This window comes from Haemorhous mexicanus, chromosome 24 (assembly GCF_027477595.1).
Source record: "Haemorhous mexicanus isolate bHaeMex1 chromosome 24, bHaeMex1.pri, whole genome shotgun sequence".
Lineage (NCBI taxonomy): Eukaryota > Metazoa > Chordata > Aves > Passeriformes > Fringillidae > Haemorhous > Haemorhous mexicanus.
The window spans coordinates 3,732,661-3,876,839 of NC_082364.1; positions in this window are offsets into that span (position 1 = coordinate 3,732,661).

Sequence of the window (144,179 nt, forward strand, 5' to 3'; positions counted from 1 at the left end):
CTATTTAGAAATTCCAGGAATTTAATGCAAATATTCAAGGAAATCCTGAGGTAATGTGGCACCCTGCCTCCAGGCCTGCAGGAGATGCTGCTTTTTATTGCTCTGAGTTGCTGTGCTTCTGCATTTGACAAATATTTATATAATAAGATATTAAAAGCCAAAGGTAATAACTGCAAGAGATGATGAAAGCACAGTGCAAGGTACAGCCAGCCAAGCCAGGAATGCCATTATCAGCCTGCTTCTTTATCCCTTTCCTAAAAACATAAGTATTTTAAATCTTCCTTAGTGGGTGTGAAAATGAAGGAGCCAACACATTGCCAGAGCTCGTGCACAGGCAGAGCTCCTCTCAGACAATTCAGCACGATTCTGGAGCAGCAGAATGAAATGTTTTAAATCCCTGTGCAGCTCTGACAGTGCCTCTGAATCACCTCCTGTTCCACAAAGCTTTGCCCACGTCCTCTGATTTATCTCCTGGCTCTGAGGCACTTCCAGGGCTCTGCCTGCCAACAGTGTCACACCTGCCGTGGCTGTGTGGCCCCATTCCCTCTCACCTTGCTGCTGGAATTGCTCTCAGTGCCTCTTTCCTGGCTCCCTCAGGTCTATTCTAGCACAAAACATTAAAAACAATCCAGTGGATGCCAAGCAGAGCTGCCACAAGGTTTTCTTGGGTTGGGTCCAGGTGAATTTGAGAGGTCTTCCTTCTTCGAGTGTCCTTCAACCCCACGTGCTCAGGGAGGTTTTGGAGGCTTCCCTTCCATCAGATCCTCCTCAAACCCCATGCCCTGACCCCTGCCCAGCAGGGCAGTCCTCACCACACAAGCTCACCTTGCCCACAAGACCTTCTCTGCTCACTCCTGCAGACAACCCTGCTCCAGGATAATCTCAGATTATCCTGAACTGGGAAGGACCCATCAGGATCATCCAGTCCAACCCCTGGCCCTGCACAGACACCCCAAATCCCATCCTGAGCATCCCTGGAGTGGTGTCCAAGAGCTCCTGGAGCTCTGGGACCCATCAGGATCATCAAATCCAGACTCTGGCCCTGCACAGACACCCCAAATCCCACCCTGAGCACCCCTGGAGTGGTGTCCAAGGGCTCCTGGAGCTCTGGGGCTGTGCCCATTCCCTGGAGAGCCTGGGCAGTGCCAACAGTCTCTGGGGGAAGAACCTTTCCCTAAAATCCAGCCTGGCACAGCTCCAGCCATTCCTGGGCCCTGTCCCTGTCACAGGGAGCAAAGTTTGGAGCTGCCCCTCTGGATGAGCAGCAGACCCCAAACATACACTCCCTTTCCTGTTTCCACCCCGTGCCCCTCATGTTTTTCCTCAGTATTCCTTCTCCTGGCTCGGGGCACCTCTCCCTGCAGGACTGCAGTTCTGGGAAGCTCTGGGGGAAGCAGGGATGCCAGGGGGATGCCCAGGGAGGTGGCACCCCAGGGCTGGGGCAGGATGGAGCCATCAGTCACGGCTGTTTCTAATCAGCTGCACCCCGGCTGGCAGAAAATGGCACCTCATTTGCAAAGCTTTTGCTCGGCTCCCTCATTAGCATAAGTATTGTTTGCCATTATCCGTGGTGATTCACATTAAACTAATGGAAATTCATCTGTCATCCCGATAGATCCCAGCAAAGGGCAGCTCTGAATTCAATCAGGGGCTCTTGGTCCCTCCCCTCCTCATCCCGCGCTGGTGTGGGTGGGGAGGGACCTTAAAGGGCAGGGAATTGCAGCCCCTGCTGTGGGCAGGAACAGCTTCCATGGGATGGAACAGCTTCCATGACATGGAACTCCTTCCATGGATGGAACTCCTGCCATGGATGGAACACCTTTCATGGGATGGAACTCCTTCCATGGATGGAACACCTTCCATGGGCAGGAACAGCTTCCATGGGCAGGAACAGCTTCCATGGGATGGAACAGCTTCCATGGGATGGAACAGCTTCCATGGGATGGAACTCCTGCCATGGATGGAACTCCTGCCATGGATGGAACACCTTCCATGGGCAGGAACTCCTTCCATGGGCAGGAGCACCTTCCATGGATGGAGCACCTTCCATGGGCAGGAACTCCTTCCATGGGCAAGAGCACCTTCCATGGGCAGGAACTCCATCCATGGGATGGAACACCTTTCATGGTTGGAACTCCTTCCATGGTTGGAACTCCTTCCATGGATGGAACACCTTTCATGGGGTGGAACTCCTTCCATGGGATGGCACACCTTCCATGGATGGCACACCTTCCATGGGATGGAAGTCCTTCCATGGGATGGCACACCTTCCATGGGATGGAAGTCCTTCCATGGATGGCACACCTTCCATGGGATGGCACACCTTCCATGGATGGCACATCTTCCATGGGATGGCACACCTTCCATGGATGGCACACCTTCCATGGGATGGCACACCTTCCATGGGATGGCACACCTTCCATGGATGGCACACCTTCCATGTGCCATTACAGGACATGAAATAAAACAACACAGACACTGAAATTTCTAAGGTAAGAAAAGAAGGGAAGTTTAATTTCTGACTCCAACATTTATAGATTTTCACAAGTGACAGTGGATTGGAGGGTGACAGTGCCACCTCTCCAATGACACTAGACAAACCAACAGCCTATCAAATTTCTCCTCCTCCAGAAAAGAACGTTAAACAATAATTATTCACATCAAACTGCGTGAGAAAGTTCGTTACAGGACTGTAAACATCAGAAGGCTTAGAAGAATAAGAAGAACAGGGTGACACCCATGGGATCAGCAGATGGAGGAGCATGGTTCCATGGAAGCTGCCTGTTGGTGTGGTTTGAATCCTGCCTGATCTGCAGTGGAAGCAGAGTTCCCTCTGTTTCTGCACCAAATCTGAACATGTAGGAGTCAGGATGATAGGATGAGTAATTCTGCCTTCCAAGACAATTTGGGCTTTTACCAAGACTCCTTGATTTATGGTAAATAGTGTCTTTTACCCTTACCATGGCTCCATCATGTTGAGACCATGGTTTGTCTGTTAGTTGAAATCCAGGGCTGTGTAAATCCACTTTGGATAATTAGAAGGGAAGAGAGTAGTTCCAGGTCAACAGCTAAGACAAGAAAAGAAGTAGCAGAGAGGACAGAAGAGCTGAGCCCTTCCTGTCACTAACTGTGACTGGATGTGTGGACATCTGGCTTCCTGCAGCATATAGGAATCCAGTTCTGGAAAAACACAATTATTGCACAAAGTCCCCCTCAGTTTACACCACAACTCTTTCTGCTTTATACAGGACTGTCCCATTTGCTGGTGGGTTGTTGTCCTGGTTCTCCCAGTGTTGTAGAATAAATCCTTTGTTTGCTTCAGAAAGAGGAATCCAAGCATTGTACTTCATGCAATGCTGGGATCCTCCCAGGTAATATTTGCTGCTGGGATGCTTTGATGCCTTGTTGGGACTACAGAAAAACAGAGGCCAGACAAAATCAAGAGAATAAAAAGCAGATCTATTTATTGAAGGTCCTTCAGGTACATTTAGGACAGACTAAACCCACCCAAAATGGAGAATTGGTCGCAGGGTTTCACACTTTTATAACTTTGGTCCATTTGCATTTTGGGGGTGAATCTGCCAATTCCAGCTCCAGCTAATGAAGGCATTGACCCCAAGTTTGCTGCCCCAACTCCCTTTTGTTTCCATCTCTGGGGCCTGAGGCAGTGAGGTGTCCTTGACTGCCAGGCCTGGAGAGGAATTGTTGTGTCTGCCCAAATGGGGAAGCAGCAGCTCCCACTGTGTGTGGGGTTTGGAGTTCTGCACTAAAGAACTGCAGGATTACAAATAGATGGAAAATAGAGAAGTTAAATCTGAAGGCATCGGCATCATCAGGCCAGGCTGTGCTGCAGGGAAAAGGGGACAAGTGTGGAGTTGTCCCTTCTGGAGGCTCTGAGTTGGGTGGGTGGGAGCTGTGGGGACGATCAGAGCCCACCAAGGGCTGTCCCTGCCCACAACCACCCTGGCTGTAACTCCCCAGGGTGCTCCCTCCATAAATCCCCCTCACCACTGGCACGTTTATGGCACCTGGGGAGATGTCACTTCCAAACCCAAATGAGCAATGACACTCCGAGCAGCAGAAGGTAAATGGCTTTTAACAGGATAACGTGTCACTTAAAGGCTGAATTATTTCCCTGCTGTCACTTCCCTTTACTGTGTGCTCGTGTTATTGCCTGTTACTGACAGTGGCTGAGAGGAGGGATGCCCTTGGCCCTGGGACATGCTGGTTCTGTCTGTGGTGGAGCAACAGGCAGCTGGAGCTGGAATCAACTTCCATTCTTTTCTTTGGGATGCAAACAAGTGACTGGTGCAGCCAGATGTTCCCTCCTCCCATGGGGATGGCCTCCACCTGCAGTCAGATCCTGGGGTGTCTCCCAGACAGATTTGGCAGGAAATGAACCTTTCCTGAGCTCTTTGTGGCCAGAGTCATACTCTGGGCTTTCCAACACCAAAAGAGGCATCGAGGTGTAAATCCAGTTCTGCTGTTCCTGCAGGAGTCCTGTGGGGCAAGAAATCCCCTCAAATATTCCTCCAGGACATCAGGGTGGGAAAGGCATCCTTGATTTCCTGGGCACTGGAACCTGTGGATGAATCTGTCTGGTGCCAAGGTAAATGCTGCTGCTTTAGATCTTCACGGAGATGCTGAGGGGAGATTTATGAGTGCCAGCCTCCATGAATTATCTGGGTGAGTCATTACACCAAGGCAAGCACTGAAAGCAGCGTTAGGTGCCATAAAACTGATGGAAACCAGAATGTTAAGGAAATTCTGAAAATGAATGTATTATTTATACAGTGGTCTTAGCACAGAGAGAGCTGCACTTTCTCCCAGACTAATTGTTGTTGAGGAGCAGCAGAAGGGGAGGATTTATCTCTGGGTTCTGCAAAACCAGAACTTTCTGCTTTTAATGCTTTTACATTTTTGCAATGTGCCCTTGTAGAAATGGCCCTGAGTTCTGTTTGATTTTCTCCCTTCCAGATGTCTCGAGATCTGCAAATCAAGCCAGGCCTTTTCTGTGCCATCATCCTTGGTAGCAAAGGTACTGCAGGGCAAAACAGGCTTTTATCTGCTCTTCCAAGGTTTTGCTGAGATTTAGGAGACTCCTTACTGCTCTCCTATATTTGAGCAAACTCGGAAGTGGCAGTGAGTTAAAGGCACTAAAATCAGTCAGTATTTCCTTCAAGCTTTAGTGGATTTTATTTGGAGTTAGACTAGGTAATGATGGCTCTGTTCTTCCCCAGTTTAGTACTCAAATCTTTCATCCTTTCTTTTAAAAGCCTTTGTGGGAGGTGAGTGAGAAAGAGCTCAGTGAATGAGTATTATTGTGCTGAAAAGACATTTAAAAATGCTTGGAGGGTGTTTCTTGTGTCTGTACACTAAGAACCAAAGATTCCTGAGCATCAGAGTCCAGCTCAGGAACCTGAATCAAACAGGAGGCATTCAGAGTTATTTCAAACACTTGGAACATGGCAGAAGTCTTTTAAGTTCAGTAGCAAACACATGGAAAGCCAGATGGTTTCTTTGTGACAGAACCCTGAACAGAACAGGAAAACAGAATATGTTCCCCTCCCTCTTTGAGCTGGAGAAAAGGATTTTTAAAATGCCTTGCATGTGTGCTAAATAAATAAATTTAAAAATGAACCTCCTGGCCAATCACAGTTTAGCTACCCTGCAATTAAACAAATCCACAAACTGGCAACACATTTACATCTCATTAAGGGGAGGCACATGCAGCAACGGCATGGAAATTTAGAAATTAGACACAATTACCACGTTGGCTGGAGGCAGGAAGGGGGGAAGTAGTGGGGGGAGGTTTTTAGGAGAAGTTTGATGGTTCCTTAATTGGCTGCTGCCTCCCCGGCCCCACCCAGCTTTGCTGGGTAAAGGAATTTCCCAGAGAGGCATGTTAAAAATCAGCAGAGCTGCTGCTCTGCCCATCTCTGCGGTGCCAGGGTGTCACCTGGGCTGGCACCTCTGCTGGCACCTCCGTGGGACGTGGCCCCAGTGCTGTGGCTGTGCTCCATTCCTGTATTCCCATTCTGGAGGGAATTCCAGAGCAGCTCTTCCCAAAGGAAAGGTCCTTTCCATCTCTTGGTGGCTGGAGCCCTTGGCTGACCCGTGCTGAGGATTTATTGGCTTTTCCTCCTTCCTTGCCTCTAGAAGTTCCCCAGTTCTCTGTATTTCTTATATTTATGTATCTAGGAATATATTTCACCTCTGTTTTTTCATAGATTCCAGGTGCCTTCCCCCTGAGGTGGTTCCATTCCTCACAGCCTGATGCAAATGTGTGTGTGGGTGTGAATCCTCGAGCAGGGGCAGATATTAATCACGTCAATAACAATGGCTCAGTTAGGAACAGCAATTGCAGATAATTATCACCTCGGGCACCACTTCTGGGAGCAGGGCCTGGCCTTCCCTGGGGAGGGCTTAAACCCCTGGATTCTGGAGATTTCCACAATAACACCAATTAGCTGTGAGGCTGTTGGCAGCAATGCCCCCTGGAAATGTTAAAAAACAAACCCACCATGATTTCCAAAAGGAGCAGTGGCACAGGAGGGCTGTTCTTTGGGGGCTTTGGTGGTGGTGGGGTCGTTTTGGGTTTATTTTGGTTATTTTTAGCCTCTCCCACTGAGGCAGAGATGGATACACTGCCCATGGGTGCTGCTCCAGACTCTACAAGGTTTTCTTGGGGTGGGTCCAGGTGAGTTTGAGAGGTTTTCCTTCTTTGAGTGTCCTTCAACCCCACATGCTCAGGTAGTTTTGGTAGCTTTCCTTCCATCATATAATCCTTTAAAACTACATGCTCAGGAGGTTTTGGAGTCTTTCGATTGCTGCCTGCATTTCTGCATTTTTTATTGCCAAAATCCCCACGGTGCTGATCCAGACCAGCCCAACTCAAAGCTGCTGGGAATAACTTCAGCCTGCTGCAGGGAACCCAAAGGGATGGAGAAAAGGCTGTTCCTGCCAATCTCCAGGTCCACTCTGTCCAGGTTTTCTTGGGGTGGGTCCAGGTGAGTTTGAGAGGTTTTCCTTCTTTGAGTGTCCTTCAACCCCACATGCTCAGGTAGTTTTGGAGGCTTTCCTTCCATCATATAATCCTTTAAAACTACATGCTCAGGTAGGTTTTGGAGTCTTTTGATTGCTGCTTGCATTTCTGCATTTTTTATTGCCAAAATCCCCACAGTGCTGATCCAGATCAGCCCAACTCAAAGCTGCTGGGAATAATTTCAGCCTGCTGCAGGGAACCCAAAGGGATGGAGAAAAGGCTGTTCCTGCCAATCTCCAGGTCCACTCTGTCCAGATTTTCTTGGGGTGGGTCCAGGTGAATTTCAGAGGTTTCCTTCTTCGAGTGTCCTTCAACCCCACATGCTCAGGTAGTTTTGGTAGCTTTCCTTCCATCATATAATCCTTAAAAACTACCTGCTCAGGAGGTTTTGGAGTCTTTTGATTGCTGCTTGCATTTCTACATTTTTTATTGCCAAAATCCCCACAGTGCTGATCCAGATCAGCCCAACTCAAAGCTGGGTGAATTTGAGAGGTTTTCCTTCTTCGAGTGTCCTTCAACCCCACATGCTCAGGTAGTTTTGGAGGCTTTCCTTCCATCATATAATCCTTTAAAACTACATGCTCAGGTAGGATTTGGAGTCTTTTGATCGCTGCTTGCATTTCTGCATTTTTTATTGCCAAAATCCCCACAGTGCTGATCCAGATCAGCCCAACTCAAAGCTGCTGGGAAAACTTCAGCCCACTGCAGGGAACCCAAAGGGATGGAGAAAAGGCTGTTCCTGCCAATCTCCAGGTCCACTCTGTCCAGGTTTTCTTGGGGTGGGTCCAGGTGAATTTGAGAGGTTTTCCTTCTTCGAGTGTCCTTCAACCCCACATGCTCAGGTAGTTTTGGAGGCTTTCCTTCCATCATATAATCCTTAAAAACTACATGCTCAGGTAGGATTTGGAGTCTTTTGATTGCTGCCTGCATTTCTGCATTTTTTATTGCCAAAATCCCCACGGTGCTGATCCAGATCAGCCCAACTCAAAGCTGCTGGGAATAATTTCAGCCTGCTGCAGGGAACCCAAAGGGATGGAGAAAAGGCTGTTCCTGCCAATCTCCAGGTCCACTCTGTCCAGGTTTTCTTGGGGTGGGTCCAGGTGAGTTTGAGAGGTTTTCCTTCTTTGAGTGTCCTTCAACCCCACATGCTCAGGTAGTTTTGGAGGCTTTCCTTCCATCATATAATCCTTAAAAACTACATGCTCAGGTAGGATTTGGAGTCTTTTGATTGCTGCTTGCATTTCTGCATTTTTTATTGCCAAAACCCCCACGGTGCTGATCCAGATCAGCCCAACTCAAAGCTGGGTGAATTTGAGAGGTTTTCCTTCTTTGAGTGTCCTTCAACCCCACATGCTCAGGTAGGTTTTGGAGGCTTTTGACTGCTGCCTGCAATTCTGCATTTCTCTGTTTCCAAAATCCCCACGGTGCTGATCCAGATCAGCCCAACTCAAAGCTGCTGGGAAAACTTCAGCCTGCTACAGGGAACCCAAAGGGATGGAGAAAAGGCTGTTCCTGCCAATCTCCAGGTCCACTCTGTCCAGGTATTTAATGGCCCCATTAAATATAGCAAGTGTAAATCTTACAAATTGCCTTGAAAAGGATTCAGCAGCTTCAAAAACAGAGCTATATTTTGGATATATGACTTGTGCTGCAGACCCATAAATAAAAAGGTAGTATATCCTCAAGTTACAGGCAAGTGTTACTTAGGTGTTTGTATTTTTGGGGAGGTTTCTGGCTTTTCTGGAACATCCTGGCCTTTCCCTGAGTTCTCATGGCTTCAACAGCAAAACCCAAGGTGCCACAATGGAAATTATTTGGGTGAGGAATGAACAGAAAGTCCTGCAGGCTGATTTATTCCCTGCTGAAATGCAGCCCACACTATGCTGGAGGATTTCCCCCCCTCAAGGGCTTTTTGTTGGGGTTTTGTCCCCCCTAAATTCCAGGTGTGGGATTGCTGTGATCCCCTGGAGCACTGAGGAGAGGCTTTATTCCCAGCTCAGAATTGATGAGCTGCTGAATTGATGAGGAATTAATGACTGTGTCAGGGGACTGCTGCTGCTGAGGGCCTGGAGAGGATTCACATCCTGCTGCCCACGAGGCACTGGGCTGACAGGAATTCAGGGATTGTGCTGTCAGGAATTCTGCTGCCAGGAATTCAGGGGCTGTGCAGGAATTCAGGGGCTGGGCTGTCAGAAATTCAGAAATTCAGGGAATTCAGGGGCTGGGCTGTCAGAAATTCAGGAATTCAGGAGCTATGCAGGAATTCAGGAGCTCTGCTGCCAGGAATTCAGGGGCTGTGCAGGAATTCAGGGACTGGGCTGTCAGAAATTCAGAAATTCAGGGAATTCAGGGGCTGGGCTGTCAGAAATTCAGGAATTCAGGAGCTATGCAGGAATTCAGGATCTCTGCTGTCAGGAATTCAGGGGCTGTGCAGGAATTCAGGGACTGGGCTGTCAGAAATTCAGAAATTCAGGAATTCAGGAGCTGTGCAGGAATTCAGGATCTCTGCTGTCAGGAATTCAGGGGCTGTGCAGGAATTCAGGGACTGGGCTGTCAGGTATTCAGAAATTCAGGGATTCAGGGGCTGGGCTGTCAGGAATTCAGGAGCTGTGCAGGAATTCAGGAGCTCTGCTGCCAGGAATTCAGGGGCTGTGCAGGAATTCAGGGGCTGTGCTGTCAGAAATTCAGAAATTCAGGAATTCAGGGGCTGGGCTGTCAGGAATTCAGGGATTGGGCTGTGAGAAATTCAGGAATTCACGGGCTGTGTAGGAATTCAGGGATTCAGGGTCTTTCAGGAATTCAGGGGCTGTGCTGTCAGGAATTCAGGAGTTCAGGGGCATTCAGGAATTCAGGGCTGTCAGGAATTCAGGGGCTGTGCTGTCAGGAATTCAGGAATTCAGGGGCTGTGCTGTCAGGAATTCAGGAATTCAGGGGCTGTGCTGTCAGGAATTCAGGAATTCAGGGGCTGTGCTGTCAGGAATTCAGGAATTCAGGGGCTGTGCTGTCAGGAATTCAGGAATTCAGGGGCTGTGCTGTCAGGCATTCAGGCTGTGTGTGCAGCAGGGAGCTCAGAGCTGCAGCTCCCCCAGCATTAATCCCCCCCTGGCAGGGGTTTCACTCCTGAGCTGGCTCAGTCTGGCTGTGAGTCCCTGCTGTGGGTGAGCTGTGTGCTGATAAATGTGCTTTGCCTGAAGTGCAGGGGTCACTGAGGGGCTACAAAAGCTCCCTGAACCCCCCCCTTGATTATTCCTGCCACATTCCCTGCAGCTCTTATCCCTGGAGCACACAGCAGGAGCACACAGCTGAGGGAAAGGTGTAAAACTGGCCAAAAAATCAGCCTGGCCTGAGAGCACTAGGTAAAACACTTCTGGTGCTAAACCACTTTATTCATATAGAAAACTTTTCAGGAAGGGTTAACCCAGGTGGTGCTTCAGGATGTGGATTCTGCTTTTCTTTTCCTGATGACTGGGCTTGTTTTATTTTGAATTTTCTATGAAGATGTTTTAGGAAGGAAGTGCTTCAGGCTGTGGCTTCTGCTTTTGGCTGATAACTGGGCTTGTTTTATTTGAAATTTGAGATGAAGATGTTCTGGGAAGGGTTAATCCAGGTGATGCTTGAAGGTGTGGCTTTTTGTTCTGGCTGATGCCTGAGTTTGTTTTATTTTAAACTTTATATGAATATATTTTAGGAAGAGTTAATGCAGGTGGTGCTTCAGAATGTGGCTTTTCCTTCTGGCTGATAACTGGGCTTGCTTTGTTTGAAATTTTATACAAAGATGTTCTAGGAAGAGTTAATCCAGGTGATGACTGAGATGTGGCTTTTCCTTCTGGCTGATAACTGGGCTTGCTTTGTTTGAAAGTTTGTACAAAGATGTTGTAGGAAGGGTTGATCCAGGTGGTGCTTGAGGATGTGGCTTTTCTGGCTGATGGCTGGGCTTGCTTGATTTTAAACTTTACATGAACATATTCTAGGAAGAGTTAATGCAGGTGGTGCTTCAGAATGTAGTTTTTTTTTCCTGGCTGATGGCTGGGCTTGCTTTGTTTGAAGTTTTAGCTTAAGATCTTCTACAAAGGGTTAATTCAGGTGATGCTTGAGGATGTGGCTTGGGCTTGCTGGGCTTGCTTTATTTGAAATTTTATACAAAGATGTTCTAGGAAGAGTTAATCCAGATGATGTTTGAGGAGTGGCTTTTCCTTCTGGCTGATGCCTGGGTTTGTTTTATTTTAAACTTTATATTAATATATTCTAGGAAGAGTTAATGCAGGTGGTGCTTCAGATTGTGGGTTTTCCTTCTGGCTGGTGGCTGGGCTTGCTTTGTTTGAAGTTTTCAATGAAGATGTCTTGGCCCAGCAATGAGAATGGGCTGCAGCTGCTCCTCTCTTGCCACTGCAGGCCCCTCGTCCCTGAACATGGATCACAGAGTGTCAGGAATGAGCTCTGATTCCTGGGCTCAGGAATAATTCATACAAATGTCTCCCAGCTTAGCCAAGAGAAGCAATTTCAGCTGGAACAGTGTACAATCCATTTTTCCCTGGCAGAGAATGAAGGGAAGGGTGCCTGCTATGACTGTGATTTTTATATATTTTTTTTGCAAATGCTCAGACACTGTGATGATGTGTGGAAAGATGGGATCTAAAGATAGATCTAAAGGGGATAAATCAAAATCCTCAGGTGTAGTCACACACAGGCTCCATGGAAACTGCTCACAGCCATCCCTTCCTCACGGGGCAAGCCAGGTTCTGTGACAGTGTTCTCAGGGGTCCCAGGATGAGGGAAGAGATGAGGAGCTGACTCCATGTTCAGAAGGCTGATTTATTATTTTATGATATATATTAAAACCATACTAAAAGAACAGGAGAAAGGATTCCAGCAGAAGTCTGGCTGAGAATAGAGAAGGAATGAATGACAAAGGTTTGTCTGTGACCCAGACAGTCTGGACAGCTGGGCTGGGATTGGCCATTGATCAGAAACAACCACAGAGACCAATCCCAGCTCCACCTGCTGCACCCCACAGCAGCAGATAAGAATTGTTTGCAGTTTGTTCCCGAGGCCTCTCAGCTTCTCAGGAGGGAAAATCCCAAGGAAAGGATTTTTCATAGGACATGTCAGTGACAAGGTTCCATACAAGTAAGTCCAAGAACCAGATCAGGGTTTAATTTTTGGGTTCAGATGTCTCAGTACAAGCTCCCTCTAAACCCCTGCTCCTGCTTTTGGCAGCAGTGGGGTTGCTGGAGATGGATCTGTTTAAACAAACTGTTTAAATGGGTGCATTTCCTTGGGGTTTTTTCCTGAGCTCTCCATGCCTGGCTTTTAGGAAGAAAGCAGCAATTACCTCCTTGCCACCTTCTTTTTTTGTGTAGTGAAACAACTGTTATGGAGAGGATCCAAGTAGGTGTAATTCTCTTGAGGATTCCATCTTTAACTTATTTGCAATAATTGCCTGAGCAAGCCAGAATTTATCTGGAAGGCCCTGGCTTAGATAAACTCCTGCTGTGCTGGGTGCAATTTCGTGAGGATTGGGGGAGGCTTTGTGAGAACAACAAATTAAAGCTAATCTCATCTCCTGAAATATTTCATTACACAAACTCAATTCATTATGCAGGGCTGCCCTTTGCAGCACGTGCGAGCTGCTGAGGCAAAGCAGGGCTGTGCAGAGGGAAAAACTGCCACAGACATGTTCTATGAAAAATCCTTTCCTTGGGATTTTTCCCTCCTGAGAAGCTGAGAGGCCTCAGGAACAAACTGCAAACAATTCTTATCTGCTGCTGTGGGGTGCAGCAGGTGGAGCTGGGATTGGTCTCTGTGGTTGTTTCTGATCAATGGCCAAAACCAGCCCAGCTGTCCAGACTGTCTGGGTCACAGACAAACCTTTGTCATTCATTCCTTTTCTATTCTTAGCCAGCCTTCTGCTGGAATCCTTTCTCCTGTTCTTTTAGTATAGTTTTAATATAATATATATATCATAAAATAATAAATCAGCCTTCTGAACATGGAGTCAACTTTCTCATCTCTTCCCTCATCCTGGGATCCCTGTGAACATCATCACAAAGAACCAAGAGAAGAAACCAACAACACAAATTTATTGCATGAGAAAACAACCCCCTTGTGCCTTCTACTGCTGGGGGAGCTTGGAAAACTTCCCTGACCTTGCTGACACTTGGCACCTGCAGGAAAAAGGATTTTCCTGTAAATTGGGGTCCTTGTGGTGTCTTCTAACCCAAGGATCTCTGAAATTCCCTCATTCCCACCCCTCAGGTTGAGTGGGAAGTTGCCAAAGTGTTTGGATGAAGCTGAGATCCTTTTGTACAGCAAGTGTCCCAGAGCTTGTAATTCTGGAATTCCTCCTCTGCTTGTTTGGGGAATTTACCCATGAAGAGGGAAAGAACACAGAGAATTTGTGCTCATGGTGTCTGTTCACCCCTGCTTTGTGTGTCTGGGCACGAAGGAGCTCTTTTGAAACATCTCTCTTGTAAAACTGCTCCTTTAATTGATCCCAGAGCTTTGCTGCCTTGGGTAACCCAGAAAATGAAGATCCATCCAAGCCTGTGTCCCTTTGCCTCCCAAATTCTGGGAACCAGGTCTCTCCAAGGATGGTCTGGGATGAGTAGAGGTTATTTCTGCTCCTTTTCCCTCCCAGTCTGAGCAGATCCAGTCTGCTGAGAGCTCTGGGAGCTGCTGTGGAACAATGGGGGAATGAATTCCCAGCTGGAGTCCAGCAGCCCCTCCAATCAATGCCCTTCCCAATTAATTCCTCCCTGGAAGCAGGACTGCTGAAAGCAGCGTGCTGCCCTTAGCTCTGCCTTTAATTTATTTTGAAGAATGTGTAATTATCAAGCTGTGAGCAAATTGCCATTGCTTTCACCTGGCTCCTTTCAGGACTCATTGGCATTCAGAGGAGCCATTGATTAATGAGCAGAGGACAGGGATGAGCCAGGGCAGCCACCAGCAGCACGAGGCAGCAAAGCCTTGGCAGAGGGATAGCAGCCCCTGGGGTGCAAATCTTCCTTTCTTAGTGGAGAAAACCAATAAAAATCCACAATTCTGGTGGGCCAAGGGCGTTCTGTGCCTCATGCAGTGCAGCAACGAATAGGAAAGGTGGGAAAATGGGATTTTTTTTTTTCAAAAGTATCTAAGGTTTCTTCTCTGAGCCCTTTTTAGTGTTCCTTTTGCCCTTTTCCACACGTCTGGGACAAAGAGGAGCTGCTGGCAGCCTTCTGTGTTGCAATGTGCCACGATGTGCTGAGCCCTGCAGGTCCCTGTGCACGTTGAGCTCATTCTGTATTCCCACTTTCCCAGGTTTACACCTGCCTGTGGTGCAGCTTCCTTTCATTTCCTCAAGTTACATTCAGGGCCAGGCCAGGGATGCTGAGCTGATGGATTTTGTTCCTCTTCAGTAGGAAAATTTTGCATTTCTCCCTAAATTTTTGGTCACTCTCCACCTTTCCATTCTGCCCTTATTGCAGTGACAATGACAATGAGTGTCAGCTGCACAGCAGAGGTGAATTTGCAGGAGCTGGGATGGGCAAAAGCATTTTCCTCCTGGAGAGCAGGGCAGTGTCACTCCAAACACTGATGGAGAAGAAGCAGGAGAGAGGTTGTGTCAGAACCCAGGACATTGCTCTGGCTGCCCTGGGTGACTCCAGACCCTGGCAGGGGGCTCAGAGACCCCGGCACTGAGTCAAACACACCTGTGCCTTGGATTTTAGCCATGGAAACAATCACCAACTCTGTAAGGAGTTACAAACCACAGGAGTTTGAGTGGAAAGACAGTGAATTTATCACAGGGTGAAAAAGTAGAATTTTGGGGATTTAGAATGGGGGTTCAGGAGGCAAGATGGAGGAATTTGGGCGTGTCCTGTCCTTCTTCTTCTTCTTGTCCTCCATCTTCTTAAATATGAAACAATATTTAAATGTATAAAAATATAATATTTATTTGAAATATATAATCTATAAAATAATATCTATAATAATATATATTTATATATAGTTATATATTATCATATATATATAATCATATATAAATAATAATATAATAAAAATTCTTTGTATAGTCCCAGATTCCAAATTTTTTACTTCATTTTGGGTGCCTTGTGGATGTTCATTTGTTTAGGGGGAGAGCAAGACTTTTGGTTGTTTCTCCTCAACTTCTTTGGGCTGAAGTGCAGAAGCTCTGAGAAGGCCGAGCTTTGAGTGAGCCCCTGCCAGCATTCAGAGCTGAGCAGGACTGAGCTGTGCTCCCTCTCACCTGGGGACTTCACAGCCTCCTGTTCCTGCAAGGGTTAAGAACGGTGTGCTAAAATAATCAGGATGTGTCTGAAGAGCCCTGTGGGCTGAGCTGAGAGCTGGTAGCAGAGGAGCAGGATATCAGCTCCAAAAGGGACAAACACTTCACTCTGTTGAGTTTGCAGTGAAGGAGAAAAAAGAAAAGCATGTGAGCCCAGCAGCTCCTTAAAACCCTGCTACAATCCATTTAACAAATTGTTTCTCCTCTATCTTCACCCTGGTTGTTCTTATTATTATGCCTGTTATCTGATGGTTATTTAATCTATATTTTGTAATTACTTCCCTTCTGTCTTTCACTCCAACACACATTCCTTTTCTTGTTGCACTAATGCAGTGACCTACATTATCCGAGCTGTAAAAGTCAATTATGCTGCCTGTGATTTTTCAAGTGGTGTTTAGCAAATGGGTTTGTGTATTATCCACCCCTTACCCTGCTCCTTTACAAAAGCCAGGTTTTCCCAGGCACCTTTTAAAAGCATCTCTGGAAATACAACAGATTTTCTTCCCAGCATCTGGATGCAAATTGCACTGGGAAGGAATAGGGAATGTCCTGCCCACTCCTAGGGACAACACAGGGCATGAAATCAGAGGTTTCTCACTGTGGATTGGGAATTATTATCCCAATTGCAGTTTTCAAACTCTGTTTCAGTCTGTGGATTTTGCATCTCTGGCATTTAATACCAGGCTTTGGGTTAAAACCACGTTTGTGGTGTTAAAGGAATCACAAAATCATCCCTACCAAAATCGTCTGTACCCAAAATTACCTGCACCCAAAACCATCCCTACCCAAAACCATTCTGTACCCAAAATCATCCCTACCTCAAATCATCCCTATCCAAAACCCATCCATACCCAAAATCATCCCTACCCCAAATCATCCCTATCCAACCCACAACCACTTCCCAGGGGATGGCTGGGTGAGGAACTTTGTTTTTGCAAAACTGCTTTGAGTTAAAACCATGTTTGTGGTGTTAAAGGAATCACAAAATCATCTGTACCCAAAATTATCTTTGCCCAAAATCATCTGTATACAGAATCACCCGTACCCAAAGTCATCTTTACCCAAAATCATCCTGACCCAGAATTATCTGTGCCCGAAATCCTCTGAACCCAAAATCGTCTCTATCCAAAATCATCTGTACCCAGAATTATCTGTGCCCAAAATCATCCCTTCCCAAAATCATCCGTACCCAAAATCATTCCTACCCAAATTTTTTTTATCTGTGCCCAAAATTATCCATACTCAAAATCATCTCTTCCCAAAATCCTCTGTGCCCAAAATCATCCCTTCCCAAAATCCCCTGTGCCCAAAATCATCCCTTCCCAAAATCCTCTGTGCCCAAAATCATTCCTACCCAAATTTTTTTTATCTGTACCCAAAATTATCCATACTCAAAATCATCCCTTCCCAAAATCCTCTGTGCCGAAAATCATCCCTTCCCAAAATCCTCTGTGCCCAAAATCATCCCTTCCCAAAATCCTCTGTGCCCAAAATCATTCCTACCCAAATATTTTTTATCTGTGCCCAAAATTATCCATACTCAAAATCATCCCTTCCCAAAATCCTCTCTGCCCACAATCATCCCTTCCCAAAATCCTCTGTGCCCAAAATCATCCCTTCCCAAAATCCTCTGTGCCCAAAATCATCCCTTCCCAAAATCCTCTGTGCCCAAAATCATCCCTTCCCAAAATCCTCTGTGCCCAGTCATCCCTTCCCAAAATCATCTGTACCCAAAATCATTCCTACCCAAATTTTTTTTATCTGTGCCCAAAATTATCCATACTCAAAATCATCCCTTCCCAAAATCCTCTGTGCCCAAAATCATCCCTTCCCAAAATCCTCTGTGCCCAAAATCATTCCTACCCAAATTTTTTTTATCTGTGCCCAAAATTATCCATACTCAAAATCATCCCTTCCCAAAATCCTCTGTGCCCAAAATCATCCCTTCCCAAAATCCTCTGTGCCCAAAATCATCCCTTCCCAAAATCCTCTGTGCCCAAAATCATCCCTTCCCAAAATCCTCTGTGCCCAGTCATCCCTTCCCAAAATCATCTGTACCCAAAATCATTCCTACCCAAATTTTTTTTATCTGTGCCCAAAATTATCCATACTCAAAATCATCCCTTCCCAAAATCCTCTGTGCCCAAAATCATCCCTTCCCAAAATCCTCTGTGCCCGAAGTTATCCGTGCTCAGAATCCTCCCTGCCCAGCCCAAGCCGCCTCCCGGGGCTGGCCGGGTGGGGGCTGTTTGTTTTTTGATCAAGCCTCTCTCATTAATGCCTGGAGCTTCCCTGCCTGGAGCTGCTCCCCCTGCAGCCTCTCCCAGTTTCCTGTGCCACCCTGGGCTGTGAGCACAGCCCAGGTGAGGTTTGGAGCCCGTGGGAACGAGCTCTGCAGGCCCAGGCTGATTTTGCAGTGGAAGAAAAGCAGGTATCAGAGGGGGTTTGATAGTGAGAGGAGCAATCACCACAAAACTCTGCCTCTGCCCTGGTGTGGAGGCTGATTGCTTTATTGTTCCACGTCACCACAGGGCTCAGGGCAGAGCCTCAAAGTCTGCAACACCTGGAATTTTGGGGTGATGCTTTTGAGGATTTCCTATTTCTATAGTTATTGGAAAGTTTATCAGGAGGATTGTCCTTCTCTCATTCTTTGGGTTTTCCCCCCTCCCATACTTCTTTATTCACTATCTACACATGCAAAAAAATTAAAATTGAAGTGGTTTCCTGCAAGCAGGAACTTCTGTGCTGTTCAAGTGCTCTGGTGAGCATTTCCTGATTTAAATGTGTGGCACTTTCCCCCCTCAGGCATTTGGGGACGGATCCAGTTGTGCCACTGTCATTTCCAACAGCACATTTGAGCCCAGCCTAAGTAGCATCTGATTTAGTTTGGCTTTTGTTCCCCCTCTTAATCCCCTCTGTCAAAAGCAGCTGTTACTCCTTCATTTAAGGCACAGGAAAATTACATGACTTGCCTGAGGTCATGAGCAGAGCTGGGAACAGAACTTCTTGCAAGTTGGAGCTCAGTGATTTAATTGCAAGCTGACATCCATAGGTGAACATTTACACCATTTTTTTTTTTTTTTTTTTGGGAGGTGGATGTAGTGTCTGAGATTCTTGAGGGATCTGTCCAGGTCGTGGATCATGAGCTGGGTTCCACCTGCTTATGATTTTTTATGTATTTTATGATACATTAAAAAAAACAAAAAAAAAACTGTTTGGGTTTTCTTTTCATTATAGCATTTTCCAGGGTGCTTTGCAAACATGATTATTTTCAGAAGTTACAAATGAATATCAGAATAACCAGCAGGTCCCTGTGAAATCTTGAGTATAGCTGGGGAGTAAAAATAAATAAGGACATTTCAGCCTCATTTTTGAGCTGGTGTTCTCCCTTGTAGCCCTGGCAGTGCAGGAATGTGTGCCTGGGGCTGGGGAGCTGCAGACAGCAAGGAGCAGCATTTAATAGCTCCGTTGTAAATGTGAGAGCATCTTGTCCCTGTCTTTGCACAGATTGGTTTGGAGGCCTGGGAATGTCTGAATTCTGATCTCTGCTCACTGGGAGGTGTTCAGCAATCACATCTCAGTGCTGTGAGCCCAGCTGGGAAGATAAACCTGAACAGGAGCTAATGCTACAGGAGTGAAAAAAAAATCTCTGTTTTAAGAACCGTAAGAGAAAATTTGATTTCCACCAGCCTGGTGTTTATAGACTGGTGTTCTCTCCTCTCCAGGAAGCCAATCTGAGCTACCACGGGGCTCCTGCTGGAGGAAATCAAATCAAAAAAGGCAATTCCTGCAGGCTTGTGGTGGCTGAAGGGCAGGTGAGGGTGTCCTGCCCGTGCTCCTGGGAGGAGATGAGAGCGTGAGAAGGGCTCAGCAGGGCAGCAGGAACAAGCTGGGCTTGTCCTAAATGCACTTCTAAAAATGCCTGCTCCTAAAAAACCAGGAAAATGCTGCTGGCTGCTCTGAGGTCTCTCATCAACCCAGGGGGCTCTGATGGAGAGGGGCATTTCTGTCTGCTGCCTGGGGGAGGTGAGAGGAAAACATAGGCCAGAATTTGTAAAATCAGTGTGTCAGCCTTCCCCAGGACAGAGATGAGCTATTTCTACCCAGAGAGAAAATTTTAACCAAAACTTTATTGATTTTTTAAAATTGACTTGGGAAACAGGAAGAGTTGAGAAGGGTTTCAGCCTCATCTTTTGGTGGCAAGGCTGGCAGTGCCCTCGTGGCCACTCTCAGCCTGCAGAACTGGCATCCCCTGCCAAATTCCTCGAGCCCTTCTCCTGGAATCTGCTGCCTATTGTGCTTGCTGGGAATGCCCTGATGAAGGCAGGAATGATGATTCTGACTCCATTTCTCAGAAAGTCAATTTATTATTTTATGATCTATATTATATTAAAGAATACTGCACTGAAGAATACAGAAAGGATATTTACTCAGTGCTAAAAAGATAATAATGAAAACTTGTGAGTATTTCCAGAGTCCTGACACAGCCTGGCCCTGGTTGGCCAAAGAGTGAAAACAACTCACATGAAACCAACGGAGCAATCACCTGAGGGTGAACAATCTCCAGACCCATTCCAGCCATGCATGAGTGTGCAGCAGCTCCTCTGCTCGTGGGGCTGGGCCAGGCCCTGCAGGAGCTCCAGCAGGTCTTCAAGCACACAGACACCTGAACTCATTAAAACCAGGCTGGAAATCAGGATTTTGTGATGGATAAAGTCATTTTTAACAGGTTTGATATTGTGTTTGTGTTGCCCCAGATGAAGGGAGGAATGATGAATCTGGCCCCATCTTCTCAGAAGGTTTATTTATTATTTTATGATACAATATTATATTAAAGAATGCTTTACTAAACTACACTAAAGAATAGAGAAAGGATACTTACAGGAGGCTAAAAAAACAATAATGAAAACCTGTGACTCTCTCCAGAGTCCTGACACAGCTTGGCCCTGACTGGCCAAAGAGTGAAAACAACTCAGAGCAGAATGCAATGGAACAATCACCTGTGGGTAAACAATCTCCAAACCCATTCCACATGAGCACAGCACAGGAGAAGCAATCAGATAAGTATTGTTTTCCTTTTCTCTGAGGCTTCTCAGCTTCCCAGGAGGAAAATCCTGGGCCAAGGGATTTTTCAGAGAATGTGAATGCCCCAGCTGCCAAAGGGGAGCAGGAGGATGGGAGCCCCAGGGTGGTTTTGGAGCATTTTGGAAGAGCAGGATGCACCCATTGCTGTGGACAGGGAATTCCCACCCCATGCTGACTCCCAGAAAGGCAAATCCTCCTCACTGAGAGTGAAATCTCTGCTGCCCTTGACCTGCAGGGAATTCTCTCCCAGCAGCCCTGCCCATGGCCCCGGGAAGGAATTTAATTATTTATTCCAGGAAGGAATTTAATTCAATTTTAGCTCTGTGCAAGGACTGCCAGCTGATTTTGGAGTGCTGCTGAAGTGGAAGTTTCCAAGCCACACCTGAGGGAAGCATCCTTAGTGCAAGAGATTTCTACTTTAGACTAACAAGAAATCTTTTTAGTCTTTTTAGTCTCAGCTCTTTTTACCTGAGATTAATTTTTCAGGGGAAAGATGCCCAGTGGCCCAGCAGAATAATTATTTTCTCCAAATCCTTTTGTATAAAGGGAAGGGAAAACTCAATATCTTGTAGCAGGAGAAAGATTAGAGCAGGTGAGAGTGGCATTTTAGTGAAAATGGAGGTTTTGACTGCAGATCTTTCTGCTCTTTATCCTGAGATTGCAGCCCTGAAAAAACTTCAATCGAAAGCTGCTGATTGGGTAAAAGGAGTTCAGTGAGGGAAAACAAAGAGAAGGAAAAGAAAATAAAGGAAAAAAACGAAGCACTTTAAGGCTGGGGAGGGCAGAGGGTGGGTGGATTGCTGTTCTGGAGGAGCTGCTGAATAAATAAATCAATCAGGGGATGCTCGGGGGGATCCCCAGCCCCGGCCGGGGTAACTCAGCCCTGTGCTGCTGCTGCGGGGGATGTGCGGGGATCTGTGCCTGCAGGGGGACTGAGCACGGGGCGTCCGCCCCCCGCCCCGCCCCACGGGCAGCCGGGTACTGATCCATTCCTGCCTTTGGATGTTAGCTCTGTGTCCCTGTTGTTAACACCGTTATTGTATACACACAGATATGTCTCTATAACATAGTTCTTGCTGAATGATGTGCTGCAATAAGCACCTCTCGCTCGATAGGCAGTCATATATATATATATATATATATATAGAGTGTATTTAATAGATATATATTTCTATATTTCTCTATTAACACCAATATTATATATACACATATATAAAATAGTTCTTGCTGTGCAGTGTGTTGCAATAAGCTCCTCTCACTTGATAGGAAGTCATTTATTTATATATATATAGATGTATTTGTATATGTATATATACACAAATATAGTGTATTTTATATATATATATTTCTATATTTCTCTATTGTTAACACCATTATTGTATACACACAGATACATTTCTATAAAAGAGTTCTTGCTGAATGATGTGCTGCAATAAGCTCCTCTCACTTGATAGGCAGTCATTTATTTATATATATAGATGTATTTGTATATATATATATATATATATGTACACAAATATAGTGTATTTTATATATATATATTTCTATATTTCTCTATTGTTAACACCATTATTGTATACACACAGATACATTTCTATAAAAGAGTTCTTGCTGAATGATGTGCTGCAATAAGCTCCTCTCACTTGATAGGCAGTCATTTATTTATATATATAGATGTATATATATATATAGATGTATATATATATATATATATGTGTATATATATATATATATATATAACACAAATATAGTGTATTTTATATATGTATATTTCTATATTTCTCTATTGTTAACACCAATATTATATATACACATATATAAAATAGTTCTTGCTGTGCAGTGTGTTGCAATAAGCTCCTCTCACTTGATGGGCAGTCATTTATTTATATATATAGATGTATTTGTATATATATATATATATATATATATATATATATATACAAATATAGTGTATTTTATATATATATATTTTTCTATATTTCTCTATTGTTAACACCATTATTGTATACACACAGATACATTTCTATAAAAGAGTTCTTGCTGAATGATGTGCTGCAATAAGCTCCTCTCACTTGATAGGCAGTCATTTATTTATATATATAGATGTGTATATATATATATATATTACACAAATATAGTGTATTTTATATATGTATATTTCTATATTTCTCTATTGTTAACACCAATATTATATATACACATATATAAAATAGTTCTTGCTGTGCAGTGTGTTGCAATAAGCTCCTCTCACTTGATGGGCAGTCATTTATTTATATATATTTGTGTATTTGTATATATATAGATAGATAGATAGATAGATAGATAGATAGATAGATAGATAGATAGATAGATAGGTAGATACAAATATAGTGTATTTTATAGATATATATTTCTATATTTCTCTATTGTTAACACCATTATTGTATACACACAGATACATTTCTATAAAATAGTTCTTGCTGAATGATGTGTTGCAATAAGCACCTCTTGATTGATTCCTGTATTTATAAATACATATTTTATATTTATATATTTATCTTTATATATATTTCTATATTTATAAATATATTTCTATATTTCTCTGACTATTGCTAAAGCAGTGTTACATATCCCCATATATATTTATTTAAAATTGTTCTCACTGACCCATGTGTTGCAATAAGCACCTCTCAATTGATTTCTATATTTATAAATACATATATTTATATTTTTGTCTATATTTATAAATATATTTATATATTTCTCTGCCTATTGCTAAAGCCTTGTTACATATTTATATCAAATAACCCTCACTGACCCCTGTGTTGCAATAAGCAGCCCACAGAAAGCCTGGCAGATGTGGGTTCAAGGCCCTGGAAAATTGAACATGATGCCTCTTTTTGCACTCCTGCATGGACACACATCATTTTACCCGTCTGTCCGAGCCTGGGCAGATGCTTCTCTGGAAGACCATGCTCTTTATGTCATTTTGTGGCAATAGTGTGTGTAATTGTTGAATTATTCATTGATTTTTTGTGTCAGCTGTAACTTACCCCAGTTGTTTTCCCTCCTCTGCTGGTCCCTGTGTTCTCGAGTCATCAACCAACACCAAAACAACATCCCCAGCTGGCACTCCTGTATCCCAAAGCTGAAAAAACCCTCGTATTTTCTAAAATACTCTGGGTGTTGCCATGATATCCATATTTTAAAGGCTCAAAAATGGAGCTGGGATTCTCTATTTCTGTTTAATTCTTTAATTTAATTAATTCGAGGTGATGTTGGTACAGCTGCAGCTGGTGTGGAATCTGCTGAGGTAACTCCAAGGAGTTTCTCTCATCAAGGTCTTCTTTGGGAGGATGAATGAGGAAATAAGATCTAGGAATAAGCTGCTATGAGAATTTAAATATTTTTCCTAATTGCTTTCTCCATCTGCACAAAAAACCCAAAAAATCAGCAACTTCCAAAATTAGCTTTAATGTTATTCCTGGTTTTTTTTGAAGGTTTGATCCTCCAGGGCACTCTCCCTCCTCCTTTAACGCAGTCCCAGGCCTGCAGGGGAGGCAAAGCTGATAAAAATGGGGAGAATTTGGTCCAAATTCCCATTTCAGAAGTAGCCCGGGGAAAGAATTCCAGGTTGCTAAACAACAATTCCAGTTGTTGTTTCTGGAATGACCACCAGGCTCCTTTCTGATTGCTGAGGTTCTGCTTGGCAAGAGGGGTGTGTTTGTACAGGTGGGCTTTGCTGCTTCAGAATAAATGGGGTTTGGGGCTTGGTTTTTAAGAATAGTGAAAAAAATTATTATTAAACAAATTTATTAAAAAAACCAATGGTTATTAAAAAAAAAGATTATTTAAAAACACAAACCAACCAACCAACAAAAAAAAAAAACAAAAACAAAAATAAAAACTCACCCCACCTCAAGAAACAAAACAAATCCCCCCAACCCCCCACCAAAAAACCCCCAAAACCAAAAAACCCCAAACCAAACCCCAAAAAGCTTTGTTGCAAAAGCTAAATGAGCTAAAGAGCCCTGACAGAGAAAGGAGGAGATCTCCCTGAATGAACCCAGCCAGTTTTAACATTCCCAGTGGTGGGGCAATTGGAGGCAGTGTAAACGTAATGGGAAAAGCCCATTGTCTTGGTTTGGATAAGACAGGTGCCTGCTAAAGAAGGCAGGAGCTTCCCCTGAAATGGAGAATGCAAACCCTCCCCACCCCTCCAAATTGCTATGAATTTTAAATTAAGGGGCTCTCAGGCAAAATAAATACGGGAGCAGGAAATAACAGTTCTTTAATAGGGAAGGGGGGAAAAAACATAAAATGATAAAATAAAAACAATGTAGTACACTAAAATGACAGAGTCAGAACTCAACCTGACACCCTGTTGGTCAGGGTGCTGGCAGCAGTCCAGTTGGAAAAGTGGCTGCAGTCCTCCTGAGGTGTCAGGTGTGGTTCTGTTGGAGCAGGGGGTCCTGTAGAAAAAGGGTGATTCTTCCTCCGCAGACCCGTGGAAGTAGAAGCAGCTGCTGTTCCTCTGGTGAATCCAGTGGAGAAGCTGTGCTGGTGTGTCAGAATCTCCTGATTATATCTGGATAGCAATGCTCGGCTCCTCCCTCTGGGCGGAGCATCTCACAATGGGATGTTACAGTTCTTATCAGCCATGCAGTGACATTCAATAGCCTCTTATCACATTGCCCACTTAACACCTAGACAACTGCCATACAGATGGTAATAGAATACATCCTGCCTTGCAATCCAGAACACCCATTCCTGACTCCAGCATGCTGGATTTGGGTCCTTAACGGTGATAAATCAATGAGCTAGAAAATAAAATCCCTTTCCCATTATCCAGATGGGCACACAAATTCTCTGACTTCGAGACGGAGGCACCCAAAGTTTTCAATTAGCATTTCACATCCCACTACCTCAAAATGAGAAGGAATTAAACGGGAGCACGGCGCAGACGCTGCTGCAGGAGCTGCCTTTCTCTCCCCATGAACCAGGCCCTGCTGATTGATCCAATCCTTGCACTCAGCTGGGGGATTCTCTGCTGGCACCCTAAGAGAGGCACTGGAGCACAACCCTGAAATTGAGTTACAGCCTTTGTATGGAGCCAGAGAGCAACGCTGGCTTTGCCAGGCCTGGCCTCTCTGTTCCCTCCTCTGAACTCAGCTCTCCCCCTTTTATTTTTTTGTGCCTTGGTGAGTTTCCTATCTCCAGTGCCATCAGGTGTAGCAGGCACAGGGCCAGCTACAGGCCTGTGGAGGAATACTTAGAGATGAGAATTTGCTGAGTCATAGGAATTGAACCAGCAGTCCTCACTCTGGTCCTCCAGGCCTGTTTATCTCTCTGTGACCCCATAGGCTAGTTTCCCTAACTGGTCAGTCTCCAAGCCCCCCTAACCCTATAAAAGGGGCTGTCTTGGCCCATTTTGTTGGAAGAGCTGCATTTGGACCCTTGGCGAACCCCTCAGAATAAACCATCGTGGAACACCCTGATGCCTGCCTTCCATCTCTCTCATCTGCTTTCCTGAAATCCATGACCAGCCAAAGCCTCTAGAGCAAGCTAAGAGCTGAAACCATAAAAGAGCTGATATCATAAGAGCTGTCAATCACTGAGCTTGCTAAGGGGCCACGGCTGTGTGGGAGTTTTGGGCTCGAGCACCCAGCCCCCGAAGGGCTGAGGTATCCAGCCCTAATTCTGCTTGCCTGGGGCACTCTGACCCTACAGGGACTCAGCTATCCGGCTGAGAAGCTGGCCCCTGTGGCTCCAATTTTACAATCAGGTGATGTCCTGGTGGCTCTGCCTTCATTTGTGCCCAACTCAGCAGAACAAGGGGCAGGGAGGATTTGGGGGAGTGGAAATTTGCTTTGTTAAGTCTTCAGCATCTCGGAAAAAACAGGCAGCAGCTAAACATTAAATCCTGTAGAGACTTGTCTGTGCTAGGAGAGTGAGTTGGATTTAAATATTCTTTTGTGTCTTAAAACCACTAAAATTTAATAAAATTTAAACGTTCCAAGGTTTTCCAAAGGTGGAAATGGTGGGTGTGCCACACATGTGGAATGCTGGCTGTCTTAATCTGACAGAGGAGCCTCCTCCTATCACAAATGGAAGGAAATGATGTTTTTTCTGTTCATCAGTGCAATTAATTGGAGCTTGGATAAATTTGGGTTGATTCCCAGACCTCAGAGTTCACCCCAGCTGCACCACCTGAAGGATTTTGCTCTGCTGAAGCAGCAGATATAATTAAATTAAATTTCTGTGAAACCCTGGGAGTTCTGGAGTTGCATTTCTTTTACCTGGCAGCTCGTGGTGTCTCACTGAAGGACGTCCCTGGGTGTTGCACTGCTGGGCTGTGCTTGATGCAGTGGCCAAGATGGAAAAGTTTGTTCTGGACAATCCTTGTGCCCAGAAGATGCAAAGGAAACTCAGCTCCAGAAATTCTGGCTCCACACTTATCTCAGATGATTGAGGTCTCGGTTTAAACCTGAAGAGGAAAATGCCAGGGGAAATGGAAACTTGAGCTGACTGAAAAGTGGCAAATGGATCTCCCTGGAAAGAAGAGGGCCGATTCTTCTCTGTTCAGCTCCCACAGGTTTGATGATGTGAATGGCTACAGCAGGGTAGAAAGTCACTTTTTCCAATCGAGGCTGTCATCATTTGCCAGTTCCCTGGATGTAATGGCAGTGGAATTACATCCCATTTTGTTTTCAAATACGTAAATACCACTTATCCTTATGACTAGAAGGTTAATTCCATGACAGCATAACAGCCTTGGATATTTTTCTTAATGAAATGCTTCCAAACTCCAGATATTTAACTACATCATATTTATGGTGTAATTATTCCTACTTGCTTGGTGCATTTCCAGTTCCATAAATTGTGCTGGTTTCAAATAGGCTCAAACAAATGCATTGTGTACTGTAATTGCTGGATAATTACAGCGTGCTTAGATGCTGATGAATGGTGCTCCAGCAGAACTTTTGCTCTTTTTAGTTCATTTTAAAAAATTATTTACTGCCCCCCAAGGTTCCTGGACAGGTTTCATGCCCCTTTCTTTGACCTTTAAGGCAGAAAATACCAGGAGAGTTGAGTCGTGAGTTGCTCTGGATTAATCCTCGTGGTTAATTGCCTTCAGCACCCAAGAGATCACAGAGCTGATGAAATTTGTCCTCAGAAAAGCCCCAGGCTTTGGTGGCTTTGATTTCCTAATGAAAAGCTGTCATCCTCCTTCTGTCTGGAACCTTGCTGCATGCCTTGACTTCAATTTCCCTTTTCAAGGGAATTCCCTGGAGATTTTGTTGTGTTTGTCTCCTGCCCCTCTGTCATGTTTGACCAAGTTGTCTCGAATTTATTTGGAGAGTAGAAAATGCAGATTAAGACGTGAAACCCCTGTGAAAGCCTGAGTGTTGTTTTCATGGGGAGCAGGGTTGAAAATCTGCATATTTCCAATAAAGCTGGAGGCAGAAGAGTCCATTTATACCAACTTTTATTGCCCGTTCTAAAACTTTATTTTAATGCAACTTCAGGGAAAAAAAAAGTTTTATCCTGACTCTATAGCAATTAAGATAATGGAATTGATAATGAAGTGACAATATTTGCTCTGTTCCATGTGCTCAGGGACACTTTCACAGGTAAATTGTCATTCCCTACCTTGAAACTGGGGTCTGCAGCTGCTTGCTGGAATTTCAAACTCTTTGCCTTCCCCATTTATTCTTTAAAACAGATCAATGCTCGCTGAAACCTCCACAATGCATCTTGAAACAGCCCTTCCTGCCCTCCCGTTCATCTCTGGACACAATGTTCCCTTTTCTGTGCCCCGTGGTGTTCAGAGCCTGCTGGAAAATTATTTTTGGGCATCTCACAGGCTGCGCTGTGCAAAGAACTCCCTGGGTGCCTCCCAGATGCCCAAAATAAATGGACAGGGCTCCCTTTATCCTGAAATCCTGGCCTTGGAGGGCCCTGTTGGAGTCCTGAGGATCACACAGGGCTGAGAATGAGATGGTCCAATAAACCTTCCCGTGGCCACAAAGAGGAGCCCTCAACATCTCCGTGCTCTGGCTGATGCATTCTGTGTTTAATACAAGAACTGGCTAATGGGATCACTTCTCCCCAGACCCAGCCAAGAATAACCACAGGCTCGTTTTTAGAGGGCTGTCAGTCCAAGCTTTGATGTTCTAATTCTGCACATACAGAAGGGGAAAAAAAAAAAAAAAAGACTATTTTGGAAGCAGCCAGGCATGAAAAGCAAAAGGTTGTTGTACCTGAGCTGTTAGAAGAGACCTAGCCCAGCAAGCTGATAGTTCAGGGTGTTAACTCCTGATCCTTCTGCAGGAACACACCCTGGGAATCTGCTCCCTGCTCTGCTTCCACTGTGCCTGGGGATTACAGGATGTGTGGGAAGGAGCTGCTGTTCCAGCTGTGTTCAGGTGCTTTTCACTGTCTCCTCACTGGGACATCTCTTCTGTCCCCCATGGAGCAGGAGAACGCAGGCTGGGAGTTTGGAAGATTTGCTTCCTTTGTGGGGCAGGCCAATGTCAGGAAAATTCACCCCCACACACCAGAGGTTTGTGAGCAAAAAGGAGACAGAGGAGTCAGGTCCTCCAGATCTGTGCCCCGGCTCGGTGGGAGCTGCACCGCGAGCAGAGAACCCCTGAGCCCTTCCCCACAGATCACTCAGGGATCACTTAGGGATCACTCAGGGATCACTCACACACAGGCTGATCACTCAGGGATCACTCAGGGATCACTCACGGAGCACTCACAGATCACTCAGGGATCACTCAGGGCTCACTCACACAGAGGCTGGAGCACTCAGGGATCACTCAGGGCTCACTCTCACACAGGCTGGATCACTCAGGGATCACTCAGGGCTCACTCACACAGAGGCTGGATCACTCAGGGATCACTCATGAATCACTCACAGATCACTCAGGGATCACTCAGATCACTCACAGATAACTCAGGGATCACTCTCACACAGGCTGATCACTCAGATCACTCACAGATAACTCAGGGATCACTCTCACACAGGCTGATCACTCACAGATCACTCACAGATCACTCACAGATCACTCTCACACAGGCTGATCACTCAGGGATCACTCAAGGATCACTCTCACACAGGCTGATCACTCACAGATCACTCACTGATCACTCAGGGGTCACTCACACACAGACTGGATCACTCACAGATCACTCAGGGATCATTCAGGGATCACTCAGGGATCTCTCTCACACAGGCTGGATCACTCAGGGATCACTCACAGATCACTCGGGGATCTCTCAGAGATCACTCTCACACAGGCTGGATCACTCAGGGATCACTCAGGGATCACTCAGGGATCACTCTCACACAGGCTGGATCACTCAGGGATCACTCAGGGGTCACTCAGAGATCACTCAGAGATCACTCAGGGATCACTCAGGAATTACTCTCACACAGGCTGGATCACTCAGGGATCACTCACAGATCACTCAAGGATTACTCTCACACAGTCTGATCACTCAGAGATCACTCAGGGATCACTCAGGGATCACTCTCACACAGGCTGGATCACTCAGGGATCACTCAGGGATCACTCTCACACAGGCTGGATCACTCAGGGATCACTCAGGGATCACTCTCACACAGGCTGGATCACTCGGGGATCACTCAGGGATCACTCAGGGATCACTCAGGGATCACTCTCACACAGGCTGGGCTCTGCCCCCTAAGGAATCAGATGTTTCCACCCGGGGCTGCCTCCCCTGAACCTGCCTCTGCCTCGTGTTTTAACTTCCATCAGATCAGCCCCAGTTTAGGATACACTGGTTATTTATACAGTGGGTGGACAAACACACCTCGGCCCTTGTGAAAAATGGGGGTTTTATCATTGGCTTTTCCAAATATTCAAATGAATATTATATGTGTTATGGCAGAAAGTGATGCTGCGTTCATTTTCTCAAGTAGTGGGTTAAATATAGTTTTAGGTTATAACATAATGTTAAAATAGAAACTGTGCTGTGGAGGATGCTGTTTTTAAAGAGAGGACTCACTGAGACAGCAGCCACAGGACACCAGAATCTTTCAGAGAAAGAGAATTTATTGCCCCATCATCACAGGAAATGAACTTCTTCCTACCTTGCTCAGCCCTGGAGACTCCTCAGGATTCAGAGGAAGAAGCTGGCACTGCCCAGACAGAATCCTGTGTGTGAATGGAATTGATGCACCATGGATGAGCTGTATGAATATGCAACAGGCTGTTGCTGTTAAGGGTTAATCCTCTGTTAATGTGGGGCCTTTTTCGGGCTAATTTTGCCCAGAAAAGGTGCCCAGACTGTCTGTAACTCTTTGTTTCTATTGTCTCATATTGTCCTAAATCCGAATTGTCCAAATTTTTATTTATATTACTATTTTTATAACCATTTTATTACTATTAAACTTCTAAAATTTAAAAAAACCAAGTAGTTGGCGTTTTTCACAACTTCCATACAAACACTCTGGATCTCCTTAGAGAAAATATAATTCTTTGTCAGTGGCACTTAAGCATCAATTTGGGGGATTTTTCATGAGCAGAGCCCTCCTGAGGGCAGAATTATTGATTTACTTCTGCCCCAGCCCAGCGCCAGCGTCACGAGCAGCAAAGGCTCCTCTCAAATTGGGACCTTCTGCTTTTCCTTTAACTTCATTATCAAAACATTCCCTGCTCTGAAGGCTGTAATAAAGCAGCCTACTTCTGCCAGAGATAAATTCTGTTTATGATCTGAGCCGTGGCTCTGATAATTGAGACCTGAATGTCAGAAAGTCATAAAAAAGTTCCCTGTGGTCATGAAGTTCCCTCCAGTTTGCTTTTCTTGCACTAATAATCTTATCTTCCCTACGTTTTCCTCCTGTAACCACAGCACATTGAATTATCCAGTCCCTGCAAGGAGCCTGAGCACTCCTTCTGTACCTTATGGGTTGTTAGGGCTGCATTTCATTAAATAATAAACCAGCACACAGCATTTACTGGAATAACAACACATTGTACAGGCTGATAAGCTGCTGTCAGGAAGTGTCTGCACAGCACAGGCAATCCCAGGGTTTGCTCTTTATGTTTCTGACACTGTTGGTGGAATTTCAATTCTGCATCCTGCAAGGAGAGCTCCTGGTGGCCCTGAGACAGCAGCCAGGGGAGCAGCACCCTTGTGCTCCCCCCTTGTGCTGCTCAGCCCTGCTGTGCAAGGGGAGTCTCCAAATAAATCAGCTCAGAATTAAAAAAAAAATCCCAGAAAGCTGTGAAAGTGGAATAACAAAACCTCAGGGGAAGGTCTGCAAGGGCTGAACTGGAGCTGGTGAATGGTGAACAAGCCAGAGCCTGCAGTGAGAATAATTCATCTTTTTCAGCAGATATTCATCCCACAACCTGCACAAAATTGGGGTTGAGGTTCAGAAACATGCAGAAAGTTCAACATCACCAAAATTCAGGGTGCAGCACTCTCAGTGCCAGAGATTGGAATTTTTTTTTTTATTTTTTGTATTTTTTGAGTTGAACGGAGCCTGGCACAAGTCACAGGGTGCTCCAGTTCCAGCCCCCACTGGGGAAGGGGAGCATAATCCTGCTGGGTTATAATCTGGGATAAATCTCACTTCAGCTCGAGGTTCCCCTTGCTCTTTCTGCTGTTTTTATTACTTTTTATGGTAACATTCAAAGGAAGTTTAGCACTGTGCTGCTGTGCCTGTAACTGGGCAAAAAGAGAACAAGAAGTGTGTGCCAGCTCGTTTCTGTCGCTCCTGTTGTCCTCTCCCAGCACATTTACAACCACTAAAAATAAAATGGGACCATTCTATTGCTGGCCAGGCTTTTCCAACCTCAGAAATCCCTGATTTCAGGTGAAAGCACTGCTCCAGACTGGGGCTCAGAGAGTGTTTGTGTCCATGATCTCTGAGATTTGCAGATTTTGGGGAGGGAGGGTAATAAATCATTCCCTTCCTTGCTGCAGAAACAGTTTTCCTCAGGGCCTGGGAGGTTTTAGAGGTGTAGGGGTTTTCCAGACATGGCAGAGGAAGGTGATGCCTTTTCCCCTGCTGGTGTGGGATGAGGTTTTTGAGGTGCTTTACCTCTCCTGCTGCTCTCGAGTGTCACACGAACCCCTGGAGCACTCAGATTGTGTCAGACCAGAACCAATTCATGCTTTGTCCAAGACTTTTCTCTCAAGAGCATAAAAATCTGGAATTTCTCTGAGATTTCCCATTCCTGTCTCCTCCTGCCTTTCCCTGGGCAGCACTGCTTTCCTCAGCCTTAATGCTCCATTCAGGACAAACCTCAGACCATCTCTTCTTTCATTTATTTATTTCCCTCCATATTCCAACCATGTAACCAGCTGGAGTTCTGCTTCAAAGGAGAGGAGCACAGAAATATCAGCTGGTTTCTCTGCTGCCAGGCCCTTTCTGAGGCTGCTTTCTGCTGGATGCCAGCGTGGTGCCTGGACACCTGTGGCCTTTGAAGGAGCACAGCCTCCTCTAAAACTCTGCCTCACTCATCATTTCTGCATTTTTGGGGTTTTCCTGAGGATTAGGGGTCTCAGGGGGTTGAAAAATGAGGGGCAAAGTGCATCTCCATCAGTCTGCCCCCCAGATGCCCTCTGGAGCATGGAATGAGCACACACACGGGGTTTGTGTGCTAACAAGCAAAAGAGAAACAGCAAAAAAAAAAAAAAGGCAGCAATGATTTGTGCTGCTCCATGATTAGCTGATTCCTCTGGAAAATTCCCACCAGGGCAGCTTTGCTGACTGGCACATGGATAATGCATGAGCAGAGCCATCAAAGTTTAATGCACCCTTGGCAGTGCTCTGCCTGGGACACCAGCTCCACTTCTGGGTCCCCAGGTCACCCACACCTGAGGGGGGATTTCAGGGTGCTCTTCTGAACTCTGGGCCAGCCTTTCACTCTCAGGGGCTCTTCCAGCTGATTCCAATTCTCTTCACTCCATCCCATCAGCTGGGAACAGGGAGCAATCTCCCCCAGGTTTCTGAGGGGTGAAGCTGCTGTGGCTTCCTGGGGCTGGGCTGTCCTGGGGGGTTGGAGAACTCTGCTGGCAGGAAAGAACAACCCTTGGAGGCAGCAGCAGCAGCACAGAACTGCCCATTGCTAGGAAAATTCACCCACATAGACATCAGAGGTTGATGTCCAAAAAGGAGACAGAGCAGCCCTGGAACTTTATTCCAACCCAGGCAGAGGCCATGGGGCATCCCCTGGGGTCTCTCCCATTTTTGGAGGATGCAGCCTCCTTTTTATCCCAATTTCCAGCCACATTTCCCTTCTCTCTTTACTCATTTCTGGGGTACTGGAGAGGTTCAGACTCCCCAGAACACCTGATCCCAGAGATTCCCCTCCAATGTACAACCCTCCCTTTGAATTCTTAATTCTTACAGAATTTAGGGGTTTTTCTTCCCCATTGTTTCTTTCATCTTTCAATGTCCAATTTCATTTACCAGCAAACCTACAGTTTATTTGTAAAAGCAAATCTCTTTTTGCATTCATCACTCAGTGGAATCCTTCCCATTGTTTCTTTTCTCTCCCAGTGCTGGTTTTATCTCCCAGCAGCCCCACAGCTGCTTTGGAAAGACAAATCCCTCATTGCTCTCACTGTCAGGAGGAGTTCAGGGATGAAAACAGGAGGACAAATTGATTCCCTTTGTGAGCAGACCCAGCAGCAGGGCCTGAAGGAGGAATCTCCCCAGATTTCTGAGGGTGAAGCTGCTGTGGGTTCCTGGGCTGACACCAGTGCCAGGATGAAGTGCAATCAGCCCCACAGGGATCCTTCTCCTCGTGTTCCCTCCCCCACCATGACATGCAATGTGATTTTTTGGTTTTTTTTACAGATTTTTAGAGCCAGAAAACCTCTCTGTGTTTATCCTAAATCCAGGGTTCTTTACAATGACACATGGAGGGCACTCCTTGCCCCAAGGAGGTTGGGATTTAAACAGGAATGCAAAAATGAAGTTATTATACACAACAAAAATAGATGAACACCTAAATATTTTATGATCAAGGTCTTCTGCCACCCTGATCATAATTTATCCAGGTTTTTCTTTGTATAAAATTAAGAGAGAGTGAATCTGGCTTGCTGAGTGCAGAGAAGTAAGAGCTTAACAGGAAAACAGGTGAGGGAAATAAAAGATTGGACTCTCTAAAGAAAAGGTTTTCTTCCAATTTAGGTTTCTGACAGGGGCATTTATAGAAGTCTGAATACCTTTATTTTCAGGTTTGCCTTATAATTAGCAGCCAGCATGGCACATTAATTCCCAAAGCCACAAATTCCAGGAATTCCTCCACCCCCTCTGGAGAGGCCACACTTCTGCACACACAGAGGGAAGGAGAGAGGTGCAGAAAGTTCAGCTCTGAGACTCCAGAGCTGTGCCAGACCGTGCTGGGGTTTGGGCACAGCCTCAGGGAAAGCTGGGTTTGCAACAAAACTGAGAGATCTGGGAGTTTGCAGCCCTTTTTGGGGGGTTTTACCCGGGAGCTGGAGCTCCAAGGGGGGGAAATGGAAGGAGAAGGGATGAGGTGGGAATGTGCAAGGACAGGTCTGGGATTTGTGGCACCAGCAGCCTGCCCTGCTGAGCTCTGGTGGATAACCAGGCTGCCCCAGAGGGACATCTCAGCTACCTGTGAGCTCTGCTGGCTCCCAAATTCTCCCTTCTGGCACAAACCTCAGCGGTCACCCCAAGCTGACTGCCTAAGTTTAGCTGCTCACCCTGTGAAATTAAATTCCCTGCATTCAGCAGCATCCTGAAACATGATGTATGTGTTAACTCAGCTCAAAAAGAAAAATATATATATATTGACCCAGCAGTATAACATCTCCAACAGGAGCTGTGGGCACTGGGATAATTATATTGAGATTTTGAGCCATGTGGTTTTGAACTAAAGCAGTCAATGACTTCATAGATTTCCTTACTTTCTTCCCTCCTGCAAAGAGTTCTGTTCTGCTGCAGCTCTCTGCAATGCCAAGCTCCTTCACATTTCCAGCCCACGGGAGAGTTCACAGCATCACTAATTTTGTTCCTCCAAGCCAGCAGGTTTTAATTTAATAAGGGCTAACAGTGTGCATTTATTCCAGGATAATCCAGCAGCTTTTCCAAATGGGAGCACAGCATTTCCACAGGGCTGGGATGTTCACTGCCCTGCTGCTGCCTGGTGAGAGGAATGAGGGATTTGTCTTTAGGAACAAGCTATGGGTCTGCTGGGAGATAAAACCAGCACTGAGAGAGAAAAGGAACAATGAGGAAAACCCCTAAATTCAGTAAGAATTAAAAATTCAAAGGGAGGGTTGTACATTAGAGGGGAATCTCTGGGATCAGGTGTTCTGGGGAGTCTGAACCTCTCAAGTCCCTCAGAAATGGGGAAAGAGAGAAGGGAAATGGGGCTGGAAATTGGGATAAAAAGGAGGCTGCGTCCTCCAAAAATGGGAGAGACCCCAGGGGAATGCCCCATGGCCTCTGCCTTGGTTGGAATAAAGTTCCAGGGCTGCTCTGTCTCCTTTTTGGACACCAACCTCTGGTGTTTGGGGATGGATTTTCCTGACATTGGGATCCCCCTGTGAGCTCAGGGCTGTGCCAGCTCAGAGGGATTTTGTGGAGCCAGGAGAACTCAATTCCCTTCCTGCTGTTCCCTTCCCTTCCAGGTCACCAGCACCTGAGGGGGGATTTCAGGGTGCTCTTCTGAACTCTGGGCCAACCTTTCCACTCTCAGGGGCTCTTCCAGCTGATTCCAATTCTCTTCACTCCACCCCATCAGCTGGGAATGGCGAGGAATCTCCCCCAGGTTTCTGAGGGGTGAAGCTGCTGTGGCTTCCTGGGGCTGGGCTGTCCTGGGGGGTTGGAGAACTCCTCTGCTGGCAGGAAAGAACAACCCTTGGAGGCAGCAGCAGCACAGAACTGCCCATTGCTAGGAAAATCCATCCCCAAACACCAGAGGCTGATGTCCAAAAGGAGACAGAGCAGCCCTGGAACTTTATTCCAACCAAGGCAGAGGCCATGGGGCATCCCCTGGGGTCTCTCCCATTTTTGGAGCACACAGCCTCCTTTTTATCCCAATTTCCAGCCCCATTTCCCTTCTCTCTTTCCCCATTTCTGAGGTACTGGAGAGGTTCAGACTCCCCAGAACACCTGATCCCAGAGATTCCCCTCTAATGTAGAACCCTGCCTTTGAATTTTTAATTCTTATGGAATTTAGGGGTTTTCCTTCCCCATTGTTTCTTTCATCTTTCAATGTCCAATTTCATTTACCAGCCAACCTACAGTTCATTTGTAAAAGCAAATCTCTTTTTGCATTCATCACTCAGTGGAATCCTTCCCATGGTTTCTTCTCTCTCCCAGTGCTGGTTTTATCTCCCAGCAGCCCCACAGCTGCTTTGGAAAGACAAATCCACTGTTCCTCTCACTGTCAGGAGGAGTTCAGGGATGAAAACAGGAGGACAGAACAATTCCCTTTGTGAGCAGACCCAGCAGCAGGGCCTGAAGGAGGTTTTGGAGGCCATCACCCAAAGGAAAACAGCTCTGAGGGCTTCCAAAATATTCCTGGTGCAAGGAGACAGCAACACCTCCGTGCTGTGTGAGCTGAGGGAGAGGAGAGCTGGAAAAAAAATCCTTTTTTCTCCTCTTCCCCACCACCCATTATTCATTTTAAACATTAACCTTTTAGGGAAGTAGAAAACAATCACACATGCTGGAAAGAAAAATTGCTTTGGTCTTTTCTGTAATGGCTTTCTCAGCTCCAAGAAAAAGTGGAAGTTAATTTTAAAAACAAAGGCAGAGCAGGGAAGGGCTGGCAGTGAGAGGAACGTGAGGAGGTTTTGTTCCTTCCTTCAGCTGCAGAAGGATCAGCTCAAACTCAGCACTTGATTAATGTGAGGAAAACTGGAAACTTTTCCCTGTGGGGAGCAGAGTAAACTAAACCTGTGAGGTGACAGAAAACGGTGGTTTCATTTTCAGGTTCCTTTTTAATGAGGTAAGGTTTTTATTGGGGTAAGTAATGGGCACCCTCTTTGCTCTTAGTGTTGTCAGAGCACCTCTCCAGTCATCCCTTGTGACAGTGTTCACAGGGGTCCCAGGATGAGGGAAGAGATGAGGATCTGACTCCATGCTCAGAAGGCTGATTTATTATTTTATGATATATATGATATTAAAACTGTACTGAAAGGGTAGAAGAAAGGATTCCAGCAGAAGTCTGGCTGAGAATAGAAAAGGAATGAATGACAAAGGTTTGTCTGTGACCCAGACAGTCTGGACAGCTGGGCTGGGATTGGCCATTGATCAGAAACAACCACAGAGACCAATCCCAGCTCCACCTGCTGCACCCCACAGCAGCAGATAAGAATTGTTTGCAGTTTGTTCCTGAGGCCTCTGAGCTTCTCAGGAGGGAAAAATCCTGAGGAGAGGATTTTTCAGAAAATATCATGGCTACAATCTTCTGCATATTGAGCAGCAGAAAGGAGGAGAAAAAGGGGGGATTTATAGGAGATGCCATTAATTGCTGCTCTCCCTTCTGTTCTGATGGCAGAAAGTGATGTGTTTGTAAGAGGTGTGCACCACAGGCACAGTAAACAGGCAACAAGCCTGGAACGCTCCCAGTGCTGCAGAGAAAATTGTCAGCTAAAAAAATCCCCCCACAAAGCTGTCAGGAGGAGTTTTATCAGAAGTCATATAAATTCAGTTTATGACCTTTGTTTATGTCTTTGTTCACTTCCAGTGATCCGGTCGGAGATTTGGAGTTGAGCCAGGGGAAGCTGTGGCATTCCAGGCTTGGGAGGTGCCCAGGAGAGTTAAATGCCAGCAGAGGAGGGAGCAGGGGAGGAAAAGAGGCAGCTGAAATCCAGGCCATGAGTCTGTCAGAGACAGAAGCTTCGTTTCAAATGGGTGGCTCGGTTTGGAAGGAAGTGCTGAGCACCTGGCAACGCATGCAGAGAAACCCTGGGACCTGGTTAGGATTTAACTGCAGGGATTTGGGCTTGGCTTGCAAAGTCCTGGCTTGGAGGACTGTGCCAGGTCTGTGCAAATAATCCCAGAATAAGTGCATTGTCCTCCAAAAGATCTTAAATGACTCAGGTTCCTCTTGGGAGCAATTTAAGAGACTCAACCTGATGCTTTTGGGATGCTTTTAGAGAGGCTCACACAGCAAACCAGCAGCCCTAAAAGAAGTTTCAGTTTCACTCTTGCATTTTGTGTTTGATTTCTCCTCTCTGATTCTTCTGTCCTGAGGCTGGGCTGACAACACCCAGGTGCTCCTAAAGGGAAAAGCAGAGCAGGGTCTGGAGGGATGCAGGGACTCCCAAAATTCCCCGAGAAAGCAGAATTTCCTATAGAGACAAGGGGAATAAATTAACATTTGTGTTTTACTGCTCTACTTCTCTCTTAAGGTCGGGCTGACATCACCCAGGTGCTCCTGAAATGGAAAAGCAGAGCAGGTTCTGGAGGGAGCCCAGGGACTCCCAAAATTCCCCAAGAAAGCAAAATTTCCTATAGAGACAAGGGCAATAAATTAACATTTGTGTTTTACTTCTCTACTCTGATTCTTCTGTCCTAAGGTGGGGCTGACAACACCCAGGTGCTCCTGAAGGGGAAAAGCAGAGCAGGGTCTGGAGGGACCCAAGGACATCAGTGACTCCCAAATTCCATGAGAAAGCAGAATTTCCTATCGAGACAATGGGAATAAATGAAAATTTGTGTTTTACTTCTCTACTTCTCTCTTAAGGTCGGGCTGACAACACCCAGGTGCTCCTGAAGGGGAAAAGCAGAGCAGGGTCTGGAGGGACCCCAGGGACTCCCAAAATTCCACAAGAAAGCAGAATTTCCTATAGAGACAATGGGAATAAATGAAAATTTGTGGTTTATTTCTCCTCTCTGCTTCTTCTGTCCTAAAGTTGGGCTACAACACCCAGGTGCTCCTGAAGGGAAAAAGCAGAGCAGGCTCTGGAGGGCCACAGCACCTCAGGGACATCAGGGACTCCCAAAATTCCATGAAAAAGCAGAATTTCCATAGGGCAAGGGGAATAAATGAAAATATCTGTGTCAGGAGGCAGAAGGTGCTTATGCCACAGCAGGAAGTTTTCCCCAGAGCACCTGAGTTCCAGTTTCATTCTCAGCTTATGAAAATCTCCTTGCCCTCTCCCAGCCCTGGCTGGACCAGGACCTTGGGCAGAGCCAGGCTCAGGCTCTGAGCAGGGAAGGCAGGTGAAATAAATGCATTTTGTGTTTCCCTGCAGTTTTCCTCCTTGCCAATTTGCAGCAAGTTCCTGCGTGGAGCTGGCTGGGAAAACCACGGCAATCTGCTGGAGAATGGGAGCATGTGTTGTGCTCAGAGCCTCAAACTCCTCATCAGCTGTGCTCTGGGACAAGCTCCACTGCTTTTTTGTGGGATAAAAATCTCTCTTTTGCCTAGCAGTTGAATTTTAGGAGGCTTAATTATGAGAGTTTGCCCTCAAACTCTGGATTTGAGCAGCGCCCCGTGCCAAATCTCTCTGGCAGCTGCTGTCTGGGCTCAGGCTGAGCAGGATTTCCTCAGCTTTTCCCTCCTTGTCCTGTGGGAACCAAGGGGACAGGGAATATTCCTCTGCCTGCTCTGAGGGGTTCTGAGCCCCACAGGAACACTGCCTTTCACCTTCACCCACGGAGAGGCTTCCAAGGCTTCGAGGTAGACTAGAATCTATCAAAGGGTGAAATAGATAATAGAGAGTAGTGGAGGATGGCACTTGTGTGAGGAATTTAGTTTTGGGGAGCTTTAGTGTGGTGTGGATAGGAAATAAGATGGAGGAATTTGGGTGTAGTCCTTGTCTTCTTCTCCATCTTCTCCATTTTCTGCAGTGTTGGTGGCACAGGGTGATTGGACAAGGAAAGCACAGTGCTGAGGTTTTGTGGACAGTCAGGGATGAGTTATTGGCAGATAAGTGGAAATAATGTACACTTTAAGAGTTAATTGGATGGAACAACTTTAAAAGCCCTTGAAACTGTACATTTTGGGGCTATTTGTGGTGCTTTCCTGCACACTGAACCTGGTGTGGGCAGCATGCAAAGCTTTGGATAAGATAACAATAAACAAGAAGCTGAAGACTGAAAAAGTCCCATGTGTCTCCTTTCTCCTGGCCCAGAACTGCTGCAGGAGGGTTCCCCCATCTGGGGAGCCCCCAGAAGGGCCCAGGGTAGAACAAACACCAAGAACTGGTGTCCCAATCTTGTCCCATCACTCCTCACATTCCTGGTTCTGCTCCTGTTTTACCCAGCACAGTCCTCGTGCTGGCTGGGAGCTGTTGCAGCATTAACTCCTCTCACCTTGTTAATATTTCCTCCCTTTCCATGTCTCTCTGTGGCATTCACATAATCTGGAAAAATCCCTTTGCCCAGGATTTTTCTCCTGGGAAGCTGAGAAGCCTCAGAGAAAAGGAAAACAATTCTTATCTCGTTTGCTTCTCCTGTGTTTTGCTACTTTGAAATGTGGTTGGAGATTGTTTATCACAGGTGATTGTTTCATTGGTTTCATGTGAATTGTTTTGACTCTCTGGCCAATCAGGGCCAAGCTGTGTCAGGACACAATGACCTGAATTAACAATGTGAATATTCTTAGATTTGAACCTCTCACATTCCCCCCATCTCCACATGGACAACAACAAAAAAATCCCTTTAACACTCTTAGCTACAACTCACATTAAGATACACCCCAAATTATCTGATTTTTTTTTTTAATCAGTGTTTATTTTATTTTCAACTCTTGTAAACCAAGAGAACAGCAGCCACTGAAGATCTGTGGCCCATTAACCCCAAACTGCTGGAAATTGAGGAGCTGCTCCTAGGAGGACTCACTCCTGTGAACAGGCACCACCCCTCACTCTTTCATTAATAAATAAATAAATGTCCAGCAATCTCAGCAGCTGGCACTCTTTTGTACTGCCTAACTGCTGGAGCAAGATTCTAACCTTTTTTATCAAATTATTTTACCTAACTGCACGGAAATATTCCAACAGAGGAAAAACCCAGCACGGTGCCTTTTTTCTGTGGGAGCTTTTAGCCCCAGATCCTCATCCTGCTGCTCTGGGAACACAATCCCTGAGGGAAATATTTCAATATTTGAAACCAAGACCTTCCTGCTTTAAATAAAAAGAGCCTGAGTGGATAAAGAGTGGCACTTCCACACCTCACTGACTTTAGGAACAGCAGAATTAAGTTTTTATACCTGTAAAAGTGAACATTTAGCTCTTTTAGGGGTGCAGTTCTGCTTTTAGAAAATTCCTGGGACTTTCATTTGAGGAACCTGGAGATGACAGGAGGCAAATGTTACCCTCAGAGGTCACGAGCACCCAAGGAATTCTTCTCTGCACGGGGAGAGCAGCAGAGCAGATGGTGCTGCTGAGCACAAGGTGGGAAGCAGCTGCTTCCCTCTTCTTTATTTCTTGGCTGGCACAGCCAACAGCTTTGGACTGAGGTAGAGGTGTGGAAGGGGATGTGCTGAAGGGATATTTTTGTCCTAATTCTGTTCAAAAGAGCTCCAAGGTGTGCTCTAAGCTCGTTAAGGAGATTTGAGCAGGGACATTGATCAGCGAGATAAAGGCACTTGGCTGTCCCTGGTCACCTCAGGAGAGCTGGGATGGACCTGCTGGGCCTTTTTGGGGCTACCTAGAAACAGAGGCCACACAAAATTAAGGGAATAAAAAGCAGATCTGTTTATTGAAGGGCCTTCAGGGACATTTAGGGCAGACAAAATCCACCCAAAAATGGACAATGGGTCATGGGTTTCACACTTTTATAACTTTGGTCCATTTGCATTTTGGGGGTGAATCTGCCAATTCCAGCTCCAGCTAATGAAGGCATTGACCCCAAGTTTGCTCCCCCAACTCCCTTTTGTTCCCATCTCTGGGGCCTGAGGCAGTGAGGTGTCCTTGACTGCCAGGCCTGGAGAGGAATTGTTGTGTCTGCCCCAAATGGGGAAGCAGCAGCTCCCACTGTGTGTGGGGTTTGGAGTTCTGCACTAAAGAACTGCAGGGTTACAATGGAAAAGCTGAAATCCTGAGGCATCACTACAAAGGGAACATCAAGGGAGGAAATGAAACTGGAGCTTCTGAGAAGGAAAGAGCTGAAGGAGAAGAATGAGGAGCTTCCTACCTGTGGTCCAGCCAGGAATGGGATCCAAGGTGCCATCAGTGCCCCAGGGCAGTGACTGAGCAGCAGCCAGGGCAGGAGCTGCTCAGGTACCTCAGGCAGGTTCAGGAGCTCCTCCAGGAGCTGCTCAGGTACCTCAGGCAGGTTCAGGAGTTGCTCCAGGAGCTGCTCAGGCACCTCAGGCTGCTGCTCATTGTCTTCCCTTGGCATTTCTCCCCCTCCCTGCTGCTCCAGGCCAGGCCGGCAGCCCACAAGGAGCTGGCAGCTCCAGCACGGCCCTGCAGCCCCTCCTTGGCTCTGCCAGCTCCTCCTTTTGCCTCTCCCCTCCCCCAGAAAGGGATTTCTGGAGAAGAATCTCAGAAGGAATTTTGCTCCCAGCTGGAATCTTTAGCAGAACAAGGCTCAGCATCCCGGGCTGTGCTTAGGTCAGCTCTGAGACACCTGGAGGGGCCACATGGATGGCACAGAGCTGCAGCCAGCCAATTAAAGACTTTTCCTGAGCCAGTCTGTTCAGGAGCAGCCCCAGCAGAGGCAGAGCAGCACTGCTGGCTCCTTGGCAGCACAGGGAGCCCTCCCAGTGCCCACTCCCCACACCTGTGGGCAGGCAGTGCCAGCCCATCCCCTCCTTCCCTCCCTTACCCCACTTCAGCTGCAGCCAAGGCTTCGCTGGAGGCAGTGAAAGTGGCTTTTATTGACTTCCAGATCCAAAAGCACACACAGCAAACACTTCCAGCAGCAAAACTGGAGCCCCTTGTTCACCAAGCCTCCCCCACAGCACCCACCACCACCACTGTGCACTTGTAAGCAGCCACATTTTGTCATCAATTAATTCGGGTGATAACACCAATCCTTCTCTTGGGCCATTGAGCAGAGCAAGTTGCTACAAACAGGGGAAAGGAAATCAAATAACGATAGGAGCAGCAGGAAGATGCAAAGCTGCACCTCTCAGGGTTTCAAAAAGGAGCTTTCACAGAGCAGTCCCCAGAGAGAGCAGAGCCAGACAATGCTCACAGGCTGCTGGCTGAGGGGACAGAGAACTTCATCCCCTGCTCCACCCTTCCAGAGGGAATGCTTCTGTGCTCCAAGACAGCCAGGAATATCCAGCAGAAAAGCAGTTTCAAGGTGACAAAAACAACCTCCTCTTATTGCATAGATGGATATTTACCAGTCTTGTTTTCTTTTTTGCAGGTATCACACTGGGCACTTGATCCTTTTCCAGTCCACAGGAGCCTCACTCTTGGCTGGAGGCTGCTCCAGGCTTGGCTTCAGGTTTTTCTGCTGGGCTCCTGAGGTTCTTCAGCCACCTGCAGAGAGGGCTGGCCCTGCACTGCTGAGTGCTGGGTCTCTTGTGTGACCCTGAGCTGCTTTTCACTGTGCCCTGCTTGCTCTCCTCCTCTCCAGCTCCCATCTCCAGTGCAGGCTGCAGAGGGAAGTCCCCTGCTGTCACCTCTGTGTGCCCTCCAGCTGGCTCAGCTCTTCCCTGACTCAGAGCAGGAGTTTTTCCATCTGGATTTATGGCAGGGGGATCACACCCAGCCTCCTGCAGCTCTGAGCTCCTCAGCATGCCCTGGCTCACAGGGTGGGAGCACGAGGCCATTGCCCTTTTCCTTCCTCGCCCTGTGCCCTGCAGCCCTGCAGCAGCACCCTGGCCTTCCTCCTTCTCAGGGGGGCTCCCACTGCCCCAAAACCCTTCACCCTGGGCTGGCTGGGCTCCGGGGACATCGGGGACATCAGGCACAGCTGTTCCCTCCTCAGATGGCAGCCTCTCAAACCTCCTGAACCTCCTGCAGTACCTCCTGTGACTGAGCTCGTTCCCCATGACCAAGGCGTGCAGAGCAAACGCTGCTCCCAAAAACGCTGCTCCAGGGAGTCCAAGGGGCTTGGGCACTGACAGAGCCTTCAGGAGCACACACAGATCCTCCTTCCAGCCTCACACCACTCCTGGGCCACCTGCAAGGGGAAAAATCCAACAGAACCCACTCCTCAGTCCCGTGGCAGGGCAGGAAATGCCCCTTGAAAGTGAAGAGCAGAAAGTGCCCCTCTAAAACCAAAATTTTATTTAATTTCTTGGCCCTGTGTCAGAGCAGCAAGTGCACCTCTCAAATCAAAATCAAATTCCCATTTAATTTCAGAGCTGCAGTGTTTATTGTTGTTAAGTCACTCTGAACCTTTGGATGTCACTGAGAGCATTTAGGAAGTCACTCCCTCCCCAGGACTCTCAGCCCACGCTGCACTGCAGTTATTAGTTTATATTCCCAAAGTAAACACTATTTAGGGCTCCTCTTCTTTCCTAAACCATTTATTAATTCTACAAAGAAGTTCTCATTTAGCCAGGGAAGCCATTCACAGGCCTGGTAAGATATGGAGGGGAGCAGAAAGGAAAGAAAAATAAAAATAATCTCCTTATTGAGAGGAGAGAAATACTTGGCTTCCAGCCCTTGGGTCATTATTTTACCAGTCATTAATTCACTTTTTAGAAACCACTGCTTCAAACTCAGACATCAAAAAGGGGCAGCACATCCTGAATGCAGAGAAACTTTTCCCTCAGGTTGTGTTTGCAAAGGGCCCTTTCACAACTGCAGCACTGCCAGGAACCAGCTCAGCACTCGGCAGGGAAGGAGCAGGAGGAGGCTGTGTGGGAAAGGGACAGAGGGACCTCACACAGCCCCAGGAGCTCCCTTTGGCCTCATGGCAGACAAGGTAAAAACTCATCATTCAGCAGGGTAAAAGTGCCCTGTGTCACTGACATGTTCTATGAAAAATCCTTTCCTTGGGATTTTCCCCTCCTGAGAAGCTGAGAGGCCTCAGGAACAAACTGCAAACAATTCTTATCTGCTGCTGTGGGGTGCAGCAGGTGGAGCTGGGATTGGTCTCTGTGGTTGTTTCTGATCAATGGCCAATCCCAGCCCAGCTGTCCAGACTGTCTGGGTCACAGACAAACCTTTGTCATTCATTCCTTTTCTATTCTCAGCCAGCCTTCTGCTGGAATCCTTTCTTCTGTTCTTTTAGTATAGTTTTAATGTAATATAGATCATAAAATAATAAATCAGCCTTCTGAACATGGAGTCAGATCCTCATCTCTTCCCTCACCCTGGGACCCCTGTGAGCACCATCACACCCTATTTCTGCAGGGGAAACACAAAGCAAACTTGACTTAAACCACTGATCTGCAGCACCTTTAGTCCTGGCTCAGGGGGATAAGTTCTGCTTTAAGCAGGGCAGCAATTTCAGCCCATTTCCCCACACCCTCAGCTCCCTGCCAGCCTGTCCCACTCCAAATCCTGGGCCACTTTTTATCCCTAAATATTTAAAGTGGGGCAGAAGTGCCACACAACATGATCTGATTACAGCTGGTGCTGCAGAGAGCTCAGCCAGCACGGAGAGAGAGGAACAGCAGAAAAGCAGATCTATAATTTAGGAATTACAGTTTTTAAAGTGGAGCTAATGGATCCAGAGCAGTTTTGCTGCACTGTTTGAGCTGCTTTTATGGGTAGAATCTGGAAAAATGTGTGATTCCATGGTGGTTAGGCACTCACTTAAAAGACTACATGAACTTAATCACTTAAAACCACAGGGCTGCAAGAAAGGAAAAGCAAGAAAAATGAACACATCCACTTCTACTGGGGGAGAAAAACCGAAATAAAATGAGGGAGAGAGGGGGAGAGAGATGCTTTTTGATACCAAAGCTGCAAAGAGGACAGGTAACAAATAAATGAATGCTTTGTAAGCAATTGCTGCATCAGGATTTTGTATAAATGAATAGAGCCAGGAAATGTTTCATGGCTTTGTGGTAGGGTAGTAAGATGCCAGGAGAGGAAAGGGAAATAACTTATTTTCTGTTACACTTCTATTTATTTGTCATCACTGCAGAAGAAGCTCAAAATATGACAAAAGGCAGATTCTACTGCTGCTGTCTCCAAAGAGGGTTTGTTTATAAAAATATAGATATTTACTACCTGAAGACACCAGTTCATTTTTATATGTAGCAAAATTATTTCCTCTTCCTCATTTGACCATTTCATGCTGTGAATGTTTCATTTTTAGTCCCACCAGCAGAATTTAGTTCAAAGCCAAAGACACAAGACAGCATAATTACAGTTTTGCTGAAACCCTAAAGGCAGAGCTCTCCCTCACTAAAGAAGCCAAACAAAACCTTCAAAAATGAAGTAACTTCTTCCCCAAAAAACCCAAATTTGTGCCATGCAGTGCCCACACTCACTTGCAAAGGAAATTTCTCCACGAAGTTCCCAGCAGGGCTTAGGAGGGAGCACCTGGACCTTAAATAGGGCAGGGCAGCAACACTGAATTGCTCCCAGCCAACCTTAATGATTTAATTAATTACTGATCCCTTCCACAGCTGCCTGAAGGACTGGGAGCTGTTCTTGCTCTGTGTCCATGGTCCATCATGTGAAATTTCACACCAGAGGGTTCTGTGTATTTAGATATTTTTTTCATGTTTGTCCCTGAAGTATTTACACAAAATTGAAGGGAAATATTGTGGGGTCTCTCTTTAGGTATTTACACAAAATTGAAGGGAAATGTTGTGGGGTCTCTTTAGGTATTTACACAAAACTGAAGGGAAATGTTGTGGGGTCTCTCTTTAGGTATTTACACAAAATTGAAGGGAAATGTTGTGGGTCTCTCTTTAGGTATTTACACAAAGCTGAAGGGAAATGTTTTGGGGCAGCTCTTTGGGTATTACACAAAATTTAATGGGAATGCTGTGGGGTCTCTTTAGGTATTTTCACAGAGCTGAAGGGAAATGTGGGGTCTCTGGGTATTTACACAAAATTGAAGGGAAATGCTGTGAGGTCTCTACAGGTATTTACAGAGAGCTGGAGGGAAATGTTGTGGGGTCTCTCTTTGGGTATTTACACAAAGCTGAAGGGAAATGTGGGGTCTCTATAGATATTTACACAAAATTAAAGGGAAATGCTGTGGGGTCTCTCTTCAGGTGTTTGCACAGAGCTGAAGGGAAATGTTGTGGGAAATGTCTCTCTCTGCACAGTGACAGCTTGGAGAGACTTCTGACACGAAGAGGACAAGGGGGAATGGCTCCAAACTGACAGAGAGTGGTTTAAAGGGAGGGTTTAGAAAAAAACCCCTCCCCTGTGAGGATGGTGAGGACCTGTGGCTGCCCCATCCCTGGAAGTGCCCAGGGCCAGGCTGGACAGGCCTTGGAGCAGCCTGGGGTAGTGGAGAGATGACTTTTAAGGTGCTTTTCAACCCAAACCACCCTGGGATCCTGTGGCTGCAGAGCTGCAGGATAGAAGTGAGGGAATTCCCTTCCCAGGCACAGAACATCCTCCCTGTGCTCAGGAACAGCTCTGGGGGCTTTTCATCTCCTGGGAGCTGCTGCAGGCTCTTGGCAGCAAAGGAGGCAGAGCTGGGGGAGGTTTGTGATCATGTTTTCTCTCTCTCTCTCAGGAAGGATGTTTTGAGTGGCTTTTGTTTCAGAACTTTTTTAACTTTCACATCGTGGTTGGGTCTGGCTGTCAGATCACTGCAGATTTGGGGATTTTTCATCTGGGCTCCTTGGATGTTGTGGAGAGAGGAGAGTGTGAGGAAGGAAATAAATTCTTGTGTTCCAGAAAACCAGGCAGGGATCCAACAACCAAAGCAATGCAAAATTGTTTTGTATTGAACAAAACTATTGACCTCTGGATAAAGGAAGTGTTTGGGTTTTGACCAGCAAGCCCAGCTGGTGTTCCAAGATCTGCAAGGAAATCACCAGGGGAGGAGCAGCTTTCATTCTTGAGGCCACTGGTATCAATATTCAGCATTTTACCAAACACTTCACCAGCTGAAAAGGGCAAACCCCTCAGTTCAGTCACTAGAGTCCATGCAAATACCAGAAGTGAGGCAGTGTGCTCTGACAAGGCTTTTAAAGCCATGGAATTGCCAAAGCCAAACCTCCCCTGTGTGATTTTGGGTAGGTCAGACAAGGACAGTGCAAGCCAGGAAAAACTGAGGGTAAAGCTTAGCTTTACAGAGCCTGGGCTTTGCAGAACTTGGGGCACATCTGAAAACCCCTGATGAATGTGATGACAAAAAAGCAGAAGAACTGGAATATTGTAAGAGGAATTTTAGCTGATTTTTTTTTTTCCTTATTTACCAAGGAACCTTTTACATTGCAAACACTCAGACTGGTGTAACTGAAGTCAGGGCACTGCAAAATCTTTCCCAAAATTCCTGCAGCATTGCATGTGGGAGATTATTCCATGATTTTTCTGAGAAAAGAAGAAAAAAAATCCCTCCTTTTCCAAAGCATGAGAGAACGTCTCTGATTCAGATTGCAGCTTTGTTAGTTTGATTTAAACACCAAAATTCCAGCAGAATTGAAGAGCTGCACAGCCCCACTTTTGTTCCTGTAATTTGGTGATCACCTGGCAGGTTTTGGGATGATGTCTGTGAGACTCCAGCCTGCAGAATTATTCTGCATTATTCATCTTGGGGTGGAAATTGATCCCTGTCACCCCTTCCAGTGTGGCACCAACAGTGTCATGCAATTATGTATTTCCTGTCACTCTTGATTAGCCCCACACCTCAGGCACAGGGGGAAGGAGCTGCTGGCTAATTTTAACAGGATTCCATGAGCTGTGAGATGCTTTTATCCATCACAAGCACAAAACACAGTGACAGTGGTTGGTCTGAACATCTCTGAGAGGGGCAGAGTGATGCACAGAGCTTTGTGTTGCTCTCTGCTTCTCTGCCCATGATTTCCTCAGGCCTCTGTGCTCTCCTGGCAAGGAGGAGCTGCCAACTCACTGAATGTAAATATAAATTCTAAGACATGAGGACAATCTCCAGCCTCACAGCAGAGCTTTGCCAGAGGCAGCCAAACCCAGAACCTTTGGGATCATGAGGAGCAATCAAGGAGCATCCTCAGAGTTATTTAAGGGCAGATGAGACATTTCCATGGGCAGGCTCTCAATCAGACTGGGTCATAAGGAAAAAATAAATAAAATAAGCAAGTCTGGCTTAAGCAGAGAGGTTTGCAGTGTGGCAGCCTGGTCCTTGGAGCCACAGGAAATCTTTTTGGGGGTGCACCAAACTCCTGATGTGATTTAGCTACTCATCTCCTGGTTTGCCTTTAGTTCAACACCCTCAGCTCCTGATTTGCTTCTAACTCAACATCCCCAACTCCTGGTTTCCTTTAACTCAACATCCCCAGCTCCTGGCTTCCTTCAACTCAACATCCCCAGCTCCTGGTTTGCCTTCAACTCAACATCCTCAGCTCCTGGCTTCCTTCAACTCAACATCCCCAGCTCCTGGTTTGCTTTAATTCAACATCCCCAGCTCCTGGCTTGTCTTTACCTCAACATCCCCAGCTCCTGGTTTGCCTTCAACTCAACATCCCCAGCTCCTGGTTTGCTTTAATTCAACATCCCCAGCTCCTGGTTTGCCTTCAACTCAACATCCCCAGCTCCTGGTTTGCCTTCAACTCAACATCCCCAGCTCCTGGTTTGCCTTCAACTCAACATCCCCAGCTCCTGGCTTGTCTTTACCTCAACATCCCCAGCTCCTGGTTTGCCTTCAACTCAACATCCCCAGCTCCTGGCTTGTCTTTACCTCAACATCCCCAGCTCCTGGTTTGCCTTCAACTCAACATCCCCAGCTCCTGGTTTGCTTTAATTCAACATCCCCAGCTCCTGGCTTGTCTTTATCTCAACATCCCCAGCTCCTGGTTTCCTTTAGCCATCATTTCTTGCCTCCTGTGAGTGCTGTTAGTGAGGGTGCACACAGAACACCAGAGCTGGAAATGTTTTCCTTTCCTTAGGGAGGATCTTGCTCTCCTTCACATTGGAGTTTTCCAGCTAATACAAATAAATATTTCCCCTCTTATTTTTTTCTTAAATCCCCATAAGTTCTAGCAGAAGAATGTAGTGTAAAAACCTTTTGCTTGAAAGAAATGAGGCTGTATTATTCTCCTGATTCCCTGCAGCACCACATAATTCCTAAATTCAGTGAGAGCTGTGCCACCAGTCAGGTTTGATGAGAAAACTCCCACTGTGTAATTAGAGATTACCACTGGATATGCAGATGCCAGAAATTTATTGATTATTTGCAGCAAAATGACCACAAGCAGCTTTTTTTGTAGTTTACAGCTCCTTCCACAGGCCTCCAGACTGAGCTCCTTGACCTCCACCAGCCAGCACAAACCAAAAAGCAAATGCCAAGTTCTGTAAAGCCAAATTCTGTAAAGCAAATGCTCTGAATGAGTCACATTTGGAAGTTCAGCCTTTCAGCTTTCGTTGTATTGGGTCTAAGCACAGCAAGCCCAGTTGGTGTTGCAAGATTTGCAAGGAAATCACCGGGGGAGGAGCAGCTTTCATTCTGAGGCCACTGGTATCAATATTCAGCATTTTACCAAACACTTCACAATCTGAAAAGGGTTAAAAACATCAGTTCTGGCATTGGAGTCAATACAAGTATCAGAAATGAATTATCAGAACGTTATTAACCCAACATTTCATAGCAGCCAGTGTTAAAATGATTTACCCTTTATTGATTCCAATTGCAGCAGACATCACACAATGCATTTCCAAAAGTGGTGACAAGGCAGTGGGGTGAGGGGACAAGTGTAATTAATAAATTAGACATCACTTAACCCTGTGCAGCCACACAGGGAGATACCCATGAAGTGCACAGCCTTAGGCAGGGTATAAATATAAATAAATACATAAATACACTTTCTGTACCATGAAACAGCCCCAGCAGAGAAAGGAAGGCAGTGCCACTTGCAGAGCACACAAATTTTAAGTTTAGCACCTTGGTTTTCAGTTTTTCCAAGCAGGTTCTGCCACCACCACCCTGATTCTGGGTCCTTTGGGGCACAAGCCCCATTTGGCAGGGTGGAGGCAGCAGGGTCAGCTCTGGCTGCAGACAAACCCTCAGGGTGCTCTGTGGCTCCTGCTCCAGGTCCCACGAGCTCCTTCAGTGCTCCTCTGGCTCTCCTTCACTGCTAATTTGGATTTTCTCCTCCTCCTCCTCCTGCTGGGTTTCTGGCAGGCAGGCTGGGCTCTCCTCTGCCATCCCTTCAGCTTGCCCTGCCCCACCAGCAGCTCCTTCCACGCCTTCAGGAGCACCAATCTCACCTTGGCCCAGCTGGAGATCAGGTGGGGCTTCCATTTCTTGTCCCCCCTGCTCTCGTGCAGCTCCCTGCCCATCTCTCATGCTCTCTTCTGGCTCTGCAGCCTTCAGGGGCAGCTCTGGCTCCTCCAGGGGACACAAAGCAGCCATGATGTCACCTGTCTTCTGCATGGACACTTCCCAAAGAGCCTTCCCAACACAGGTGTCCTCTGCAGCACCCGCAGCCTCCTGCCCTGCAGCCCTCAGCAGCTCAGGCTCTGCAGCAGCCTGACCCTGGCCAGGCTCCCCATGGTCAGCAGACACGTGGACATCAACCTCCACCGTGGTCCGAGTGAGAGGTGTCACCCCCTGCTCCCCACAGCGGGGCTCAGGGGACAAAGAGCTGCCAGGGGGACACGGAGCAGCTTCAGCCTCGCTGCTGTCCTGGGGATTTTGGGATCCTTGTGCCTCTCCTGTGACGTCCTGGGGTTCCAGCAGCTCTGGGTGAGGTTTGCCTTCAGGCTGCTGGGACAGCTCAGCCCCTTGCGTGTCTCCAGCAGCCACAGGGGCTGAGGCCTCGCTGTGCTGTGCCCTTGGTGAGGAGGCTGAGTCTCCTTCCTCCTCTCCAAATTCACTTCCAGAGGTTTCCAGCACCATGGTGGCAGCGGGAGGCTCGGGGCGTCTCAGGGTCCTGCCGATGCGCGCGGAGTGGAAACGGCTCTCCCCGGTCCAGGTGGCTGCATCGCAGCACACCCGGGCAGCCCTCCTGCCCTTGGCCCTGAAAACCACCCTGGGGAACACACAGGGCCTCCTGTTCTTCCCAAAAACACCTCCCATGGCCCCAGGGGAGCACAGACACGGCTGCAGGGCTGAGGAGGAGCAGGAGCTCTGGCTCTGGAGGAGGAAGGGGCTTCACACCTGTGGAAATGGATATTTATTAGCCCATGCTCATTAGGGTGAGTTAATCACCCAATTGTCACCCAGGGATGGCAGGAATGAGCTGAACAGGTGGAATTGCACCCGGGGAGACACAGAGAACTTTTAAGAAGTAACAGTCTGAAAAAAGGGAAAAGAGAGAATTTGTCAAAGCAGAGCACTCTGGAAAACAGTGGCAGGTCTCAGGAGCCACTCTTCACTCCAGACAAGGAAATGTTTAGACTTCCAGTAAAAGATGGGAGCAGGAGGGAAGAGAAGCAAGGCAGGCAGGAAAAAATTGCAGATAAATTTGAAATTGACAGGACAGAGCAGGGTTTATTCCTCAATAACAACATTAGGAGAGGACTGCAAGAGACACAAGCCAAGTAAAAGGGAAGATAACATCTCCCAGCACAAAACTAATTCAAGAACTGAGGAGCAAGGTCTGCCTTAAACATTGAAATGAGCTAAACCCACCAAAATTACTTGGGCTCCAAGAGGCCCAGACTGTACAAATGTGCATGAATTAAAGCAAGGAACCCATCCCACAAAAACCAAGCAACAGGAGAGCTGCCAGACCCACAGAATTCACACAGCCCCTGCTCACCAGCACAGCTCCACACCCCACTGAAGAGCCCTCACCTGGGAGGCAAAGCCCTCACCTGGGCTTAAATAGGAGGGGGGGGTCACACTCAATCCCTTCCCCCCTTGACTGCCAACCTTAGTTCCAGCAGGTTCTGAGTTCCCTTACTCTATTTTTATTTCCCCAGGCATTTCCAAGCCCTTGGGGACAGGATGTGGCCCTGCTCCTGGGTGCAGGTGATGGTGATGGACTTCGCTTTGGTAACTGCCATTGGGTGTTTAAAATAAAGCTCAAGATTTACACAGAGCAGCCATGGACAAGACAAACTGACCTCTGGTTAGAAGGGGTGATGCCAAGTGGCAGAAAAACCAGGCTGGGTTTGTGAATAACTCACAAATGACAATACTGGCGTGGTAATCTCCCATTTTATTTGATATTGAGCAGTTAGGGGTGAAAAATTCCCCCCTTTGCCACTTGTGTGCTGTCTTCAGCTGGCTGAGTGGTGCAATTAGCAGTTTTACAGTGGCTGCAGATGATTTGAGCCATCCCAGGCACAGCTGATCAGCCTCTGCTGGCACTGACATCCCCCAGCCCTGCTCGGTTTGCTGGCTGGGAGGGAGCTCTAACGTGGAATTGGTCACAGGGGCAAAACACAGAAGCAAATATCCATTAAAAACAAACTAATCCCAGCCAGGAGCGTGAAGGCAGAGCCTGAATATCCACTGCCAGCAGCACCAGTGCTGTGGAATGGAAAAAAAATCAAAATGGATACATTCCACTCTTTTATTTACATAAAACCCCTCAAATCTACAATTTTGGACGCCAGAGCTGGTTCAGCATCCTCAGCTTTGCCGAGCTCCAGTGGCTCCCTGAGAGCAGAGAACAAAGGGGGAGCTCTTGGCGAGGTAAATCCGTGTGTGCAGCCAGAGCTGGGAGCAGAGCAGGACCGTGTGCCCCTGCTGCCTTCTGATGTGCTCCAGCATCTGCTGTGCCCGATAACAGGCAGGGCTCTGGGGCTTGGTGGCACTGCAGTGTCACAGTGCCACGGCTGGGAGGGCCTCACTCTGGGTCTGGTGTGCTTCCACAGCTTTTCAAAGCCTTTTTTAAAAAACCCTTCTTTTTAGGCTTCATTGGAACTGAAATTCAGAGGCATGGCAGGATTTCCTTGACTTTTGGAAAATTCTCTGAACTAATCCTTGATTTTCACATGTGACAAACACAGGTGACAGCACGGGCAGAGTGTCACACAGCAGAGAGCTCTGGTGGCTTTGGGGACATTGATGCTTTGCAAACAACACAACTGGAAGGAAATGGCATCCCCATTGTGTGGGGAATGTCAGGCACTGCAGGTCGTTGGGACAGTTCTGAGATTAAAAGTGTAGAATTTAAAATACAGATTTTAAGAACTTCTTACCCTTGAATTGTGGTGAAATATGGAAACTGTGTCTGGTGTGCTTTCACAGCTTTCCAAAGCCTTTTTTGTTTTTAATATTTCTTTTTAGGCTTCTAAAATTCAGAGGCAGGGCAGGATTTCTTTGACTATTGGAAACTTCTCTGAACTAATCCATGATTTTCATATGTGACAAACACAGGTGACAGCACATGCAGTGTCACATGGCAGTGGCTGAAAGTTCTGGTGGCTTTGGGGACATTGATGCTTTGCAAACAACACAACTGGAAGGAAATGGCATCCCCATTGTGTGGGGAATGTCAGGCACTGCAGCACAGGGAGCTTGGCTAGTGGATTTGCAAATCCTGCAGATGTTGCAGGGATTTATTGCAGTGTTCTGTGCAATGGGGAGATGCTCAGCCATCAGCTCATCACGAGGTCATTGGGATAGTTCTGAGACTTAAAGTGTAGAATTTAAAATACAGATTTAAAGATTTTCTTACCCTTGAATGATAGTGAAATACAAAAACATATGAAATAAATATATGAAATATTCTTGTTTAAAAGGCCCAACTTTGACCCATTTGAAACAACCCAGAAAATCTCCTGCATGTGAGATACCACAAGAAATGGCAACATACACACAAGTGGAGGGAGGAAAATCCTCCTGTCAGAGCAATCACATCTCCTTCCTTTACCAGGCTTAGTTTTTGTTCCAAAAGCCTTTTCCAATCTCTGCTACTTTGATATATTTAAAAGGGCTGTTCTAAAAAAAACATACACTTCTTTTTTTGACAAATAAAAGGAAATAATCACAGCTCCTCCAAAGAGCCGGGCTCAGCTGTCAGCCAGGGTTGTGCTGCAGGATGGAATGCTGCACACCAGCACCACTACAGAGCCTTTCCCTGGCATCATTGCTGCAAGGAGCAGGCTGCAGGCAGCTCAGGGCAGCACTCTTTGTGTTTGGGGTTTTTTATTGCAGAGTTCAAGCTGTTCCCTCTTCACAGAGCTGTTCCTGCCAAATGGTAAAGCCTCGTGGTGTGTTTGGTGGGGCATCAAACCCGGGGATGATCACCCTGGTTCAGCACAGAGCTGGCATCACAACAGGAGGACACCACGGGGCTGAAAATCTTCTCAAGGAGCAGGAAGGGTTTTCCACCACTGAGCTTGGCAGCTTTGCTTTTTCTACTTGACCTTGGAAACTCTGTCTGCCCCAAGCCCAGGACTCTCAGTGGTTAATTTGGTGTGGCATCAAACCCAGGAATGATCACCCTGGTTCAGCACAGAGCTGGCATCACAACAGGAGGACTGGTTGTCCATTTTGTGACCATTTTTGAGTTCATCTAGGGTCTACCCCTGGCTGGGCTCTAGTGCTGCCCAAGGTGGATCTGTTGAAGCCCCCTAATAAATCCCTACTTTATTCTTTAGCCCTGTCTAGTCTCTGTTCTAGGTCAGCCTGCACAAGGCATAAGCCACAGGGTGGAAAATCTTCTCCTCAAGGAGCAGGAAGGGTTTTCCACCACTGAGCTCTGCAGCTTTGCTTTTCCAGCTTGACCTTGGAAACCCTGCCAGGCTCATGTCCCCAGGCCCTGGACTCTCAGTGGTTAATTTGGTGTGCCATCAAACCCAGGCATGATCTGCCCTCATTCATCACAGGGCTGAAAATCTTCTCCTCAAGGAGCAGGAAGGGTTTTCCACCACTGAGCTCTGCAGCTTTGCTTTTCCAGCTTGACCTTGGAAACCATGCCAGGCTCATGTCCCCAGGTCCAGGACTCTCAGTGGTTAATTTGGTGTGCCATCAAACCCAGGGATGATCTGCCCTCATTCATCACAGGGCTGAAAATCTTCTCCTCAAGGAACACGAATGGTTTTCCACCACTGAGCTCTGCAGCTTTGCTCTTCCAGCTTTACCTTGGGAACTCTGCCTGGCCCCATCCCCACAGTGAGGAGCCACAGGCCCAGGACTCCCAATGGTTAAAGAACATTTTCTGTAGCACAGCTCCTGCTCAGAATCCTCCTCAGCAGAATTAGACAGCCAGCTCATGGTCACAAATGTGGCTGAGGCTGATTTCCATCAGGGTTATTCATTCAACCCTTTTCCCTGCCTGAACTTGGGACCAAGAGTGGCAGTGAACAGACCCAGAGCCCTCCTGGACAGCAGCAGGACTCGGTAACTTGGGGAGAACCAGCAAAAAGTAACACAAGGAGTTCAAGCAGAGGAGCTTTCAGCTCTGTGTGTGTTTCTTTAACTCCTTCCCACCTTTCAGGCCCAAGCAGCCCATGGTTTAACAGCGCTGCAGACACAGCCCACCTGAGCAATACTCGGAGTTTATTGGCCCAGAGAAGCCTGTTGAAGACCAGAAAGTGTTCCAGGCACCTCCTTTCCCCTAGTAAGGGAAGGAAGGTTAGCTGTTTTGCAAATTTTACACACAAGAGGCCTAAGGGCAGGTGGAAGGACAGGAGTCAGGGTGTTAAAAAAGCCCATCCTTTTCCCTAAGTGTTACATTTCATCCCAAATATCTCTGGTCACACTCAGCTCTTCCTCCTCAGCCTTCAGCTCTGTGCAAGATATCAAAGAAGCACCTGCAGGATATTTTGTCTTGCCCTTTTCCCCTCAGCATCCCATTCCTCAAGCATTCTGTAATGCCTAAAAACATCTCCAATCCACCACCCTCCCTCCCCCAACACGCACCTCTGGGCACTTTGTGTGGTCAGACCTTGCTCAAAAAGCTCCTTTAAAAATGAGTCAGTCCCTGTTTCTCCCTTGAAGTGTAAAGAAAAGCACTCCACAGTTTTTGCCATACTCTGTTCTCATTTATTCCCAGCAATTAAAACACACTCAGTCTGGGGCTTTGCCATGATCTTTAAAAGTGTATTTTATTGGTAGCACAGTGGGAGGAACATTAAAAGTCAGTAGATTTCAGCTGCATACACTGACTTCTGCATTCTGCTCAAGACTACATTTTAACTTCTGCAAACACTGCACAGGTCACACAAACACTTCCACTACTACAAGAGATACAAAGAACAAGCCAGAATTAGGATTTAATCATCTTCCTGTGAAAACATTCTGCTCAACATTGACAAGAAAGCAGGAAGCATCAATACAAGAGAATTATTCAGGGAGGTAGTTCAAATATTTCATTGTTCTGAGGTAGCAGAAGTGGCTGTTGGCCTCACAGAAAGCCTCTGACTGCACACAATTAGAGGAGCAGTTTTCTATTCTGTTCCCAGACTCTTCAAACCAACCCATCACCAAACTTCGCTGGGGGAATGCAGCATCAGCTCAGTGAGATCCTGGTTTGAGTGAATCAACAAAGCACAATCTGAAAAACAGCTACTGGGAAGGCAAGGAACAGATCTGTGACTGAATAATCACTCAGGAGAACATCTGGAAAGCTCTGTAAAAACCTCACAAATCTGTCTGACAAGAGTTCCTGAAGTCTGGGACACATTCTGCAAAATCCTGAGTCCAACAGCTGGGGCTGTTAAAGGGTTAACCCCTTCCTGAGGGCAGGAGCCTCATCCTTGTCCCTGCACAGGTGTGACCCCTGAGGCCCAAACACCTCAAGCTTCAACTTTTTCAGCCTCCATTTCCCCACTGCTCCCAAGCACTCGAGGCAGTGAGGGGGGCACAGGTGGGAGCTCAGCTTCTGGCTGTGCAGGAACAAAAGCTGCTGGTTCTTGTGGGAGCTGCACTGCTGGCTGCATGGTCCCATGCTGCAGCTCTGCCCTGGGCCCTGGCGTGCAGCCCCTGCTCCCCTCCTGTCCCAGCTCACACAGGGCTCCCTCCTGGGGCTGCTGCAGGATCTCCCCCAGCCCTGCAGAGCACAGGCTCCCCAGGGCCCAGGCAGGTGGCACCGTGCCCTGCACGCCCTCCTTCAGGAGCTCCTCCTTCAGGAGCTCCAGCAGCCGGCTCGGTGCCTCCAGGGATCCCCACTGCGGGCACAGAGGCTGCCAGGACACAGCAGAGGAGGAGTAGAGCTCAGCCACCTCCCTTGCCATGACCTCTGAGGGGCTCTGCAGGGTCAGGAGGGACATGGCCTCCACCAGACAGCTGAGCTCAGCCCTCTGGGCAGACTGGGGGCTCGGCTCAGCAGCTTCAGCCCTGTCTGTGCCCTCCAGGGGCTCAGGTGCCACCTGCACAGCACACAGTGACAGGTCCATGCCCATGAGAACCTCCAGGGTGTCTGCAGGAGGTTCTGTCCCAGCTTCAGCCTCCCTGCAGAGCTCCATGAGGCTGAGGATGTTTCCCTCCTGCAGGGTTAGCCCAGCACAGGGGGCTCCCTCCCCGCCAGCCTGCTTCTCCTCAGCCCCCAGAGCTCCCACAGCAACACCAGCAGCAGCTCTCATTTCCTCTTCTGCCTCACCCACTTTCTCCTGCTGCCTCAAGCCTTCAGCTTCTCCTTCATCCTCCTCATCAGCAGCGGCCACAAAGAAGTCCATGGGGTTCCAGGCTGCCTCCCACCCTTCTGCAGCAGAGCAGGGCTCTCCATTCTCCTCCAGAGCATCAGCCGAGGGCCGCTGCTCCTGGAGCAGCTCCTTGGAGCCCTGCCTGGGCACCTTCAGGGCTGGGGTGGAGGGCTGTGTGTCCAAGAACGTCCGTGTGTCCCGGGGGCTCTGCAGGATGGGCTCGGTCTCGCTGGGCTCTGGGTTTGCTGCCTCCTGCTCCCTGCACCTCTCGCAGAGCACACAGCACAGCTGCTGGCTCAGGCTGCTGCCCATGCTGCCACCCCACTGCACCTGCAGGGAAAAATGGCATTTTTAGCATGGGTGTTCCCTCACGTCCCAGAGGTTTGGTGGTTTAGCTGCCACAGACACCTTCAGGCAGGAAAAATGGCATTTTATCACTTTTTACCATTGGTATTTCCTCAAGTACCAGAGGTTTGGTGGTTTAGATGCCACAGACACCCTCAGGCAGGAAAAATGGCATTTTTAGCATCAATGTTTCCTCAAGTACCAGAGGTTTGGTGGCGTAGACACCACAGTCTACCCACAGGCAGGAAAAATGGCATTTTTAGCATTAATATTTCCTCATGTCCCAGAGGTTTGGTGGTTTAGCTGCCACAGACACCTTCAGGCAGGAAAAATGGCATTTTATAACTTTTAAGCACTGATATTTCCTCATGTCCCAGAGGTTTGGTGTTTCAGCTGCCACAGACACCCTCAGGCAAGAAAAATGGCATTTTATCACTTTTTACCATTGGTATTTCCTCATGTCCCAGAGGTTTGGTGGTTCAGCTGCCACAGACACCCTCAGGCAGGGCCCTGCACCAAAGCTCAGCCAAGGCCTGGCCTTGGCTTCTTCCACCAGCACCAGACTGAGCTTCCCACACCTGGGAATGCTTTCACACCTTGGGCAAGTGGGATGAAACCACCACTGCCCAACCGGAGCAGCTCAAATGCAAGGGAGAGTTTCAGGCACCCAAACCCCAGCCCCAGTGCAGCATTCCCCCCAGGCAGGTTTGTTAATTGGCAATCAGCACCCAGGAGTAGCTGCTGTTAACTCTGACAAGGACAGCTCAGGGGCAGCGTTTTACAAGGGCAACTCCTTCAGCTGGAAGGGAAAACTGAGTTTAGACTTGCAGCTGGAAAAGAGAGTTACAACCTCACAAAATAACAACAAACCCACCCAAGCAAATGCTCCTCATTAATTAGAGTAAAAGACTTGAACTGCCCACAGAGGAAATTATTTTTTTCTGATGGGGCCGGGACAGAAAAAGCCAGTTTCAGTCTCTGGGCTCATCAGCACCAGCTCACAGCATAATCATGAATTATGTTGCAGACCCAGGCCCAAATGTTTTGGGCCATCACATTTCCAGGTTCAGAGCAGCCCTCCAGCCTCTCCCCCAGCACTGTATTTACGAGAGCTGTTAGGAACATTAAAATCTGAAGGCATTAATATAAAATATGGGCCCTTAAATATCAAAATATTGTGGAAACCCAAGTTTATTTTGTATCACAGCAGAACACATGGCTTAAGGACCAGAATTCCCAATGCTCAGCTGGTTTCTTTCAAGTTTCTACTTTTATATTTGTATTTCCTCCAAGAAAATGATAAAAAACTCCAAGGGAAAGTGTTTTATGTTGTCCTCTGAACACTTAGAAGGAAATTAAACAATGAACATACTTCTATCAGAAGGAACATCAGTTTTGAGTAAAGTTTCATCATTTTAATGAAAACTAAAATTAAACCTACATGCTATTATTTAAGGGCCCAAAGTGAGCTAAAAGCCACACAGGGTAATCCCAGCATTTGATAATTTACATATTTCCCCACCACCATATTTAATTATATCAAAACTGGAGAGCTGGGTTAAAAAGCATGGGTGAAAGTCAATACTTACCAGCTTAGAACAAAAGAAACCCCAGAACACAAGACAAAACCTCCCAAGTGCCTTTGGGCCCTCAAGCTGAACCTAAATACTGCCAGGGGGTCACACCAAACCCCTTCCCCCAGCTCCTGGAGCATCAATCCCCTGAACCTTTAGTTCCTCCCCACTCTTTGGGAACAGCTGGTATGGCCCCATCCTTTATTTTACAGCTGAGAGGGTTCTACTGCTCCTTCTGGGCTGCTTTTGAGCAGCAAAGTAAAAATAAAAAGTAAAAATAAAAAGTAAAAATAAAAAGGCAGCTGCTGTTTGTGGCCGAGGAGTGACCACCAGAGATATCCTGGAAAAACACAGGGGCATAAAGCAGAGGGGTATTCCAGGAGCTGGATGTGGATTTGGGATTTCCCATGGGTAATTTGGGGAAAAAAAATCAACAATCCAGGTCAAATCCAGCACTGGGGACAAACCCGTTGCCATGGGCAGTGCATTGATATTTTAAAAATAAAATTACACAAATAAATTTCATTAATACTAAATAATTGTAAAAATAATAGACCTAAAAGGTGCTTTTTTATTTATGGTTCACCCTCAGTCTCGACTGACAGGGGAGGGGAATGATCTCTTCTAAGAAGGAATAAATATGAGGTAAGAGAAAGTATTTTTGGTAAGATTTCTTTTTTTTTTTTGCTTTTGACAGCTTCTGGCTGTTTTCACAGTTCTCACAGCCTGTGAGTCAGTCTTGGTTAACTTCATGAGTTTCCTCATGATTTTATCACCTGTAAATATGATTGATTTGAGCCAAATTTGGTGAAAATTCAAATTTGGCTCAAAACCCCTTCAGGCTCAGTCAGGTAAAAAAGGCTTTTCAGTCAGAGTTGGACAAACAACAAACAAAATTATTAAACCCGGAGAGGGCAGAGCTGGCTGCTTTAAACCTCTTCCCCTGTTCTCCACCTTCCCTTTATGTTTCCATATCTATAAATATAAATGCCTTCCATATTTAATACTTGTAAACATATGTTAAATAACTTCTGTATTTTCAGTAGAATCAATCACCAAACTCTGGGTCACAGCATCCATCCTGCCCCTCCAGCCACCCCCTCCAGCTGCCTGCTGGAGACAACTCTGTGTCTTTTAGGAACCAGAAAATGGAAGCAAAACACTTTTACAAATTATTGCTTTAATATCAGCACTGCAGTTAAAATTGAACAGCCACACAATTACGCTGTATAATTAAAAAACTCAGCATGAGAAAGCTTTTCCATGGCTGGATTGGAAAAATACCCAACAAAATGTCCTTTGGGAAGGGGCCATTGTGTTGGTGCACAATGGAATTCAAGGAGAAGGAGCAGCTCCAAGCTTCTGTTTTTCAGCAAACTGTTTGAGGGACTTGCAGAAAAATTGGTGCAGAGCTCCCCATGAGGTACCCAGAGCATCCAGGGAGTGATTCCTGCCCTGGAGTTACAAGCACAGCTCCCAGGATGGGCAGTTTGAGAGCGAGGATAATTTATTTTATATAAAAGTTCATGTTCTGTTGCACAAGCCTGGATGTTGTCAGGGTTTAAAATGAAGAGAGGGCTTTCCCTTTGTGGTGTGAGGAGCAGCAGTGGTGCCTTTTTGGGGCTGCCTAGACAAAATCAAGACACTAAAAAGCAGATCTATTTATTGAAGGGCCTTCAGGTACATTTAGGGCAGGCAAAACCCACCCAAAAATGGACAATGGGTCACGGGTTTCACACTTATATAACTTTGGTCCATTTGCATTTTGGGGGTGAATCTGCCAATTCCAGCTTCAGCTAATGAAGGCATTGACCCCAAGTTTGCTGCCCCCAACTCCCTTTTGTTCCCATCTCTGGGGCCTGAGGCAGTGAGGTGTCCTTGACTGCCAGGCCTGGAGAGGAATTGTTGTGTCTGCCCCAAATGGGGAAGCAGCAGCTCCCACTGTGTGTGGGGTTTGGAGTTCTGCACTAAAGAACTGCAGGTTACAAACAGATGGAAAATATAATAATATACTATTATTAAATATAATTTAATATTATTGGTGGTGGTGGTAGCAGAAGTATTAACATTAGTATGAGTATTAAATATAATATCATCTCTTTCAAATAGATGGAAAATAGAAAAGCTGAAATCCTGGAGAGGAATTGTTGTGTCTGCCCCAAATGGGGAAGCAGCAGCTCCCACTGTGTGTGGAGTTTGGAGTTCTGCACTAAAGACCTGCAGGGTTGCAAATAGATGGAAAATAGAGAATCTGAAATCCTGAGGCATCAGTAGGAACTCCAACACACCAAAATTGTGTTTTGACAGGTGCTTAATGACACCAGGATTTCACCAGGCATTTCATTTCCCTTTATCATGTCCCTAGCAGGTGGCAGAGCAGTGTTCACCACGTCTATCAAACACAACTGCACATCATAATCCGCTGTTAATCACAGAGCAAATTCATTAGGAATTACACACCTCCCTTATTTTAGCATCTGGACATGTGACAAACAAAGCTCAGCCCAGCAATTCCATTTTCCTGAGCATTATTTCCATCCAGTTTCTCCTCAGACTTCAGCACATGCAAGATGACATTGATACCATTTAAAAATACATGCTTGTGACTTGAATTTAAATATTGTAACTTTGGGTTTTGACCTGTTAACATAATAAAATAATCAAGATAAGTCTCATTTTACATTTTTAGTGTTTGCATTTACAGCTCTGGAGGAAGACATGCACTGGAGGGACAAGGAGTAGAGAACAGCAGACATCAGAATTTCTTCAGAACAATGAAAAATATGGGTGAAAAAGAGATTTTTCTCCTCAAACCTTGAAGCAGATCCCTAGCTAAGCAGTGCATGCTGGACTGAGAGGAAACAGGGTTAAGAAACAGCTGAAGCAGGGAAAAAAAAAGAGACAATTTAGCAGCACAGCAAGTGCAGTGTGAAGGTTTTAAAGATGGGGCTGCTTTGAACAGAAATGGAGCTGGAGAGCCTGGGGTTCAAACCAGCTTTGAAGAATCCACGTGGCAAATGGCTTTTCAAGGCAGAATGTCAAAGTCTCACCGTGGAATTCTCAATTAGAGACCAAGACCCCTTCACCTCATCACAGCCATTACCAAGGGCTTTGGTGTTCAGCCCCTGCACAGAGGAGATTGCAGGAGAGCTGCATTAGCCTGGCTTTTAGGCTGGGCTTTTAGGCTGGGCTTTTCTCTCCCTTCTCTTACCCAGTTCTTAGGTCTGCTTACAGCATCACAGAAAACAGGAAAAAAACCAGCTTTGTTGTAACTGGTGGCTGAGACAGGTGGAAAACACTCAAACCCCAATTCCAGCTGCAGTTTTCCTCAGGTACTGCACTGGTTTTCAGACCACGAACCCACCCATGGCCTTCAGAAAACTGCATGTGCCAAATTCTATTTTGGCACAAACACGGTCACAGCAAGTGATAAGAATTGTTTTTCCTTCCTCTGAGGTTCAGAGAATGTGAAACCCAGAAATATTCTTGGGAAGAACTGTGCCTTGAGTTTCCCTGTGAAGAGAGATGTGGGACTACAAACTTGGCCCTGACAGCCAAGGAACCAAACCCCATCACTGTGGGTAAACAATCTCCACATTGCATTCTGCTTTGGCACAAACACAGGCACAGCAAGTGATAAGAATTGTTTTTCCTTCCTCTGAGGTTCAGAGAATGTGAAACCCAGAAATATCCTTGGGAAGAACTGTGCCTTGCTTCTCTCTGTGAAGAGAAACATGGCTACAGAAAACACCCACAACAACGTGGGCATTTCATCCTGTGGACAAGTTAAAATCAGCTTTCTAATATCTGGCAGCACGGTGATAATTCCACTGCTCATACCAGCCTGGCTGAGTGCAGCAGGGCTGGGCCCATCACTGCACAAGTGTCTCTGGAGGACAGTTGCAAACCCCCATTACCATCATGGCCACAGAAGTGAGGGCTGCTGGCAGCAGCACAAATCACCTCCTGCCAGAGGAGCTCCCAGAGCTGTTAGGGGAGCACACATCACACCCTGCTGCCGACAATAAAGGAGCTGCTCGCTGCACTCAGCCTTTTTATTATTTGTTTCCCCCTAATTACACTAATTTCCAGACAACACTGATGGCAGCCCAGCAGCATTTGTTCATTCACCAAAGCAGCTCTTGATGCCAGGTCAGGCTTAAAAATAGACTCCTATGTGTTGTGGAGCTCAGTTTGGAGATGATTTCTTGTCTAGAGCATGAGTGATTACATGGATGAATTTATCTTACAGCTCTCCAGCTTGCTTTTCCCTTCCCAACCCACTAAAACCTCATCTGTAATCACACAGTAGATTGCAGCAGGCCATTAGTTTAGAAAATAATCTGTTCATGCTGTTGAGCATCCACAACTTCTGTGTGCATCAGGATGTTAGAAATGTTTTATCCCAACCCCAAGTTCTGCTGAGCTCCTTGACACCCAACAGCACAGTTTGGGTTCTGGCCCTGATGCTCCTGGAGGGGCAAAACTCGTGTCACCCACATGTTCTGTGAAAAATCCTTTCCTTGGGATTTGTTCTCCTGAGAAGCTGAGAGGCCTCAGGAACAAACTGCAAACAATTCTTATCTGCTGCTGTGGGGTGCAGCAGGTGGAGCTGGAATTGGTCTCTGTGGTTGTTTCTGATCAATGGCCAATCCCAGCCCAGCTGTCCAGACTGTCTGGGTCACAGACAAACCTTTGTCATTCATTCCTTTTCTATTCTTAGCCAGCCTTCTGCTGAAATCCTTTTTTCTGTTCTTTCAGTATAGTTTTAATATATTATACATGATAAAATAATAAATCAGCCTTCTGAACTTGGAGTCAGATCCTCATCTCTTCCCTCATCCTGGGACCCCTGAGAACAATGCATCACTTGAGTTTTCAGCAAGGTGGATTCTCACAGTTGGAAATTAAATGAAATTGAGGATATTAAAGCCCTTTTGTGTGGGAAATGGATTTGTGGAGAATTCTCAGAGCCTGACAGAAGGCTCAACCAGGGTGCATCTGCATGCAAACCCTGAGATAAGAAATGCTGACTTAGGAATGCCATGGAATGGGACAGACATTGCTGAGAGAGAAATGGAGCTAGAAAAATGTTCCAGAGGATGGCCCTGCAAATAAAACTGGATACTTAGGAGAAAGAGAACCATGAAAGATGCATTGTATTGGGGTTGTAATTTTAGATTATTGGCTTTAAGGCATCTACAGTATGGTGTGGCAAAAAAAGTTGATAGGCCAAGAAATGCTTCCAGAGTAATTAAAACACAACCTTGTGTACTGTAATTAGGAAATGCTTGGCTTCTGGTTGGGATGGTGTGAATTATAACATCTGTATTGTTCCACCCTTCTCATAGGACTGAAAATAAAGTAAAAGTTTTTAAAACACCTCTCAGTTACCCATCTCTGGGTCAGGAGAAGAGTACTGTCCAACACTTCTGGGAGTTGAGAAGAGGTTAAAGTGCTTCCACAGCCCCAGCCACAGCTAAACAGCCGGTGAGGTCACTGTGCTGTGACTGAAATCTAATTAAGAGGTGCTTCCACAGGGACAAAAAGGCTTCTGAGGTAAATGCAGTGTTCAAAGGGCACAGAGCCAGGAAGTGGCAGCAGTGGTGTGTCAGATAAAAGCCTTATCCCAAAGTTCAGCCTCTCCTCCTCCAAGCAGCTGTCAAGTGTCTCTTGTACACCCAGCACAGCCAGGAGGGCTCTGAAGGAGCTCTCTGGAAAGGAGTTGATGGCAAACAGCTCCATTCTGCCAGCCCCACACAGCACAGAACATATGCACCAGCTCTCACAGGGCAATTAAACACCAGCCCAGGCCTGGGAAAAGGTGTTTGACATCTTGCAGAGAGCCCCTGCAGCAGGGCTGGCTGCTCAGAGAGCGAGGTTCTGTCACTTGGTCTGCAGGCCAAGGTTAAAATTCATCCCTGAATGAATAGTGCTGTGAAAATCCAGCAGCTGCTCAGCCACAGGCAGAAAATCCCAGCCTGGTGCTTTTCCTGGGCCTGATTTGTGCCACTCTTCACTGGTTTTGTGTTTCCTAAAGGCCAAAAAATCCCAGCCTGTTGCCTTTCCTGGGCCTGATTCTTGCCACCCAGAACATTTTTTGTGTGCTTCCTTAAGATTGAAAAATCCCAGCTTCTCCTGTGCCTGATTTCTGCCATTCTCTACCTTTCTGTTTGCTTCCTAAAGGCCAAAGCATCCCAGCCTGTTGCTTTTCCTGGGCCTGATTCTTGCCACCCAGAACATTTTTTGTGTGCTTCCTAAAGGCTGAAAAATCCCAGCTTCTCCTGTGCCTGATTTATGCAATCCAGCACATTTTTTGTGTGCTTTTTAAAGGCCAAAACATCCCAGCCTGTTGCTTTTCCCGTGCTGGATTTGTGCCGCTCCCCACTTTTTTTGTGTGTTTCCTAAAGGCCAAAAAATCCCAGCTTTTTCTGTGCCTGATTTCTGCCATCTTCCACCTTTCTGTGTGCTTCCTAGAGGCCAAAAAATCCCAGCCTGTTGCTTTTCCTGGGCCTGATTCTTGCCACCCAGAACATTTTTTGTGTGCTTCCTAAAGGCCAAAAAATCCCAGCTTCTCCTGTGCCTGATTTATGCAATCCAGCACATTTTTTGTGTGCTTTTTAAAGGCCAAAACATCCCAGCCTGTTGCTTTTCCCATGCTGGATTTGTGCCACTCTCCAATTTTTTTGTGTGTTTCCTAAAGGCCAAAAAATCCCAGCTTCTCCTGTGCCTGATTTCTGCCACCCAACCCATTTTTTATGTGCTCCCTAAAGGCTGAAAAATCCCAGCTTGTTTCTTTTCTTGAGCCTGATTCATCCCATTCTCCACCTTTCTGTGTGTGCCTGATTTCTGCACCCCAGAACATTTTTTTTGTGCTTCTTAAAGGCCAAAAAATCCCAGCCTGTTGCTTTTCCTGTGCCTGATTCACTCACTCTCCACTTTTTTTGGTGTTTCCTGAAACAGCTCTGCTTGTGACCAAGCATTTGAAAACGAAATGGTACCCACGGATCAGCCCCATCTTTATGGGGTGTTGTGAAATTGGAACATTCTATTCCAATTTCAGAGGGTAATAAAAATAAGGAAGAATTCTACAAAAACCTGTACATGTGCTCTGGGCTCCACCATAACATCCTGGTGTTAGAATTGAAATTTTCGCTGATTTTAGGACTAAATTCAGTTTGAGGCTTTGCCATTGATGCTGAGTCAGAGCCTGCCAGCACTCCCTCACTTCCACCCAAGTGTAGGGACGTGTACAAGAGACTGTGCAGATAACTCACACCAAAATCAGGGTAGCACTTGCTTCACAAAAACTGCAGCGAGCTCTCAGGAGAGCAAAGTCTGCCTTTATCTGGGCAAACAGCACTTGCAGCAACACAAACATCTCAGGTAGCCCCTAATCTGGCAGGGGATTACAGGAGCTGCTGATTTGCTCTGCTTTGTTTCCCCCTCTCTTCAGTTCTTACCTCTGAGCTGCTCCACGAAATGCACAGCAGTTCATGAATGATTGATGGCCACGTTCAGCTTTGCAGAGCAAAACAGCAAACTGAATGATGCTGCTGCTTTTAAAAGAGCAAAGAAAACTCCTACAAATATCCTGATCCCTCAGAATCGTTTTAACATTGGAAATTTATTCTCAGCAGCTCAAAAAGTCTCAGATATTGATGAAAGGCAGGGATTTTTAAATACCTACACATCTCTGACTGGCTTTGTGCTGCAGGATTTCCCCTGAGTCGTGTCTTGAGATGAAAGTTCTTGTTCATAAGAAACACGTAACCAAACAGACTCTGTGTGAGCAGGTCCTGGGGATGAGGAGCAGCAAGGAACACACAGAAATAGAAATTAAATTAGGAGTGTCAATTGAACAGCACCATAGTGTACAGGCAGCCTGGGATCCACACACCTGGCAGCAGCTTCAGGGAAGGGGTATGAAAAAGGGGCACCTTCCAGTCAGGGCTGTCACAGTGAGGGAGGAATTTTATTCCAGGAATTATTTATTTATTATTTTATTTTTTTCAAGTTAAAAAAAAACCCTCTGCAGCATGGGTGAAAACATGAGTGGTATCAAAGTTTGTTGTCAGGTGGAAGGAACATTTCTTATGAAAGAAGGTTGGGCTCTGCTTCCACAGAACCAAAACCCCCAAAGTTAACAAAAGAAGCTGAGCTGGCAGTTCTAAGCCAAGCCTAAGTTTACTGCTGACTAAAACTAGGCTGGAATTCTGCCACTGGAGCTGTGTGTTAATGGAATTAAATCATCAGTCAAACAAAAAGTAGAAACCCTTAACATAAAAATAAACCTTAAGACAAAAAATATGCACTAACAAAAAAGGTTCAAACCAGAAAATTAGCATTTGAATGGAGCATAGAGATTTTACTCTGGCAGAAAATGGTGTTATTTGGAGTTTTAAAGGGTAGTTGTGGGTGAGGAATGATGGCATTAAAAACCACATGTGTTTCATCCACCAGCAGTTCAGATGCTGGGTCTCAACTGGAAGGAAAACAGAGAATTTTTGTGGATAAAGGAAAAAGAAGAGTAAAAAGGAGACTCCGAGGAAGATTTGCTGACAGAGCAACACCCAGAGCTATGGGATTGGAGAGATCCAGCCCTGGTGGTGAAGAAGAGGGATCTCAGTCTGTTCTGGAAGATTCTAAGGCAGAGGAGGCACACAGGGCACACAGCCCTGGTGGTGAAGAAGAGGGATCTCAGTCTGTTCTGGAAGATTCTAAGGCAGAGGAGGCACACAGGGCACACAGCCCTGGTGGTGAAGAAGAGGGATCTCAGTCTGTTCTGGAGGATTTAGGGCAGAGGAGGCACACAGGGCACACAGCCCTGGTGGTGAAGAAGAGGGATCTCAGTCTGTCCTGGAGGATTCTAAGGCACAGACAGGTAGAACTCTGAGTGAGCAGACATAAAGAGCTGCTTCCTGCTCGGTGAAAGCTCCTGAGGGCAGCACAGCTCTCCTCTGCTCCCAGCTGTCAAATCTCACCTTTTCCTCAGGCTTCACCTCATCTGGAGCTGCTGCCATTATTGAAATTGAGTCTGAAAATGAAGAGATTAAAGCTCTGATGGGGAATGGATGGGTGACATTTCCTGGGGCTGCCAGGGATGCTCTACAGAAAGCATCACAGGAGGAGCCCAGGCACACAAAACCTCCCAATTAATGGAGCACAGGAGTAATTGCAAGAACAAAGCCATGCAGGAGTCTGGGCCATGACTTTCCCTTTTTTTTAGCAAGCCAAATGAAAGCTGCCTCAGAAGGAGCAGGGACATAACTGTCGAGTAATTTTGGAAAGAAAAGTTGGTGGAAATGAATGGAACTTCAAAAAGATAAAATAATTTTTTTTCAAAGGCCCTCATTATTGTAGCAGAGAGAAGAAAGAGTGTTGGGTCAGTGGGAGTGCCAAGCATTGTGTGGAAGCAAAGGGAAAATAAAGGCACAGAGCTAAGAAAAGCAACTGATCAAAACCTGTAACTCCCATGCTTGGGACAAAGCTTTTCCCTGCTTAGCTGCAATTTTGGAACCAGCATCAGTGACATCCATGGAAGCACCACAAACTCAGGCTGGGCCCTTCAAAGGCTTCAGCTGGAGAGGCAAATTCAGCCCCCACTGGGCTCACAATTGCCCCCCCACAGCCCTGCTCCAGCATTCCAGTGCCACCTCTCAAGGAGGGGTTTCATGCTCCTGCCACAGCCTGGTGGGCAGCACCCCTGGTATTTCCTGCAGACACAGCTTTGAAATTATTGAGGAAATTCCTCTTCCACAGCTCTGAAATTATTGAAGAAATTCCTCTTCCCTTTTCTTTTTTTTGGTCCAAATTCAAGTGAAAGCATCCCAGACCTTCCAATTCATGACATCAGAAGTACATGGCTCATAATCCCATCATTCCTCGCCCACAACTGCCCTTTAAAACTCCAAATAACTCCATTTATAGCCAGAGTAAAATCTCTATGTTCAATTCAAACACTAATTTTCTGTTTTGAACCTTTTTTTTGTTAGCGTATATTTTTTGTTTTAAGGTTTATTTTTGTGTTAAAGGTGTTTTGAGGGGGTTTGGGTGGGGTAAAATATTGTGCTGAGGTATTTAAAAATACCTGGGTTTGTGGTGTTGGTTCTTATTGTTCAGGCCAGAAAATACATCCTCTAATGCAATTTTAGTTGTATCAGATAAAATTCAGGATGTGTTTCCTGAGGTGATATTCAGGATGTGTTTCTTGTTGGTGATTTTTATCTATTTCAGTGCAGCTGGGGAAAAAAAAAGTTTACTTGGTATAAATAAAGAAAGAGCATAACCACCCAGGAGAAAAAAAGAAATAATTCTCCTGTTCCCTCACTTGTAGAGTTGCTGGAGGTAAAATTTAATATAGAAAGCCAGAGAGGAGAAAGTGAAAGTTCAGCAAGATGAAATTTCATCAGGCTAAAGTGAGTCAGTCTCTTGTCTGGAAGATAATCAGTTTGGGGGCAGCTGTGGGGGCTGAGGCTGGCACTGAAGGGTGGCTGAGACCTGGGGCAGGTGCTGAAATGGGCTAACACCAGGATGGAGTGATGGAAAAACACGTTCCAAGTGGTTTTAGGGACAGCACCTGCCCAAAACCTGATTTGAAATGAGAGGAATGAGGGATTTGCCAGAGTGTGATGCTGTTGCGCACATGGAGATGAAGGAAGCACAAAGAGAAGTCCCGGTGACGGAACACATCCCCTCCAAGCAGTTCTGGGTTGGGGCTTTCCCTCCTCATGGCTGGCTCCAAGGATTTCTCTCCTAGTGTGTTCTTCAGGGATTTCGCTCCTCATGGCTGGCTCCAAGGACTGCTCTCCTCATGGGGTCTCCAGGGATTTCTCTCCTCATGTGTTCTCCAAGGATTTCTCTCCTTGTGGATTCTCCAAGGATTTCTCTCTTCGTGGATTCTCCAAGGATTTCTCTCCTTGTGGATTCTCCAAGGATTTCTCTCCTCGTGAGTTCTCCAAGGATTTCTCTCCTTGTGGATTCTCCAAGGATTTCTCTCCTCATGGGTTCTCCAAGGATTTCTCTCCTCATAAATTCTCCAAGGATTTCTCTCCTCATGGGTTCTCCAAGGATTTCTCTCCTCATGGGGTCTCCAGGGATTGCTCTCCTCGTGTGTTCTCCAAGGATTTCTCTCCTCATGGCTGGCTCCAAGGATTTCTCTCCTCGTGGATTCTCCAAGGATTTCTCTCCTCGTGGATTCTCCAAGGATTTCTCTCCTCATGTGTTCTCCAAGGATTTCTCTCCTCGTGGATTCTCCAAGGATTTCTCTCCTCATGTGTTCTCCAAGGATTTCTCTCCTTGTGGATTCTCCAAGGATTTCTCTCTTCGTGGATTCTCCAAGGATTTCTCTCCTTGTGGATTCTCCAAGGATTTCTCTCCTCGTGAGTTCTCCAAGGATTTCTCTCCTCGTGGATTCTCCAAGGATTGCTCTCCTCATGGGTTCTCCAAGGATTTCTCTCCTCATAAATTCTCCAAGGATTTCTCTCCTCATGGGTTCTCCAAGGATTTCTCTCCTCATGGGGTCTCCAGGGATTGCTCTCCTCGTGTGTTCTCCAAGGATTTCTCTCCTCATGGCTGGCTCCAAGGATTTCTCTCCTCGTGGATTCTCCAAGGATTTCTCTCCTCGTGGATTCTCCAAGGATTTCTCTCCTCATGTGTTCTCCAAGGATTTCTCTCCTCGTGGATTCTCCAAGGATTTCTCTCCTCGTGTGTTCTCCAAGGATTTCTCTCCTCGTGGATTCTCCAAGGATTTCTCTCCTCGTGGATTCTCCAAGGATTTCTCTCCTCGTGGATTCTCCAAGGATTTCTCTCCTCGTGTGTTCTCCAAGGATTGCTCTCCTCATGGGTTGGCTCCAAGGATTGCTCTCCTCATGGGGTCTCCAAGGATTTCTCTCCTCGTGTGTTCTCCAAGGATTTCTCTCCTCGTGGATTCTCCAAGGATTTCTCTCCTCGTGGATTCTCCAAGGATTTCTCTCCTCGTGGCTTCTCCAAGGATCTCTCTCCTCGTGGATTCTCCAAGGATTTCTCTCCTCATGGGGTCTCCAAGGATTTCTCTCCTTGTGGCTTCTCCAAGGATTTCTCTCCTCGTGGGTTCTCCAAGGATTTCTCTCCTTGTGGATTCTCCAAGAATTTCTCTCCTCGTGTGTTCTCCAAGGATTTCTCTCCTCGTGGGTTCTCCAAGGATTTCTCTCCTCATGGATTCTCCAAGGATTTCTCTCCTCGTGGCTTCTCCAAGGATCTCTCTCCTCGTGGCTTCTCCAAGGATTTCTCTCCTTGTGTGTTCTCCAAGGATTTCTCTCCTCATGGGTTCTCCAAGGATTTCTCTCCTCGTGGGTTCTCCAAGGATTGCTCTCCTCGTGGCTGGCTTGTTGAGAAGGGTTTTCATGAAGAAATTGATTAGTCCTTGCTCAGAGGAAGCAGGCAGAGTGCTGGCTCCTCAGGAAGGTGCTGGCTGAAGAGCTCAGGGACTGTTGCAGGTAATGAAATTTCTGTATTTTCAACCAAGAAACACTGATTGAATTGCACTGAGGGTCACAGGTAGAGAAGTGCTGAGCTATTGATAGAAAAATTAAACCAGATGTAAACTGACTGTTCTGACCCCAGAAATAAGCTGAAGTTACCTGGATTTCTGTCTGAAATGGATTAATTTGGAGTGGTATTAGAATGTAGCAGGACTTGTGGCAATTCAGAGCTGAAATGGTTTTGCATTTGGCACATTCCTTGTTGGAATTTGGCCTTTTTTTGGTTACTTGAAAACATCGTGCCAGTTACTGTGGCCTTGGTCTGCTCCAGAGCAGGCAGAGACTGAGAGAGCTCCTTTCCTCAAAAATCAGTGGGAGAGGAATGAGGGATTTGTCTTTCCAAAGCAGCTGTGGGGCTGCTGGGAGATAAAACCAGCACTGGGAGAGAGAAGAAACAATGGGAAGGATTCCACTGAGTGATGAATGGAAAAAGAGATTTGCTTTTACAAATAAACTTTAGGTTTGAAATTGGACATTGAAAGATGAAAGAAACAATGGGGAAAACCCCTAAATTCCATAAGAATTAAAAATGAAAAGGCAGGGCTATCCATTAGAGGGGAATCTCTGGGATCAGGTGCTCTGGGGAGTCTGAACCTCTCAAGTGTCTCAGAAATGGAGAAAGAGAGAAGGGAAATGGGGCTGGAAATTGGGATAAAAAGGAGGCTGCATCCTCCAAAAATGGGAGAGACCCCAGGGGAATGGCCCATGGCCTCTGCCTTGAGTGGAATAAAGTTCCAGGACTGCTCTGTCTCCTTTTTGGACATCAGCCTCTGGTGTTTGGGGATGAATGACATCAGGAATCTGTGGTGGAGCTGCTCTTCCTTCTCAATCCATCCTCCCATGGAAGTTCTGAGCTGAGTGTTCTGTGTAAATCCAGTCAGAAATCCTGAGCTGTTCTCTCTGAAGCTGAGAAGCCTCAGAGAAAAAAGAAAACAATACTATCTCAATTGCTTCTCCTGTGTTTTGCTGCTCTGGAATGTGGTTGGAGATTGTTTATCCAAACATGTGGATTGTTTTAATTTAATGACCAATCCTGGTCCAGCTGTGTCGAGGCTCTGAGGAGCCAGGAGTTTTTATTATTCATTCTTGTTCAGCCTTCTGATGTCTCCTTTCTCTTTCTTTAGTATAGTTTTAGTATAGCATAATATAATATAATTAATATAATATAATTAATATAATATAATATATTAATATAATAATAAATCCGCCTTCTAAGGACATGGAGTCAAATTCCTCATCTCTCACCTCGTCCTGGGGTCCCTCACAAACACCACACACCTGCATTGTTTTTACAAGTTACAAACTGGGAAGCTTCCAGAGGCTCAGCACAGCAGTGCATTCCTGGGTGGGTGATAAACTCCTTCCCCTGCTTTTCAGCTCAGAGCTGGAATACAGATCAGCCAGAGCTTTTCAGGAGTTTTAATGAAGTCCTGAACCTTGAGAAACAGGCTGAATGTAATTTTTGGCTCCTTTCGTGGCTGACAATATAGCAAATACCTGAATGTTTTTACAGACTGGAATTAAGGTTTGAGAGAGAAGGACACAGATGTTGGATCCCAGGCAAACACTTGGTACCCCAGAATCCCCTTTCACATGGGAATATTCAATATTTGGGACTCCCACAGCTGTGGAAGCTCCTCCTGGGAAGGGAAACACACAAAGGACACTTTCAGAAGGCTCAGAACATGATTTCACAGGAATCCTTTCATTATTATTTTTTTCTTGACCTTTCAAATGCCCCTTAAGACTCAGAACTCACTCAGGGATTTGATTTTGGAAACCAGACTTAGGTTTGAGTCCTCCAAGGAGCAGTGGAGAACAATCTGTTCCTATTTCAGGGCAGCAGCTGTGGTTGGAACTGCCTGCCTGAGATGGATGTTGCCCACGAGTGTGGCATTTATTGACAGGTTTTAATTGCCTTGTGAAGGGCAGGATTACAGGTGCAGACCAACTTTTTCTCCTTCAGGGCAGCTGAGAAGTAAACACACGTCATTTTGGAGGCTCCCCACCTAAAGCAGCCGTGGTTTGAGTAAATGCAAAGTAAATTTTGTTCATCTGTGAATAGAAATTGAGTTCTGGGCTGCATTTGTGGTGCTGGGAGTGCCACAACCCCCGGGATGGATAATAAGAATGTTGAAGAGCTCCGGGGAGGCTCATTGAGATGAGAGTGAGGGGGATTGGGCTTGCCAGGAATGAGAATTAAGAGGTTGGTATTGTGTGAGTTACAAAGTGCTTTCCAGGTGGGAAAATCCCAGCCAGCTGAAGTTAGGTGTGTAAAAAGGCGTTTAAAGTGATTGTTGGCTTTTATTTCTCCTCTGACTGAGGATAAGGGGAAGTCTCTTTGTTTGTAGATCCTTGGAAGAGGCTTTACTCATCCTTTAGAGAGCTGGGGTTTGTTCTGCCTGTAAAGATCCTGACCACAGCCAGCCCTCCTGAAGGGAAGCCCAGGTTTTTTACCTCCAGGCTGTTTCCAAGACTTCTAAATTCTGTGGTCAGCTGGGAAGAGAGGAATTTTGCCTGATAAATCCATGTTGTGTGGCACAATTTGGGTTTGTACACGTTTATCTGTTGGGTGTCTGATTTCTTTTGTGCTGCTTTGATAATATTGAGGGGTTTGAGCCTTGCCTTATTTTGGTGATTCATAATTTGGTGTCTCCACAGGCTCTGATAATTTGATTGAGGTGCCTCAACTGTGTCAGGCATGTTGTGGAAGATGGGAGGAATATAACTCACAGAAATTCAGTGTTTGACATAAAATACAGCAGAACATGCACTGAGTGTCCTGCTGCAGAAGGAAATCACAGCCTGAATAAACTCATCTGTTTTTTCCTGAGAAAAGGAGAAACTTGGAGAGTTGGGCTGGCAGTGAAAGCACCTCGAGGGAGGAATGATCCCTTGTAGAATAAGAGGCAGAGAGTGAAGATGGATCCATCAGTTTCTCTCGAAATGGAGGAGTTTGCTGCTTGTTACTTGATGGGGACATAAAAAAATGAAGCAGACTGATATTCCCCACTCTGCCATTGAGACTCTGTGAATTTATCACCACTTGTCACCTAAAATGCTGAATTAAGTGCAGAGGGTGAGAGGTGGTTTTTCCCCAGTGCTCCCAGGCTTCATTTAAATCAGGAATCTGAGGGTGGCTATTTACAAATGCCAATTTTCCCTGTCTGGTGAGAGAAACAAACTCCTTTAGGGAATGATTTGCATCAGCCCTGACTTAGCTCCAGCCTCCGCTGCACTTTGCAGCAATTGGCTTCCTTAGCTGAAATTAGCCCTGAGTGCTCCCAGAGGTGCCAGGTCCATCACATTCCTGAAGCACAGCGAGATCCTGGGCAGGAAAATGAGGATCCTCTGGAAAATGAGAATTCCTCTGTCCTAAAGCCAATGCTGCAGCTGTGTCCGAGGGGAAAGCACTGGCTGAGCATAAAGTGGGTTTTCCACCCTGAGAAAATTGCAGTTCTCCCTGTTTATAAAAGATATTGATCCTGTTTATAAAATAAATCAATTGTCCATAATCCTGAGCTGTGCCTTGCCTCAACTGGAACAGTCCTGGGAATTACTGGGAGTTGCCACCTGACCTGGCAAGGGGCTGATCCCAAGGTTTATTGGGATGTGTGGGGATGACTGAACACCACTTTTATTTTGTGCTTTCATCAGGGCCGCCTGCATTTAAGCCTTTGTGTGTATTTCACCTGGAACACCCCAATTTTTAATTATCAGCGTGGATTTGCCATTGAGGAGCAACAATTTTTACACCTGGGAGCTGAATGCTGATGGGGCTGGGAGAAGAAAGAGAGAACGTGCCTTGCTGCAACTCTGAGGGTGTTTTTGGGGAGGGATTTGTGTTTTCATGTGCTTTAATTTTGCCAATGAACTCGTGAATCTCGGGCTCCGCATCTTGTTTTGCTATCTGCAAGAGCCATTTAAAGCAGGAAGGTTTCTGGGCTGATTTATCTACTTTCGGTCCTTAAAAAAGACGGGAAAAGGAGTTGTTGTAGCAGGAGCTGTCAGTGGTGCTGAAATCAGAGGTCAGGAGCTAACAGGATTTGTGCAGCTTTTATCTGGAGAGCTGCCCAGCCGGGACAGCCTGCCAGGAACGCTGCAGGAATTCCTGCCTGGAACACGCCGGGACAGCAGGGATTGGAGGGGCTGCCTGGAGCACAGGCTGGACAAGGTTAAGGGAATAAAATGGGTATTTATTAAAGGCCTTCAACAGGTCACTCTCAGGACTTCTGCTGGTCACACACAGGCACTCTGGTGTTATCTTTGTATACTAAAAATTCTGTGTGCATTATTCACCATAACTTCCCAATCCCCATCACCTGTGTTAGACAGTGAGCTTCTGCTCTAAACCAATCCAAAAGTGCCACCATCACCCAGAAGATGGAAGCCAAGAAGAAGAAGAAGAAGGAGAAAGACTGGACATGCCCAGATTCCTCCATCTTGCCCCCTGAACCCCCATTCTAAAAACCTCAAAAATCTATTTTTCACCCCGTGACAAACTGAATATTATTCTACTTAAACTCTCTTGACTTGTAATTCTTCATGTAAAGGTTGGTAATTGTTTTTCCCTGGGTCAGGATCAAAGTCAGAGGGGTCTTGGGCTCTGGGCCAGGGTCTCTGAGCCCCCTGGGCAGGATCTCGAGCCCTCCAGGGCAGCCAGAGGGATTCCCTGGGTCCTGACAGTAAAACCTGGGCAGTGCACCTTGCAGAGGCTGCACTCATGCTGGATGATGGCCACGAGTTTTTCACACAATTATAAGTTTGGTCTATTTGCATACCAGGGTTAATTCTTCAATTACAGCTTCAGGTAATGAAGTAATTTACCCCCAATTTTGTCCCCTCTCAATTCACTTTTATTTATCCTTTTGGGGACCTGAGGCAATTGGGTGTCCTTGGGTTCCAAGCCCAGAGGAATTGTTTTGTCTGACCAAGATGTGAAGAGTTTAATATATATATATACACATAATACATATCAATCTATCAAGTTTATATATATATATATATATTATGTAGAGAGAGATATAGAGATATATAGAGATATAGAAATAGATATAATATATGAAAATAGTATATATGTATACACTATATATAGTACATACATACATATATATATATATATATATATATAAACATAGTTAAATATACATATATAAAAATAATTATATATACACACTTTATGTGGAGTTTAGAGTCAGGCACTAATGCAATACAGGATTTGAAAAATATAAGAATTAAAGTGCTAAGGGATCAGTGCTCTGAGGGCATCCAGCAGAGCATCCCTGGGAGAAGGTGGGAGGGGGGCAGGTCTGGCAGGCACTGCTGGTAACTCTGAGCTGGCTGCTGAGGGGAAGAGAATGGCCCAGGCAATGTCATGCAGGAGATATTTTATTTATGTTGTTGAGGGAGCACGTGGGATGAGATGGGGCTGCTCCCACTGTGGCGAACTCGGTGTAAATTTAATCCTGGAGGTTCTGGTGCCTCACAGAGGAACAAACCTGAGCTATTGCATCCTGGCCATGCCTGCTGCCAGCCTGCCAGCCCCCTGCAGCTCTGCCCACAGGGTTGTTGGGTGTTGAGAAGCTGGGTGGGTCCCCAGGGCCCTGAACAGGCTCTGATGCCAGGCTGGCGCTGCCCCTGTGCCTGAGGTGGGTGGAGAGGCCAAAAGGAAATATCTCTCTAGCTGGAACAAAGCAATCACTTCACAGGTGAGCAGGAGTCCCCAGCACTGCCTTCCTGCTGCATTTTAACTGCATTGTACAAACAGCCCATAATTTGCAATGTCTGTTTTCCTGCTTGGCTTCTTTGTCTTCCAGCTCCTTTTTTGTCTCGTTTTATGGAACTGTAATGTGCTGTGATAGTTCACATCCCTTCTCCTGACCTCAGCTCATGACAGATAAATTCTTACAAGGATTTGCACGAGATGAAACCAGACAGAAATTGCATTCCTCTGTGTTAACATGGCCCTGCCGTAATTGAAATTAATTTGTGGTTAAGGCTACAAGAGAATTACAATTTTCTGGAAGTAACATGAAGGGATAGACAGCTTTGTATGAACAGAGCCTGCAATAATTATGTGTGAATGTCACAGAAGGGTTGGAGAACTTGTCTCTGTGTGGCTTCAGATTTGTGCAGTGATTTTCACATGGCCTCTGCTGGAGGATCTCAACAACAAGAGAGAGGAAAAAAAGTGAGGATTTCACCGGTTTTGGAGGAATGTCCATTTTCTGCTCTGTGGAACACTTAAAATTCCTATTTGGGGCCTTGAATATATTAATTTTGGATCTGAAAGAATTAATTGATGGATAGTTACTGGGGTAGAGAGTGAAGCACCTGAAAACACTGAAACCCCTTCTCCCAGAACGTCCCCAAGAACAAGCACTGTCACTCAGTCTCCTCGTTAGCTCGGTCGAGTGGCCACAAGGAGTTTCCAGGCATGAACAAAACCCTGCAGATGCTCCACCTTCATTATTATTCACACAAACCTGCCTTTCCTTCTGCTCAGCATTTCATGGTCTGATAAGCAGGACAGCACATCCTGGAAGGGAGCAGAGCCAGCCCAGCCCTCCATCCTTTCTGCTCGGCTGGAATTCCTATAAATAGCCAGAATAAGGGCTCCTGGCTCCCTTGTTAGCATCTGAGCTTCTCACCAGAGCTGCCTGATGTGCTCCTTGGACCTTGAAGGGCTTCTTCCATGCTGGCTGTGAGGTGTGGGTGACCTAAAACTCACGGGATTGTCCCAGGGAAAAATCAGCCCGAGCTCTGTGGGTGTCCCTGCCTCACACAGCAGGGAGAGGCCCCTTCTCATGGCTTCTTTTTTGCTGGGATGATTCAATTTTCAGTGTGTTTGGGGTGGAATGGATAATTCCTGTCCAGGCTGGTAAGAATTACAGAGCCTCTGAACAGACAGAGACAGGGTTCTCCCAGAAAATCCTGGGAGAAAATCAATAAAATAATGCCTTAGATGAGTCCTGGCTGGAGGTGTCTGGCTGTAAGGTTTGGTTTAGGAGCTGAGGGCCTGGTGAAAAGGCAAATCCCTGCTTTCCCCTTCTCAAATGAAGCACAAACTCCTCCCACAGTGATCTCTGTGCCAATCCATGCTATAAATCACTGTGGTTTAAAGCTGTTTACTGAGATGATGTGACCTGTGTGCTCCAAACTTCCTCCTAGGATTGGGAAACACTCCAACCTCCCAGCTTTTAGCCAGGAAAGGATCCATTCTCAGTCTCAAGTGCCTCTGACAGGCTGACAAGTGCTCAGTGCTTTTATATCAGCTTATGGACAACATTCTGTGCAATTCAGCTGCTGGAAGGGCTCAGAGCTCTCTAGAGCTGCTTTGATAATATTGAAGGGTCTGAGCCTTGCCTTAGTTTGGTGGTACAGAATTGGGTGTCTCCACAGGCTCTGATAATTTCCAGGGCTTTTGATTGAGGTGTCTCGACTGTGTCAGGTGGGTTGTGGCAGATGGGAGGAATATAACTCACACAAATTCAGAGTTTGACACGAAATGCAGCAGAAAATGCTGCATTTTTTCTGAGCTGATAGAGCAATAACATCTTTAAAAGGAATAGCTGCCCACAAACAAGCAGAGAGCTGTGTCATTCACATTCTCTGAAAAATCCCTTTGCCCAGGATTTTTCTCCTGGGAAGATGAGAAGCCTCAGAGAAAAGGAAAACAATTCTTATCTCATTTGCTTCTCCTGTGTTGTGCTCATGTGGAATGGGTTTGGAGATTGTTTACCCACAGGTGATTGTTCCATTGGTTTTCTGTGAATTGTTTTCACTCTTTGGCCAGTCAGGGCCAAGCTGTGTCAGGGCTCTGGAGAGAGTCACGAGTTTTCATTATAATCTTTTCAGCCTCCTGTCTGTATCCTTGCTGTATTCTTTAGTATAGTTTTGTATAGCATTCTTTATATAATACAGTATTATAAAACAATAAAGGAGCCCTCTGAGAACATGGAGTCAGATTCATCATTCCCTCCTTCATCTGGGGGCAACTCAAACACAACAGAGAACCAGGCTGTTGTGGGAGCAGAGCTCTGCTGCTTTCCCCCAGGATGAACCCCTGGCAGTGTGAAAATGCTTTTTCCCCACCCCTCCAGCCTCACTGCTTGCTGTCCAGCTGCTGCACTTGAGAAAAGAGAAAAAACACAGCTGGTTTTCTTTTTGTGCACCCTGGGAAGTGAAACAGCTGGGAGGAAGCTCCCTCTGAGCTGTTCCACACGTTCCCATGGAAACCCCCGGCTCCAGCAGCTCCTCCAAAGGGCACAAGCTGTGGGTGCCTCTGAGTAATTATGTTCACATGTTGCTGAGCCTCATCCTTGGGCACCAGCACATCCCTCCTGGCAGTGGTTGCCTTGGTGATGGCGTTTTCCACGCCGTGGGCAGGTTTGCAATGCAAAGCAGAGGTTTCTGCACCTCTTGGAGCTGAAATCTTGGGGCCACGGGTTCCTCCCTGAGCTGTTTCCTGCCCAGTGGAAGCGCTCAGTGCCTGCAGAGCTCCTGGAAGTGTTGAAAAATTCTCTTTCTGAACGATGACTCCATTTAAAGGGCCCTGAAAAATGAGGCACTCGGTGGGAAATTTGGTGTGGGTTGATTGAACAGTTTCTCTGCTGTTTTAAAAAGGGTTAAGCCCTTGTTTGAGTACCTGAGACCTCATTTTGTCATTCCATGTCAAAAGTATTGACAGAGAGCTGCCTTCCCTTGATATCCAACAAATCTCTTTTGATTCAATAAACTGCTTTTAATCTGTTGGTTTTGCTCTGTTTGGAGTTGTGTGGCTTTATGGGGCACCACAACAACAAAAAAAGCACCAGCAAAGGCTTCTGCAGTTCACAGGAAATCTGATATAAACTCTGCTGTATTTGTATTTCTATAGAAAGTGCAACATCCAGTAAAATAAAAATAAATGGGTGCTTGCTAGAGTGCACTGAAGTGGAGGGGGAGAAGGGAAAAGGACATTTCTTTCCAAGGAAACTGCAGCAATCATTTAGGGAGGCACAGAGCATTGCTCAAGGTTTTTTGAGCTGGCATCTTCATTTTAATGGCTAAGGGCAGTCTGGTGTTTCTTATTCCATTTTTTCAGCTTGTTTGAGGGTGATTCCACTTCCTCACTAGAAGATCCTCTCGTTTCATGCTGAGTTCTCTGGGGAAGGGAAAGTGGGAGAGAGAGAGAGTGCGAAATCCTAAACCCCAGGTGTCTTCAGAGCTTTTGGGGCTGTTTTATTTGTAGGCATCCCAGGTGAGAGAGCTCCTGTGGCTGCTCCCAACAAGGCCTGTGTCAATGCAGCCCTTGATTTCCTTGTGCAGTGGATATTCCTCCTTTTCACGGGTAAATAACCACGGGAGGAGGTGTAAAACCCAGGCCAGGGAAGGGCAGGTTTATTGGTTTTTTACAGGACTCTCACACAGAGGGAGGACTTTCTCCTTCTGCTTTTTCCTGGCTCTGAGAAAGCTCAGCACTGGCAGGGCCCATTAATTTTTAATTTAGTCCTCTCTCTGCTGCACTGCTATTGTGGTTTATGAGGATATTATGCTGGAACAGAGGCCTGTAAAACAGGATTTTAAAGTTTGGAAAAGCCATGGTTGTCATACATAATATGCACGCTGTAGTAGAAATGAGTGGGTATTTATAGCACAGCTAATATTAATTATTTTTATTGTGATGTCAGCCCTGCAGGTCAACTGAAGAGTAAGCTGCTGTGGAAGCCAGAAATCTCCAGGCATTAAATTATATTAATATGAAAAGTTGAAAAGTGGTTAATTTGTACTGCTGGTTTTGTTTGAAATGTTTTCCTGTATAAAGCCATATCTCCAGTGTGATACATTATTGTTAGGAGGGAAATAATTCAGTCCCACTACAGGGGAAGCCCGTGTGCTTTATGAAAGGGAGTCCAGCTCTGCCTGAATAAAGAACTACAGCAAAATAACATTTTTGAATACCAAATTGCTGTTTTTAACTGCTAACCACATCTCTCTGCTGCTTGTGCTTTGTCAAGCTTATTGGCAATATGAAAATCTTCCTGTGGCCTCCAAACTTCCACCAATTCCTCCAAGGGATGTTCATTCCCTCTGCTTCATGATAAAAACCCCTGTGAGGGGAAGCTGGCAGCAAAACGCTCGCTGTGGTTGTGGGAAGCTTTGGGAGGATCAGGGAAGAGCCCTGCAGAGTTTGGAGGAGCTGTTTTGTACCCATCGTGTGCTGCATCCCTGCAGGCTGTGTCAGGTGGGGCCTTTGGCAGGTGTCTGTTCTGTTTAAGAGGGAGAAGTTGCTGCCCCTAAAATCTCCCCCTGAGCTGATCATTGTGGTGGTGTTTGAGGGTCCCCAGGATGAGGGAAGAGATGAGAATCTTGACTCCATGTTTCAGAAGGATGATTTATTATTTTATGATATATATTTTATTAAAATTGCCATACTAAAACTGTACTAAAGGATAGAAGAAAGAATTTCATCAGAAGGCTGCAAAGAATGCATAATAAAATATTGTGACAGACCAGAGTCCAACACAGCTGGACCACAACTGGTCATCAAGTAGAAACAATCCACATGAGACCAATCCAAGATGCACCTGTTGGTAAAGCATGTCCAGACCACATCCCACAGCCATCAGATAATTATTGTCTGCATTTCATTCCTGAGACCTCTCAGCTTCTCAGGAGAAAAATCCTAGCAAAGGGATTTTTCATAAAATATGTCAGTGACAGATAATTTCCTAAAAGCTCAAATTCTGGCATTGCCCTGCAATGGACCCCTCAGCTGCTCTGCCCTGGCTGCTCCACCAGAGCTGTGCCTCAGCTGATTGCATGGAAATGGAGACTCAACTGATCTCTAAACCATCAGGGAATGCTTCAGCTTCCATCTGCTGAAGAGGAGAGTGAATGGATGAATGTTTTCAAAATATCCGTGCTCTGTGTGCCTGGAGACTGCCAAGGTGAAAGTCTCACAGCTTTGGAGCCAGGGGCTTTTCCAGCCTCCTGTGCAGAACGTGCAAGGTGAGGAACAGCTCCTGCTGGACTGTGACCTCGTCTGGAGAGCCTCAGTTTGGATCAGAGTGAAGACAAGGCTGGGGTTGTTTGCTCTGCCTCAGCCTGAGAAAACACTTGAATGTGGGAATCAGGAACACCAGAAACACTTCAGACCTGGAAATCCGGAACACCAGAAACACTTCAGATGTGGGAATCAGGAACACCAGAAACACTTCAGACCTGGAAATCAGGAACACCAGAAACACTTCAGATGTGGGAATCAGGAACACCAGAAACACTTCAGACCTGGAAATCCGGAACACCAGAAACACTTCAGATGTGGGAATCAGGAACACCAGAAACACTTCAGACCTGGGAATAAGGAACACCAGAAACACTTCAGACCTGGAAATCAGGAACACCAGAAACACTTCAGACCTGGCTTCTTTTCTTGTGGGCACAATGAAGAGCCAAGAACTTGAGGCAAGGCTTGGTCTGTGCTGTGCATTGCCTGAAGAGCTTCAGGAGCAGCTGATTGCTCTTCTTCTTGAAAAGTTTGCTGCCAGAGAGGGTGACTGATTTGAGAGGCTCATGCAGCCTGAAAATTGCAGCATCTCAAATCCCTGAAGCCTCCCTCCCTGCAAAAACACAGGAAGATAATGAAAACTTGATGAAGCGCAGGAGGAAGTTCCTCGTCAGCACACTGCAGCGGTGGGGAATCGGATTTTCACAGCTCACTAACCCCTTAAGTGTTTAATAAATCCCAGAGATCTGCTCCAAGGATAAGGTGGCCCTGCTATCTGAGCAGACAGACTCTACCTGCTGTCATCTTTCTTTAAGCTGACCCTGCTCAGCAGGACCAATTACCCAGCTAACAAAGTGGAGACAAGTGACTCCTTGTGCCACCCCGTCCCCGGAGCTGGAGGCGTTCTGGTTGCCGTGGCAACATTGCTCGAGATCCTGATAACAGCAGTGGTGGAGATAAAGTAACCAGAATAGGGGATGGAGGCTTTCCCCCTGCTTTTCTGTATGGATTTTCCTGTTATCCATGTGCTCCTGCACGAGCAGGCTGAGGAATGGGCTGCTCCAAGCAGCTGGGGCCACTTGCTGTGGCAAATTGGAGAGTTGGAAGGGTGGTGGTGCTGAGGCCAGGCTGGTGGATGAGGTAAATTGGAGAGTTGGAAGGGTGGTGGTGCTGAGGCCAGGCTGGTGGATGAGGTAAATTGGAGAGTTGGAAGGTTGGAGGGTGCTGAGGCCAGGGTGGTGGGTGAGGTAAATTGGAGAGTTGGAAGGGTGGTGGGTACTGAGGCCAGGCTGATGGATGAGGTAAACTGGGGAGTTGGAAAGGTGGCAAGTGCTGAGGCCAGGGTGGTGGATGAGGTAAATTGGAGAGTTGGAAGGGTGGTGGGTACTGAGGCCAGGCTGGTGGGTGAGATAAATTGGGGAGTTGGAAGGGTGGAGGGTGCTGAGTCCAGGGTGGTGGGTGATCTTCTGTGCTGCATGAGGGAGCTGACCATGAATATCCACAGGAAAAGGCTCCTTTGTGCAGGGAAAGCACATCCCAGGCTTTCCCAAAATCACTTTTTCAGCTGTCGTGCCCTGTGCAGGTGACACTTGTTGGGTCTGTCAGGGTAGGAATTCCTGTCTCTCCACACTCAGCTGCTCCTTGAGGAATTCCTGCTGGCCATTGAGAGGAAGGAGGGATTTGTCTTTACAAACAAGCTGGTGGATAAAACCAGCTCTGAGAGATAAAAGAAACAATGGGAAGGATCCCAGATTGATGAATGGAAATAAAAGATATTTGTCTTTACAAACAAACTGTAGGTTTGTTGATCAATGAAACTGGACATTGAAAGATGAAAGAAAAAATGGGGAAAACAAACCCCTAAATTCTGTCAGAATTAAAAATGAAAAGGCAGGGTTGTACATTAGAGGGGAATCTCTGGGATCAGGTGTTCTGGGGAGTCTGAACCTCTCAAGTGCCTCAGAAATGAGGAAAGAGAGAAGGGAAATGGGGCTGGAAATTGGGATAAAAAGGAGGCTGCATCCTCCAAAAATGGGAGAGACCCCAGGGGAATGGCCCATGGCCTCTGCCTTGGTTGGAATAAAGTTCTAGGAGTGCTCTGTCTCCTTTTTGGACATCAACCTCTGGTGTTTGGGGATGGCTTTTTCTGACACCATGGATTGTAGGTCTGGGCAAATGAGGATTTCAAAGCTGAGACCCTTCCCAGGAGGGGGCAGCTGATGGGACCAGGCCATTGATGTCCCAGTCAGCTGCTGGTGGCAGGAGGCACCTCAGAATTGATCTTGGGGATGAGCTGCTTGTCTCTCCACCCAGGAGAATCCCTGGAATGTGTGCACTCATGCTTTATTTTTTGGAGAATTTTTCTGTTTCTAGTCTCAAGTTCTGAGCCAGCCTTCAGCTTTTGAAATCTGGGAGACATTTTTTGGTGTTTGACAAATATTGCTCAAAAAGGGCAACTCCCAAAGTTTTCCCCTTGTTTTTACAGCCTGGCTGTCTACACAGAATTATGAGAGGTCTGAACTTACCTTCTGAGAGGTTGTCTTGCATCTTTGAACAATCCAGCAACATTTGGGACAAGAGGAACCAGCTTTGATGCAGGAGGTGCAGGACTGGCAGTCATCCTGATTTATTGATATTATTATTTAGGAATCTTAGGAAAATTGTGTCTGACCTTCTTGCCTTGGTTTTCTTAGTCAATATTAAAAGTACAGACTGACCTTGACTCATTTAAATCTGGTTAATGTCCCTCAGCCTGGGGAGGATTAAGAATTCCCTGTCCTGATGTTGCACATATCCAGACTGTCCCAAGCCAAGATGACTTTCTCTGCACAGAATGGGTGGATTTTGTGCAGTTTTACTCTTTTTTGCCCAGTCAGAGCAGTGATTGATGACCATCCCTGTTCCAGCCTGGCTTTCCTAGGGCTCAGCTCTTACAGCTGCAGTTGTGGGTCAGAGAAATCCAGCCTGGCCCAAAAAATTGCTGACTAAACTGGCCAAACTGTGGCTCAGTCCTAAAAGCAGGGTCTGGTTCTATAGAACTGGGTTCCAAGTGTTTTTTTTTTTAACAAATTCTGTAAGAAATGAAGGATTTGTGCCCTTTGGGGATGTGAGATGCTGCCTGTGAGGGCACAGACCTGGCATGGCAGCAGCAAGGAATTGATTTGCATACAGAAGGCAAATCCTTTACACAGTGCAGATAATGCACATTGTAAAACAGTTACAATAACATTCACCACAGCCATGAAAACAATTTTACAGCAGATTAAACACACTTAGAAAAAGGGGAAAGATGAGTGAGAAGGCAATGCTGACACTAAATTAGACTTGAGTCAGCAGCAGTGGGAGAACAGAGGAGAAAATGAGAAAATGTTCCAACTGTCCTGCTGCATTTTTTTTTCCCCCAGGCCAACTCCATTCTGTGCTCACCTGTTTTGTTAAGTTGGGAAGATCTGGTGCCCACTGAATTGTGGGAATTGCTGGGAAATCCTGGAAGTGAGGTGAGCAGTGCCTGGAGTAGTGCTCAGAGGGCACGGGGCTGCACCAAGAGGGGTTTAGAGGGTTTGTTCTTCTTCCTCTGTCCTGTCAAACAGCCTGGGAGTGCCTGAGAGCACTGGGGTCCTGCTCCAGTGCACCAGTGAGAGAACTGGCAGCACTGTGGGATGTGTTTAAGGTGCTTTATCTAGGGTGTGTTTCCCCTGCAAGGTTTGGGGTGGCTGCCAGGGGAATTGTTTGGTGAGGCACACAACGTCAGGGAAACGCTGAATTTTGGTCTGCACAAAGTCTTGGAAAAATGAGATTTCTGCCATTGTGTGTATAGAGGGGTTGTAAACCACAAATTTGGATTTCTGGATGATCCTTTAAGTGCTGGGTTTTGCCTCCAGGCTGTGGATCACACAGACAGAGGGGTCCTATGATGCAGGAGGTGCTGGAGGCCTGGCACTGCTGAAGGTTCAGATTAAATTTGGGAGGTCAAACACATTTGCTGCAGCTGCTTGGCTGTGTCTATAGAATTTTCATTAATGAGCCGTTGCTTCTTGACTTTACATGTGTGTGTGATGGTTGATTATGCAGGATTATCTTCTGGCAGCACACAGACACCTGCTAAAGAGGGAGTAATCTTGTTAGGAGCCAAATCTCATCTGATCGTTAAACACGGTGTGCTTACAACCCACATGTCAGCTCTGCTTAATTCAGCATGCAGGGCTGTGTCACAATGGCTATTGATTCATTGGGATTGCTTGGCATCTCTGGAGATAATGATCTGCTGGCTGACAAGCTGCTGGGCCCTTCCAGGAGCAGAGCTGGTCATAAATGCCACGGGCTGTGGTGGCTGGGGGACGGTGAGGGGTGTCCTGGCTCCTGGGAGCCCTCCTGGGCTGCTCTGTTGTGTCACCATGTTCTATGAAAAATCCTTTCCTTAGCATTTTTTCCCCTCCTGAGAAGCTGAGAGGCCTCAGGAACAAACTGCAAACAATTCTTATCTGCTGCTGTGGGGTGCAGCAGGTGGAGCTGGGATTGGTCTCTGTGGTTGTTTCTGATCAATGGCCAATCCCAGCCCAGCTGTCCAGACTGTCTGGGTCACAGACAAATCTTTGTCATTCATTCCTTTTCTATTCTCAGCCAGCCTTCTGCTGGAATCCTTTCTTCTGTTCTTTTAGTAGAGTTTTAATGTAATATAGATCATAAAATAATAAATCAGCCTTCTGAACATGGAGTCAGATCCTCATCTCCTCCCTCATCCTGGGACCCCCGTGAACGCTGTCACACTGTTGGAATCCAAAATGTGAGGAATTCTCAGAACTATCGGTGCCTCAGCCTTTAGCTTTTCTCTTTCTCAGATTCTGTACTGTTGCTCTGCTTTTTTAAGTTCTTTTAAACTTTCTGATGTTTACATTTTTGTAATGGAGTTTTTTATGCACTTTTGTGTAAATAATGATTGTTTTGTATTCTTTTCTAAAAGAAAAAAAATTTGATGAACTGTTAGTTTAAGCAGTGTTGTTAAAAAAGTAACAATTTCATCCTCCAATCCAGAGTCACTTTTAAAATTCTATATCTATCAAAATTGAGAAATAAACTTCCTTTTTTTGACCTTAAAAGTTTCAGAGTGTGTGTCATTCATCTCGTGTCCTGTTACAACAGTGCTGCTTTAGTGTGAGGGTCTGGGTTCACATCAGGGCATGGTGAGCTCTGTGCACAGAGCAGGGAGACAAAACAATTCCTGCTCCAGCTGGGCACCAAGGACAAATGATCCAAATCTCAGCCCAGGAGCACAAACCCCGTGGGCTGGAGAGAGAAAAACAAGGGTGGGACTGGCTGGGCTAAAGCTGGGATGGGACAATGAACTGCAAGGGGCAAATGGAGCAGAGCTGATCCCAGGGAGAGACCCCGGGAGCGCTCGTGCATTTTGGGGCCATTTTGGGTCATCTTGGGGTCATTTTGGGGCCATTTTGGTTCATCCTGGGTTCATTTTGGTTCATCTTGGGTTCATTTGGAACCATTTTGGTTCATCTTGGGGTCATTTTGGGACCATTTTGGTTCATCCTGGGTTCATTTTGGGACCATTTTGGTTCATCTTGGGTTCATTTTGGGACCATTTTGGTTCATCTTGGGTGCAGCCCTGGCTGGGCTCTGGTGCTGCCCAAGGTGGATCCATTGAGGAGAATCCTTTCAATAAATCCCTGCTTTATTCTGTAACTGTGTGCAGCCTCTGCTCTAGGCCAGCCTTCCTAAGGCATCAGTTTGGAAGCCTTTTCCAAGGTCTCAGATCAAATCCTGTGTTTAATTCTAAGCTTTGGCTTACAGGGCCATGTAAGCCAAAGCTTAGAATTAAACACAAGATTTGATCTGAGACCTTGGAAAAGCTTCCAAGCTGAGGTGCTAGAAGGGAGAATGTGGATTTATAGTTTAAAGTGGAGACATGTTAAGTTAAGAAGAAGGTTTAGAGTTTCAGAGTTTGGGATACAGAAAAAATAAAAGCAGTTTCAAAGGTAAACAAGGAGTTTAGAATGCAGCAGTGTAGTTTGTGTGCCATAACAGGACTGGCTAAGAAAGCTTACACTGTAGCATGGGTCCATAAGATGAAATATTTAAGGATTGGATCAAAAAGTGATTCACTGATCAAGGTGCCTGTTCTGGTCTCTGCAAACTCTCCTTTTTTTTGGTTAAAAATGAAACATTTCTGTAGCTTTTCAACCTTTAATGCCTGTCTGGAGACTGCTGCTCTAAGACACTGCTCAGGGAAATGAGCGCTCGGAAGGTTTGGATATATAAATGCTGCTGACAATTCCTAAAGGAGGCCAGGAAAATCAAATTTCCTTCCAAGGAGGGAAAATATCTGTGTAAAACCTTCTTGTGGAAATTTCCTTGTGATTTGAGTGAATGCCAAAGGCAGGAGGTTCTCAGAGACACGGAAGTGCCTCCCTTGGGGCCGTGGGAGGGTGGCCAGGGTAGCACTTGTCACTGCTCCTGTGTGCCGAGGCTCCCTGCCTTTATCATGGCCTGAGTTTATTCTGATGGAAGTTGGCAGAAGTTCTGCCTCCTGAAGGATGAGAGCAGGTTAAATGAAAGTCAAGAAGTTGATTCTATCAAGATCATCTGGGATTTCCCATCCTGGCAGATTCATTACTTCCAGCAATGATAACTGATTGTGTCTGAAGAGGCGAGGGGAAGAGTGATTTAAATCGTGTCCATTACCTGTCAGCAAATAATGCTGTGTGCAGCTGTGAGCAGTGAAAGGACTGCAGCTGACACTCTTGGAGCCTCTCTTATTTGACTTTTCAATGAGAGCTCCTATTTGTGCTGATTTTTGTTTCCTTTTTACACATCTATGCCCCAGGGAAATTTCAATTATCACAACTGGAGGGAAGGGTACCTGTGGAATGTGTACAGTGAGTGCTCCTGGACAAGGGAGGCAAGTGGAGCGATTTGTTACACATTAAATCTTGCAATCACTGAAAAACCTGGCCTGATGCAATATTCTGATCTGTTAATCACATTTCTACATGGCAAACAGCTTGCTGGAGTGTTGTTTGCTCTCCATCTCAAAGCAAATATGTATTTTTGATTTGAGAATAATTCCAGGTTTAAGTAACTTCTGCTTCCCTGTTAACAAAAGCCATTGCTGTTAATTAGTCATGGGCAGAGATGAAATATTTATTTGAGGGGGTGTTTGCTCTAATTTCACTTCTTAATCTGCCTTACGTGGGTGTTCAGGGCTGCTGCAGGAGGAGAGGTGCAGCTCTTGTAATCTGCAATCAAAGCAGACAAAGCCTGGCTGAAAGAGCCACCAAAGCCCCTGGAATTCCCAGTGGAATGTGTTTGTCAGGCTGTCCAGCAGTCCTGGAGTGGCTCTGGGCTGGTACCAGGACATTCAGTGCCTCCAGTGAGTTGCTCAGCTGGGAATGTCCGTGCTGCTACAGCAGAGGCCACTTGACTTCTCTGCAGTTTATTTGCTTTTTTAATGTGCTCCCCTACTTCCTGTCCAGCCTTGCTGATCCTCCAGGCTTCAGGAATTTAATTGGATTGGGATTAGACTGTTCATGTTCACCTGCATGTGCACACAGCTCCGTGTGGGGTGTGGTGAAAGCCCTTCCTGGCCTGAGTGGAGTCCCCAGGAGCTCAGATTGCATCCTGATACCTGCCTGTTATCCTGAAAATTCCATCCTGAGACCTGCCTGTCATCCTGAAAATTCCATCCTGGGAATTCCATCTTGAAAATTCCATCCTGAGACCCGCCTGTCATCCTGAAAATTCCATCCTGGAAATTCCATCCTGAGACCTGCCTGCCATCCTGGAAATTCCATCCTGAGACCCGCCTGTCATCCTGAAAATTCCATCCTGGAAATTCCATCCTGAGACCTGCCTGTTATCCTGAAAATTCCATCCTGGAAATTCCATGTTGAAACCTACCTGTCATCCTGAAAATTTCATCCTGAGACCTGCCTGTCATCCTGGAAATTCCATCCTGGGAATTCCATCTTGAAAATTCCATCCTGAGACCCGCCTGTCATCCTGAAAATTCCATCCTGGAAATTCCATCCTGAGATCTGCCTGCCATCCTGGGAATTCCATCCTGGAAATTCCATCCTGGAAATTCCATCCTGAGACCTGCCTGTTATCCTGAAAATTCCATCCTGAAAATTCCATCCTGAAACCTGACTGCCATTCTGAAAATTCCATCCTGAAACCTGACTGCCATTCTGAAAATTCCATCCTGGAAATTCCATCCTGAACCTGTTTGTGTCCTGAAAATTCCATCCTGAGAGCTGCCTGCCATCCTGGAAATTCCATCCTGGAAATTCCATCCTGAACCTGCCTGTTATCCTGAAAATTTCATCCTGGAAATTCCATCTTGAAACCTGCCTGCCATCCTGGGAATGCCATTTTGAAAATCCCATCCTGGAAATTCCATCCTGAGGCCTGCCTGCCATCCCGAAAATGCCATCCTGAAAATTCCATTCTGAAAATTCCATCCTAAAAATTCCATCTTGAAACCTGCCTGCCATGATGGAAATTCCATCCTAAACCTGCCTGCCATCCTGAAAATGCCATCTTAAAAATTCCATCCTGAAAATTCCATCCTGAACCACCCTGCCTTCCTGGAAATGCCATCCTGGAAATGCCATCCTGGAAATGCCATCCTGCACCTGCCTGCTGCCCTGCAGGACTGCTGGGGCCTGCCTTGGAGCTGATAAATCCCATTTATCCATCTGGAGCAGCTCCTGAGTGTGACCCCTGCCTCCCTGCCCTCCCAGGTTCAATCCCTGTGCTGCTGCTGGGAGGCTCAGTGAGGAGGAGGCCTTGGAATACATTCCAAGACTGTTATGGGAAGGGCTCTCAGCAGTGTGGAGAGGTCGTAGTTTGGTTGATTTCCTTGTGAAATAAAACACAGAGTAGCTTGTGCTCCGTATTTTGGGGGTGTAAAACTCGTTTACAATGTGTGAAGCTTATATGCAGTTAAGGTTTTCTGGGCTGAATATTAATAAATCTAGGTAGTGGAATAAAAATATTGTTAAATTTTGGGGGAGGGACAATTTTTTGCAGAGGGTTCTGTTTTCTGCCTGCCTAAAATGCCCAGAATTTGGGGTAGAGATTCTCTCAGTGCAGTTGAGCAGAATTTCTGACTTCAATCATAGCAGCCTCCTATAAAATGAACCCCCTGGCAAACCAGAACTTCCACTGGATTTAAATACCTGGCAGCTGTTTAATTAAATGGGATTTCTGGGAACAGAGCAGCACATAAAATCTGTAAAACCTACAAAGCAGAAACACTGACAGACATGGCAGCAACAGGCAGGACAAAGTTTGGGTGAGGTTTTAGGAGAATTTGGCTCATTTCTTGTGGGGTGGAAGTTTCTAGGCAGGAGGGAACAGGGAATTCTGAAGCACGGGCTGCTCTGTGGCTGCTCTGGAGCAGAGTCGCTGTCTCTGCTGCTGTTGGCTCTGCTGATGAAAATTCTCCTGCTGTGAGGTGTGTGGAGAGCTCTGCCCTGGGCTGGGGATGGAAGGGGCTCCCTCTGTTCAGGGGAGCTGTGCTGAGCTCTGCCAGCCTCTGTCGGTGTTTGTTCTACCCTGGGCCCTTCTGGGGGCTCCCCAGATGGGGGAACCCTCCTGGAGCAGTTCTGGGCCAGGAGAAAGGAGACACATGGGACTTTTTCAGTCTTCAGCTTGTTTATTGTTATCAGAAGTTTCGCACTCTGCCCCCACCAGGTTCAGTGTGCAGGAAAGCACCACAAATGGCCCCAAAATGTACAGTTTTAAGGGCTTTTAAAGTTGTTTTATCCAATTAACTCTTAAAGTGTACATTATTTCCACTTATCTGCCAATAACTCATCCCTGACTGTCCACAAAACCTCAGCACTGTGCTTTCCTTGTCCAATCACCCTGTGCCACCAACACTGCAGAAAATGGATAAGAAGGAGGAGGAGGAGGAGGAGGAGGAGGAGAAGGAGAAGGAGAAGAGAAGGAGAAGGAGAAGGAGAAGGAGAAGGAGAAGGAGAAGGAGAAGGAGAAGGAGAAGGAGAAGGAGAAGGAGAAGGAGAAGAGGAAGAAGAGGAAGAAAAGGAAGAAGAAGAGGAAGAGGAAGAGGAAGAGGAAGAGGAAGAGGAAGAGGAAGAAGAAAAGATGAATAGAAGAAGGAGAAGGAGAAGGAGAAGAAGAAGAAGATGAGGATGAGGATGACAACAGGGACTACACCCATCCAATTCCTCCTTCTTGTTTCCTATCTACACCATATTAAAACTCCCCGAACCTAAATTTCTCTCCCAAGTGCCATCCTCCACTACTCTCTATTATCTATTTCCCCCTTTGATAGATTCTAGTCTACCTCGAAGCCTTGGAAGCCTCCCTGTGGGTGAAGGTGAAAGGCAGTGTTCCTGTGGGGCTCAGAACCCCTCAGAGCAGGCAGAGGAATATTCCCTGTGCCCTGGGTTCCCCCAATCCTCGTTCCAGAGCAGGCTCCCTCCCCTCCCCTGCAGGGAGCTCTGCTCACTCTGTGATTTATTGCCAGAGCTGGGCAGGGACAGGCACCACCAGGAGCATTTTCCAAGGGGGGGAGGATAAAAAGGAGATTATCCTGCCCTGCATGGACGTGCTCAGAGCCTCGAGGGGCCACCCTGACCTCCTGGGGAAAGTCCCATCAGCTTCTCTAACTTGAGATGCTGAAATCTCAGCTCTGAAAAACCAGAGAATATTCCATGGGCTTGCAAAGCAGGGAACCCTGTGTCCTGCAGTGACAAGGGGAGGGTGTTGCCAGCAGCTTGTTCCTCTGGACTCCTGAAACTGGTTTTGATCTTCACTGGCCACACTCGCCAGCTTTATCTGGAGCAAACTGACACACAGAGGGTGAATTAATATTCAATATTTAATATTTAATCCCACTCCTGCTTTGGATGCCATTAGCACAACGTGGGATGAGGAGAGAGTGGTGGCACAGGAGGAACAGATGGAAGCAGCTCTCCTCATGCCCTTGGGGGGCTTCTCCAAGCACAGCTGTTGGGCCCCCAGAAGTTTTGTGACAGCTGCTTTGCACTTGTTCTCTTGCAGCCTGTGTTTGCAGTTCAGCAGCAGCACTGAGAACTCGTTTCAAGTGGAAATCTAAAATAATATGGGAAAGCATCACCTGCCTTCACTTGTGAAGCAGGATTCCAGAGCAGGATTCCCAATGCAGAGGTAAAAATGGCATTAGAGCCATGACCTGGCTGGGGAGGAGGTGGTGGCTTATTGCAAATCAAAGATGACTCTGACAAAGGGGAGACAGAATGATGCACCTAACTCCATCAGCAGAAGGCTAATTAATTACTAATTAATTACTTTATCATACTGTACTGTGTACATTCCATCTAAACAGAATCTGCCCTGCACTCTCTGTTGCTCACACTGCCAGCCCTGCTCTGGTCTCTGCCCCTGTCCCGTGACAGTCCCACACAGCCCTGGCCCTGGCAGGCCAAGGGAACCAAACACCCTCACTGCGGGCAAACCATCTCCACATTGCATTCTGCTTGGGCACAGCACAGGCACAGCCAGCCCGATGAGAATTGGGGTTTTGTGTTTTCCTTCCTCTCTGCTCCTCCACAGCTTCTCTCTGCCCAGAGGGCGTGTGAATGCCCCAGTGGCTGGGCTGGGGAAGGTGTTCTGTGCTCTTTGGCCTCTCAGGTGGCTCTTGCTGTGTTGGGCTGGAGGAGGATGCCGTGCCTGGGGACCAAAGGTGTGTCCTGTGCACAGCTCCACAGCAGGGCTGCTCACACCTCTAGGGAACACAAGTTTTGAGCTGTGTCTGATGAATATTTATGGCCTTATCAGGTGTGGTGGCAGCTGTGAAAGTGTTTTTTGTGTCAGGGTTGGGTTACAGCCAGGAAAAAATGTTTCTGCTGAGCACAAGAGCTGGAACCTCCAGAGCAGAGAGCAGGGGAGGTGACAGGGGCAGCAGATTATTGAAATGCAGATTATTGTTCTCTCTGGCCAGCAGAACATTCTGGAAGAACAAGAGCTTGGAAAGTCCCCCACTCAAGGCAGGGATCTGGGTGAGGCTGAGCTCAGGAGATCTCGGGCAGTGCTGGGCCATGGAATGCAGCTGGCAGCTCCGTGTTGGTAGTGCTGCCTTTTCAACCCACCTGCAATGGAAACAGTGCCTGGGAGAGAAGGTTGGCTGTGAAATATATAGAATATTATATTTAATTAATACTACAATATTAATTAGTGCTGGATACTGAAGGGGAATAACCAGGGTGGGTGTGTGCACTGCTTGGGGGAGTAAGGAAAGGGAAAGGAGGGAATAATTGAGAAGGAGGAGTGGGAAACCAACAGGTTTTAGTTCAGTTCTCTGGTGAGACTTTCCCAGTGAAGTTTTGAAGTTGTCTGCAGTGTTCATCTTTTCCAATGGAGTGATGAGAAATAGGAATATCTGAGGGGGTATGTGTGTTTATATCCAGACAAATAACAATTAAAAAACCCCAAAACACACCTGACTTTATCCTTTGTGATGTTCTGAAGGATAATTAAGTGCAAAGGTACCAAGATGCCAGATATCACACAACTGAGGCTGGAATTTTGGGTTAAGGGGTGCAGAAAAAAGGCAGTTTATGCCTGGAAAAGGAAAAATCATCATCCTCTGGCCACATATGGCTGGAAAACATCTTTGCCCTCAATAAAGCCCAGCTTTGTGGTAGTTAGAGAACCTGAGATGGCTGGCAGGGCTGAGGGGGATTTATTTACATGCAATTTTATTTTCAGACTCCTTTTGGCTGTTTTGACACCTCCTGGCAATTTTCCTAAGTGCTTAAACTGCACATTACAGTGAGGAATGTTTTTAAGCAGCTCCACATTGAAATTGGGTGAGGCTTATTTACTGTTTGACTCCTGCCTCTGACAGCATTTATTTCTCCCAACAATTTCTGCTAAATGAGTTATTTTTCAGTTGGATTGAGCAGGTTCCCACACTTGCCTCTCCTTTTCCATTTGCATTTCCTTTCTTTCCTGGCAGTGCCAATCACAGAGCTCCCTGGGTAAATGATGATTTCAGCAGCCAAATGTTGCCTGACGGGGTTTGAGCAGCAGAAGGGGCAGGAAAGCAAAGGGGGCTGAGGAGAACCTTGAAGCTTTTAGCTCTTGACTGAGAAAAACAACTTTATTTCATTTCATTCCTTGTTTTCTAACAAGGATGTCTGGATGAAGCAGAGGAGACAGACACAAACACAAACAATGGTGTTTTTAGAGGGAGGTTTTGTGTTGCCTGCATTGAGCTCTGAAGGGCTCTGGGATCTTCATTTCCCCCATCCATTCCCCATTTTCCATGGGGAAAGGGAGTGGACAGAGATGCTCAGGGTTCCTCTGAGGGGCAGGATTTAATGGAAGCTATTTCAGAATGGTTCTCCTCTGGGACTCTACAAAACACCTGATTTGAGCTTGTTTTGCCCTCGATGTGACCTGAGCAGGAGCTGGGTGTGTTTCTATCCTCGATTTAGATTCTTGCTGCTCTTGGAGCTGAGAACTTAATTCTTTACCAAGCATTCAAAAACCACAAATAATCCACCGTGGCCTTCCTTTTGCCTGCCAGCACTCAGGGGTTGCTCTCATGAGGAAGAGAAGGAAGACACTGGTGCTGAAATGAGGAATCTTCAATTCTTGGACAATATTTTTGGTTTTTTCCCTCCCTTGACTTTGGCTGTTGGATAAGAAATCACTTTGGGTCTTTAGGTTTTGTGTCTGTCTTTTGTTTACCTGATTTTTAATTTTTTTTGTGGTGAGTTTGTGTTTCTGCCACAGAATTGCTGTAATCCAGACCCCACTGTGCTGATGAATCTACACCTGTAGGATTTGTTTGTCTTTGCCAAAAGGAATCTGTCTTCATTTATATTTGTGCCTGTCAATGGAAATGCAGCTGAAAAAACAAAGGATTTTGGGGCTGTTTCATCATTTGTGCTACAGCAGTGACTCTAAAAGAGCTTCTGCCTCTTTAAGCCTGCTGTGCTTAGCAGAAGAATATTCCAAGTTTTCACCTCGGAAAATTCCGTTGGTAATTGGAAGTTTGCTTCCAAACAATCAATAACAAATGTCACAAAGCACCAATCTATTCAGGAAATTAATTGGAGATACTTAGGAGAAATTAATAATGAATGCTCAAGTGATAGTTCCTTTTTAACCTTGCAACATTATCAAGACAAAGTAAACATCAGAGGAATTATAGTAAAGCAGACAAACTGTGGGGAAAATTAAGTATGCAAACGAGAGAACTGCATAAATCTCCATGTTATTAATTGGGGAGAGTTCCTGAAATTATCATCTGGGCTGAATATTAAACAGCATAAATAAAAATGAAATGCAGAAGTGCTCTGTGGGGGGAAATGGGAAATGGGAGGAAGCATTGCAGGCATCCCTCCAAGGACTGCAGCTTTTCCTGGTGCTGGATAATGAACATGATGGGTGTGATGCTTTAAATGGATCCTGTTTCCTGTGCATGCAAAACCAGGGAATGATCAAAGCCTGGAATAACCACAGCCAGGAACTTTTCATTAGAAACCTCTCTAATTGCACAGCCATTGTGTTTTACCTCCTACAGCCCCGGGCTCCTCTTGAGGGATTTTAGCTCAGAAGAGAGCAGGTAATTCACATTCTGAAAATGTGAAGCCTTCTGAAAATGGCTCCAGGACGTGCTCTAAATGTTCTTCATGCTGGAATTTCAGGAGTGCTTCAGGTACCTAAAGCACTTTGACAAAATTCTCTGAGTAAGAAAACATTTACTGAACCATCTCCCTGTTTGAGGTCATGTGGGGAGCACATCTTACCGAGGATTTCCACTTGGAAATCACACTGAATAAAGGTCTGGAGAATGTTTTAACTGAGCCTGTAAAGCAGTTTGGAACTGTTATTTATATTATTCACAGCCACATCTCTATGGCTGTGAATAATATAAATAAAGCATCTGCTTTTTAAAGCATCTGAATTCTCTAGAATTCAGATGCCTTAAACACAAGCTATGTTCTATAACCTTCATCTATGCAACTGTTATCAGCCCTGATGTCATCAGGTACCCTGGAAATATGGGAGAACAGAGTTTAATAGCTGCTAAAACTCCTGAGATGGAGAGTTTAGCTGAATGGCTCCAAAATGAGTCATAAAATTGCTGTCAGTTGTTCCTGCAGTGAATTTTGGGGGATCTTCATCAGCCCAGCTGAGGAGTTGGCTAAAAAGCCACCAGTGGCAGCTCAGGAGCTGTTTCTGAATCTTCTCTTCATTTATCTCTCCCCTTTCTCCCTCTTTAAGGCACAAAAGTGTTTGCTGAGACGCCCAAGGACTTGGATTTATTTCATTTTGGGCTGGAGCTGCATTATTCATGAGGCAGCACATCCCAATTTGTCACTTCAAACAGCGCCCTGCAGACGCTCATTGTCCAGTGCTGCCCCTCCCGTGCTCAGAATTATTTCCAGCTGGTAAAAGTCTGAAATTGGTCCTGCCTTAACTCATCAGTGCTGTAGTTAGGTGAGGGTTTAGTCTTAGCTCTGAAAATCCAACAGGAGGGATCTGTGCTTAAAAATCAGAGTGAGGAGGTGAGTGGAGATTTTCAGGACTGCTCTGAACTTGTATTTGAAAACACAAGAAAATCAGAAGTGGAGTCTGAAATAAGAGCTGGAATATCACCCTGCATGATGTCTGTGATGCCTCACAGCTGCTCCTCAATCTCCACACAATGTGCATTTTGTTTCTCTTTTCCAATTAAGATTGAAGCATCACTTCCATTCTTCCCAAGCAGTTACTGAAGAACTGAAGATGGCAAATGTATAGCTCAAACTGTTTGGGGACATCTTTCTGGCTTTATGCATTTCCCTGGGAAAATATTTGCTTTTGTGAGGAGCATTGTAATTGATTAGACAGGAAATTAATGTGGGGATATGCCGTCGTTAGTGGGAAGAGATGAAATTTCTGCTGTCTCACTTTTCATTGTGAGCTTGAAAAACGAGAGTGTTGAGAACACCCTTGAGGGAAGTGACAGCAGGGAGGGTGGGGATGGAGATGGGAGGGAACCCAGGAGGGACCAGCATGGCTCAGATGTGAGCCTGCTCCCCTTCCCATCCTTCTTCAGTGATGTCAAACTTCCCTTGGACACAGCCCCTCATTTTCTCCCACTGCAGCGAGAAAAAAGGAAAATAACCCAGCAGGTTATTGGCTAAACCTCACCTGTTGTTCTGTATTTTAAAATTGTGCCACGATGTTGGTTTGTTTCTGCTTTGATAGGAACAGTTCTGTCACCAACATGTTTTATGAAAAATCCTTTCCTTGGGATTTCCCCTCCTGAGAAGCTGAGAGGCCTCAGGAACAAACTGCAAACAACTCTTATCTGCTGCTGTGGGGTGCAGCAGGTGGAGCTGGGATTGGTCTCTGTGGTTGTTTCTGATCAATGGCCAATCCCAGCCCAGCTGTCCAGACTGTCTGGGTCACAGACAAACCTTTGTCATTCATTCCTTTTCTATTCTCAGCCAGCCTTCTGCTGGAATCCTTTCTTCTGTTCTTTTAGTATAGTTTTAATATAATACATATCATAAAATAATAAATCAGCCTTCTGAACAGGGAGTCAACTTTCTCATCTCTTCCCTCACCCTGGGACCCCTGTGAACACTGTCACACAGCTCAGAGTGGACATTCTGTTTATTTCTTCACCTGCTCAGGGAAGCCAAACCACTTTGGGGTGGCATTAACATTCAGGTTAGAAAGGGTTAAGTTTCTAACTGAGCTCCTTGTGGGACAATGACTCCTCTTGAAGGAAAACACCAGGCACTGCCAGTGGAAAAAATTTGGAATCCCTTAAAAATATCCCAAAAACTTCCCCCATGGCTTCAGGATGATTTATAAACGTAGACTCTGTGGAATCTTCATTTTGCCCCCAATTCCAGGCATTAAAAAGGATGCAAAAATGATGCAGCAGGAGTTGAGCTCTGATGGTGCTGCCAACACCTTGGAGAAGACAGCCCTCAATTTTCCTTTACATCCATGAACCTGGAGCCTTCCTGAGGGGATGGAGGAGGGGATACTCCTGCAGAACAAAAGCTTTTGGAGTTGAAATGTAAGAGGTAAAATGATAATTTTACTGTGGATTTTTGAATTGAATGCTGGAAGCTCAGGGGCTCTCTCTTCACACGCCCTCATTTTTGCCCAGTGGCAGGAAAAGCAGCTGAGTGCTTTTTGGTCTGCTTGCTTTTTTCAACAGTGATCATTTTCTACAGCTCAGAGAACTGGGTAATTAACAGTTCTGAGATTGTGCCTGAACACCTGATCCTTCTCTGCTGCACAGCCAGAACTGCACAACTGCAATCTCAACAGTTCCTTTGGTTTCCCCCAAGAAAATCTGTTTCAATCGTGGGAAATTATTTCCTTCCTTGTTTTTATAAGGGATGAGATCCCCTGCTACCATTTTTGGGATAATTGGCTTCTCCTGTGACTCCTTTGACACTGAGTAGTTATGGCAAGGCTGAATCTTTCTGTCTCAGCTCCACAAGTGCTGTTTCCTGCATGGTTTGTTTGCCCAATATCCTTTTTTACTCTTGGTTTTAGTAGAGATGTTGAATGTCAGCTGATGCCTTCAGAGCCCAGCTCGTTTGGGATCTGGCCTCTGGTTTATGTTGGCTCTGAAGGTCGTTTTTAATGTCAAGTTGAATGGGTTTGGGCTTTTTTCCTATTAAAAATTGAAACCTCATCCAAAGGAGCACAAAAACACCTCAGGGAAACGTGACTGAGAGATGGGAGACTTGGGGCTTTGGAACAGTTGCATTTCCTTGAACTTTTTCTGGATTTGTAGCCTGGTGTGGGGTTTCCAGCAGAGACTCAGGTTACAGATAAAGCTGCCCTGAAAAGTGGCAGCATTTAAAATCAGTGATTGCAGCTTCAGACCATGTCCCACCTTCAGCAGGGACCAAAATCCCCTGGGGTGAGGCTGTGCAGGGATGGCAGCCTGGCTCCATCCCGAATTCTCGCCGTGGGTGGGTGCTGGACCTGGGAATGGGGCTCAGATCTCCAAACCCCTGAGCACTGATTCACTCCACCCTGAGAGACATCATCTGCTCCACCCTACACTCTGCTCCATCCTGCTTTCCCCTGGAAAAACTCACAGATTTGGGTAAAACTGTGTCCTATGAAAGACCCCACGGCACAGCAAAAGACACCCCCCCTTACTAAATGGACTAAAGAAAGATTTAAGAAGTGGCAAACTGACTAAAAATCCCATATTTTGTCCCCTATGCTGTCAGTGGGAAGGAAGGAAGGGCTAAGGAGTTCTAAAGGTTTATTTAGCTCACATTATCCTCTTTAATTCTCTTAATAAATTTTTTCTTTATACCTCTTTTTCTTTAGACCTTCTTTCTTTAGACAATTTTTCTTTAGACCTTTTTTTCTTTGGACCTTTTTTTCTTTTTTTCTATATACCTTTGAAAGTTTTGAGCCTGTTTTGCCCTTAAAGTGTTTTCTCCTACTCCTTATCTCGCCCCATGAGTTTTCTTCCCCTCTGCTCTGCTTAGCTAAATGATTAAGAAAAGATTCTTGTGGGTGCACTGGAGTTTGGCCAGCACCAACCCATCACAAACTGCTCTGGAGTCCAGCTCTGCAGTGGAGGGATGCAACATGCTGTAAATAATGATGTAGTTGTTGGCTTTTGCTATTATACATTGACTTTCACAAATTATTTTGATATAGCACAATTTGTAATCACTTCTACCTGCTTTTGATGCAGTATAATGGATATATTTTGATGCAGTATAATTGATATATTTTGATATAGTAGAATTTGCCAGTTTTTGTGGCCAATAGCCTGGCCCTGTGTAGCTTGTGCATTTTAGAGTGATAAATGTATCATAGCTTAGGCTCTTGCAAAATACTGAAATAAAGGCTTTGTGCTGTGTGTTAACTGCTGCAGAAGTAGGTAATGCTTTTAGAACTAATTGACAATGGTGAGAGTAACTCAGTTCTGGGAAATAGATAATGGTGATTTAATGAACTTGTGGGATATCCTATCTAAATGGTAACATTGAAAAGAGAAAAGAGAAAAATTTACTACTTACTCTCCAGTTATCAGGAAATATCAAACAACAGAACAGGACCTCGAGAAGAAATGAAATATATTGATTTCATCTGCAGGATGACATGAAGACAAGTCAAAGGTTGGTTTTGCTTGGTTTTAAAACCAAGCAAAAGAATTCCCTGAACTATAAACTCACAGGAATATTTGAATATGTATAATCCTCATGAATATGCAATTACCAATGCAATGAAAAAGTATAGAGGAAAATTGGTTTAAGCTAACAGTGCTGGGTACTGTCCCTTTTATCACTGATTAAACTTTTTAAAATTTTGAAGAGTGAGCCCTGTTTCTCACCCAACATAAAGCAGATAACACTGGAATGCCCCCATGGATCAGAAAACAAAAATCCTTCCATTTTCAGAGCCTTTTCCCCAAGCTCTTCCCCAGTCCCTTGCCTGGAGGTGTTGGCAAATGTAATCCATCCCCAAACTGCCTTGCCAGAGGGGAAAGAAGGGAACAAGAAGCATTTTAACTGCTCCCCTGTGAGCCAGCAGCAGCACCTTCCTGTGTCTGCACAGACAGAGGTGACCCAAGCCTGGCAATTAATGCCAATTAATGTCCCTGCTTGATCCCAGCCCGTGGCAGGTCGGGTAGGCTGGAAAACCAGGCACAAAGTGCTGCCTGCCTGATGAACTCTTTCAAATGAGCTCCAATTAAAGCATTAAGCTCTTCTCCCAAGGTTCTTTTGGTGGTGGTGGCTGTTCAGTGGAAGTTGTGACCAAAGCAGGGCCAGCAGCAGGGCTTTGGCATTGCTCCTGCAAAGGCTGAGGGGGAAGGAGGGGGCTGGAGAAGCAGGGAGAGATGTCATGATTTCACACTTCATGGAAGTGCTCAGTGCTAGCTGGAATTGCTTCATAATCCTTTAAAAACAACAAACATAAAGCTCAGTCACAGGTAGTTTGTGCTTGATTTTTGAGTGAGGGTGGAAAACACACTTAAAAATCAAAATGTGGCAGCGTTTGAACGCCTCAGAAGCTCTCAGTTGTTGAACCCCACCAAAAAAGAGCCATAAAAAACCAGTGGGAACCAACTCAGCAGGCACAGACCAACCAAGGATGGAAGTTCCCCCGAGGAGCCTTTCTGCTGCTTTACTGACCTTGCAGGTGTTCACCTGCAGCAGGGAGCCAAGGAGGGCTGCTTGTCCTTGGTCCCCAGCTGAGGGGACATCTCTGGATGAGCCATTTCCCTGGCAAGGCTCAGTCCCTGCTGCCCTTGCAGCAAAGCTGTGACAAACACAGAAACCTGTGCCAAAACCCCACTGGTGCTCGTCTGGTGTCAGCTTTGGGAGCTGTTTACTCTGATTTTTTATTGCTTTCACTTGGATTAATTTTCAGCTGGAATGCTGGACAACGAGGAGGGAAAGAGAAGCTGCTTGATGTTTTCTAAGTTTTGTTGCAAGCAGAATTCCTTCCTGTGTGAAATAAAATGGAAAGCACAGAGATTTTCCAGGCACTGCCTAAATCCTGGTGGGTGGGTGTGACTTCTCCCTGTGCCTCTGTGTGCCTGTAAATAAATCCATGGCTCCCCTAAATACTGCTGTGTTCCTGTGTTCACTTCTAAAAATGTGGAATTTTCAGGGATATTTCACACTCTCTTGGAAAATCAGGCAGCTGAAGCAACACACATTGCTGGCAGAAAATACTGGGGAAATCTGCTTGTGGTCAAAAGTTCAGCAGTGAGAGTGTGAATTGTTCTAAGGGGTAGAAACTGAGCAGGAATTCCTAATTCCAATTCCAAAAACCTCTTCATTTGTGAATGCTTGGAAAGGTTTGGCAGGGGCAGGAGTTCTAATACAGGTTTTGTTTCCCTTCCATCCATTTCTTGTGTGACACTCATTATTTTACTGTTTTTTTTGGTCCTACAGCTGCCTCCACCATGGTATTTATTTGGAAAAAAACACCAACCTAACAACTTACAAATATTCATTTGCACAGAGCAAGTATTTGTGGATAAATAACAGACCCCAGCTTGCTGTTCCTCTGCTGACACAATATCTCAGAAATAATGGCCTGAATAAATGCTATCCAAGCAGAGTGCTTAGCTCAGGCCTTTGCTGCTGTAGGAATTGATTATTGTAATGCTTTGTTTTGGGGATTATTTTGTGTTCTGCCTCCTTTAGTCTCTCTTGGCTGGTCACTGGTTCATTTCCAGTTGGTTTTAGAAGCTGTTTAAATTTCAACTTTGCTCTGGGTGCTTGTATTTTCTCACTTATGTTTCTGTGTTGCTGTATAAAACCATTCATTCTTCAGAAAATGACCTCACTGGGGTTTTTCTAGCAGTGGTGAGAAGATATTTAGGACAGATATTTACTTATTGTTTTCCTTGACTTCTGAAGAGTCTGGACATTCCTGCCTGGACTCTGATCTAGAGCCATCCTGAGCAAGGATTTATTCTCAAATAAAGGTGCTGAAAGCCCAGCAGGAGGGTTTGGACTCTGACTGCCACACGGAGAAGTTCAAGGGACTGGGAGGGAAGTTCTGCTTAAATAATTCTGAATAATTATTCCCCCTCCCCAGCCAGGTTGGGCTGATATTGCCCTCCCTTCCTGTCCTGTAAATCACATTGTTGAGCCCATGGACAAGTTCCTCTGCTCTGGAGCTGCATGAGGGAATTTCATTTTAGGGATATTCTGTCTCCCCCAGCCTCCAGGATCATCCTTGGAGTGAGCTCAGCACTGAAATGTGCAGGTGTTGAGGTGCTGGCACTTGGAGTTGATCTGGGATTCTTCCTGTGCCTTCACACCCAGGGAGGGCAAGAATTCATCACCTTTAATTCTCCCCTTAAAGAACTGCAAGGTGAAATTTCCCTAAGTTTCACTGCTCTACAACAACCTCCTGTGGTTTATTCTGAATCAGCTAAAATGCAGAGCACTGCCCAAAAGCAGAATTTGAAATTCCCTTGCTGCTGCTCTTTCCCCAAGCACTGTGTTCTTTTGATGATTCATATTGCTTCTCATTGTCTTAAAGCCAGATGGGTTCCCACACCTGCTGTGCCATCCTGAAAATAAAGCACCTTTTTCCTGAACTTGCATTGCTCCCAGTTTGGTGGGAGCTGGAGCTGTAATTTCCCTCTTCTGAGGTTACTCGGTGCTGAAATGACTTTGGAGCTGGTGGCACATGTCTTGAGGCTCAAAAGCAGAGACTGAAGAAGGAAATGAAAGCCCAGAATGGAGAAGAAAATGAAACCCCCTGCTTGGAAAATGGTTCTCTTGCACTCCTCATGAATGCCACTCCTCTCTCCAGGTCCTTTCCCTGCCAAGATTTCCCAGCCCCAGCTCTCAAACTGGTGCTTTTCTGCCTTTGTCTCTCTGAGCTGACAATTAAGCAGCAGTTCAATTTCCTGAAGGATCTCCAGCCCTGACCTTGCCATGATTGCAGTGTCAGAAGGGAGGCAGAATATGAAATTGAGTGCTGGGATTGCCCAGGGACCAGGACAGCTCTGCAAACTGGCACTGGGAAGCACTTCCCACTCATGCAGGCATCCAACATTTCATCCACTCCACCTTTTACAGGTGCCTGTGGCATTGCTCATGGCAGGGCTAGTACAGCTCCTGAGAAAATAACCTGTGGCTGTGAACTACTGCAGAAATCTGATTTCTTCTTATTTTAAGCTGCTTTCACTTTTTTGGCATCTTTTCCTCCAAGAACCAACTGCTGGTGCAGTGACCTGAGGGTGCTGGTGGCAGACCTGTGGCTCCTGGGTGTGTTTGTCCTGTTCCAGCTGGCAGGGCCCCTCGGGGCCAGCTGCAATCCAAGGATCACACAGGGGAAATCTGGGGTCAAAGCCAAGCTTGGGTTTGGTTTCCACCACAAAAGCCACAGCAGCTGCTGGTGGTACAGAGCATTTTGGCTCTGGTCTCGTGATGGGAAATCTCTGCTGGATTATTTGAGCAGGTTTGAGCAATGGGAAGGCCCTAAGATGGTGCCTGACCTGCTTCATTAAGTCTGGGCAAGTTCTGCTCTCCTAAATGAGGATGGAACCTGAAGCCAAGGGGTGAGGAGGCAAATCTTCTCTGCTCCTGCAGAACGACAGAAAACACATTGCAAAATTCTCCAGCTGCAGCTGAGGAAGCTCCCCCTGTGTCATCCAGCTGAGCCTTGGTTTTTATCTGTACAATCCCACCCTTCCCTGCTAAATCTGAATTTGGATCCCCATGGACACGTCCCAGGGAGCAGCAGGGTCAGTTCCAGACCTGATTTCAGGAGGGTTGGGTGGGAATTTCTGTGGAATGAGCTGAGGAAAGAACCCCTGGGCCTTCTCCCCAGGCAGCTGCTCAGCTGGTGAGTGTAGCTGTCCCTAGGAGGGCTCCTGTCCCAAATTTCATATGCAAACAATAATTAAAGCAATAAATGCTCTGAATGCAAATTCTGTTTAGAGCTGGCTTTGAAATTCTGTCTCTTTTCTGCTGCAATGGGGATGGGAGAACAATGGAAGTGAAAACCATTGTTTGCACAGAAAATTCCCTGAATATCTTTGTGGTTTTAAAAGAAAACAGTATAAAAAAAACATAAATACAAAATGCTTTCATTTTGAAGTGGAATTGACATTCATTTTTTCAGATGTAAACAAAAAGGGTAAATATCAAGAGAAAACAAGTTTCAGTTCTTTTTCTCCCCACCAAAAGCTTTTCACTTGGTGACATTTCACCAAGCAATCTTTTTTTCTTCCTTGAATTTCCAGTAAAAGAATCTAACGTGTGATTGGTATTCTTGGAAATTGGTCAAAGAGTCTTTCCAGGCAGGTTGGATGATTTGAAGCGAGCTCAGCTATTAGACACTGACATCTTTTCCTCTAAGAGCTCTGTGCAGAATTGTAGCACTTGTAAGTCTTCCAAGGGCTCAGATTTCCAGAGAAGTTGAGGTCGAGGGATGTGTGGAGAGGAGAAATCACATCTGTAACTTTTGGGGTTATTTTGATGAAAAATATCTTAATGTGGAGGACTTTGAGTGCTCAGTGCTGCCATTCTTGCTCATGATGAAGAGTAAGTAAAATTGGATGCCTGGCCCAGAAGAGGGTGTTAAAGAAAATTTCCATGGCTAAGAAGAGCTCCAAGTGACCCTGAAGTGTAGGAAAGAAATTCATTGCTGCCTTTGTCCAGCAGAAATTATGACCAACAAATGAAAAGTCAGCTGTGTGCTCTCCTAGGAGGGAGATGGGATTCCTGTAAAGTTCTTCTCCAGTCAGAAAAAAACTCTGTGAATTTTTGCAGTTGTGGCAGCTCAGGAGGAAAATGAGAGTGAAGTGATGGTGGCTGAAAGGAGCAAGGAACCGGGGAAAAGGGGAAAGACAGGGATGGCAGAGCTGAAAAGAGGAAGGAGCTGAATGAAGATAAATGAAGAGTGGAGACAAAAAATAACAAGTGTGGGGGAAACTTCCAAATTGGAATTGCAGTGGAACAAGAGAACTAATCTTAGCTGGGGGTTGAACACTGCCCCAGCACTGAGAGGTACAAAATTAAACACAGATCCCTCACTTTATAAAAATCCCCACGTTTCCTTCACCTGACAAAAGAGATGAATTGTTCCAAAAGCTGCCTGGTTCTGTTTTTCTAAGGAAAAACACAGTTCAAAGTGGAAAGAAAGCAGATTAGTGAGAAGCAGCTCCTCAGTTCACACTGTCCAGCAAACCTGAAATGACAAACAGCAAAATCAAAGAGGCTTTTTGCAACAAAACCTTTTGTCTCGAGCAGCCAGGGAGCTGCCAGCATCCCTCCGTGTCAGGAGCTGTCTGTTTTGTTTAGGAGAAGTGAAAGCACTGCCTCAAATCCTCGGGGCAGGGGATGTGCAGTGCCAGGAGGTGCCAAAGGGCTCGTGTGACACAGCTGTTGTGACACTGCTGATAAGGGGACGCCCTGGTTCAGCACGGGCCTCTCCAGCTCAGCAAATTACCCAACAAGGGGAGAAGCTGCTGCAGAATTAATCTCTACCTGGAAAACAATTTCATGCTAGGCTAAACAAGGATTAAAAAAAAAACCTCCCTGGGCTGCTTCACAAGCCAAGCCTTGGGTTTGGAAAAGAATAAGAGTTATCCCCAGGTGTGACCACAAACCTGCCCTGTAAACAAGACCTGGCTTGGGGGGCTGACCCAAGTGAAGAGCTACAGGACACTTGGCTACTGATTATAAATGTATTAAACAGTATTTTTGGGCATGCCTTAGGTTGGAAATGGGGGTGTGTATTCTGTTCCTACCTGTCAGAGCTGGGGCAGCTCTCTGCTGTTCCTGGGGCAGTTTTCTTTATCTCTCCCACAGCCAATCCTCCCTCCAGGATATCTCTGCTGTCCATGGGCCATTCATTATTAATTATCTGCTGTCCATGGCCAGGGAGTGTCCCTGCAGGGCTGATCAAATTCCACCATCCCATGGGGAGATGCTCCGCCCAGGGGAGGAGCCAAGCATTCCTACCTGGATCCAATCTGAGGTTTGGGAACAGCCCAGCAGCCTTTGCCCACTGCATTCCCAGAGGAGCAGCTTTCTGCTGCCCTGCATTCCCAGAGGGAGAGCAGGCCCATCTCCAGCAGCCCTGGAGCTCCAGAGGAAAACTCCCCCCTTGTGCAGGATCCCTGCTCCAGCAGAACCACAGCTGGCACTGCAGGAGGGCTGAGCCCCCCTGGGATGGGACTGTGCCACCACCCTGAGCCCCCCTGGGATGGGACTGTGCCACCACCCTGAGCCCCCCTGGGATGGGACTGTGCCACCACCCTGAGCCCCCTGGGATGGGACTGTGCCACCACCCTGAGCCCCCCTGGGATGGGACTGTGCCACCACCCTGAGCCCCTGGGATGGGACTGTGCCACCACCCTGAGCCCCCCTGGGATGGGACTGTGCCACCACCCTGAGCCCCCCTGGGATGGGACTGTGCCACCAGCCTGAGCCCCCCTGGGATGGGACTGTGCCACCACCCTGACACACAGGGGCCAGGGCATGGTCTGACTCTGGCAGGGTTTGCTTGTATCACTGCATTTTTTAGTTTTATCTTTTTTTTTTGCCCCCTAATAAAGAACTGTTATTCCTTCTCCCACATCTTTGTGTGACAACCCCTTAATTTCACAATTACAATAATTCAGAGGGAGTGGATTTGCATTCTCTATTTCAAGGGAGGCTCCTGCCTTCCTCAGCAGACTCCTGGCTGTTCAAAGCAGGACAGGGGACATCTGCAACCTGAGTGGGTGGGGAAGGAGGGATAATGGGACAGCACCCAGAGGGGGTGGATGGGAGGATTTATCAGTCCCTTGAGATCAGGGTGTAAGCCAGAGCCAGATGTTTTAAGCCAAGTCCACCTCTCCTGCAGAGTGTTTGAACCAGGGCTGGGTGGTTTTCTTCATAACTTGCACTGCCCTGAAGGAGCACATGGACAAGGATCTGAAATGCAGCATTTGTGTGGATTAAATGTTCACTGGGAGGGGCCACTCTGGGGCTGTCCCCAGGTTTGCTGGATGGGAATAAGCAACTTTGTAAATCCATCCAAACTTACTGACTGGATGGGAATAATCAAATTTATAAATCCATCCAAACTTACTGACTGGATGGGAATAACCAAATTTATAAATCCATCCAAACTTACTGACTGGATGGGAATAACCAACTTTATAAATCTATCCAAATTTACTGACTGGATGGCAATAACCAAATTTATAAATCCATCCAAATTTACTGGCTGAATGGCAATAACCAAATTTATAAATCTATCCAAACTTATTGACTGGATGGGAATTACCAGAGAAGTTATAATAATAACCAAGAGTTATTTTAAGAATAACCAATAATCCATCCAAATTTACTGGATGGGAATTACCAGAGAAGTTACAATAATAACCAAGATTTATTACCAAGAATAACCAACATTCCTTCCAAACTTGCTGGCTGGATGGGAATAGCTTTTCCTGAAGGAGTTAATGGGGAAATATCTGCTTGAATTTTCAGGTTCTGTGCTGAAACAGCAGCTTGACCTGTGTGCTTGCAGAAAATGTTTTGTTCAGATGGAGCAGGAGGCTCTTAAATTTGGGATTTGTGGGGCTCTGGTCCCTGCTGGGCTTTAAATTCTTTTTGGCCTTAGGCAAGGCACTAAAAGGAGGGTCTGGACAAGCTTTTAGCACTGCATCCAAAGGCACTGCCTCTCCTGGGGGTACCTGGGCATCCAGTGCAGCACAAACCACTCAATTCCAGGTCACTTTTCTCTGTTGAAGCCAAATCCAGTCAAACCAGTAGGAAACTTGTTTAATTACACAGGATATTGCAGGTGCCCCATGGGTGGGGTGTGTCCCTTGGTCAGCGCAGAATAAAACCTCCCAAAAAGCTTCTCCTTCATGAATTTCCATCAAATGTGCCTCAGTAAAGGTGTAAAACACATTTGGTGCCTTGACTCATGAGGATTTTCCTGTGGGGACTACAATGGGTGACAGGAGAGGGTTTGTAAATAAATAGAACAGCTCTGAGATTCTGCTGAAATGCCCTGCCCTGCCCTCCGATCTCGATTTTTCCTTCTGTTAAAAATAATAATAAAAAAAAAAAGTAAGAAATGTTGAGTGAGAAGCACCACCAGAGTTTAGAAACTCAGATTTTGTTTCATGTCCCACTTGACAGATTTTTTCAGAGCCACTTTCTTCATGAGAAGTGCTGCCACTCAGAGATGTGCCCCCTGTTTAAATTTAAATTCCATCCTTTTTTTAAGCCTGTAAAGTGGATCTTTGAGGGGAAAAAAAAAAAAAACTTAAATGAACTTTCAGGCAAAGCTTAAATTAACTTTTTAGTGCTGCTTGCTGAGTGACAGTGACTCACCAGCACAGAAAAAAACCCCATTCTATGGAGCACGGCCTTTGTTCCAAGGAATGGGGATTTGAACAATAGCTTTAGAGATTTCTCTACAGCCAGGGAAGAAGTTTCATCTCCTCAGCTCCCTGTATGCAGCCCTGATGCCTGTGCTAAAATTCCTCCTGGAAATAGGGGTGAGTTCCAGAGGCTCAGCTGACAGAAGATATTGCAGTGGAAAAAGGGATCTGAAAGGTGCTTGGAAGAATGGAGTCAGCACGACTGGCCAATCTTTAGGGGTTTTTTTTCAAGAGATTTTTCATAATTGCTAAAGCATCCTGACACTCTTGGAGCAGGTAAAAGGAGATAAAGAGGCTGCTCAAGTGTTTAAGCTTGGAAATGAGAAATAATGATTTTTGGGCACGCTGTGGAGAATAAATCAGGAATGTGGATTTAACACTTTTTTTTTTTTCCTGCTCATATCAATTCTAGTGGATGCAAGGCACCTCTAATTCAAACTGTATTTGTTCAGGGCTGGCTCTGTAAAACTTCCAGGGATAAATAAACATCCCAGCACTTTGTTTGGAGCTGCAAAATAAGTCCAAGCCAGAAAAGCCTGAAATTCAGATGATATTGGCTTGTGAGGCAGCATTTCCTGACAGGAATTCAGTTTTGTTAAATGCCCTTTAGTTGCAGTTAGACATTGTGAGAATATTTAATATTTTCAGCTTTCAAATGAATTCCTGATGGGATCCAGCTGGCCTGAAGTTTTTCCTCCTGGATGGACACGTTGGTTTCATGTCTCCTGTCCTGTCAGAGCCACTCAGTGCTTTCATCTGGATCTGAGCATTCCACTGGAAACATTTCCTTTGTCAGGACTTTGGGAGCAAGAGAGGCAGCAAACATTAAGTGCCTCTGATGGGTTGTGTGAGCTCCCTCAATCCAACACTTGCAGCTTTTGATAAATTACCAGCCTGATGTTTTGAAAGCCTTTTTTTCCTCTTGTCCAGAACTCCTTTCAATCATTTCATATTCTATTGCTGGCCTCACTTTGGGCTTTTCTTCTTTCTCAACTCTGCCTCTTAAGCTGCCAGCTTGGCCTTGGAGACTTCTGCCACAGACCAATTTCCCTGCTAAAATCTTCTGCAAGGTCTTGGCAGGGCTTAAAAAGAGTTACTTCTGCTGCTGCTGGCTGACAGAATTGATCCTGGGTTTGGGAGGATGTACAAGGCTCTAAACTTCCCAGTCCCCTGCTGGGAGAGGCTTTTGGAAGGGGACGCTGCCACGCTCAAAGCAAGATTTAAATCTCTGGTGGTGCTGCTGATGCCTTTGCTTTGTTACCTACTCCTGGGATTTTATTAATTAAGAAATGAGGCAAATAAATAATGTCAATGGCGGGGGGCACTTTGAAATTAAAGTGCAATTTTGTTGGAGTCAGCAGCTACCTCTGCTTTTCTGCTGTGACAGCAGTTTGCTTCGCCAATAAAATGCAGGGCAGGGTCTCTCAAAAGGAGATCTGGAGCCTTTAAACTTGTGATATTTCTGCACATTTCTATTCTTTTATTTAATTTTATGTATTTTATTTAAATTTATATTTTATTTTATTTTATTTTATTTTATTTTATTTTTGCTTTATTTATACTTTATTCTATTTTTATTTTTTTATTACCAATTTTTATTTTATTATTACCTATTTTTATTTTATTCATATATTTTTATGCACACTCTTTCTGCCTGTTTTCTGCTAATTTATCAGGGTAATGGAAAGGGTTGGGTTACCCAGACTGCAGCTGTTGGGTGTTGTGAGGGGTTTATTTTGTGTTTTAAGGTTGGGCTCGATGCTCTGTGAGGTATAAATATTTATGCTCTGATTCTTATATGCTTCTATTATAACTTCTAAACTCTTAGTTTACTCTGTATAATCACATTACTATACTATAGATCCTTCAACACAGCTTCTCACTTATTTAAGTATCTTAATACAATTTCTCACTTATTTAAGGTTTATTCTTACTTACAACCATAGAAACATAAGTTTCTGATTTTTCTACTTAATGTCTGTGTACTTTATTTTTTCATCAATCCAAGCTCATTCCAAGGCTGCAGATCAAACCCTCCTGTGTCTGTCGAAGTTTCTCTTTCCATTTCCCACAGATTGGAGCCAAACATCTCCACCTGGCCACGAGGCCCGAGCAGGGGCTGAGAGGTTTTGTCCTGAAGCTGCAGGAATTCCTGGGTGCTGAAGCTGCAGGAATTCCTGGGTGCTTTCTCCAGGATGTTGGCTGTGCTGCTCCTCCCATTGCAGCCTGGGCTGTCCTGGCACACAGCAGAGCTGGAGCCAGCCCTGTTCAACTCCATACCCAAAAAACCCCTGTTCATCACTCTCCATTCCCAAAAAACCCTGTTCATCACTCTCCATCCACAAAAAACCCTGTTTATCTGTTTATCCCCCTCCATGCCCAAAAAACCCTGTTTATCCCCCTCCATGCCCAAAAAACCCCTGTTCATCACTCTCCATGCCCAAAACCCCCTATCACCCTCCATGCCTAAAACCTGCCCTGTTCATCACTCTCCATGCCCAAAATCCCTGTTCATCACTCTCCATGCCCAAATTCCCTGTTTATCCCCCTCCATGCCCAAAAAACCCCTGTTCATCACTCTCCATGCCCAAAAACCCCTATCACCCTCCATGCCTAAAACCTGCCCTGTTCATCACTCTCCATGCCCAAAATCCCTGTTCATCACTCTCCATGCCCAAAAATCCCTGTTTATCACCCTCCATGCATAAAACCTGCCCTGTTCATCACTCTCCATGCCCAAAAACCTCCCTGTTTATCACTCTCCATACCCAAAAACCCCCTTATCATTCTCCATGCCCCAACCCCCCTGTTCATCATTCTCCATGCCCCAACCCCCCTGTTTATCACTCTCCATGCCCCAACCCCCCCCCCCCCATTTATCACTCTCCATGCCCAAAAAATGCCTCCCTTGCTCCCTTTGGCAAACCCTCTGCACATTTCTCTTGCTTCCTCCAGCTGTGTCAGCACCAGCTTTGTTTGGGAGAGAAGCACTGGCCCCGTTTCTGTTCTTTGAAGATTTTATGATCCAATCCTCCTGCTGTAGTGGTGGATTCACCATCAGTAGTGTGGATCCCACACAAATGATCCATTTGTGCCTGTTTATTTACTTTCCAGTGGTGCACAAACCATATTTATGAAGCCACTTCCCCCTGAGCCTTCCAGCAGTGGGAGCTGAGGGCAGCAGCAGCTTCTGGGGGGTTTCAGATGTGGTTTTTGACAGCAAATCAAGGGATGTCAATGAGATCAGGAGCTGGGAGACACCAAGGATTACAATTGCTGCTGGCACAACTGGGTGTGAAGGGTTATGGGCAGCAGGGCTCAAAAGGGACTGAGTTTTCCTGCCCTCCTCATGAAGGACAACATGAAGAAATATGAGATATTCAGCAGTGTCTCAGTGTATTTTTCATTAATTGCAGCATAATTATGTGGTCAGATTAATAAATGCTGCCTGAATCTTCTCAGGGCACAAGCAGCACCAACAGAAATAGATCCTGTGTTGAAGGGGGATTTATAAAATTTTGGAAGTGTTGCCTGCCCTGTGACAAGATCCAGGGATAGCCCTGGGCTGGGTTTCAGCCTTAGCAGGGGAAATCCAAAGCTCTGGGAGGCTGCACCAAGGAAGGATCAGTCTGGTCCTGCCCAACTCATCAAAGAAGGATTTTCTGCTCAGAGACAAGTGGGATGAATGCTCTGCTATCATGACCAGCACTTGGAGTGTTTCACAAAGTTCGATTTGCAGCGGGGCAGGAGACAGAACTGATCCATCAACAGGTGTGAAACAAACCAGTCCTGCCTGTCTGAGAGGGATTAATGAGAGCACTTAGCAGCCATTGTCACTGGGGCTGGGAGCACCTGGGGCTCACGTCCTGCTTTGAACAGCCAGGAGTCTGCTGAGGAAGGCAGGAGCCTCCCTTGAAATAGAAAATGCAAACCCCCTCCCTCTGAATTATTGTAATTGTGAAATTAAGGGGTTGTCACACAAAGATATGGGAGAAGGAATAACAGTTCTTTATCAGGCAAAAAAATAAAGATAAAACTAAAAAATGCAGAGATACAAACAAACCCTGCCAGAGTCAGACCGTGCCCTGTCCCCCTGTGTGTCAGGGTGGTGGCACAGTCCCATCCCAGGGGGGCTCAGGGTGGTGGCACAGTCCCATCCCAGGGGGGCTCAGGGTGGTGGCACAGTCCCATCCCAGGGGGGCTCAGCCCTCCTGCAGTGCCAGCTGTGGTTCTGCTGGAGCAGGGATCCTGCACAAGGGGGGAGTTTTCTTCTGCAGCTCCAGGGCTGCTGGAGATGGGCCTGCTCTCCCTCTGGGAATGCAGGGCAGCAGAAAGCTGCTCCTCTGGGAATGCAGTGGGCAAAGGCTGCTGTGCTGTTCCCAGCACCTCAGGTTGGATCCAGGTAGGAATGCTTGGCTCCTCCCCTGGGCGGAGCATCTCCCCATGGGATGGTGGAATTTGATCAGCCCTGCAGGGACACTCCCTGGCCATGGACAGCAGATAATTAATAATGAATGGCCCATGGACAGCAGAGATCTCCTGGAGGGAGGATTGGCTGTGGGAGAGATAAAGAAAACTGCCCCAGGAACAGCAGAGAGCTGCCCCAGCTCTGACAGATGGGGACAGAGCACACACCCCAGACACATCCTGCATTTCCAACCTCAGACACTCACAGAGCTCTGCCCAGCCCCACTGGCTGGCTGTGCTGCCTCTGTCTGTCCGTGGTTACTCTGTCTGTCTGTCTGTGCTGCCTCTGCCACGCTGCATTTCAGGGCTGGGAGGGTTTGGTGGCACAGCAAATTTTATTTGTTGTGTGTTCCACTGCTCTCTGTCAAAGCTGAGTTTAATGTAAACACATCTGACATAGGTGATGTCAGTGTTGTGTCAAGTCTTAGCCCTGTGGAAATCCAGGAATGTTTTGCTGTTGGATTCTCTGGATCTGCAATTCCCCCCTTGTGTTTTGCCTCCCCTCCTGCTGCCTTTCACTCCCCATTTCCATCAGCTCTCCGTGCTGTGCTGCCAGACATGGCTGGGAAAGCTCTGCTTCATCTTCATCTAAATTCTCCTGAAGCTCAGATTTTCTGTGTTGCACCATTCAATTTTTCTTCTACATCCTTTATTGCCTTTCTAAATTCAGTATTTAACTGTGCAAGCTTAGTAAGGATGGAGTTTAACATGAATGATAAAGCTGTGCTGTGATTTTACACTGCTGCACTTTATTCCAGAAGGTGAAAAACTTCCAGTTCCATCTTGGCTGTGTGCTGGCATCCTGCTCATGCCACCCTCAGGTCAAGGGTTTGGAACCAAATGATCTCTCAGGCATTTTCAACCCAAAACACCCCTGATTTTTTATTTTTTTCATGTTAAATCTGGTATTTTTTGTCCTCTTTTCCCAGCTTACCCCAGGACTGAAGTGGCCTCTGTGTCACTGCAGCACCTCCCAGTAAATCTGGAGGGTTTTGCATTGGTGAGTGGTGTTATTTTGTGATATTTGCTCACAATTTTTTCTCTCCTGGTCATGGGGATGAATATTTGGGAAGCACTGGAACTGCCCAAAATCCCACAGTGAATTATCAATGTGTTTTATAGGTGTCATTAGAGTGAAGAGTTATTTTTTAATGAGGGGGCTGTGTTTTTATACAAATGCCTGCAGGAAAGAGGTAGCCCTGACTCTGCAGCCTTAAAAGGGGAATTTCAATGTATTAATCCACAGAATTCTATCTGTGGGATAAAAAGAATGAAAAAAGGAGGAAAAAGGAGAAGGAAGCAGAGTAGAGGAGGCTCTACCCTCACCCATCACTTCCATTCCTGTAATTTTATCAAACAAAGGGGTGGCTTTCAGTTGAAATTCCTTCCTACTGCTGTACAATAAGTTTGGGTTCCAAATTACAGATTTTTCCTTTTGTTTTGAAACCTCTGTGAGCTGTTGGTGCTACAGAAATTTCTATCTACACAAATAAATAACAAATAATTCCCATTGTGATCTCCAGCTCCTGCTTTTCCCCCAGCTTTGAGCTCTGTCCTTTCCCCACTTCCCCTTTTCACCTCCTCACTCGCTGAGGGTGAAATGAGATGTGCAATTTGGGGCATTTGCATATTTTTCATTTGGGAAAGGGATATTTTATCAGGTTTGATGGCTGAGGAAAATTGCCTGTGTGGAAATGGAAACCAATTTCAGGGTGAGTGATTGGAGCTCCCTGCGAGGTTCCAGGTCAATCCAGTCCCTTCCAGTGTGCTCACACCCAAAATTCTTGCTCTGAGGAGCTCCTGCCCTTGTGGTGCTGCTGATTCCACATCTGGGAGGTGCCCCTGAGCTGAGCAGAATGAGTTTTTGGGGGGTCAAATCGATAAAAATGGTGAAGGACCCCAAATATTTCAGGGCTGAGTGGTTTCTTTAGGATTGACCAAAGAGTTCAGGAGAAGTCAGAGCTTTCCAGACACAGCCAGAGGAGAGATGAGTGTGTCAGTGCTGGAAGCTGAGCTATTTGTATCCCAGAGGGATGAATATGCTGAATCTTGGTCATCCTCCAACACCTGCATGGAGAAGAAGACATTCCCATTTATTTTCCTTGCTGGAGCCACACTGCCATGCCTGTGGATTGATTTATAATTCCATCCACGTCCATTTGTTTGCTGACAGCAGAGGATGAAATCAGAGCAGCTTTTCTATATGGAGGGAGCTCAGTGTGGAGTGCAGGGGTTTGGGGATGTTTGGGGTGAGGGATGCTCTGTGTGGAAGCAAATCCCAAAACCCTGGAGTGAGTCCCAGGTGGCTGCTGGCTCACAGGGCCTGGATTCAGTGCCTGAGGAGAGGCAATCAGGGCAGGTTTTCCTTGCTGCTGACTGCAGTGGAAGTGGGAAGGTTCCAAACGGGTGTGGATGAAGCAGAGCAGGACCTGCTTTGAGAGGTTTTGTGCTGGGAATTGGGAACTCTCAGGGGTGCCAGCCCAGCCAAGGGTGTGACACCCAGCGAGTCAGAGCTCCAGTGGCTGATCAGAGGAAGGACAAATCCAATTTCATCCCTCAAAAGAGACCCCAATTGAACAGCTGACCCTTCCCCATGGCCCAGAACGTGCACAGGAGGGAATGTGACCTGTGAATTATCTCTGCATAGATCTGAGAGTTCTGCAGTGCAACAGGAGGGAATTTGACCCCTGAGCTATCTCTGCATAAATCTGAGTATTCTGTGGTTAATTGGGGAACTGGAAACCAGACACAGTGAATCAAAGCCTTCCTCTTATCTCTTCTGCCTCCTGTGGCATCTTCCATCGTTTCTGAACTACAAGGGACAAGCAGGTCGAAAATGAGACGAAAATCAGAAGCACTTGGCCTGGTGCCTGCCTTTACACTGTGTTGATTAGGTTTTAATTGGCAATTCTTGCCTGTAATGTTGGATAATTGCAGAGATTTTCAGGAATAGTTGTACAGTAGGAAGAAAAGACACATCTGAGTTCTACTGGGGGAGTTTAAATGAAGATTTTAGAAGTGCAAAAGTGCTTTGCTGGGTGGGGCCCCTCTGTGGACTTCTGTGATGGTCAGAGCTTCTCCTCCCTCCTGCCTGGCAATGTTCTCCATCACCTGCACGAGGGGACTTGGACAATTCAAGGATAATGCACAGTTCATGTTTTGGTCCAAATCCTAAAGGTCTTTGTTCAGGAAGGGAATTCAGGCAGCCCTGGAGGGAAATTCCTTCTGTGTGTGGCAGGGCTGCCCTTCCCAGCTTTTGCTGTCACTGAAGTTGTCCTCAGGTCCCCTCCAGACAAGGGGGAATGGCTTCGGACTGGAAGGGAGAAGGTTGAGATGGGATATGGGGAAGAAATTCCTCCCTGTGAGTGTGGTGAGGGGCTGGGATGGAATTCCCAGAGAAGATGTGGATCCCTGGAAGTGTCCAAGGCCAGGTTGGAGCAGCCTGAGATAGAGGGAGATCATGGCAGGGGGTGGAACTGATCTTCAGTTTCCCTTCCAACCCAAACCATTCTGGGATTCCATGAAACTTGGAAGAGCTTCTTCCTCCCAGTGCCCAGCATCATCGAGGAGTTACCCTGGAAAGGGAAAAATGAGGGGATAGTGAGCACTCCAAGGGAGAATCCTGCTCTGACAGGAGCTCATCCAGCCCTTCAGCTCCCAGCAAAAACCTCACACTGCACAACTAACAGCTGGCAAACAGGGAATGCTGGAATGTGTCACCTGGGATGTGTCACCTGGAATGCTTCACCTTGGAATGTTTCACCTGGAATGTGTCACCTGCAATGCTTCACCCAGAATATTTCACCCAGAATATTTCACCTGGAATGCTTCACCTGGAATATTTTACCTGGAATGCTTCACGTGGAATGCTTCACCTGGAATGTTTCACCTGGAATGCTTCACGTGGAATGCTTCACCTGGAATGTTTCACCTGGAATGCTTCACCTAGAATGCTTCACCTTGGAATGTTTCACCTGGAATATTTCACCTCGAATTCTCCACCTAGAATGTTTCACCTGCAATGCCTCACTTGGAATATTTCACCTAGAATGTTTTACCTGGAATGTTTCACCTGGAATTTCACCCAGAATATTTCACCTGGAATGCCTCACCTGCAATGCCTCACCTGGAATGTTTCACCTGGAATGTTTCACCTGGAATGCTTCACCTGGAATGTGTCACCCAGAATATTTCACTTGGAATGCCTCACCTGGAATGTTTCACCTGGAATGCTTCACCTGGAATGTGTCACCCAGAATATTTCACTTGGAATGCCTCACCTGGAATGTTTCACCTGGAATGCTTCACCTGGGATGCCTCACCTGGCTGTTGAAGGAAAAGAAGGCACTTGTGGCCCTGCAGGGCCCTTTCCTCGGGTGATTTTGGGCAGCCTCACAGAGCTGTGGGCTGGTGACACGTGTGCTCCCACTTCCCCCGTGGTGCTCCAGGGGTGTTGGTTCTCTCCCTTCCAAAGGAGTTTCCTCCCATTTCAGCCCCAGCAGGGCTGCAGGGAGCTCCCCTGGGATGAGCTCTTTGTCCAGCTCCTCTTTCTGCAGATCAGTTTCCCTTTCACAGGCGCTGGGCTGGAAAGTGATTACCTGGGGGGGCTTGGGTTACCCTGAGCTCCACGAGGCAGCACCAGGGGCTCAGCAACATTTGAATCAGGAGCTCTGAGCTCTTCTTCTTGTTGGGAACTGCTCATGAGCTCCCATGGCTCCGGCTTTGAGTTGGCTGGTTCTGTTCTGCAGCCTGAGGACCTTCCTCAGAGGTGAGCGGGTGACTTTTGTACAAGCAAACTTCATTTTGGATTTGGTTTTATTTTATGTTTATTTTTATTCATTTTTAATTTTTTTTTTAATTTTTGGGGGTTGTTTGACTGTTTTTGTGTGTGTGAGTAGGGTTTTTTTGTCTGTTTTGCTTGGTGTTTTTGGTTTTCTTTTATCTTTGTTTTCAATTGCTGCTGATGTCGTTTCCTTCTCAAAGCTAGACAGAATTAAAGCTGGCAGCTTTTAGCTCATCTTGCTCATGAAGTGTGGCTGCACAACCTCTTTAGGAATTCATTCAGGACAGAAGACAGATCAGCTTTCACCAGGGAGCTTCAATTTTCTAAACAGAGAAAAAAAACCACAAAAATGTCAGTGTGCTGACAAGAATCCCAAGGTGCTTTTTTCAGTATGAAACAAAGGGGAACAATTCCTGGAGCTTTCCTCCCCACCCTGCACATTCAGGTTTGGCTCCTTGTGAGGAACTTCCTCTGAAATACTCATGGTGAAACTCACTTTTAAAATCCAAATTAATTCATTGGGACAGAGGCATGAGAAAATCTAAATCTGACAGTAAGAAATGCAATTCAAATTAGTTTGTTATTATTTAAATAATAATGAAAATAATAATATAATAATAATAATGATGATTTGAATAATATCATTAAAATAATAATATTAGTTAGATAGGTATTCAAATTAGATTGCTCAAATTTTTAAGTTCAGCTTTCAGTGTCTTCCTCCTTGTGAAGAATTTATCACCTTCCTCTTACAGGAAGTGATGTCAGGAGATTTCTTGAAGAGAGATGGGTAAATTTGCCTTTACTGTGTGGACTGAACAGCTGAAATAGAGAAGAAAAATCAGCATTTGGTTGAAATTATGAAAATCTGAAATTACAAAACACACAGCACCTCCTTTATCCCTTGGCTCTTTCCATCTGAAAACTGAGGCAAACAAAACAAGACCTTTCCTAAAGCTGGGAAAGGCAAGGGAAAAGCTCCCTGCTGCCTTTTCCAGAGGTGAATGGTTTAGTTTGATAAACCATCCGAAACTGGGCTTTCCCCCACGATTCTGTGCTTAAAAAATTTACTTAGAAATCTTAAAGGAGCAAATTTGGAAACTTTTCTTAATTTTAGCCCTCAGCACTTCAGGCTGAGTGTGATAACAGCAGTGATATTGAATCATGCTGTAATAAAAGTGGCTGCTTAGCTCAGAATATTGAATATTTGTTAATTGCACCTTACATTTATTTGATTTTTTTCAAATTTATTTGATTTTTAAAAATTTATTTGAATTTTTTTTTTTTCTTTCAGGGGTCTCTTCCCTCTCAGCTGACTGCAGCCTGGACTGCCAGAGCCAGTGCCTCATAGACTGCAGGCAGGGCCATTATTACACTGCTGGCAACTGCCTGGAGTGCCCAGCAGGGTTCTAGTAAGTGCCCTCAAAAAGAGAGTTAAACACCCAGGGCATCTGACACTCTGAATGTTCTGAGGGTTAGAATGCAGGCTTGGAGGTTAGGCACACAAAACCCCTTCACATAATGTCATTTTTTTATGTGTGAATAATCAGCTGAGCAGGAAAACCACTATATTTGGGTTAAAATCCATGGCTCTGTGGCCAAAAAACACTATTTTTGAGCAATGGGCAATGGGGGGTGTTCCTCTATTTACACAAGAGCTGACTGGGGATGGAATTCCAAAGGAATTCAAGAATTTAATTTTATAACGTCATTATTTTTGATCCAGCTGCCCTGGAGGCCAAGCAGCTCCAAGGAAATGCCCACTGGGAACTGCCAACGAGCTGACTGCTCAGGGAAACATCTCAGCCTGCCAGGTGAGCTGAGGAGAGCAAGCAGGTCAAGGTCTTTTTGCCTCTACCCCCATTTTGAATTTTGAACCATGCAATCTCAGGCTTCTCCTCAGATTTTTGCAGCCTGCTTTTGAAGTTTTTCAGGAAATCCCTGCAATTTTGGGCTCAGGAAAAGCAGGTTGTCCTTCCAGGTACCCAGCAAGGCAGAGATGGAAAGAGCTCCTGTGGGGCACTCAGGAGTGCTCAGAGGCTGAGAATGACCCAGGATCATTCTGGCTCCAGGGATCTCTGGAGCTGCTGGTTTGCATCATTTGTTTGTCCTGGTTTGAACAGCCAGGAGTCTGCTGAGGAAGGCAGGAACCTCCCCTGAAATAGAGAATGTAAACCCCCTCCCTCTGAATTATTGTAATTTTGAAATTAAGGGGTAGTCACACAAAGATACGGGAGCAGGAATGCAGTTCTTTACTAAGAAAAAATAAAATTAAAAAAAAAAAGAAGAAAATATAAAATTAAAAATGCAGTAATTCAAACCAAACCTGCCAGAGTCAGACCATGCCCTGTCCCCTGTGTGTCACGGTGGTGGCACAGTCCCATCCCAGGGGGGCTCAGGCTGGTGGCACAGTCCCATCCCAGGGGGGCTCAGGGTGGTGGCACAGTCCCATCCCAGGGGGGCTCAGGGTGGTGGCACAGTCCCATCCCAGGGGGGCTCAGGGTGGTGGCACAGTCCCATCCCAGGGGGGCTCTGGGTGGTGGCACAGTCCCATCCCAGGGGGCTCAGCCCTCCTGCAGTGCCAGCTGTGGCTCTGCTGGAGCAGGGATCCTGCACAAGGGGGGAGTTTTCCTCTGCAGCTCCAGGGCTGCTGGAGATGGGCCTGCTCTCCCTCTGGGAATGCAGGGCAGCAGAAAGCTGCTCCTCTGGGAATGCAGTGGGCAAAGGCTGCTGGGCTGTTCCCAGCACCTCAGATTGGATCCAGGTAGGAATGCTTGGCTCCTCCCCTGGGCGGAGCATCTCCCCATGGGATGGTGGAATTTGATCAGCCCTGCAGGGACACTCCCTGGCCATGGACAGCAGATAATTAATAATGAATGGCCCATGGACAGCAGAGATCTCCTGGAGGGAGGATTGGCTGTGGCAGAGATAAAGAAAACTGCCCCAGGAACAGCAGAGATCTGCCCCAGCTCTGACAGATGGGGACAGAGCACACACCCCAGACACATCCTGCTAAGGCATTGTGTAAAAGCTCAGTGTTTCTGTGGCTGTGCTGTGTCCCTGCAGGTTTGTCCCCAGGGCTACCTCAGCCTGGAGAGCAGGGCTGGCTGCCGGCCGTGTCCCCAGGGCCAGGCCTGTGACCCAGGCACGGGCACCCAGCGGAGCTGTGGGCCTGGCCAGCACTCGCCCGAGGGCCAGCTGGGCTGCAGGGAGTGCCCCGAGGGCCTGGTCTGCCCCGACGGACGGAGCACACAGGTACAGCAGGACAGACTGACTGCCCCTCCAGGGCACGCAGGCTGCCTCTGCACACACAGGGAGGCCTTGGCAGCAAAGAGAGTTCCCTGGTTTAACAGCAGGAGGTGGGTCTTGATTCAGCAAGGAAGAGCATTCAGAGCACTTTGTGATGGAGGTCAGGGAGTCACAGGGTACCCTGAGCTGGAACAGACCCATCAGGACCATCAGTTCAACCCTTGGCCCTTGCAGACACCCCAGATCCCACCCTGAGCATCCCTGGAGTGCTGTCCAACCCCTCCTGCAGCTCTGGGATCCATCAGGATCACCAATCCAGCTCCTGGCCCTGCACAGACACCCATGATCCCACCCTGAGCATCCCTGGAAGCACTGCCCAACCCCTCCTGCAGCTCTGGGATCCTGATAAGGATCATCAGTCCAGCTCCTGGCCCTTGCAGACACCCCAAATCCCACCCTGAGCACCCCTGGAGTGGTGTCCAACCCCTCCTGGAGCTCTGGGATCCATCAGGATCATCAATCCAGCTCCTGGCCCTTGCAGACACCCCAAATCCTACCCTGAGCATCCCTGAAGCAGTGTCCAACCCCTCCTGGAGCTCTGGGATCCATCAGGATCATCAATCCAGCTCCTGGCCCTTGCAGACACCCCACATCCCACCCTGGACATCCTTGGAGCAGTGTCCCACCCCTCCTGGAGCTCTGGCAGCCTCGGGGCAGGGCCCAGCACCCTCTGGAAGAACCTTTTCCTGACACAAATATCCCTCTATTAAAATAAATAAGTATTTTCATCTAAATTCTGGCAGGGTTAGAGCTCAGCTTTTTGCCACCATGAAAACCCTCAGATGAGCCTCAGACTTGGAGGCTGAGGCACCATTTTTGCATCTAGAAATTATTGTCATCAGAGAATAGAGTCGAAGCAGGGCAGGGCAGAGAAGGATGAATGCAGTAATGGGGTTTTTCCTGACTCAGGCCTCTCTGGGACACTGCTTTTGGGCCCAAATTAGACCTTTTGGGCCCAACTTAGCCCTTTTTCTGCCGTGAATTTGTGTTTTTTCTCTGCAGCACTGCTCGGCAGGTCAGCAGCCCAACCCCAGTCGCACCCTCTGTGTCCCCTGCTCTCCTGCTTCCCTCCCAGCTGAGGACACCAGGCCCTGCCAGCCCTGCCCAGCAGGTAAATGCATCTCACAGGGTTCTTCTGTGCTCATTAAAACAGAGTTTAGGGAGGCTGGAGTGGCATTTGGCTCTGGTAACACTTCTGACGTAGTGGAACAGAGCTCACAGCTCCTTGTGTTATGGTAAAACTGGAGGTTAAAGTTACATAATAATTTAAAATAATATAAAATAATAACTAATAATAATGAGAAGAAGAATTATAAAATAATTTTATTAAATTAAAAAGATTGCCTTAAATAATAAAATAAAATAATAACTCCTGAGACAAAGCAGCTTCTGCTGCAAAGAGCTCATGAAGGGCAGAAATAGTGAGAGGCCACCAAGGATCACAGCTGGGTTTGGGAGCTGATGGGAGAGGTGCAGCTGAGGCAGCCCCAGGATGGAAACCAGAGCGTGCAAATGTTGCTGAGCAACGAGGGAAGCCTTTGGATTCTCCTCTCACACAGAAAGCAGAGCTCTCACTCTCTGATTCTTAACTGATCATCTGTAAAATTGATTTAGGTACAGCCAGAGCCCCCTCCACTGCAGGCCTTGATTCACTGGCTGTCACAAGTGCCGTTTTCTGTGGGAGCTGTAGGCATAGGGACCAAAGAGGGGAACGCTGATTTTCCTACCTAATTTCCCTTTCTGCTTGACACTGAATGAAATCCAAACAAGCCGTGTTTAGGAAATTGCTGTGTGTTGTTGAGGGTGGCACTGAGATGCAGAATGAGGCAGCAGGGGAACAGGCTGAGAAGGTTTTGTTACAAAACCATTCATTGCCTTTTCAAATCCTGACTCTTCAGTGGGAGGGAGGGAGAAACCTTCCAGCACTGCAAGGCCGTGGGCCACAGTGTGGTGTTCACATCCTCTGATCAGAGAGGCATCATTCTCTCTCCCAGGAGTTTTCCTGGGGAAGGCAGTGAGAAAGCTCAGAGAAGGGAACAAGAACAATGAATTCTTGTCTCTTTGCTGCTCCTGTTGTTCGGCACATGCGGAATGTGTTATGGGGCTTGTTCATCAAAAGTGATTTGTTCATGGGCCGTGGGTGATGGCTGTTTGGACTGACTGACCAGTTGGGTCAAAGCTGTGCCAGGACTGCCTGGAAAGGGTCACGGGCTTTTCTTTAGTACAGTTTAGTATAGAGAACAGTATAGTGTAGTATATATAGAATATAATATGATATGATATGATATAATAATGATATGATAATGATATATAATATAGTATGATATATAATGTATAATATATAATACATAATATATAATATAATGTATAATATAATATATTATGATAATGATATGATATGATAATGATACATAATATAATATGATCTATAATGTATAATATATAATGTATAACATAATGTATAATATAATATAATATAATATAATATAATATAATAATATAGCAATTGTTCAGCCTTCTGAATCATGGAGTCATTGCTCGTTATTCCCTGGCTGGGGTCATCCTACATCAATACCACAGTTTCCCTGTACAAAGAGAATTAAAATCCTGGCATGTCCCAGACAATGAGCATAAGACCAGAGAGGATTTGCTAGTCCAAGCTGAGCTTATTCTTTGTGCTTGTTTCCTGTGAATTATCCCTCCAAGCCCTCCACATAAGCCCTGTCCTATCCTCCAGTACCCCTGGCAAGGGCAGCGGGGGCTAAAGAGAGCAGCAGCATCACCAGCCATCCTCTCCACACACCCTCAGCTTCAATCCCACCTCCCAGCCCACCTGAGCCTTGGGGACATGGCCTGCTGGGCTCGGGGTGCAGCTGGCAGCTTGTGGAAGGATCAGCAGTTGGCAATCCAAGGCCCTTCCCTGGTTTTCCCTCTCCTCCAATCCCTGGCTTGATTCCATCAGCACCTCCAGGTGCCTCCTGCAGAGAAACCAAGCTCAGTAACTCAATTCTGATGTCTGTAATTAGAACCCCTCCTATTAAATAATGAATTTCTGTCCTCCTCCCCTGCTGTCCAGGAGAAGGGTGAATGGGAGAGCTAAAGAGATCAGGATCTCAGTAGTTCAGCTATAAAACATGGGGAGGGAATAGAAGCAGGATTTCTGTTATTTCCAGTGCCTGGGGTTGAGTACAAACACAGACTATCCCATGCTGGAATCCAGTGTTCCCAAATCCAAGCCCCCCGGAGCAATCTAAAGCCCTGGGGTGATAAGGAGTTGGGATTCCATCAGCAGCCTGAGATTCCCATGTTCTTTTCCCTGCTGTGACTGATTTTAATGACACATAATCTGAGTACTTAGTGTGCACGAGAGAAGTGCACAGCAACGGATTCCAGCATGGCAGGGGCTCAGTTAATCCTGCTTTCCTTTTCTTTCCACTCTTCCAAATATCCTTCTGCAGTTTAGGAAACTGATGCATTGTTCTCAGGGGTCCCAGGATGAGGGAGGAGACAAGAATGTTGACTCCATGTTCAGAAGGCTGATTTATTATTTTATGATATATATTATATTAAAACTCTACTAAAAGAACAGAAGAAAGGATTCCAGCAGAAGGCTGGCTGAGAATAGAAAAGGAATGAATGACAAAGGTTTGTCTGTGACCCAGACAGTCTGGACAGCTGGGCTGGGATTGGCCATTGATCAGAAACAACCACAGAGACCAATCCCAGCTCCACCTGCTGCACCCCACAGCAGCAGATAAGACTTGTTTGCAGTTTGTTCCTGAGGCCTCTCAGCTTCTCAGGAGGGAAAATCCCAAGGAAAGGATTTTTCATAGAACATGTCTGTGACAGGAAACCATCTGATGATCAGGTTCTGCAAAACCTTAATTGGGCAGAGCAGTTAATTCTAGGGGGATGCCAGCTTTTTGTCTCAGTGTACAACTGGCAGCAGGATTTTAACTGAAAGATCATGTATGGAACTGGGGAGAGGATTCTGGTGCTTGGGAAAATATTAGGAACAGCTCAGCTGATCTTTAATCTCCATGATCTTGGAGATAACAGGAGAATTGGAGTAGAAAGAGACAACAATTAACTCTAACCATGCTAATAAAACTAATTTAGCCAGAAATGTCACTGTATGTTTTGAATTTCAAAGCACCATTTTGTGTTAGATGCTTGAATTTCCTCTGCCAGCTCAGGGAGAAACATCTTAAAGCAGGTGGAGGCAGAGCAGCCCAGAATGTTGGGATTTTTCTTTAATTCTCTCCAGGTCACTTCTGTCCTGATGGCCTCGAGGTCCCTCCATGCCCAGCTGGGAGCTTCAAGCCCAGGGAGGGAGTTCCCAGAGCCAGCAGCAGCTCCTCGTGCTTGCCAGGTCTGTGTCCTCAAATTTTAATTTTGGGCCTTCTGAGCTCACCCAGCAGGTCAGTTGTGATGAAAAATTCAGAAACTTTCTGGTTTTAAACTTATTTAACAGCAGCTTTGCACAGGAGGCACTTTTTAAAGACTCCTAGTGAACTTTCCCAGCACAGCCTCCTCACTCAAACTCCTTTCTAAGCTCTCTCCTGAGTGGGATCAGAGGAGGGACACAATGGAAGCTGAGCACCCCCTTTTCCTTTGGGAAAGGTTTTTTTAAATTTATCTTTAAATACTCACAACAGTCCTCATCCCATTCTAGCATCCAAGGGAAATGAGGTTACAGATCAGGGAAAAATTTATATTGTAACAGCCAAAAAAGCACAGGAATTTCTGCCTCCAGAAGCTGCTGAGGCCCTGCCCTTAAATTTAAAATTGCCAAGCAGATGAAGGAGTTTGTCATGTTTGAAATGTTCTAAGTGCTGCAAGGCAGCAGCACAAGGCTTCCCCAGATTTCCAGCTGTGCTGCTTCCTTCTCAATATTTTTGTTTGGCTTTGGTTTTCTAAGCCAGCAGAACTTTGTTTTGTACACACAGCACTGAGTCACCCTAATGACTGGGAAACGTGGGGAAAGCAATGAGGTTTTAGTTTAGTTCTGGTGAAATTAGGTTTAAAAGGCAGAATAATAGAGGTTTGTTGGTCTTTTCTGGTATCAAAGCTTTGCTTAGGCATGGAAAGGGAGATGTGGCTTTATACCCACACGTGGGTGAGGCTCTCTCTGCTCTCTCTCTGAGGTTTGTTGGTCTTTTCTGGTATCAAAGCTTTGCTTAGGCATAGAAAGGGAGATGTGGCTTTATACCCACACGTGGCTGAGGCTCTCTCTGCCCGGGTTTGAGCATTTCAGAGCATCTCAGTGCCTCTCACAAAGGTATAAAAATCCCTTTCTGTCCTCAAAAATGTACAAATAGGAAAATAGAGGGAGATTCAGGGAATGAGCTCAATCCACCAAAGTAAACCTTGGCCCAAGCCCAGAATGTTTTATCCAGGATCACAAATCCCAGCCAGAAGCACAAACCTGGAGTTCAGGTCTCCCTTTGCATCTCTTGGGCTCTTCCCCTCATGTGCTAAGAAAATCATTATCTCCCTCAGATCTTGGTCTGTCTGAGCATTTCTTGTCCAGCAAATGACTCAGCTGCTAAAGTGTCTTGACTACTGAATGATTTTTCTTTGCTCAAAAGGCAAGTCCAGGAAATTGCTGCCTTCCACCCACTCCTGGAATTAAAACCAGGAGTGCATTTCCTTGGTGCAGCAAGGAGCAAACCTCACATCTCATCAGGACAGCCAAATTCAGCAGGACAGGGCCGGTGGCATCTGAAAGAAAAATCATTGTAGGAGCTGCAGAGTAAATTAGAGTTTAAAAACTCTTTGGGTTTAATAATGTAAGCTGTTGTGCTGTGCTTTATAGAATGATGTTTTCATCTCTCCTAAGGAACTCTTGGAAAGGCAGGATAATTCCTGATGCCACAGGATACAGGGACAAGCTCTGAGAAGCCTCAGGATATTCCAAATACTGCCCTGATGGTCTCGCTGTGCTCACCCCCTGCACTGCTGTGTGCCAAGCGTGACAAACTTCTCAACTTTAAATGTTTCATGTCACCTTTATTGCACAGCAACAGGTCCAGCCTGGTCCTGCAGAACAGATAAGAGCTGAGACTGTCAGAGATAACAGGCTTGGCTTGGCCACAGGAGCTGTGGCTGCCCTGGGAGTGTCCAGGGTCAGGCTGGAGCAGCCTGGGGTGGTGGAAATGTCCCTGCCCATGGCAGGGCTGGGCTTTAGGGTCACAGAATGGCCAGGTTGGAGAGACCCTAAAGATCATCGAGTCCAGCCCAGCCCAACCCCTCACCTAAACCCTGGCACCCAGTGCCACATCCAGGCCTTGTTAAACACACCCAGGGATGGGGACTCCACCACCTCCCTGGGCAGAACATTCCAGAACTTTATCACCCTTTCTGTAAAACATTTTTTCCTGATATCCAGCCTGTATTTCCCTTGGTGCAGCTTGGTCCTTTCCAGCCCAAACCATGCTGGGATTCTCTGCTGTAAATCTGCTCCCTCACTGATCTCATATGAAATGTCCAGGCAGCCACACTGTTCAGTCTGTCCTGAACTCCATCACCTCCAGAAAGTCAGGCAAGAATTGGGAATTTCCAGCCCCTATACCCACGTGGTTCTGTAAAATCCCTGTCCTGCTGAACTTGCAGGGGTGCAGATCCACATCAGGAAGCTTTTGTCAGCTGAAGGCTGAGTTTTGGGTGGGTCCCACAGCTCCATGGGTTTGCAGCCCCCCCCAGGGGTGTTGGTTCAGCTGTGCTCAGTGCTGGGGAGTTTCACAGTCTGGAGAAATTCAGATTTCATCCTGCTGAGGTGTTCCCACCTGTGTGGTGTAAGTGTAAGGAGGAAATAATGAGATTTCTCTGAGGGGTGCCAGGGTGGAAGGCAGAGGGGGGAGATGACCCCAAAACTCACTTTGCACCCTGAGGAATCCCAGCCTGGCCCTGTGCCTTCCATCTGTGGAGGGGGCCCTGGATTTTAATGAATCCTGATATTTTTGGGGGGCTGTAAGGCTCTGCTGCAGCTTACAGAGGCACACACAGGGCGTGACTGAGCTTTGACAAACTCAGGTTTGGAGCAGTGTCTACCCTGGCAGTTCTCCATCCTCAGGCAGCATTTTCCCTTCCCTGGAATTGCTGTTTGCTTTAGAAAGGTCTGGCTCAGGGGGAGAGCAGCCACTAAATTTGTGTTGCCTCTATTTGGGAAGGTTTTGTAATGAAATGCACTTTCCAGACACGCTAACAGCAGCCAGGGGTCGTTGTTTTATTGCGTATTGATCTTGCTTTAGGTTGCTACACGAGCATCTTTTGTTTAACACGTGGGATTTTAGGGATGATCACAGCTCAGGCTGCTTGTCATCCCAGCAGCTTTGCACTGAGTTTATCTCCAGCCTGCAAAACCCCTTCGTATCCCCGAAGTCGGACTGGAATCAGGCTGGTTTTCCTGGAAAGCCCGGGCTCTCCCCCAGCAGAGCCCCAGGCACGGTGATTATTACCTGGACCTGCACCAGAGGCTCTGTGCAGGCTGCTGGGTCTGCGTGTGCTTTAACACCTCTGTTCTTATCAGAGCAGCACAGAGCACAGGGGTTTAGTGCTTCCAGGACTAAATTCTGCTAATCCAACACCACCACCTCCTGGCTTTGCAGGAACTTTATTCCCAGCGTGGATGAACCTCCGTCAAATTTCCCTGCTGAGGATGGAAGCAGAGGTGAAATATTTCGACCTCAGCAGGTCATAATCCCTTTCTGACCTCAAATACCTCTCTCTTTAGGAGCTGGCTTGTGTTTGAAGTGCCCTGCTGGTTATTTCTGCCCTGCTGGAGCCAGTTTCCCCGTGCCCTGCCAGCCAGGGACACACAACCCTCTGCCAGGACAGGACGAGGCTGCTGACTGCAGAGCCTGCCCAGCAGGGAGGGCTTGCACCCAGGCTGGCCTGGCCCAGCCTGACACTGAGTGCTCAGCAGGGTAAGCCTGGATTGTTTTCTGCCCACTTCACGTCTGCGCAGGCATTTCACCTCCACAGCTTTTGCTTTCAGCAGTTTTTTCTGCTTTTTCCTGCTCTCCTTTCTCTCAGCTCACACAGCACGGAGGTGTTGCTGCCTCCTTGCACCAGGAATATTTTAGAAGCCCTCAGAGCTGTTTTCCCTCAGGTGGTGGCCTCCAAAACCTCCTTCAGGCCCTGCTGGTGGGTCTGCTCCCCAAGGGAATTGTTCTGTCCTCCTCTTTTCATCCCTGAACTCCTCCTGGTGTGTCTGCTCCCAAAGGGAATCACTTTGTCCTTCTGTTTTCCTCTCTGAACTCCTCCTGGTGGGTCTGCTCACAAAGGGAATTGTTCTGTCCTTCTGTTTTCCTCTCTGAACTCCTCCTGATGGGCAGTTTTGTGCTGCTGCTGCCTCCAAGGGTTGTTCTTTCCTGCCAGCAGAGGAGTTCTCCAACCCCCCAGGACAGCCCAGCCCCAGGAAGCCACAGCAGCTTCACCCCTCAGAAACCTGGGGGAGATTCCTCCCCATTCCCAGCTGATGGGGTGGAGTGAAGAGAATTGGAATCAGCTGGAAGAGCCCCTGAGAGTGGAAAGGTTGGCCCAGAGTTCAGAAGAGCACCCTGAAATCCCCCCTCAGGTGCAGGTGCCTTCATGCCCTGTGCCAAGGTTTCTGCAGTTTCAGTGTGACACAGACTGTCCTGGTGGAAAGTTCCACAAATTAGGTAAAAACAGCCAAGACTGAAGCCAGGCCACACCCCATGGCTGAATAACCTACTTTTGGTGTAAAATGCCTCACACAACTCTCCACTCACAGAGTTCCATTTTAATTGTGCACTTTTGCTGCTCAGTCGTGTTCCTGTCAGCCACACCAGCTTTTCTCCAGCTGCTCCACCCCAACATTTTTGTAGGGCACAGTCTGCCTTCCCCTGCACCCACACCCCTGTGCCAGGTGTTCCCCTGTTCTTCTAAAGTTCTTCTAAACGTTCTGATGTTTACAGTTTTGTAATGGGGTTTCTCACGCACTTTTCATGTAAATAAAGATTGGTTTGCATTCCTTTCTGGAGGAGGAGAGAATTGATGGACTGCTGGTTTGACCAGTGTGTTTGGAGAGGTGGCAATTTCATCCTCCAATCCATGGTCACTTTTGGAATTCCATAAATATCAAAGTCCAGAAATAAGCCACCCCCTTTTTTGCCTTGGACATCTCAATGTGAGAGTGTCGTTCATTTCATGTCATATCACGACACCACGTGTGTCACCACGATACTTTCTGGAAAATCCCTTTGCCAGGATTTCTCTCCTGGGAAGCTGAGAAGCCTCAGAGAAAAAGGAAAACAAGAATGATCTGATTGCTTCTCCTGTGTTGTGCTGCTTTGGAACGTGGTTGGAGATTGTTTACCAACATGTGAATTGTTTTCACTTAATGACCAGTCAGGGTCAGGCTGTGTCAGGGCTCTGGAAGGAGTCATGGGTTTGCATTGTTATCTTTTAGCCTTCTGTCTGTATCCTTTCTGCATTCTTTAGTATGTTTTAGTTCAGTATAATAATAACATAACATAACATAATATAGTCTAATACGATATATTATAATATAATGCAATATAACATAACATAACATAATATAACATAATATAATATAGTATAATACAATATATTATAATATAATACGATATATTATAATATAATGCAGTATGATATAATACAATATAATATAATATAACATAACATAATATAATATAATATAACATAACATAATATAATATAATATAACTTAACATAACATAACATAATATAATATAATATAACATAATATAACATAATATAATATAGTATAATACGATATAATATAATAAAATATGATACATTATAATATAATGCAATATGATATGATATGATATGATATATAATATAACATAATATAATATATAATATAATACAATAAAATACAATATAATATAATGTAATATAATACAATATAATACGATATAATATAATATAATATAATATAATATAATATAATATAATATAATATAATATAATATAATATAATATAATATAATATAATATAATATAATATAATATAATATAATATAATATAATATAATATAATATAATATAATATAATATAATATAATATAATATAGTATAATATAGTATAATATGATGTAATATGATGTAATATAATATAATATGATGTAATATAATATAATATGATGTAATATAATATAATATAATATGATGTAATATAATATAATATGATGTAATATAATATAATATAATATGATATAATATAATATAATATAATATAATATAATATAATATAATATAATATAATATAATATAATATAATATAATATAATATAATATAATATAATATAATATAATATAATATAAAATATAATATAGTATAATATGATGTAATATGATGTAATATAGTATAATATGATGTAATATAATATAATATGATGTAATATAATATAATATAATATAATATAATATAATATAATATAATATAATATAATATAATATAATATAATATAGTATAGTATAATATGATGTAATATGATGTAATATAATATAATATGATGTAATATAATATAATATGATGTAATATAATATAATATGATGTAATATAATATAATATCATATAATATAATATAATATAATATAATATAATATAATATAATATAATATAATATAATATAATATAATATAATATAATATAATATAATATAATATAATATAATATAATATAATATAATATAATATAATATAATATAATATAATATAATGTGATATAATATAATATAATATGATATAATACAATATAATATGATATGATATAATATAAAATATAATATAATGCAATACGATATAATAATAAATGAGCCTTCTAAGAAGATGGAGTCAGGTTCGTCCCTCCTCCCTTCATCGGGGTGCCCCAGAATCCCAGGCAGGTGCTGTGCTGTGTTTCAGGTACGTGTGCCCCACGGGCTCGGCCAGCCCCCACGCCCCCAGCCGTGCCTGTCCTCCAGGAACTGTTGGCAACCGCGAGGGGCTCTTTGACAAGGCCCAGTGCGAGCCCTGCCCTGCCGGGTTCGTGTGTGCCAGAGGTACGTGGCTGCCAGAAAAACCATCCTCACTTCTGCCCCCGCCACATTTCCTGGAAAAATCCCCTCGCCAGGATTTCTGTCCTGGGAAGCTGAGAAGCCTCAGGGGAAAAGGAAAACCAGAATTATCTGATTGCTGCTCCTGTTTTTGCTGCTTTGGAATGTGGTTGGAGATTGTTTATCAACATGTGATTGTTTGGTTGGTTTCATGTGAATTGTTTTGACTCTATGGCCAATCAGTGCCAAGCTGTGTCGGGACTTTGCTCTGGATTTTGCTCACAAAAATTCACTTTTTGTGCCACCCCTGGTTGCTGTTTCAACTTCCTGACCTCAAAGCAGGCAGTTTTTGCAGCTTTGCAAGTTTTTTAGCTTAGTTTTGGCTTCTTCACCTTCATCTCCATGCCAGCTTTGGGCAGGGGCACCACGTAGGACTCTGAACTTGGTGAATAATCGCTTTAGTAACCAGCTGTGGGCTAGAACAGAGGCAGTAATTATTGTTTAATATCATTTATTATTAATTACTAAATATTTATCCCTATTTATTATATAATTATTATATTGATTATTATATGTTTATTATATAATCACATAATCGATTCTATAATAATGATATAATAATAGACTATGTAATGTATTATATATTATATAATTACGTATATAAATATGTATATAAGTGTTATATAATTATATAATAATTATTATATACAATATACAATAATATATTATTTATGCAATAATTTTTATTATATTTATAGTTATAGTTATAGTTTAGTTATAGTTATACTTATTGGTACCTTTATATTTATATTTATATTTATATTTATATTTATATTTATATTTATATTTATCATTTATATTTATACTGATATTATTTATATTTATACTTAGAATCTAAAATAGAGAAAAGGCACAAAATAAGGGTAAAATTTAACTCCGGGCTGCTCACAAAGAGCTGAGAACTCTGAGAATTGGCTGCTGCAAAGCCACCACGCCGCCCTGTGCTGCTCTCACCTTTCCCTCGGTGTTTCCACAGGAACCGGGGGGCAGCAGAAGCCTCCCAGCCCGTGCCCAGTGGGGCACTACTGCCCAGCTGGCACCGGGCCCCTGGCCCAGCTCAGGTGTGCCCCGGGCACCTGGAGCAACCGGAGCAGCCTGGCCTCGGCCCGGGAGTGCCACCCGTGCCCCGCGGGCTGGTTCTGCCTGGGAGGAGCCCCTGGCCCCAGCGGGAGATGCAGCTCTGGGCACTACTGCCCCCCAGGTAGGCAGCTCCGGGCACTACTGCCCCCCAGGTAGGCAGCTCCGGGCACTACTGCCCCCCAGGTAGGCAGCTCCGGGCACTACTGCCCCCCAGGTAGGCAGCTCCGGGCACTACTGCCCCCCAGGTAGGCAGCTCCGGGCACTACTGCCCCCCAGGTAGGCAGCTCCGGGCACTACTGCCCCCCAGGTAGGCAGCTCCAGGGCACTCGGGGCAGCTCCTTCGTTCTCGGGAGGTTTCGGTCATTTGTGGGAGATTCCGTTCATTATTCCGTTCATTTTTGGGAGGTTTCAGTAATTTTCGGGAGGTTCTGTTCATTTTTGGGAGGTTTCCAAAATTTTTGGGAGGTTTCAGTAATTTTTGGGAGGTTTCACTCATTTTTTGGGAGGTTTCAGTCATTTTTGGGAGGTTTCACTCATTTTTTGGGAGATTTCACTCATTTTTTGGGAGATTTCACTCATTTTGGGAGGTTTCATTCATTTTTGGGAGGTTTCGGTAATTTTTGGGAGGTTTCAGTAATTTTTGGGAGGTTTCACTCATTTTTTGGGAGGTTTCATTCATTTTTGGGAGGTTTTGGTAATTTTGGGGGGATTCCACTCATTTTTGGGGGATTTCATTCATTTTTGGGAGGTTTCATTCATTTTTGGGAGGTTTCATTCATTTTCGGGAGGTTTCATTCATTTTTGGGAGATTTCGTTCATTTTTGGGAGGTTTCATTCAATTTTGGGAGATTTAATTCATTTTTGGGAGGTTTCAATAATTCTTGGGAGATTTCACTCATTTGTGGGAGGTTTTGGTAATTTTTGGGAGGTTTCATCCATTTTTGGGAGATTCCGTTCATTTTTGGGAGATTCCATTAATTTTTGGGAGGTTTCATTCATTTTTGGGCAATTTAATTCATTTTTGAGAGGTTTCAGTATTTTTTTGGGAGATTTAATTCATTTTTAGATTTCATTCATTATTGGGAGATTTCATTAAATTTTTGGCTTTGTGAATTCTGCTAAAGCCCCACATTTGCTTTATCAGTGTATTTTTTGCACCATGGACAGCAGACTGTCCCTCCTGTGCAGTCACTATTTTATATTCTTTGAACAGAGTGTTTCTCCCATTTTGTTTTTTCCCCCTCTCATTTATTTACAAGAATTAAAATGCCCAACCAAGCACCTGGTGCAAGCGACCGTTCTAAATTTGAATTTTCCTGCAAAAATTCTGCAATTGCTGCTAAATGCTGAATTTTTTTTGTTGCTGTCACATAAATGAAACAGACAACCAGAAATGCTGATTTTGTTTGTTGTTATCAGACGAATGAAACAGACAAAAATGCTGAATTTTTTGTTGTTATCATAAAAACGAAATAGACCATCAGAAATTCTGATTTTTTTTGTTGTTATCAGACAAATCAGATAACAGACACTCAAAAATGATAAAATTTTTTGTTATCAGACAAACGAAACAGTCAAAAATGCTGAATTTTTTTGTTATCACACAACTGAAACTGACAACCAAAAATACTGATTTTTTGTTGATATCAGACAAATGAAACACACAATCAGAAATGGGGTTTTTTGTTATCAGAAAACTTAAACAGACAACCAGAAATGCTGCTTTTGTTTGTTGTTATTGGACAAATGAAACAGAAAATCAAAAAGCTGAATTTTTTTGTTGTTATCAAATGAAACAGACAACCAGAAATGCTGATTTTTTTTTGTTGTTGTTATCAGACAAATGTAACAGAAAATCAAAAAGCTGAATTTTTTTGTTGTTATCAAATTAAACAGACAACCAGAAATGCTGATTTTGTTTGTTGATATCAGACAAATGAAACAGAAAATCAAAAAGCTGAATTTTTTTGTTGTTATCAAATTAAACAGACAATCAAAAATACTGATTTTGTTTGTTGTTATCGGACAAATGAAACAGAAAATCAAAAAGCTGAATTTTTTTGTTATCACACAACTGAAACTGACAATGAAAAATACTGATTTTTTTGTTGATATCAGACAAATGAAACAGAAAATCAAAAAGCTGATTTTTTTTTGTTGTTATCAAACGAAACAGACAACCAGAAATGCTGATTTTTTTTGTTGTTAGCCCCACGAGCAGTGATTTTTTTAATATGAATTTACCAGTAAACAATGAATAGCCACAAACCCCCTTCCTGCCGCCGGTGTAGAAGCTGTGCTAAGCTTTGGGTGGCTCTCTGCTCTCTCTCTCTCGGGCAGGCAGCTGGAGCAGCACGCAGTTCCCCTGCCCTGCAGGAACCTTCAGCACCAGGCTGGGCAGGGCCAGGCTGCAGGACTGCTCTGCCTGCCCTGCCGGGGCCTTCTGCCCCCCCGGCACCTCCAAGCCGCAGCTGTGCCCACGGTAAGGGCAGCGCCAGGGAGAAGGGCTCTGGGTGGCATTTCATGGCTCGGCGGGGTTTATTGTTTTGGGCTCTTGGAGTGTTAGAGGTGCCTTTTGCCTCTCGTGGTACTGAGGTCCAGGCAAGGTTTGTCAGAATTGATGCAGAAAGAGAACGTTTCCTCTGGTCAGAACAGCAGGAATTTGGGATAGAGGTGCACTGCTGATTCCTTAGGATTTCAGCTTTTCTATTTTCCATCTGTTTGTAACCCTGCAGCTCTTTAGTGCAGAACTCCAAACTCCACACACAGTGGGAGCTGCTGCTTCCCCATTTGGGGCAGACACAACAATTCCTCTCCAGGATTTCAGCTTCTCTATTTTCCATCTATTTGAAAGAGATGATATTATATTTAATACTAATACTAATGTTAATACTTCTTCTACTACTACTACCAATAATAGTAAATTATATTTAATAATAGTATATTATTATATTTTCCATCTATGTGCAACCCTGCAGTTCTTTAGTGCAGAACTCCAAACCCCACACACAGTGGGAGCTGCTGCTTCCCCATTTGGGGCAGACACAACAATTCCTCTCCAGGCCTGGCACTCAAGGACACCTCACTGCCTCAGGCCCCAGAGATGGAAACAAAAGGGAGTTGGGGGCAGCAAACTTGGGGTCAATGCCTTCATTAGCTGGAGCTGGAATCGGCAGATTCACCCCAAAATGCAAATGGACCAAAGTTATAAAAGTGTGACACCCGTGACCCATTGTCCATTTTTGGGTGGGCTTTGTCTGCCCTAAATGTCCCTGAAGGCCCTTCAATAAATTTATTCCCTTATTTTTGCCCAGCCTCTGATTTCTAGGTAGCCCAGAAGGGCATGACAGTATTTCCTTCTCTTGCCTGGCTGCTGTCTGGAGCCTCTCTGTTTTGTCCCCAGAGGATCCTTTCGCTCGGCCCCTGGAGCAGGGCTGGCTGCAGACTGCACGCCCTGTCCTGGGGGCCAGCACTGCCCCGAGCTGGGCACCGTCACCCCCCGAGCCTGTGGGGCTGGCAGCTTCTCTGTGAGTAGCAATCCTCCTGTCCCTCCTTCCCTCCACACAGGCTGGCTTTGGGACAAGGGGAGCTGCCAGGGGGGCTGAGGCTGGGAGTGCCCCCAGGGAGGCACTGGGATGATGAGTTTGGGAATTTGGGGTGGCTGTGTGCACAAACACCACTGGCCACCTGTGCTGGCTCTACAAGGGGTTAAACTGCTATTCCAGAGATTGGGAATGTTTCTACAGCAGGGTTGGGGCTGCTCAAGGCACAGAAAGCATCTCCCAAGGGTGCAGTCCTGCTGCTGCTCCCACCCCAGAGGCCGTCCCAGCTCACCTGTCCTGTGCCTGCTGGGTGCAGACCTCAGGGACATCCGCATTGCCATTTCATGGCACATTTGGCCCTGGCAGGGAGCAGAGAGCTCTGCTTCCTTCCTGCTCCAGAGGAGGTGTTGGCTGGGCTGGGATTAAACTCTCTGCTGGTCTGGGGAGGGAAAGCAGCAGGGTGGAGTCACAGAAGGGGACAGTGATGGCACAACTGTTCCCACAAACAGGTGCTAAGGTTTGGCTCATATTTATCTCCCCCAAATTATCTCGAATTAATTGTTGTATTGATAATTGCCACTGTTGGTGACAAACTCCTGTTGAATGACCCTGGCACCTCTGTCCTGACCAGTTTTCATCCCTCCAAAAATGTGGGAGCTCACACTGGAACCCTCCACTGAGACTGGAGCCGAGATGAATTACAAATGCAGATTTATATGTGGCAAATAGACTGAGATTACTCCTCACTTGCACTTGGAGTTGGGTGTGACAAGGAAGGATGAGGGAATCTTTCTGTATTTCCCCTGCTCCCGCTGGCAGAGGTGTTGGACTCCCTGTTCTGAGTGTGTGGATAACCCACAGGTGTGGCAGGGCTGATTTGTCCAGCACAGTCTCCTTTTTGCAGGGTGGGGGCTCTAATTCTCACCTGGTTGGTGGCAGATCATGGGGCAGGTTGGAAGCAGGAGGGGTTTGTTGGTTGGTGAGGGATCTCAGGGCAGGTTGGAAGCAGGAGGGGTTTGTTGGTTGGTGACAGGTCTCAGGGCAGGTTGGAAGCAGGAGGGGTTTGTTGGTTGTTGATGGATCTCAGAGCAGGTTGGAAGCAGGAGGGGTTTGTTGGTTGGTGATGGATCTCGGGGCAGGTTGGAAGCAGGAGGGGTTTGTTGGTTGGTGAGGGATCTTGGGGCTGGTTGGAAGCAGGAGGGGTTTGTTGGTTGGTGGCAGGTCTCAGGGCAGGTTGGAAGCAGGAGGGGTTTGTTGGTTGGTGGCAGGTCTCAGGGCAGGTTGGAAGCAGGAGGGGTTTGTTGGTTGGTGATGGGGCAGGTTGGAAGCAGGAGGGGTTTGTTGGTTGCTGACAGGTTTCAGGGCAGGTTGGAAGCAGGAGGGGTTTGTTGGTTGGTGAGGGATCTTGGGGCAGGTTGGAAGCAGGAGGGGTTTGTTGGTTGGTGAGGGATCTTGGGGCAGGTTGGAAGCAGGAGGGGTTTGTTGGTTGGTGAGGGATCTCGGGGCAGGTTGGAAGCAGGAGGGGTTTGTTGGTTGGTGAGGGATCTCGGGGCAGGTTGGAAGCAGGAGGGGTTTGTTGCCCGTGGCCCACCTGAGCGCAGCAGGGATGTTTGATCACCTGGCTGCACTCCCAGCCCCGGCTGGGGCTCCCGCGGGTGCGGAGCATTGCTCAGAGCCCCCAGGGACACCGGGTCCTCTCTGTTCCAGGAGCCGGGCTCAGCCTCCTGCCTGCCCTGCAGAGCCGGGCACTTCTGTGCCAGGGAGAACACCAGCCTGGAGCTGATGCTGGCCATGCTGTGCCCCGCAGGGCTCCTGTGCCCGCGGGGACAGGCGCGGGTCCCAGATGGCGCTGCCAACGCCTGCCCGCGGGGACACTTCTGTCCCCAGGGAGCTGCTGTGAGTGACCTCGCTCGGGGACTCCCCCTCCTCCCTGACTGCCAGCGCTGCTCTGGGAAAGCCGTGCCTGGTTTTGTTACTGATTTCTGCCCTCTCGGTGTGTTCACTGACCTTGGCAGTATTTGCCCCATATAAAACTGTTAATAATATAATATTATTAATTATTATAATAATATATATTATTATTATATATTTATATATAATAATAATATATATTATATATATATATATTAGAACATATATATAATATATATGTTCTGTTATATGTAATATATATAATATATATAATTTTATATATATTATGTGTATTATATATATAAATTATAATGTAATAATAACATAATAAAATGTTTAATAATATAATATTATATAACATGATATGATATAATATAATATAATATAATAATAAGTAAAATTATATTAATATATAATATAAAATGATATAATATAATATCAGTTAATTTAATCTAATAATATATATTAACATAATAGATAATATAATAAACCATGTTAATAAAATAATTCTATTAACTATTTTTTCTTAATATAAAATAATGAAACACTTATTTGTCTAATATTTATTTATATTTATTTATATAAATATATTTATATAAATTTAAATATTTATATATTATTTATTTATTTTTATTTATATTTATAGTTATTTATCTATTATTTATTTATATTTATTTCTATATATTCTATATATAGAGTATTTAGAAAGAAATAGAAATAAATAAAAATAGATATAGATAGATGGATATAGATATATATATAATTCTAGTTATAATGATATAGAATGTAATGATATAGAACATGATACTTAATATATACTAACATAATAATAATGTCAATAATATATTAATAAATAATAATTAATAATGATAGCACAGGGATAACACTCTCTGAGGAGCTGTGCACACTTACTCTGAGCTGCTCTCTCAGCTGTAACCGCTGCTCCGTGGCCTCGTGGGCTGCAGGACTCACCTGAGGGTGTCCAAACCCCTTTTCCTGTTCCTCCTCCAGGCTCAGCCTTGTCCCAACGGCACCTACAGCGAGCAGAGGGGGCTGGGCAGTGCTGCTGGCTGCTCCCCCTGCCCTGCAGGGAAGTTCTGCTACACTGATGGGACAGAGAATTCCTCAGGAATTCCTCACCCTGTGAGTACAGCCCAGCTCCTCCCACATTTTGACCCCAAATTCTTACCCCGGGCTGCCTCTGTTACTGGAGCCAGCTTTGTGCTTGGTGCATCTTTTCTGTCTTTGTTTTGCCTTCTGCCTGTCAGTGCAGGCTGGGAAAGAGGGCTCAAAGGTGAGGGATTGCTGCTGCTCCTCATCTAAGGAGTTTGGGGGTTTTTCATTGCATTGTTTTGTCTCAGGGAAGAACCAACCTGTCAAATATTAATAGCTGTTAAAAAAAAAAAAAGGATAAAAAAATGCAGATGGGTTCTCTTCCACGTGGATGAATCCATGGGTTTATTGAAGAGTAAGGTGATAATTCTGTCCCAGTTTTCTCCAGTGTGGAAGAGCATCTTCCTCACAACAGGCAAACCTTGCAGGGCTTGCCTCAATGCCAAGATTTTACCCCAAAGCCACTTTTTCCTACAATAACTATCCCACCTGGTCAGAGCTTTACTGGTAAGAGTGTAAATTCCCTTTCTTCCCTCCCTCCCCACCCATCTGCTCGCAGTGAGGAAACACCAGCTTGTTCCAGTTGCAGGTGGAGCTGAACAGACTCCTCTCCTGGGGCAGAAAGAGCCCAGCCCGAGTGTGTGCTTTGTTCCCAGACAGGGGACTG